The sequence below is a fragment of the Neoarius graeffei genome, chromosome 21 (genome assembly GCF_027579695.1).
Source record: "Neoarius graeffei isolate fNeoGra1 chromosome 21, fNeoGra1.pri, whole genome shotgun sequence".
Taxonomy (NCBI): domain Eukaryota; kingdom Metazoa; phylum Chordata; class Actinopteri; order Siluriformes; family Ariidae; genus Neoarius; species Neoarius graeffei.
Window position 1 is genome coordinate 19,028,596 of NC_083589.1, and position 144,179 is coordinate 19,172,774.

Genomic DNA, 144,179 nt, shown 5'->3' on the forward strand with positions numbered 1-144,179 from the left:
ATATGTTTTAATGGTTTAGTTTGAAACGTGGACGTTTCTTCTGGTAGCAGGGGAAGACTGTAACAGAATATATTACACTATTTTATTTTGTTTGTATTTTATGAAGCAGTCTCACATAACATTTTGTTAAGGGTCATGAGTAGATTGGTTCCGGGGGTAAAGTGACCAAAGGGGGGGAGGAAAAAAAAAGGAGGGACACGCGAGAGAAAAAAAAAGACGGAAGAAGAGTGTAGTTGTATGTATGTGTTCGGTCTGCAATAAATGGCATTTCTATAAACCACCTGTAGCCCGTGTGTTCCACGCCCAGTGAGGACGAGAGTTTCCACAAACGTGTGCCAACTTAGAGGGTTACATGCTGAATATATCACAAAAACTTAACTACCATGCCTGTCTGACAGCTACACAAACCAGTGCAAGTCCAGGGCAAAGCAGATTATCACAAACACCTTCCACCCACACAATAAACTTTTCCAGCAGCTACATTCAGGCAAATGCCTCCATAGCCATATGGCCAGGACTGAGAGGCTGAGGAGGAGTTATTTCCCACAGGCCATCAGGATACTGAATGAGGCCTGAGCACCATCTCTGTCACTTTACTGCATCTGCACTTTAAAATTTACAACTAACAATAATAACTTGCCTATGTTTGTCTATGTGTGTATACAACTTTTTTTTAATTGATATTTTTAGAGGTTTATACACAGTACTGTGCAGAGCTGTTTTGCTACACACAACATTTCCCTACCACTGTGCATATGATTGTGCATGTGACAAATAAAGTTATCTATCTATCTATCTATCTATCTATCTATCTATCTATCTATCTATCTATCTATCTATCTATCTATCTATATCTGGAAACTGGCTGGGGCCCCATAAAGCCCAAATGGTAGCACGGTGAAGTGGAATAAGCCCCATGGAGTCTGAAAGGCCGTCAGCTCTCTGAATCACTCAGTCAGTGGGACCTTCCAGTAACCTTTACAGAGATCAAATGTGGTCAAGAATTTCACCTTTCCCAGTCATTCAAACAAGTCATCAATTCTTGGTGTTCGATAGGAGTCAAACTGAGAAACTGAATTCAGGTAAGTAAAATCAATACAAAATCTTTTGCTGCCATCCTTTTTTGGCACAAGGACTACTGGGTGACACCACTCGCTTTTTGAAGGCTCTATGATACCCTGGGACAGCATCCGATCCACCTCCTTCAGTGCAGTCAGCAGGCACTAAGTCATCTCACAGAAGCACCTTCTTTAAGGACAATATCATGTTCAACAAGCTCAGTCCTCCCAGGATTCTCCTGGAATACTTCAAGACTACAGGTTGACCTCACCTAGAGCCTTTGGAGAGGTGGCTGAGGTCAAAGTCCATCGGAACACTAGCAGGAGGTTGTTATGATTTGGCTCCAGATCGTAACAAAAACAAAACAAGGGAGGACACGGGACACAAAATTACCAAAATAATTAAAGAATTTACTTAGAAAAAGAAAACTATATACCACATATATACATAACAGGTTCGTCAGTAATCAATAGTGTCAAGCAGTGCAGACATGCAATAATAATGTACTGAAAATATATGCAAAAATAAAAAAAAATACCAAACAAAACCATAATAAAAGAAAAAAACAGAAAATGGAAGATGCGCGCCAGGATCTCTCAACCTGTTCCTTTATAAACAGGAACCAATCAGGTGCGACCTTAATTAGGTGAAACCACGCCTCTAAGCGCGGCTTCTGTGAATGCTCAAAGTCATCACACGCCCCCCTCAAAAAAAAAAAAACGGAGAGCCTCATAGGATCGTAGTTTTCGAAGCCCGACAATCCAGCACCTCAACTAAGAACAGGCCCATCGAATGCAAAGCCAGGTCATCCCAGACACTCATTCCCGTCCATGACTCCATTTCACCCAGCAAGAGCAACCCCAGCATCTAAAAATAAGTTAGATGGAGAAGAAAAGAGCTAAAGGGAAAGAGCAAGCATCACATGATTATGCACGAGACAGAGCATCAGCCACAATATTGTCAGATCCTTTAATATGTATAATATTTAGGCAATATGACTGTAAAAATAATGACCAACGGACTAAACGGTGATTTGGACATTTCAAAGAATTCAAAAAGGTCAAAGGATTATGATCAGTAAAGACAGTCAATGCTACAGCAGAATTAATATATACGGCAAAATGTTGTAAAGCCCAAATCAAAGCTAAAGCTTCCTTTTCCACCACTGAGTAGTGCAATTGATATGGACAAAATTTCTATGAAAAGAAACAAATGGGATCTAAAACTCCCTGATCATCCACTTGGATTAAGACAGTGCCAGCCCCTACGTTACTGGCATCAACCTGTAATGAAAAAGGTTGGTCAAACCTCAGAGCGGCCAAAACAGGAGCAGAACAAAGAATAGACTTCACATTTTCAAACGCTTTTTGACAGCTTGATGTCCACACATACTTCTCCCCATCCCTTAAAAGAGTGGTCAAAGGGGCCACGACAGTCGAAAAGTTCTGGCAGAAACATCGATAGAATCTGACTAAACCCAAAAATCTGCGCAGGTCTTTTTTTGTAACAGGAGGCGGATATTGCTGAATAGCCGTGATTTTAGAATCTGACTAAACCCAAAAATCTGCGCAGGTCTTTTTTTGTAACAGGAGGCGGATATTGCTGAATAGCCGTGATTTTAGCATGGATGGGATGCACTTCACCATTCCCAACAATTTTACCAAGGTACGTTACCATGGCCCTGGCAAACTCATACTTTGCCAGGTTCACCGTAAGCTGTGCCTCGGTCAAACGATCAAACACTGCCTTGAGTCTCCACAAATGCGAAGCCCAAGCATCACTAAAAAGAACCAAATTGTCGAGATATACAGCACATCCATCTAAACCAGAAATAACACAATTCATAAGTCTCTGAAAACTTGCTGGTGCGTTTCACAACCCAAAGCTCATTACTGTGTAAGAAAACAACCCAAACGGGGTAATAAAAGAGATGTCGCGTGCCCATGCTGTAAGTGGCACTTGCCAATACCCTTTTAAAAGGTCAAGTTTTGTTACAAATTTGGCTGATCCCACTTCATCAATACAATCCTCAATTCGAGGCAATGGGAAACTATCACTTTTAGTGATACTATTAACTTTTCGAAAATCTGTGCAGAAACGAACGGTCTTATCGGGTTTGTCAACAAGAATGCATGGAGAGGCCCACTCAGACGAAGAATGCACAGCAATATTATTTTCAAGCATATACTGAATCTCAGCCTCCATTAACTTTCGTTTTTCTGGGGAGACACGATAAAAATGTTGTTTAATTGGTACAGCGTCACCTACATCAATATCGTGCTCTATCCATGTTGTTCTGGATGGTGCATCACCAAACAGGTCAGGATAATTATTAATGAGCTGGATCAGCTCAGCCCGCTGTGACAGCGGCAGATATGCAAACAAGTTATCCAGCTGGGCCAAAGATTCCGAATTTTTCAAACGCCCCCTTAAAATCCCATCACTGGGCGAAACAAGCTCACTGTCAGTCTCGCTACCTGGGCTACACTCGAAAACTAAAGCAGAGGTTAACGCAGGTTTAAAGCTAGCCGAATCATAATAGGGCTTCATCATGTTGACATGAAACAGAGTTTACTTTTTCCTACGAAATGGCATAGAAACCAAATAATTCTCATCAGACACTTTTCGAAGGACAGTGTAAGGACCATCAAACTTTGACTCAAAAGGTGAACCAACTAATGGCCAAAGCACAAGGACACGATCGCCCTCTTCAAATGAACGTTGCTCAACAGTGCGATCATACAAGCGCTTCATTTTCCGCTGCGCACACTGTAAATTTTGCTTCGCAATCTCACGGACTCGAGATAGTCGATCCTTAAAGCTATTCACATAAGCCTCAATACTTTTAGGCGATTCGATTTTATTTCCAGTCTCACTCAAGATGGACATAATCCCCCGAACTTTATGACCAAAAACCAAGTCATTAGGGCTAAAGCCCGTACTCTCTTGGACTACCTCGCGAGCAGCAAGCATAAGCCAGGGTAGCGCTTCTTCCCAGTCCGCATCTAATTAAACGCTATAAGCGTGCAAGAGTGACTTCATAGTTTGGTGAAAGTGCTCCAGAGACCCTTGAGACTGAGCATGATACGCTGTCGACATTAAATGTTGAATATGTAACTGCTTCAAAACCTCATTAAAAATACGAGAGGTGAAGTTTGAGCCTTTATCACTTTGCACAATTCTGGGAATACCAAAAATAGACACAAACTGAGACAACGCTTTAAGGACTGATTTCGTTGAAATGGTGCGCAGTGGATATGCAAATGGGTAATGAGTATTTAAGCACATAATGGTAAATATGTAATTGCTACCACTTTTCGACCGTGGAAGAGGGCCCACACAGTCGATAACAAGGTGCTCAAATGGTTCTCCAACAACAGGAATGGAATGCAGCAGAACTGGCCTAAGCTTTTGGTTAGGCTTACCCATAACTTGACATGTATGACACATTTTGATATAAGCAGACACACCCTTTTTAACCCAAGGCCAAAAGAAATATTTGAGGATATGATCGTAAGTTTTCCTTACACCACCATGGCCACACTGATTGTGAGCCACCTGCAAAACTGAATTACGATAATTAGACGGGACCACCACCTGAATTAAAGCTTCTCCCACAAACTTATCACAATGTGGCACCCATTTACGAAACAAAATTCCATTATGTGTGAAATATCCCCGGGCAGCTCTTAGTGCATCTGTGGATGAAAGCGCATTAACAAACAAATCAGCCAACATCGGATCCTTTAACTGATCACCACTCCACTCCTTAGCTGTCACAGGAAAAGGCAAAGAGGACAGATCAGGTACACACAACACAGTTTTCAAACTCGTCTTTAGATCAGTTGTTACACGCTCCTCAGAACGAGACAGAGATCGTGTAACCACACAAACTGCATTTGTAGTGTCTTGTTCCATGGCACAACTGCTATGGGGAATGGAAACAACAGGTGCTGGCGTGTCAGCCCAAACCCTTTTGCCCCCAATCATGTTTCCCAAGACCACATGAACTCCATCCACAGGCAGAGCGGGACGAACGCCCAAAACCACTTCTCCCTGTACAAAATCTGACTGGATATTAAGTTTATGTAAAGGAACAGAGACAGTACTCATCCCAATGCCACGAATAAGTACATTTTCACCCGTATAAGTATCTGCAGAAAAGGGCAGCACAGACTGCCCAATAAAAGAATCAACTGCTCCTGTGTCATGCAAAATTTTCACTGGGACATCCTCGTGGCCGGGCAAAGAAACATAACCATCTGTAATGAAAGGCAGATAGGACATTAAACCATCCACACCCAAATTATCTTTACAAGGCTTGTCAGTGGCTTGTACTTCAGAGCTAATTGTCAAAGATGGTGCCAACAGTGTTGGTCTAGCCTGTCCTTGATAGTTAGACTGAGTTAATTTATTCTTAAGCATAGGACAGTCAACTTTCCAATGCCCAATTTCACGACAGTAATTACAGGTCAGGTCTGCATCACACTTACGAAGCAGTGGAGACCTCAAAACTCTATTGGCTCCCTGATCTGTATTTTGCACACTAAAACTCCGAAAAGTGTTCTTATGAATCAAAGTAAATTCATCTGCTAGAGCAGCAGCCTCTTCTGGCGTTTTAATCTTATGTTCAGAGATAAACGTTGAAACACTCTCTGGGACAGATGATTTAAACTGTTCTACAAGTATTAAGTTAGTCAAATCATCAAATGACTTAACCTCACTTGCAGAACACCAGCGACTAAAATGCTTTCGCAAATCTCTAGCGAACTCCAAATGAGTCTGATCCGCTTGTTTAAAACCTGCACGAAATCTCTGACGGTATGCCTCTGGAACAAGTTCATAAGTACGCAACACAACAGTTTTCACTTTAGCGTAACTCTTTGAATCTTCAGCAGGCAATGACGAATAGGCCTCCTGGGCTTTACCTGTTAATACGCACTGCAAAAGCAAACATTTGTCAATATCTGACCACTTCTTTGCATCTGCAACGCGTTCAAATAAAGAAAAAAAAAGTGTCCGGATCATCCTCATTAAACTTTGGCACCAGTCGTAAATTTAGCCTGACATCCATAAAACAGTCAGACTGGATCTTACCATCTTTCAGGAGATTTAATCGTAAAAACTCGAGATCTAATTTAGATCTTTCTAATTCAATGCGATTGTTTTCTGAAATATGCTTTATTTTCTCATGTTCAAGCTGCAATTCTAACAATTCTTTCTTTTGCTGAAAGGTCATTTCGCCAGAAGTTAGTTCACCACCAGTCCCCAGAGCATCAGCGACAGGTGTTGAACTAACAGGCTGGCGTGGCAGCGCATAGGACACAGGTGGTAATATAACAGGTTGCTGCAGCGATGCAGCAGGAGCAGAGGCTACAAGAACCTTAGGCTCCTCTTCCAAAATTCCCTTTTCAATTAAAGCCGTAATCAATGCAATTTTAATGGTTTCTTTATGTTTACGATCTGCATCTGAAATTGGAATCTTAAAGTGTCCTGCTATTTGCAACAAAGTTTCTTTCTTGCAGCTTTCCAAATTTTCCCGACTAGGAGACTCACAAAATTTTCCAACATCCATATTCACAGCAACAAACAAAGAAGTGTGCACAAACAAAAATGATTTCCCCAGCTAACTAAACAACAAAGACCCTAATTACGCTCAACCCTAGTCTTCATGCAGTTACCAGCGAGGGGTATTTATGCACTAATTCCAGCTGAGCGTAGGCTGCGACTGATAATCAGCAATGACTTGCAGCTCAGCGGAGGTGCTCCCAAGCAGAACTACTACTCGCATTCACCACAACACTACAAAAAAAAAAATAACCCCGTTGTGTCTCAAAGGAAACACGACGCTATACCTACTCAGGAAAACCACCTTAAATTTGTGCACAACTTACTTACCCAGGCTCCAATGATAAACCACAAAATGCTGCAGAGAAACTGACATCCTCCCACAAAAGATAATTCAAAAGCAATCTTACAAATTACCAATCGCAAATGGACGAGCCCCCATTTTGTTATGATTTGGCTCCAGATCATAACAAAAACAAAACAAGGGAGGACAGGGGACACAAAGTTACCAAAATAATTAAAGAATTTACTTAGAAAAAGAAAACTATATACCACATATATACATAACAGGTTCGTCAGTAATCAATAGTGTCAAGCAGTGCAGACATGCAATAATAATGTACTGAAAATATATGCAAAAATAAAAAAAATACCAAACAAAACCATAATAAAAGAAAAAAAACAGAAAACGGAAGATGCGCACCAGGATCTCTCGACCTGTTCCTTTTTAAACAGGAACCAATCAGGTGCGACCTTAATTAGGTGAAACCACGCCTCTAAGCGCGGCTTCTGTGAACGCTCAAAGTCGTCACAGAGGTATTACTCATCCACTTCCTCTTCCAGTACACTTTTGACAAGCATCACTTCTGTTTTTCTTTCAGGTCACTGCACCCATTCCTTCAGGAAGTTTACATGCAGCTCCTAGTGGAGCATGATTGACCTGGGGTTGATAGCCAGTATGTAGTAGGCCCAAGTTTCTTCTGAATCTCAAATGGTCCTTGCCACTTTGCCAACAACTTGTTGTCATCACTGGGGAGAAGCACTAACACCTTCTGTCCCAGGCTGAATCATTTTTGGTGGGCTGACTGATCGTATCAGGATCAGTGTTGCTGGGCCTCTGCCATGTGTGACTGGCCAAGCTCGCTCATTCTCTCCAACTGGTATCTCATCTGCACAAAATATGACACAATATTAACAGAATCTCCTCTCCCCTGGTCTCCCTCCCAAATCTCCCTCAGCAAAGAAAAAGGCCCTCGGACTTTATGCCCATAGAGAAGTTCAAGGGGAGAAAAACCCTTGGAGGCTTGGGGTACTTCTCTATATGCAAACAGGAGACACAGCAGTCAGAAATCCCAGTCTGTACCACTGTTGTTCACAAACTTCCACAGCATCTCCATCATCTTATTGAAGCATTTTGTCCCATCAGTTTGGGGGTGGTAAGGTGTGGTTCTCAGGCTCCTAATGCCAAGCAACTGGTAGACTTGCTTCAACAGAGTTGACAAAGTTAGTTTCATGGTCACTCAGACTTTCATGAGGGAATCCCACTCTAGAAAATAAGTGCACCAGACAAAAAGCAACTGATTTCGCCTTTATAGACTTCAATGGAAAAACCTCCAGGTACTTGGTTGCATAATCTGTTATGACAAGTATGTAATGGTTCTCTGCCTTACTCTTCTCCACAGGACCAATAATGTCCATTCCGAGGCATACAAATGGAGTGCCTATAATAGGGAGTGGTTGGAGTGGAGCTCTGGAGGGAAGGCAAGCAGATGTCATTTGACACTGAGTACAACTTCTGCAGAATTGTGCAACATCTCTGCATAGTTCAGGCCAGTGAAAGTGGTGTCTAATGTGAGCTGTGGTTTTGTGCTTACCTAGGTGGCCAGCCCAGGGAACAGAATGCCCCAACACAAGTATGGTGTTTCTAGCTGCTTGGAGAACCACTAACTGCAACATTGACCCCTGCTGATGAATGAATGAATGAATGATGAATGAATAAACCCTTTATTGTCACTTAGTCACAAGTACTAGTGAAATTAGCCGTCAACCCGTCCGTACATATACATACATACAATTGACACAGGGGGAGTAGACAGGACAGGGAGACAGGGATGAAAAATACAGAGTACCATGAGGGGAGGGGAGGAGCAAACAGCAACCCCCACACTATGCTCCTGTGGGGAGTACAGTGTGAGAACATTAAAAAAAAAACACCTCAGCACATAAGCACAAAATAACACAATACACTTTACAACATGAAAACTCGGGACTCGAGGGGGAAGGGGGTGAGGGAGGGGGCGATCATGGGAGGGGGGAGGGGCAGAGGTATAGGTAACCCAGCGCAAACAAGCAGTCCGGTCCTGCAGCCGAAGACGGTGCTTCCCCACTTGTCACACTGGGGGCAAAAGCGGCGACCATGGGAAGTGGGGGAAGGAATACAAGAGATTCTGACTGCAGTGATCTTCAGGGGGAGTTGTTGTCCCAGCAATGTCCTTGGCCAAGGCCAGTGCTGTCTGAGGGAGCCGAAAGCAGATAAGATTGGAATTGTTTGGTCTTGGGGCGAGTAGACGCATTCTTTTACACGACTACTCTGTTTGTCCATTCTGGTCTCTGAATCGATCCATTTTCCTTTGCAAAGCCAAAAGCTTCTCCATGATGTTATCCATGTTGTGGTTCAAGTTCTGAATAGCCACAGTCTGAGTGCCGACAGCTCTGCCCACCACTTCAATCATGTTGGGCAGCTTTATGGGGCTTTGGACAGCTGTCACCGTTTTCTGATTTCCTCAATAAACCAGGGCAATGCCTAATCCAATCAGCAAAAGTCCTTTAATCACGGTTCCAAATAGGCACAACCCCGATTCCAAAAAAGTTGGGACAAAGTACAAATTGTAAATAAAAACGGAATGCAAAGTTTTGCAAAGAATGGAAGTTTCAAAATTCCATATTTTATTCAGAATAGAACATACCGGTAGATGACATATCAAATGTTTAAACTGAGAAAATTTATCATTTAAAGAGGAAAAACTAGGTGATTTTAAATTTCATGACAACACCACATCTCAAAAAAGTTGGGACAAGGCCATGTTTATCACTGTGAGACATCCCCTTTTCTCTTTACAACAGTCTGTAAGTGTCTGGGGACTGAGGAGACAAGTTGCTCAAGTTTAGGGATAGGAATGTTAACCCATTCTTGTCTAATGTAGGATTCTAGTTGCTCAACTGTCTTAGGTCTTTTTTTTCGTATCTTCTGTTTTATGATGCGCCAAATGTTTTCTATGGGTGAAAGATCTGGACTGCAGGCTGGCCAGTTCAGTACCCAGACCCTTCTTCTACACAGCCATGATGCTGTAATTGATGCAGTGTGTGGTTTGGCATTGTCATGTTGGAAAATGCAAGGTCTTCCCTGAAAGAGACGTCATCTGGATGGGAGCATATGTTGCTCTAGAACCTGGATATACCTTTCAGCATTGATGATGTCTTTCCAGATGTGTAAGCTGCCCATGCCACATGCACTAATGCAACCCCATACCATCAGAGATGCAGGCTTCTGAACTGAGCACTGATAACAACTTGGGTCGTCCTTCTCCTCTTTAATCCGAATGACATGGCGTCCCTGATTTCCATAAAGAACTTCAAATTTTGATTCGTCTGACCACAGAATAGTTTTCCACTTTGCCACAGTCCATTTTAAATGAGCCTTGGCCCAGAGAAGACGTCTGCACTTCTGGATCATGTTTAGATACGGCTTCTTCTTTGAACTATAGAGTTTTAGCTGGCAACGGCGGATGGCACGGTGAATTGTGTTCACAGATAATGTTCTCTGAAAATATTCCTGAGCCCATTTTGTGATTTCCAATACAGAAGCATGCCTGTATGTGATGCAGTGCCGTCTAAGGGCCCGAAGATCATGGGCACCCAGTATGGTTTTCCGGCCTTGACCCTTACGCACAGAGATTCTTCCAGATTCTCTGAATCTTTTGATGATATTATGCACTGTAGATGATGATATGTTCAAACTCTTTGCAATTTTACACTGTCGAACTCCTTTCTGATATTGTGCCACTATTTGTTGGGGCAGAATTAGGGGGATTGGTGATCCTCTTCCCATCTTTACTTTTGAGAGCCGCTGCCACTCCAAGATGCTTTTTTTATACCCAGTCATGTTAATGACCTATTGCCAATTGACCTAATGAGTTGCAATTTGGTCCTCCAGCTGTTCCTTTTTTGTACCTTTAACTTTTCCAGCCTCTCATTGCCCCGTCCCAACTTTTTTGAGATGTGTTGCTGTCATGAAATTTCAAATGAGCCAATATTTGGGATGAAATTTCAAAATGTCTCACTTTCGACATTTGATATGTTGTCTATGTTCTATTGTGAATACAATATCAGTTTTTGAGATTTGTAAATTATTGCATTCCGTTTTTATTTACAATTTGTACTTTGTCCCAACTTTTTTGGAATCGGGGTTGTAGATGTCTTCAATGTCCTCCACAGAAAGAACCGCCAGGCACACGACCTGCCACCTCTCCCACGCGTCCATCGTGTAGCCAGCTGCGAACGTTCCGGCAGGACAGGCTAGTTCCCCCGAACCCAGGCTTCTCGTTGAGAAAACTGTGTCAATTGCGTGAAGAGACCAGTTTATCAATTCCATGATTTTTAGTTTGGAGAGCAGTGTGGAGAGAGTCTCTCAAAAGTATAGACAATAGACAGACGAGACAGCAGAAGCAGAAGCAGGGAAGATAAGGGAAGGGAGAGGCAGAGAAATGCGACCGCCTTCCGTGAGAGCACAGAGAAGAACAGAGATGATGATAGAGAATGCCATTTTGCAGTATTTATTCCTTTCCGTTACCATCCAGCTCAGCTCCTGGCTCCTTCTCCTTGGCTTTCTGAAAGAGAGATGCTAAAGATGGGTCATTTTTCTGCATGTCAACAATATTGGTTGGCATCTGGAATCCTAACAGCAACTCTGGCTCAGTGTTAGTTGATGGTTTCATAACTATGTGAAGGAATTTCTCCCGCCTTCTCTGCTTACGAGTTTTCCGAGACTTCCCGGGTACTGCCTCCAACTCATCATTGAAGAATAGCAGAGTACTGAAGATCTCCAGGTGCTCATTAGTCTTCTTAGCCTGCCCCCTAGTGACAACAGCATAACATTTTTGGCTCTTGTCTAGCTCCACCAAATCAAAGAGTACTGGGAGGTCTCATCCTAGCACAACAGGATAAGGCAATTTATCAGCAACCACAATATTTAAGAGATATGTTTGATCTTTAACTTTGATATACATGTCAACTGTTTAATAACTCTTTTCATCTCCATGTTCACAACAAATAGGGATGGTGTCTCTGGTTCTGATAACATTGGATGGTACAAACTTCCTGTGCACAAATTATACAAACTTCCTGATCACTCTGAGTATCAATCAAGGCTTTGAGAGCAGTTCCATTAACTTAGTCCGGGAGCCATGGGGTCGGACCCGGAATTTTTGGTTAAAGTTTTTTTTTTTTGCTTTATCTTATAGATTTGAGGTAGCTCTTCAAGATTTAAGAGGGTGCCCAGTGATATCCCTTGGGCAATTTAATATATTAACCCTTTAATGCCCTATATGCCCAAATAATGGAAGAAAATACAAAAAAAATAATATCAGTGTAAATACTGATATTAAATGCACCAAGTTGGCTGTATCTGATAGGTATTCACATTTTTCTCTATATTTGTCATTCAAATACATCAAATGTGGATTAATTAACCCTTTCATAACTTTTCCAAATTAGCGATTTTTATACAAGTATTACATAAACTCTACAGTTAATACAAAATAATGATCAATATCTATGTAAGAACTATACAGCATGCAAAAGAACTATATACAGCATGCACACACACACACACACACACTAATGACCAATAACTATGTAAAAGAACTATATACAGCATGCATACACTCATACCGATGATCCACTATGTAAACGAACTATATACAGCATGTATACACTCACACCAGTGATCCACTATGTAAAAGAACTACAGCATGCAATAGAACTATATACAGCATGCATATACACTCACACCAGTGATCCACTATGTAAAAGAACTACTGTATATACAGCATGAAATAGAAATATATACAGCATGCATATACATTCACACCAGTGATCCACTATGTAAAAGAACTATATACAGCATGCAATAGAACTATATACAGCATGCATATACACTCACACCAGTGATCCACTATGTAAAACTACAGTATGCAATATATCAAGCATGCAAAATGGCATATACAGCATGCGCACACACACACAAGAATAGCAAAAGATACTGATTTTCAGTTAACTAAATTGGCTGTACAGTATTCACGCTTTACTGTCATTCAAATTAGTCAAACATGTAATTGACCCTTTCATAAATTTGCAAAATTAACAATTTTGATACAAAAACTACAGTACATAAAGCATGTACGTGCATGCATGCATGCACACGCACACACATACACATGCACACACACTAATGAGCAATAATTATGTAAAATAATTACATACAGTATGCAAACACACACACAAAACACAAAAACTATTTAAGGAAAGAACTAAGAGTTCAGATGAAAAAAAAAAACCCTCTAAACCCTTTGCCATTGCTTAGTGTCTGTAAAAATATGCTTATGTACTGGATGCCAGCTAGTACAGAGGAGAATGTTAAGTAAACCTTACTCCCCAATGTTTTAAAAGTCGTGCTAGTCAGTGGAAGAGCAGTGTGGTTTGGAGTGGGGGTGAATCAGGGACAATGCCCTGAATTTTACTAGGGAACCAGGAACATTACTATTTCAACAGTCAATATCATAAAAATAAGCAATCTATTAGCTTAATGTATTAGCTTAAGGAAACCTTACTGCCCAACGTTTTAAAAGTCGTGCTAGTCAGTGGACTGGCTAGTGCACATGACTCTCAGTCCACAAGCAGTGTGGTTTGGAGTGGGGGTGAGGGTAAGGTTAACAGACTTTTGAGATGATAATCGGGGACAATGCCCTGAATTTTACTAGGGAACCAGGGACATTACTATTTCAACAGTCAATATTGTTAAAATAAGCAATCTATTAGCTTAATGTATTAGCTTAAAAAAATCAGTGACTAGCATTTACTAGGTGAGAGTTGGGTGTGCTAGCCAGTGTTGTGAAACTATGGGTCTAGTTCACTGGTGAGCAGTGAGTACATGTCACTGCTCTTTCATGATTACAGTCAAATAGTTTCTCTGCTTAGCTTATGCGTGCTGTGATCTTTTGGGGGCAGTGTGATTGACAGAGTTAGCAAGATAGCTACACAAGTTGGCTTGAATTAGCTAATTGTGTCCCTCATATGCCCCTGCAGAAGTAAACACAAGGATGACAATGGAGTGTATGCCTAATAATTTAAGGCTCGCATTAACAACCAAAGTAATAGAGTAATAAAGGGCTTTTTGGTATAAGCCCCGCCCCCAATTGCATGGCCACACCCCCAACCATGGCTGGAACCCCACCCCCAGGCCTTAAACTCATCCTATTATGTTAACAAACACAAAAATAAGTATGATATATAGACTTTGGTGAACATAAAGTGAAGAATGTCAAAATGTCAGAATTTAGGCTATGACTGCAGCACATCCAACAATAAAGGGCCAATATCCGGAATTGCCCAAGGGATATCACTGGGCACCCTCTCTTATATTAATGAGTAGACCTTGGACAACAACAAACAGCAAAAAAAAAAAAAACTTTAACCGACGAAGCCAGGTTCAGCCAAATTTGGGCCTTTGGCTCCCGGACTAACTTCATCATCAATCATCTTAACAGTCTGGTCATTCTTTAGAACAGATTCTGCATAAGGGTGTGGCACAACACACGTTAGTTAACTTGGCTGTATTTTTGGGGCACATGGGCTTTGTATGGTCTTCTACTCCACAAAGATAGCAGATCAGCTTTCTACCTGAGGGTTTTGATGGCCTACTAGCAGACTGATTCTCCCATGTGGGAGGCTTACCCCTACTGGCTTCTGATGGTGCTGCTGAGTGATTTTGCAGCTGTCTTGTCTTCCATGGTTGTCCCTTCTTCCGTGCCACCACAGAGACATCAGCAAGCTTAGCAGCCTTCATTGCTGAACCTGAGTCATGCTCTCGGATCCAGGGAACACCATTCTCAAATACTGCTCCAGTATGATCATTTCACCAATTTCATGATCCACTTTCCACTTGTACCCACTTGGATCTGCTGTATCCACTTTCTACAGAGCTCCTTAAGCCTCACATACTACTCCTTGGGACTCTTATCATGGTTCACATCTAGGGAATGGAATATTTGCCTATAGGTCTCAGGGTTAATGTCATATTTAGAGAGGATGGCACATTTAACCTTGTCATATTCAAAGGAATCATCAATGTCCATATGCACATAAGCACTTCTAGCTTTGCCAGTTAGTAAAGGCATCAAGTGAAAAACCCAGTCTGACTTTTGCCATCGGCAGGCAATACATGCAAATGTAATGAGAAAAAGACAATACATGCAAATGTAATGAGAAAATGTTCAAATGTCAGCATTGTCAGTTAATTTTTCCAATATAGGAACATGGTCTGAGTGAACCTGACCTGCTGCAGTCATAGTTGGATCAATCATGATGAGAGGTTCAACCTGGGTATGAAAATGAGGTCTGCTGGATGGAAGGGTCTCTGGATCTGGATGGTCTGTTGGTGGAGGATCTGACAGTGGGGATGTTTGTGATTGTACCTCTAACTGTAGCAACTGAAACTGATGTTGAAGTGCTTTAAACTGCTGTTCTTCTCTTGCAACTACTTCTTCCAGCGTCTCATCTCAGGCTTCCTGTTGTCTCATGTATGCACAGAGAATGGCTGCCAGGTCTGACAGAGTTTGCTCCTTTCCTTCACCCTCAGTGACTTCCACTCCAGAAGCTCCATTTTCTTCTCTCTTCACTACCAGCTTTTTGTTTTTGCTGTTATCCCCAACATAAAAAAGAAAAATGAACCATGGTGGAAGAGGTGGAAAAAACAAGGAGCAAGAATGAGCTGCAAGCCAAACTGCACAGGATAAGTCCTGTGCAGTTTGGCTTGCAGCTCATTCTTGCTCCTTGTTTTTTCCACCTCTTCCACCATGGTTCATTTTTCTTTTTTATGTTGGGGATAACAGCAAAAACAAAAAGAAATAAACTGAAGAAAAATAATTCTGTATCTGTCATTGGATGATCCCACTTCTGACACCAATTGTCAGGGACTAAACAGCAAGGCAAGAGGACATAGGATTTTTTGGTTCAAAAGGCAGGGTTTTATTTACCTAAAATGTTTAAAAAACAGTTTGCAAAGACCAAAATTAATAATAACTAGGCCTATAAAAGAAGCCAACAAAATATAACTTGAATTGAGACACAGACATCTGACATGACATTAACTGAACAAAAACTGACCTGACACAATGAAACAAAAGGGAACATATATAGTGGCTTGGCCAAACCAAATAATATAGAAGTGGTAAACAAATATAAACACTGACTATAAATAGATACAAAACAAACTAGAGCCAAAATCCCCCTCAGGCACATGGTGAGACGTGGTATGGCTTCATGAGCAGGCTCCAAGGTTTGGGTCTCCTCAGCCCTCAGCCACGCCTTGTGCCCAACCAGGAAGGGACCACCCCCAATGCTCAAAGTAACACCAAGAAAACTTTAAAGTGCCATTCCACCATTGGTACCATTGGTACCATTCTTGTGTACCACATGACGTGTGACAAGTATATTAATTTTGTGACCAAAGTCACCTACCCTTTTAATTTCTGCGCGTGATGTCATCGGCAGGTTCCCCTTCTTGTGTACCACATGACGTGTGACATGGCACATATTATCAGCAATGATGGATAGAACGCGATAAAAATAATACCAATAAATCTAGCTAATACCAATAAATCTAGCTAACTGAAAGATTAACTCAAAATTTTTCGCAAAATTTTATGTCTTTGGCATAAAATACAATATATTTTGACAACATATATAAATGGTATCACTAGATAGAGAAATCTTTTAGCTTCAAAATGATATATCAAACATAATTTTTTGACAACGACAAGTATATTAATTTTGTGACCAAAGTCACCTACCCTTTTAATTTCTGCGCGTGATGTCATCGGCAGGTTCCCCTTCTTGTGTACCACATGATGTGTGACATGGCACATATTATCAGCAATGATGGATAGAACGCGATAAAAATAATACCAATAAATCTAGCTAATACCAATAAATCTAGCTAACTGAAAGATTAACTCAAAATTTTTCGCAATTTTTTTGGCCCCCATATACAAGGAGAAATGACTCTCTCACTTTGGGGGTTTCCTGGTCTAAAAATAGACCGACACATGGTACACAAGAAGGGGAACCTGCCGATGACATCACGTTTCACTACCGCGCGGAAATTAAAAAGGTAGGTGACTTTGGTCGCAAAATTAATATACTTGTCGTTGTCAAAAAATTATGTTTGATATATCATTTTGAAGCTAAAAGATTTCTCTGTCTAGTCATGTTGTCATAAAATATATTGTATTTTATGCCAAAGAATACATCCAATGGTGGAATGGCACTTTAACAACGAAATACATGATTAGTGACAAACATAGCTTTCTCAACCCTACAGTGTTAAAATGTGTGCACTCCATATAAAACAATGTAAGGTTAAAGCAAATAACCTATAAATCAAACAAACTGTGTTGTGTCAGTTATTTGAGTACGATCATATAGATGACTGTAAATGAGAGACTGTGCAGCAAACTAATAAGGTGCAAAGGTAGGATGTGGGATGATATTACTCTCAGTAATGGTGTTGAGAGTGCCAGCTTGAAACAAACTTCAAACATGGCTTCTCAGAACTACAACACCAAAGAACCACAGCACCCTCTATCACCTGTCTATTAATTACACCTGTCACTCATTTCCTGGTTCATCAGCCCTTGCTACTTAAGTACCTCTCTCACTGTCTGCAAAGTATCGTTCAGTGTTCATTCCTGTTGTATCAATCCTTTACCATCTGCCTGCTTTATTGTGTTTTTGACCCTCATTCTCATATCTTTCTTGTCACTCTCTCGTCCTGTCTGCATTGCCCAGTTTACTGATTGATCAATCAACCCTTGCCTGTCCCTTGACCTCGATTATCGTCTAGCATTTTGGCTTTGTTTCCAGGTTGCTTCTTCCGCTCTCTCCTGCACATACATCTGTAAGTGCCTGCACCCTGACAGGATACTTACTTCGCCCGAATGGATGCAGCAGAGGAGGCAAAGCAGACTGCTCTGAGCGCTCAGGGGCGCCTCTTGGGGGAACATCAGCAGATGCTCGCTGATCTAAATACCAAGATGGCTCAGCTTGCTGCCGTGATGTCGCAGGCCCTCCTAACGCACCCCGAACCCTCCCCAAGTCCCATACTACTGCTTGTATGCCTGGAGAAATACACCGGGGATGTGCTCAGCTATAAGGAATTTTTGCTTCAGTGCTCCATGTACTTCTCTACAATCCAACACATCTCCGATGAACATAAGATCGCAAGATTTCTTTCATTTCTGACCAGCAAAGTGCTACAGTAGGCTAGCGTGGTGTGGAGGAGTGGAGATGAGCACACTACTTCTGATCATTTCCTTGAATTATTCAAGCATGTGTTTGATCATGAACCCAAGGGAATTGAGGTTGGCAAAAGCCTACTGACCATCACACAGGGCTCAAGGAGAGTTGTGGACATATGCCTTGGATTTCAGGATTCTCACAGCAGCGAGCAGATGGAATGAGCCAGCTTTAAAGGCTGTGTTTCACCAAGGGCTCCACCCTGTGCTACTGAGTGAACTGGTGTGCCGAGATGAACATCTCACCTTAGACACCCTGATTGAGCTCGCTATCTGGCTGGATCATTTGCTCTCCAGTCACCCATCCCACTGTCTTCAGTGACAAGTGTTTTACAGTGCCTCATTAATTATGTGCTTAGGGACATGTTAGGGAGATATGTTATGGTATACATCGATGATATCCTGGTCTACTCCCCAGATGAAGAGAGCCATCTTGGACATGTCAGATCAGTGCTCAAATGCCTATTAGAGAATCACCTTTATGCCAAAGCTGAGAAGTGCAAATTCCATACACATCAGATCTCCTTTTTGGGGTATGTCATCAGTGAAGAGGGGGTCAGTATGGATCCCTCCAAAGCATCTGCGGTGACTTCCTGGCCAGTACTCACCTCAGTCAAGGAGCTCCAATGTTTCCTAAGTTTCGCCAACTTCTATCGTCATTTTATTAGAAGTTTCAGCACTATTGTGGTGCCCTTGACCTTCCTGTTGAAGAAGGGTCCCAAGCGCCTCCACTGGACTCTTGCAGCCAAAGAAGCCTTCAATAGGCTCAAGACTGCCTTCACTACAGCCCCGATCCTTCAACATCCTGACCCTACCCAACCATTCACGGTCGAGATGGATGCCTCTGAGACCAGTGTAGGAGAGGTCTTCTCACAACGATTTGGCGAGAAGCCCAAGCTCCATCCAGTAGTGTTCTTCTCAAAGAAACTCACCTCAGCTGAAACATCGGGAACAGAGAACTACTAGCTATCAAGCTTGCTCTGGAGGAATGGCGGCACTGGTTGGAGGGAGCCACATATCCCTTTGTCATACTTACAGGCCATAAGAACCTGGAATATCTCAAAAAGGCTAAGAGACTTAATTCATGCCAAGCCCGATGGGTATTGTTTTTCACACACTTCCACTTCACGATATCCTATCGTCTAGGCACCAAGAACACTAAGGCGGATGCCCTGTCACAGATCTTCAGCCCATCTCCTCACAACCCTGAACCTCACCCCATCCTTACACCTGAATGCTTCATCCAGGCAATTACTTGGGACCTAGACAAGGAGATTAGGGATTCACAACCACAAACTCCTCCAGTGAGCTGCCCACCTGTATGCCTCCAACCATCTCCGAGGTAAACTCATTACATGGGCACATGCATCTCCTGCCACTGGTCATCCAAGCAGCCATCAAACACACCAACTGCTGAGGAACAAGTACTAGTGGGAGAATATGCTGACTGAGATCATCTATTTCATCTCATTGCGCACTGAGTGCTCACAAGCCAACGTATCTCGAACCCCTCCCACTGGTAAGCTATGCCCCCTCCTGGTACCTCAGAGACCCTGGTCCCACCTGGCCATTGACTTCATCACTGGTCTACCACTATCCCAAGGCAACACCACCATCATGGTCACCATTGACAGGTTTTCCAAGGCAGTGAGACTCATCCCATTACCGGGCATCCCCACAGCCTTCCAGACCACCGAATTGTTATTCTAGTATGTATTCAGATACTTTGGCATCCCAGAGGACATAGTCAGTGACCATGGTCCTCAGTTCATCTCGCGACTATGGGCCTGTTTCATGGAGCGGTTAGGAGTCTCAGTGAGCCTCACGTCCAGATATCATCCCCAGTCTAACAGCCAGGTAGAGAGGGCTAACCAGGAGATAGGATGTTTCCTCAGAATTTTTTGCCTGCAGAACCAGGGGGACTGGGCTCGATTCAGTCTGTGGGCTACACCCTTTCAGTGCATGCTTGGCTACCAACCCCCCCATTCCCATGGGATGACTCACCAGCATGGGTACAGGCAGTGGAGGACTGGTTCTCTCGCAGCCAGTAGATTTGGGAGGAGGTTCACCAGCATATCGAGTCAGTCAATGCCAAGTATAAGGAATACGCCGACAAGCACAGAAGCAGCAACCCTGAATTTTCTCCAGGTGGCTGGGTATGGATTTCAACTAGAGACCTCAAGGAACCCAATACATGCAAGAAGCTACAGGCATGCTACATTGGATCTTACAAAGTGCCCCAGTGCATCTATGAGGTTTCCTACAGGCTTGTGGTCCCACCTCACAGCCACTTAGTGCCCATGTTTCATGTCTCCTGCCTTAAACCTGCCATCCAAGGTCCTCTGTCTGGGAACATATCCACCCCAGACCGCCTGTCACTATGTCTAGAAGGAGAACCCATGTACCAGGTAAAAAAGATCCTAGACTCTAGATGCAGAAGAGGTCAGCTAGAGTACCTGGTAGATTGGGAGGGCTATGGACCAGAGGAACAAAGCTGGGTGGGGGCCAAGGACATTCTGGACTCTCTCCTAACTCAGGAATTCCATAGTCAACACCCCAACAAGCCTGCACCCAGAGGTAGAGGGCGTCCTAGAAAGAATGTAGCTCCTTGAGGGAGCTCCAGGGGGGCATTTGTCAGTAATGTTGTTGAGAGTACCAGCTGAAAACAAACTTCAAACATGGCTTCTCAGAACTACAACACCCAAGAACCACACCTGTATATTAATTACACTGGTCACTCATTTCCTGGTTCATCAGTCCTTGCTACTTAAACACTTCTCCCATGCTCACTCAATGTGAAGTATTGTTCAGTGTTCATTCCTGTCATACCAGGCTTTTACTGTCTGCCTGCTTTATTGTGTTTTCGACCCTCATTCTCGTATCTTTCTTGTCACTCTCTAGTCCTGCCTGCATTGCCCAGTTTACCAATCAACCGATCCTTGCCTGTCCCTTGACCTCGATTATCATCTAGCATTTTGGCTTTGTTTCCAGTTTGCTCCCCCCGCTCTCCCCTGCACATACATCCATATGTGCCTGCACCCTGACAATTACCCTGTGTGGCTGTGGCCATCACACTGGGATTGGGGTGAATAGAGGTCACAAAAACCACACCCATGCCTGCCTAAATCTTTTTATGCTCAGATTCAGAATCAGGAAACTTTATTGATCCTGAAGGAAATTGCTCATATTACAACTGCACACATAAGCAGAAAAGGCACCAATAGACAAGAGATAAGATAAAATTATAGCACTAATATAAAGCTAAGTACAACCCTGGCATGGTCAAGCATCGGTCTATGACTGGAGGGTGGAGTCAAGGAAGGTAAGTGGCAGAATCACTGCACCTGATGTCATGATCCATGTGCTGTACATGGATGTGACAACACAGAAAGGAGTCTGTTTTTACTGCCGACGGGAGAGCCCCTGAAGACGCAGTGGCTTAATTTTATTTACTCCAATAATATGCCATCAAGTCTACCTATGTTTGTCGGAAGCATTTTCCTGATGAATGTTTCCACAACTTGGGACAGTACAGGGCAGGTTTTGCACATCATCCCATGGCATGAAATTTTCACTTTCTGAGGTTTTTTAATGTTAAAATGAGTTCCTCTGACCTTCTTAAGTCACCCCAGTGGCTAGAAATTTCATAATGTGTAAACCAAACTATGCCCAACATTTGAGAATGGCGCGTCAAAACGGCGCATTGATAAACTCTTCCCTTGCCTACGTCAGCAAGGGAGATGATCCCCACGCCCCCCCCCGGATTCCCACCCACTGTATGGATTGCCCGCCCAGCTCAAAAGTTGCCACCAAACATGGAAGTTGCGCTGTACATGGATGTGACAACACAGAAAGGAGTCTGTTTTTACTGCCGACGGGAGAGCCCCTGAAGACGCAGTGGCTTAATTTTATTTACTCCAATAATATGTCGTCGAGTCTACCTAAGACAGTGTATGTTTGTCGGAAGCATTTTCCTGATGAATGTTTCCACAACTTGGGACAGTACAGGGCAGGTTTTGCACATCAACTGTCACTGAAGCCTGGGTCCGTACCAAGCATCCCTGCCGCATCAGCCACAAACACCGAACAAGTAAGTGTATAACTGTTAAGTCGTTTTGCCATATTTTAAAATCGGTGCCACGTTAGCCTTGCAATGGCTACATTAGCTGTGCAGCTAACTGCTTCCTGCAGTTAGCCAGGTACTCTGCGCTACAAAACCAAAAAGCATGCAGCATGCTCTGTTAAACTGAGTTTAGTCTGGAAATTGACTGTAACTTATGAGCTTATGTTTTGCCATGTTTTAAAATCTGTGCCACGTTAGCCTTGCAATGGCTACATTAGCTGTGCAGCTAACCGCTTCCTGCAGTTAGCCAAGTACTCTGCGCTACAAAACCAAAAGCATGCAGCATGCTCTGTTATAATAGCCAATCAAAACAGTTTTTACAAAGACACCCACATTCTTTTTTTAAGTCACTCGTTCATTTTATTTGTTTGTTTGTTCTGTAAAAACCCAAACATTTGTTGAATTTATTTTATTTCCTCGCGTCGCACCTTAATGACGTCAGCGTGCGGTATTTTCCCTTTGCAGTTTGTTCCTTCTCTCTCGCCATAGTAAGACACCCACATCCACTTGTTCTGACCCACTGGAGGTAGCGTCACAGTGCTGTTAGCCAATCAGAGGTAACACGTTTACATGTCATGAATATTAATGATAAGACCCGCCCCCACCCTCTACCCTTCCCCGCCTCCTGCTTCTCATTAGCAAAATGACGCACTGGGAAAAGCGTTGAAATGGGGCTTTCTCCCAGGAGGCTATATCTACGTGCCGAGGGTTCATTTCGAGAAAGGCTGTGGATATAACATCCGGAAACCTCCACGAGCCCATTTAAAGCATCAACAAACCACCATGCCATGGGACCTTTAACGTGTGCTTGTGTGTCTTCCCCAGTGACCGCGCCCTATTTAAAGAGAGAGAGGGCAGAGGAGGAGAGCTCTCTCCCCAGCCAGACGACCTGTGTGTGTGTGTCCAGGCGCATGCACACACACAGGTCGTCTGGCTGGGGAGAGAGCTCTCCTCCTCTGCCCTCTCTCTCTTTAAATAGGGCGCGGTCACTGGGGAAGACACACAAACACACGTTAATAGACATCAGGTGCAGTGATTCTGCCACTTACCTTCCCTGACTCCGCCCTCCGGTCACAGACCGATGCTTGACCACGCCCCCGCTGCCACAAACCCCAATTCCAAAATAGTTGGGACACTGTGTAAATAAAAACAGAATGTGATAATTTGCAAATCATGGAAACCCTATATTTAATTGAAAAAAGGACAAAGACAGCATATCAAATGTTGAAACTGATACATTGTATTGTTTTTTGAAAGATGTATGCTCATTTTGAATTTGATGTCAGCAGCACATTTCAAAAAAGTTGGAAAAGGGCATGTTTACTACTGTGTTGCATCACCTCTACTTTTACCAACACTCTGTAAACATTTGGAAACTGAGGAGACCAATTGCTGTAGTTCTGAAACAGAAATGCTATCTCATTCTTTCCTGATATACAATTTCACTTACTCAACAGTTCGGGGTCTCCTTTGTCATATTTTGCACTTCATAAAGCACCAGATGTTTTAAATGGGAGATAAGATAATAAAGATAAAGTATACTTTATTGTCCCCAAAGGGGAAGTTCATCTTGGGCACCAGTCACCGCATCACAGACCTGCAATAGCTCGCACACTACATAAAAACAACACATAATAGAACATACAAACATATGCTTTACTGCATCATATACAACACAGATATTGACACAACATAGTTGCAGCTCAGCAAAATGAACACAGCACAGAGAGTGGGTGGTAAAAGTAAACAGCAGCAGCAGTCAAGGCTACAGTAAGCCCAATAAATAGGTTGGATAAATACTGAATAATAAAAATACACTGCTATTTGTTACTATTTAACATCTTTATGGCAACTGGGATGAATGAGTTCTTATATTTATTTAGCCTACAGTTTTGTACCCTGAATCTTCTACCTGAGGGTAGTATAGCAAATTTCTGATTCAGGATGTGAGTAGGGTTGTCCAGAATCTTCAGTGCCTCCCTGAGCACTGACTTTTCATACAGTCACTGCAGGTAACACTGATCTTGATGCCCTTTAATTTTCAAAGCTATTTTAACCAAATGCCCCAGCTTGGACTTTAACTGAACTGAAAGTTTGCCATACCAGGTTTGCATAGCATACCGTATCTCTCACTCTAAAATCATTTGAAAAATAAAAACAGAAGTTTGCTATTGACACCATACAGTCTAAGTCTTCTTAAGAAATACATCCTCTGTTGAAGCCTAGTACAAAGATTTTCAACATGAATGTGCCAGGTGAGTGAACAATCAATAAAAATACCCAGATACTTATATGAAGTAACCTGACTGTTGTGTATGAGCACTAGACTAGGTTCACAGATTGATCTTGGGTCAAATACAATTTCTTCTGTTTTATTAATATTAATGACAAGATGGTGAGGATCACACCAGTCTACAAACTGCTTAATTTCAGAATGGTAAGAGGCTACGTCTTGATCTCTATGTAGTAAGCCAAGAATGGTGGTATCGTCAGAAAATTTAACAATGTAGTTTTGAATGGAGCGAATGAATGGAGAAGCGAATGAATGGAGAACTGAATGAACAACTGAAAGTCAGATTGTTTCAAAACAATCAGCCACAAGATTGGCCTTCAAGAAACGAGAACACAGACAGGTAAGCTCTGACTCTCATTTGGATACAAAACAACAAAAACAACAACACTCGTTGTTTACCTGCATTTAGATTAATACATGTAACTTGTATTGTGTGTTTAAGTTACCAGTATAAGATTATTTAATTTGCTTCAGAATGTGATTTTCTCAGTTCATCTGATTATTTAATTAGCCTTTTACATTTTATCAGTGAAAATGCATGCATGTACATGTGGTATGTTGCATAAGTTATAACACCGATCCTGTTTTAATGAGAGTCAACCCACAATCAAGGCTTAGGTGTCAACCCTCCCGGTTTGACCAGGAATCTCCCGGTACAGGAACCTGCCTCCTGGTCATGAAAATAACCCCGGTAATCTCCCGGTTCAGCTCTGATCCTGTACTGAAAAAATTTGTAAACCACTTTTAAAGTTTTTTTTCATGTCGCTGCTTTGCTAAGCGACACGCGGCAGTAGAAAGCGGTAAAACTTGCCACCGGGGTTGTTCCTGGGGCATCCTGGGATATCATCGGCTTTCCCCAGCATGATTTTGGCGTTGTTCGTTTAGGTTGCTATCAGCGTAACATAGAAAGCTGTGAACATGTCCCAAACGTGTGAGAGGACTTTTTCGTTGATTCGCAGGATTGACACAGAATTCAGAAGTGAACTTGGGAAGGACACCATATGTAGTCTTCTGTCCTGTAAAATGAACTCTGACAGCTGTTGTCATGATGTTGAGTTAAGCTCAAAGGTCCTGCAGGATTGTAAGAGTGCCACAAGGATTTATAACACCAGCCACAAGTCTGATAAAAAATAAGTTACCAGTGGCTCATGCATGGTGTGCACACTTGATCAGAACTGTGAAAATAAAAGTGTTATTATGTACTTTTTGGTAAACTATCCAAGGTGCTGTTTATTTGAATATTGATTTGATATTAGTGTCAATGTGCTGTTATTTTATATGAACTTTGAATTGATATAAATTTGAAATGCCATGATATCTTTTTTTGGTAAACTTTGCAAAGTACTGTTTGTATGATTTTTTTAACATTGAATTGGTGTGTAAATGTGAAGTCATGATATACTTTTGGATATATTTTGCTAGGTGCTGACATCTCCCTCAAGTTTATTTGAATGTCAAGGTGCTGCTTGCTTATTTGAGCATTGATATATAAATGTGCAATGTAATGACATATATTTACTTTTTATTTACTTTGCAAGGTGTTGTTAATTTGAAAATTTAGTTGATATAAATATCAAGGCGCTTTTTTGCTTATATGATGAGCATTGAATTAAAGTATAAATTTGAAATGTCATGATACATTGTAATATTTTGCAAGGTGCTGTTGTTTATTTGAAAATTTAAGTGATATAAATGCGAAAATTGTAGCATAGAAACTTTTTAAAGGTGTTGTGTAGTTATTAAAGGGACATCTTTGGAATAGTTACTTGACCCAATTTATGACAGTCATGATTTTTAAATAAGATAGTGAGAACTAGATCATGTTCATCACAATGGAAGTAATACTTCTGATTAGCCTGAATTTTGTGAGGTGCTGCCTGTCGCAGATGGAAATAAAATATGCAGGAGTTATTCAAGTTTCCCTTTAATATTCCTTGTTTTGCTTGAGTTTAAACATTTGACAATTACATATTGATCTGATTAGCCTGAATGTTGTGAGGTGCTGCCTGTCTCAGGTGGAAATAAAATACGCAAGCGTTATTCAAGTTTCCCTTTAATGTTGCTTGTTTTGCTTGAGTTTAAACATGTGACAATTACATATTGATGTGATAGTAAGTTACAAAAAACAGCTTTCACTATGCCAGAATGCACCATTTTACACCTTATTGATGTCAAAATTTAAAAAAATTTCGGCCTGCGGGGGGATACCGCCCCCCGCAACCCCCCTCCGGAGTCCATATATCCCTGTCAGAAATCCTTGGGGGTTGACACCTATGTCAAGGAAGTCAAATCAGTCTTATTTGAGCAAGTCAGTAACAGTATTTTTTACTTTCACCATAAATTTTAATTTATATGACTTTGGTCAATAGCTGTCAAAGGCCTTGGCGTTAAAACTGGTTACGACTGTGACGTCATGCACTCAGGGCTGGCTGGCTCAGTGGGGCAGCTCAAATGGCAACTTTGCAGTCAAATTTAACTCTCAAATTTTTTTTTTATTCCCATTTATGCAGCATACAAGAGTCAAGGATGGAGATACTATCCACTCAGAAATTTATTTAAAAATAAAGGTTCTGCGTACATCCTTTAAGGAGTTTAAGACAGTGATGCATTCATTGGTGAAGTCCTGAGTCTGAAACCTGAGATAAAAGTCATTCAGTTCATTAGCTTTCAGCTGATCATCTAAAGTAACTATATGCCCCTTGCTTGGTACTTTCAAGACAGATCTCGACTGCAGGCAGGCCAGTTTAGCATCTGGACTCTTTTACTATGGCACTATACAGTTTTAATATGTGCAGAAAGCAGTTTGGCATTGTCTTGCTTAAAGAAGGCCTTCCCTGCTTAAAGAAAGCCTTCCCTGAAAAAGATTTTGTCTGGATTGCAGCATATTGCTCTGAAACATGTATATATCATTCAGCATTAACGATACCTTCCCAGATGTACAAGCTACCCATGTCATGTGCACTACCCTCATACCATCACAGATGGTGGATTTTGAACTGTGTATTGATAACAATGGTCCCTCTCCTCTTTAGCCTGGAGCACGTGGTATCCATGATTTCTAAAAATAATTTCTACGTTTGATTTGTGAGACCTCGGGACAATTTTCCACTTTGCCTCATGCTATCGTAAAAGAACTCAGGCCCAGAGAAGGTGGCAGTGTTTCTGGATATTGTTTATATATGGTTTTATTTAACTTGCATTTGTGGATTCAGTAATGAACTGTTTTCACAGATGATGTTTTTCTGAAGTGTCCCTGAGCCCATACAGTGATTTCCACTACAGACACATGTCTGTTTTTAATGCAGTGCCACCTGAGGGTCTGAAGATCACAGGCATCCAATGTCAGTTTTCAGCCTTTTCTCTTACATACATAGATTTCTCCAGATTCTCTGAACCTTTTAATGATATTATGCACCATCTTCAATGTGATCTCCAAATTCTTTGTAATTTTACATTGAGGATTGTTATTCTTAAATTGTTGCACTGTTTGCCCACGCAGTCTTTCACAGAGTGGTGAACCCCTCCCCATCTTTACTTCGGAGAGACTCAGCCTCTCTGGGATGCCATTTTTAAGAAGAAGAAGAAGAAGCCTTTATTTGCCACATGCACACTCAAGCACAGTGAAATTCATCCTCTGCATTTAACCCATCTGAAGCAGTGAGCGCACATATAAAAAAAAAACGGAAAAAATGTTGGTCCTGGGATTGAGATGCTGGCCTCTTCTGCCCCATGGACCTGCTTGATCCATCCCGGTGCCCTGTGTCTGGTCGGAGTTTTATCGCACCGCTCCTGTGAAGGACAGCCCCATGAGGACAGTTGAGGGTTATACCTGGAGGACGCTCTGGACTCTTACAGTAATGCTTTTATGGCTGAGGACTACAGTTGTCTTGCTAACTTTAGGACTGCAGTTATCATGAACAGTTTTGCACTCAAGTTTCCATCAATGAAGAGTTATAACATCAACGAAACTGTCCTCATATTAAAACTGTTAATATTATAGTCAAGCTGTCTGTTGTTGCCCAAATGAGGATGGGTTCCCTTTTGAGTCTGGTTCCTCTCGAGGTTTCTTCCTCATGTCGTCTGAGGGAGTTTTTCCTTGCCACCGTCGCCAAAGGCTTGCTCATTGGGGATAGATTAGGGATAAAATTAGTTCATGTTTTAAGTCATTCAAATTCTGTAAAGCTGCTTTGCGACAATGTTTATTGTTAAAAGCGCTATACAAATAAACTTGACTTGACATATGCACACACAAGTGAGTAATGAGCACACACACATACCCAGAGCAGTGGGCAGCCATGCTATAGTGCCCCGGGAGCAGTTGGGGGTTAGGTGCCTTGCTCAAGGGCGCTTCAGCCCAAGGCCGTCCTATATTAACCTAACCACATATCTTTGAACTGTGGGGGAAACCAGAACACCCAGAGGAAACCCACACAAACACAGGAAGAATGTGCAAACTCTACACAGAAAGGCCCCCATCGGCCACTGGGCTCAAACCCAGAACCTTCTTGCTGTGAGGCAACAGTGCTAACCACTACACCACCATGCCGCCCAATCACATTTTTGTACCTAATCATGTTACTGACCTGTTGCCAATTAAACAATTTTTTTTAGCAGGGTGGCATGGTGGTGTAGTGGTTAGCTCTGTCACCTCACAGCAAGAAGGTCCGGGTTTGAGCGCCATGGCCGACGAGGGCCTTTCTGTACAGAGTTTGCATGTTCTCCCCTTGTCCGCGTGGGTTTCCTCCAGGTGCTCCGGTTTCCCCCACAGTCCAAAGACATGGAGATTAGGTTAACTGGTGACTCTAAATTGACCGTAGGTGTGAGTGTGAATGGTTGTCTGTGTCTATGTGTCAGCCCTGTGATGACCTGGCGACTTGTCCAGGGTGTACCCCGCCTTTCGCCCGTAGTCAGCTGGGATAGGCTCCAGCTTGCCTGCGACCCTGAAGAACAGGATAAAGCGGCTAGAGATAATGAGATGAGATGAGATATTTTTAGCATTACACAACTTTTTCAGTCTTTTGTTGCCCCTGTGCCAACCTTTTTGAAATGTGTTGCTGACATCAAATTCAAAATGATCATCTATTTTTCAAAAAACAATCAAATTTCTCAGTTTCAACATTTGATATGTTGTCTTTGTACTACTTTCAATGAAATATAGGGTTTCCATGATTTGCAAATCTTCCTGTTCTGTTTTTATTTATGTTTTACACAGTGTTCCAACTTTTTGGAATTGGGGCTGTATAATAAATATGATATAATAAAGAAGGCACATATGAGTAGCCAAAAAAGAGACATAATAAGGGACAGAGATAACAGCTTATTGTGTGGGTACATGACAAAGGAGGGTGTTATAAAATCTGATGGCAATGAGGAGGAAGGATTTTCTGTATTAACACTTTATGCTAATCAGTCTGTGACTGAAAATGCTTCTCTGTTCATTGAATGATGAATATTATAAATAATAGACTGAAGTCTAGACAACATTCTCCAATCTGCCACAATCTTTTAATAATAATAATAATAATAATAATAATAATAATAATTATTATTATTATTATTATTATCTCGTCTCGTCTCGTCTCGTCTCGTCTTCTTCCGCTTTATCCGGGACCGGGTCGCGGAGGCAGCAGTCTAAGCAGGGAAGCCCAAACTTCCCTTTCCCCAGACACCTCGGCCAGCTCCTCGGGAAGAACACCGAGGCGTTCCCAGGCCAGCCGAGAGACATAGTCCCTCCAGCGTGTCCTGGGTCTTCCCCGGGGCCTCCTCCCGGGGGGACATGCCTGGAACACCTCTCCAGGGAGGCGTCCAGGAGGCATCCGAAAAAGATGCCCGAGCCACCTCAGCTGATTCCTCTCGATGTGGAGCAGCAGCGGCTCTACTCCGAGCTCCTCCCGAGTGACTGTGCTTCTCACCCTATCTCTAAGGGAGCGCCCAGCCACCCTGCGAAGGAAACTCATTTCGGCCGCTTGTATCCGCGATCTTGTCCTTTCGGTCATTACCCAAAGCTCATGACCATAATTATTATTATTATTATTATTATTATTATTATTATTATTATTATTTTGGGGCATAATAAAAATGATATGTTTAACACAAAAACAAAACAGCTTATCACCCAGAGAACACCATACCCATGATGAAACACAGTGGAGGCAGTATCATGCTACATGGTATGGTGCTGCTTCTCTTCAGCTGGGACTGGAGCTGTAGTCCAGATAGAGGGAATCATGGGTAGTTTCCCAAATACCAATCTACACTATTTGTGGCACAGAAGGCCTCTGTTACACATCTGAAGAGGAAGATAAAGAAAAAGTTACCTTCTAGCACAATGATTACCCAAAACACAAACCCAAGTCAACAAAGGAACAACTTCAGAAGAAAATCAAAGTTTTGGAATGATCCAGTCAGAGTCCACATTGCATTGCATCCTACTGAAAACCTGTGGAATGATAAAAAAAAAAAATTTGGATTTGCATTTTTGCAAGGAATAAAATTAACAAATTAAGATGTACTAAGTTGGAAGACTCTTACCTCAAAATACTGATGCTGTATTAAAAGCAAAAGGAGCTTTAACAAAGCGCCAGGAGTAGTTAAGGGGTGTGAAGAGGTTGTTTTTTTTCCCTAAAGTTTTCATTTGTTCAATTCTGTTGGTTGCTGTATCACACTAAAGGTAGAAAAAGATCTGATCTGATTTATCTTCATTTCATTTTTTACATCACAAAAACCTGATTTTAACAGGAGTGTGTAGACTTTAAAAAAAATGTTTAAGGCAAAAACAGGGGTGAGTTTCCTGAAGCTAAAAGCTAAGCTAAGTGTTTAACTGCCTATTAAGATCCATCATAAACCTAACATGGTTTTCCTGAACAACGTCATAGCCAAAGTAGTCCTTTAGTTCACTCTGAACTTACGATGGACCTGGATCGCTCTTTCACAGCAAAGAGCGTCTCCTCACAGCTGAATACACAGAATGCGCATGCACCTCTGAGGGAATCGCACAGTCAATGCAATTTGTTTCAGTCAGTTTGTTCATTTAATTAAAAAAACATACTTGGAATTTAAAAAAAAAATTGTCCAAAAATGCTAAATAGTATCAATTATTAATTACCACATGTATGTAATTGTGGCAGCGGGGGCGTGGTCAAGCGCTGGTCTGTGACAGGAGGGCGGAGTCAGGGAAGGTAAGTGGCAGAATCACTACACCTGTTGTTAATTAATGTGTTTGTGTGTCTTCCCAGTGACCTCGCCCTATTTAAGGAGAGAGAGCAAGAGCAGAGGGAGCTCTCTCCCGAACCAGACGACTGGAATGTGTGTGCGTGGCTGAGAGAGAAAGATTTGCACTGAAAAGTGGAAATAAAAGAGTTTTGTGAAGTCAGTTCTGTCCTGCCGTCCTTCTGTGCTCCACCCACTTACACGAACTGTCACAGTAATGCTTAATTGTTTACAATTACAATTACAAATTGTTAATTTTTTTTTTCCGTTTCCGGTTTTTTCCGTTTTCTCACCGGAGCTCTTATTTTATTTCTTTTTCTATTTTTTTTCTTTCCTGTGTGTTTGTGTAGTTTGGTGTTTGTTTGAGTGTTTTGTCCGCCGGTTGTGGTGTAGCTCCGGACCCAGTTTGGGGCGTTGGTTCCCTCCAGGCCTTGGTTCGCTGTGGGTGATGCCTGCACTCCAAGCTGTGGACTGCAGTGAGCCTGTTGCTCAATTTACATCGTGGTTGTCCAGCGCTCTGTGCTTTAACGCTTGGCGTGATGTTCCGAGCGATGTTGCTCGGTGGCGTCGCGGCGGCTGTGCCCTATTTGGTGGACTTTTTTAATTATATTTTTTATTTATTTATTTTTTCTTTCCTTGTCTATAATTGTAAAGCGTCCTTGGGTTTTTTGAAAGGCGCTATATAAAGTTAACTTATTATTATTATTATTATTATTATTATTATTATTATTAATGATGATACGGTGGTGTAGTGGTTAGCACGGTCACCTCACAGCAAGAAGGTTCTGGGTTTGAACCCAGCGGCCGGCAAGGGCCTTTCTGTGTGGAGTTTGCATGTTCTCCCTGTGTCTGCGTGGGTTTCCTCCAGGTGCTCCGGTTTCTCCCACAATCCAAAGACATGCAGGTTAGGTTAATATGGGACGGCCTTGGGCTGAGGTGCCCTTGGGCTGAGGTGCCCTTGAGCGAGGCACCTAACTCCCAACTGCTCCCCGGGCGCTGTTAGCATGGCTGCCCACTGCTCTGGGTATGTGTGTGTGCTCATTGCTCACGTGTGTGTGTATGTGTGTGTTCACTGCTTCAGATGGGTTAAATGCAGAGAGGAAATTTCACAAGTGTGTGATGAATAAAGTTGTGCTTTCTTTCTTTTTGCTTTCTTTCTTTCGATATATTAACATTTTAACACTTTATATCTAATTGGTTTTTGATTAAAAATGAATGCCATGTGACCTCACTGACTGGATTTAGCAACTACTAATGCCTTTAGCAACTACGAATGCTTATATCAAGGATGTGCATTGCAAAGATGCTATTAGCAAAGTTGCTCTTATGAGACCTTCTTATGAGTGAGTTGAGGAAAACCACATACAGAGACAATGTTCGTTGCTGAAGAGGGTCTTTAAACTTGTTCTTTAGCCCTAAAGTGCAACATTATCGGGAAACCTACCCCAGTTTCCTTAACAGATTTGAGTAAACCAATCAATCAATCAAGTTTATTTGTACAGCGCTTTTAACAATAAACATTGTCGCAAAGCAGCTTTACAGAATTTGAACGACTTAAAACATGAGCTAATTTTATCCCTAATCTATCCCCAATGAGCAAGCCTGTGGCGACGGTGGCAAGGAAAAACTCCCTCAGACGACATGAGGAAGAAACCTCGAGAGGAACCAGACTCAAAAGGGAACCCATCCTCATTTGGGCAACAACAGACAGCCTGACTATAATATTAACAGTTTTAACAGGTATAACCCTCAACTGTCCTCATGGGGCCGTCCTTCACAGGAGTGGGGCGATAAAACTCCGACCAGACACAGGGCACCAGGATGGATCAAGCAGGTCCGAGGGGCAGAAGAGGCCAGCATCTCAATCCCAGGATCAACATGTAACTCAGAGGGACAGATTGGGGGGGGGGAAGAGAGAGAGAGAAAGAAAACATGTTGTTAGGTATGCCCTAAAAATGACAAGTATTAAATCTGTGTGGTAGGCTCGCAGAGACAAGAGTCTTTACATCAGGCATGACACACAATGGCATGTTAATATGGTAAAAGAATATATCATGACCTGCTCTGGCTGGATGCTAGATTGGGTGATGGGAGCACACTCCTCAGCAATGATGAGATGCAGATGGGACCCTTAGGCCTGGCCAAGACAATTCAGTTACATTTCACCGGGTCTGGGACATGCGACAGAATGTCTGACGGCCGATTCCCTGCAGGCTACGATAGCCAGTCGAGGTCCCCACCGTCTCCACCAAAAGATTTCCTGTTGACTCCATGTAACTCAGAGGGACAGATTTGGAGTGTGTGTGGGGGGGGGGGGGGGGAGAAAGAAAACACAGGTGGTTAGGTATGCCCAATGTCACCTGAATAAGTAGGAACAGTATACATATTGCACCAAGTACAAGCAGGGACTCCGGCAACTAACTATGACAGCATAACTAAAAGGAGAGAGCCAGAAGGTAACACAGGCATGAGGGAGCCCCGGGACATAAAGCAGCCAGCCACTGCACCGTCAACAAACTCGAGTGAGCAAGCGAGTGGGGACTGACAGCATCCATACATCCCAGTTTACCAAAACACTCTATGTCTGAGGACCCTCCAGACCTACTCCTTTACCTCATAAACACCATTAACAAAAGGCTTGACTAAACAGATATGTTTTCAGCCTAGACTTAAATGCTGAGACTGTGTCTGATTCCCGAACATTACTTGGAAGGCTGTTCCATAACAGTGGGGCTTTGTAAGAAAAGGCTCTGCCCCCTGATGTAGCCTTCACTATACGAGGTACCAGCAGATAGCCTGCACCTTTTGATCTAAGTAGGCGTGGCGGGTCATAGAGGAGCAGAAGTTCACTCAGGTACTGTGGTGCGAGACCATTTAGTGCTTTAAAGGTCAATAGTAGTATTTTATAATCAATACGAAATTTGATTGGGAGCCAATGCAGTGTGGATAAGACAGGCGTGATGTGGTCATATTTTCTAGTTCTAGTAAGGACTCTTGCTGCGGCATTTTGAACTAACTGGAGCTTGTTTATGCACTTATTGGAACATCCAGACAGTAAGGCATTACAATAATCCAACCTGGAGGTAACGAAAGCATGGACTAGTTTTTCTGCATCATGCAATGACATTAAATTTCTTATCTTTGCAATATTTCTGAGATGAAAGAAAGCTATCCGGGTGATGTTATCAATGTGAGTTTCGAATGAAAGACTGGGGTCAATAATCACTCCGAGGTCTTTTACTGCTGCACGTGAAGAAACAGAAAGGCCATCCAGAGTTACTGTGTAATCAGAAAACTTACTTCTAGCTGTATGTGGTCCTAGCACAAGTACTTCAGTCTTGTCAGAGTTAAGCAGAAGGAAATTTATAAGCATCCAGTGTCTAATGTCCTTAACACATTCCTCAATTTTATTAAGCTGGTGTGTCTCATCAGGTTTTGCAGAGACATACAACTGTGTGTCATCAGCATAACAGTGGAAACTAATACAATGTTTACGAATAATATCGCCCAGAGGTAACATATATAGAGAAAAAAGCAGTGGACCCAAGACAGAACCTTGTGGAACACCAAACTTTACCTCGGTACGTCTAGAAATATCACCATTTATATCAACATACTGATAACGATCAGTTAGATAAGACCTGAGCCAGGAGAGGGCCATTCCCTTAACTCCCACAACATTTTCTAGTCTATCCAGAAGAATGGAATGATCAATGGTATCAAATGCTGCACTAAGGTCAAGCAACACAAGTAGCGAGACACAGCCCTGATCAGACGCCAACAGTAGGTCGTTTACTACTTTAACCAGTGCTGTCTCTGTGCTATGATGAGGTCTAAATCCTGACTGATACATTTCATGGATGTTATTCCTATGTAAATATGAGCATAACTGCTGTGCCACAGCTTTTTCAAGGATCTTGGAGATAAAGGGGAGGTTTGATATTGGCCGATAATTGGACAGCTGACAGGGATCAAGGTCAGGTTTTTTAATCAGGGGTTTGATAACTGCTAGTTTAAAGGATTTGGGTACATAGCCAATCATAAGAGAAGAATTTATTATTTTTAGAAGCGGTTCAATTACTCCAGGCATTATCTGTTTGAATAGATGTGTCGGATCTAGTACGCAAGTTGAGGCTTTTGATGTAGAGATTAATGAAAGTAATTCAGTTTCTTTTAGGTTAGTAAAACATTCTAACTGATGATCTGATACAGTTATATTGTTAACTACAAGGTCACTTTCATTGTCTAACCTTAAATTAGTAGTTTGAATTTTTTGTCGGATATTCTCAATTTTGTCATTAAAAAAAAAAACGCGGTTATAAACATAAATCATCAGGTTTTACAATGGAACATTCAAATGTGTGATATGAATTTCCTGCTCCCTTTGAGTATGTACGACTGTGTAAAAAATGTACACATGAGCATGCAGCACAAAAACAAAACAATGACAAAAACATTTTGATTGGTTTATTATCTGTAAAGTATACAGAGTCACAGAGTTGGGTATATTATTACCAGTTAGAGGACAGTCCGAGTTGGCAATCATTGCCAGTTCTATACACAAGAACACATTTCTCCACATTACAGGCTCTCTATAAAGATAAAAGAGGACTCAAGTGTGAACGTACAGTACGTAGTACCTTAACATTAGATATTATGGCTTCAATCACTACATAGTCTTGTGTTTTCATTAACAGTATGTTTCAGTTTAGAATAATGTCTCGTTTCTCTTTACAGGGTGAAAGAAGTGGACTGTCATGACGGTTGAACATGACATGAAGAAATCGGCAGCTTGGGCTTGTCTTCTTATGTTTCTTACCATAATAATAATAATAATAGAAGTATGATATGTACAGATTATACTAGCTAGAAATATCTACTGTAACAGGTCTGCTGGACAGTTACATTTTTCCCAATGTTATTAACAGGGTACTACAAAATAGTGGAAAATAGCTACAAACAGGAAGCCAATGTACACTGATGAGAAACTGACCGGATTTTTCTATGCTACACACATCGATTAGAAATTCACAAATATAATTTTTAAAACCTCTGTATCACAAATTTAAAAAAATGGACGATACAAAAAAACCGTAATAAATGTTCATAGTTATATAGCAATTACAGTATCTTTCCGCCTCTCAAAACTGAACACTTGTGTAGTTCAGAGACATGCTGCCGAGTCGACTGTGATACACCTGTGCCTCAGTGATTCAATAATTCAGAGTAAACTCTTGGATACAACATGACTTATTCAGAATGTAAAGAAAGGAAATGGATTAAAATGTATCATTTGAAGGAAAGATGAAATTCTGTTGCCTAAATTTTGCCTTATTTCACTTATTCATGTAGGTAAAAATCTGGAATGTTGGAAATTAGCGATGGAGTAAAAAGTGAAAACAACAATAACAACAACAAAAACAAAGCAACAAAATATATTGTGGATGATCATATCAGACAAAAGGTACAGTATATAAAATGTAGAGTGTCTAAGACTTTTCTAAGACAGCACTGCATAACTGCATATCTTAGTCACAGGTTCACAGGTCAAGAAAACAATATAAGTTCTGATGGCATTCATGTAAAAGGAATGATAAACTTTTTTGAATTTTAAAAATACACCTAGGAAAATAATGGCGTTGGATTGGCAGCACAGAACACGACTTCCTGTTACAGTGCAGGAAGTTTATGCAAGCAGAAAGAGCAAAGGGTGGAGTTGTTGAGATGTTTTGCCATCCAAAGAGAGAGAGAGAGAGAGAGAGAGAGAGAGAGAGAGAATTTATTCATCTGACAAGTGATTCCAGGCTCTAAAATGAACCAAATCGCAAAGGATTTGATGACATTTCATCACTTTCAACCAAATGATTCCATCAGCCATTCAAAACAAAACACACACACACACACAGATCCATAAAATAAGTTTCTTAATGATAAAATCTTCATTTACATTTTTCACAAACATCATGCTGTAGCTCTATCCATAACACAGCAGCTGACACTTTCTCACATGGACATTTTTACTTCCTTTTTTCCTTAATATGGATAAATGTATAGATGTAGCCTTATTAAATAGAAAAAAAACTAAAAAAATTATACCAATAATTATTCAGGGAAGATTGTACAAAAATAACTATCCTTATATTTTATATAGTCTGATATTTAAAGTACAATTTTATATATATATATATATATATATATATATATATATATATATATATATATATATATATTAGTGCTGTCAAAAATGTCGCGTTATTAATGCGTTAACTTGACTCATTTTTAACGGCGATAATTTTATTATCGCGAGATTAACGCTCTGTGACATGATGTAGGTTTTTCATAAGCTTTTGAAACTGCCAGGAACTTGGAACAGAGACTTTGCTTAGAAAAACGATAGCAGCTAGACTGTAATGCCGCGCCCCGCACAGCCAGAGTCCTCTGCCGTCCCCCGAAGAGCCACGGTGCTCGGCTCAGGTTTCGTTTTCCCATCCGTGGCTCCAGCCCCACTTTGCAGTGGCTGTGACAAGACGTGTTATGCTCTGCAATAAAAAAAAAAAAAAACATTGGTACAACCAGTGTTCGAACTATGCCGATATTTTCGGGGGTCCCTTTTTTTCCCTTGGGGGGGTGCTTGCGCTTGTCTCAGAGCGCGGATCTCCATCGCGCGCTCACTTCGGATATGCAAATGCTTCCCGTTACACACGATTGCTATGTCAATAAACATCATTTTGCCAATATTTTAGAGACCCCCCAACATTTCCCAAATCATGTTTTCAAGGGATCTCATGTCTGTTTCAGGGGATCTCGGATCCCCCGAGTACCCCCGTAGTTCGAACGGTGAGCAAGCCCATTCACTTTTTTATGCTGATAAGAGAATTACATGGTTTTTCATGTGACAAAAATGTGCAATTAAATTGCGATTAATCGCGAGTTAACTATGACAGTTGCGACATTAATCGCGATTAAATATTTTAATCGCTTGACAGCACTAATATATATATATATATATATATATATATATATATATATATATATATATGCATCCTGCACCCCTGGCATTATTGAAATGTATTGTGTTGTCCTGTTTGTGATTAATTCTCTTTTTTTTTAACAAATGGGAATGAAAATAACACAGAAGAAATTTGACATTTTCAGGCGGATGGTCAAATATTAAATATAAAAAGTTTTATAACTTTTTATAACTATAAAAAAGTTTGTTAACTTTTTGCATTTCTGGTTTGGACCAAAAGAAAATGCCATTTACATTCATGCTGAAATCTGGAGTAGATGTTTATTGGTGTTTATATATATTCCTGTGGACCTGATAAGACAGTCCAGCTGAGGCATCTAACAGTCTTCAAATACCTTGTGCACAGTAACATAGTTATGTGTGAGAAAAGTGCTAATCATAACTATACACACTTTGAATCAAATACTAGGACCGTCGGCCATGATGTTGATCAATGACGTCCAAATCTGGAGGTCAGAGGGCAGGTATACTGTTAGAGTGGCTTTGAACGAGTTTGGCAGAGCGAACACACTTCTTCAGAGGCAGAGGCAGGAGTCCGAGTCAAGACCACATCACAACTACTGAGATCTCTTTGAGGAAGTATGATCACTACCACTGCTGTTCAAGAGCGTAAGTGCAAGACATCTTCAAAACAATCCCTTATGTTCTAGATTGTCTCTGGGTATGAGAAAGAATAATTGACTCTTGGACCCTTGATAGATTGTTGTTCCTGGTAAAAGTGGAGTTAAAACAAATCCCTGTACCATCATCGTTTGTGTTCACTGGCCAGGGTCTGCAGACAGGTGACCTTCGTAGAGTCTCAAGGCGTGGTGAACAAACTCATACTGTTCTCCAGTTTGGATCATTCCACCCCTAAGACACAATCAAGAGTTACTTGGTGTTACTTGGAGCACTAGCATTAGCATTCTTCAGCTCGTGTTCTTCAGACTATACCATGGTTTGACTGACTGATTTAAAAGGAGTAAGTATGGAATAAATGCATTTAAAAGTAAATCTGAAACATTTGACTTGTTAATATGATGCTCCCATGTACATGTAGGTAATTTATTACCAGTTTAGAAGTGTTAATTAAAGCACAGATGAATTCTCAAATCTGATTGGTCAGGAGGTGTGAATTATTATTGTATAACAGCACGACTGGAACAGTAGCACTGACTGTAACATCAATGATAGGTTTTATTGTTTCTATAGCAACAGCTCATACATATTACATGATTGCATGAAGATATGAAGTTTATCTTTGAGTGGTGAATATAAAATATTTTCAACATGAGAAGATAAACTTCATATCTTCATGCCACCGTGTAATGTTCTTTATATTATATCGACACATCCACAAAAAAACCCCAAACAAACCACAAGTTAATCAAAAGAATTTTAATTCTGAACTGGTTTGCCATTTTGACAACATGCATCTAATCAGCAGGAAAACACTGGGCGTGACATCATCAGAGCGAAATATCAGGAATTATTATACAGGACACTTTTTCGATGGAACAAAAACATGTATTCTATTTCCTTCTAGCGGGTTTCATTGATTTGGTTTGATAGCATGCAATATTGTTAGCATATTGCTTATCCTATGTGTATTAAGTCACTCTACCCAATGGAAAATGAACGTGCAATATTGTTTACGATATTCCACGGTTGCCAAGACAACTTGATGTCACACATCAGAGCTGATGCAAATATTCAATGAGAACATTTTCTGCTGCGCATGCACATAACCATTTCTTTATTCGCTAGCGGCACCATCAAATGTGTATGTATAATAATAATATTGACTACCTTTTTTTTCATGGTACATCAGATATATTCCGTTCAGCTAGCATGATACTGAATGAGTCAAAGATGAATATATCAGATATACCACTCAACACCAGCCAATATTATTTAAATGTAACTCATCTGAGTGACATCTTTGATGTATTTGTATGAAAAATGCAAGTTTTTCAGCATGAGAAGATAAACTTCAAGCCAATGTGGTGATTTTCTTTTTATTATATAGACACATTCACAAACAAAAAGTACCCAAATTTATCAAAACAATTCATTGATTTCCTCACAAGTGATATGTAAAGAATGGTGTCATGGTTTTGGTTCTCCATGTCCCGAATGTAGCTTGTATGGAAAATACGAGAGGCTTATTTCCCAGTAAAACACGCGTGCCCATACAGTACATATATATATATATATATATATATATATATATATATATATATATATATATATACACACACACACACACACAGATATTATATATATATACATATATATATATATATATATATATATATATATTTTTTTTTTTTAATTTTTATATGGACGAGCTGTCTATGAAGTTAAAAGACTGTAAGACTGGATGTATGATTGGGGATAAGGTTGTCAATCATTTATTATATGCTGATGACTTAGTTGTGTTGTCTCCTTATAGTGCTGGTCTGCAGCAACTGCTTAGAGTCTGTTCAGATTATGGCATAGAGTATGACATCAAATACAACCCAAAAAAGAGTGTTATAATGATTGCTAGGGCTAAGGAGGATAAAAAGTTACATTTTCCTTCTTTTTTTCTAAATGACAGTGAGCTGACAGTTGTTACGAAAACAAAATATTTGGGACATCTACTAAGGAATGATTTAAGTGATGATGATGATATCCAGCGCCAGTGCTACAAATTGTATGCTCAAGCGAATATGCTGGCACGAAAGTTCTATATGTGTACATATGAAGTCAAAACATGTCTTTTTAGAACTTATTGTACATCACTGTATACAGCTCAGCTTTGGTATAATTATAGCAAAGCAAAGATAAATAAGATTAAGGTGGCTTATAATGATGCACTGAGAATATTGCTTAAAGCCCCGAGGTGGGAAAGTGCAAGTGCTTTGTTTGTAAATGCTAAGGTTCCTACATTTCAGGCTCTGATGAGGAAACTTATGCACAAATTTATGTGTAGGTTATATGAATCTAGAAATGTTATCATCATGAGTTTGTGTAATATAAAGGAGAGTGATATTTTATATATTTCTGACATGTGGAAACATTGGAAAAGCCAACTTTATGTTGGCCTATCTTAAATGTTTTTTTTTTTTTTGTAAGTGTGTATTTTTATATGTATTATTTGGACCTTTGAGTCTGTAACAACAATAAAGTGTGTAATATATATATATATATATATATATATATATATATATATATATATATGCGCGTGTGTGTGTATATATATATATATATATATATATATATATATATATATATATATATATATATATATTAGTGCTGTCAAGCGATTAAAATATTTAATCGCGATTAATGTCGCGACTGTCATAGTTAACTCGCGATTAATCACAATTTAATCGCACATTTTTGTCACATGAAAAACCATTGTAATTCTCTTATCAGCATAAAAACGTGAATGGGCTTGCTTTGTATTGCAAAGCATAACACGTCTTGACACAGCCACTGCAAAGTGAAACCTAAGCCGAACACCGGGGCTAGCAAAAGAACCATGAGTGAAGTGATGTACTGCTCGAGTTAGTCTACAACTCAAAGAGACAGGTTACACAGTGACGGTAGGCTTGACATGCTTGATTATAATATAAAGTACACTATTATATTAACTTTAAGTTGTTCGTTGATAAATATTGCATTGAATCTGATCTTTACTGTTTCAGCTCACTTAACACATTTTGTACTTTTACACTTTCTGCCTGTTGATGCGTCGCGCTGTCCAATCAGAGGCGGCCAAATTTGCATATTACAGGAAGGATTTCTGGGATAGCATTGAGTTTACAGTTCAGAGGGATCTGGCTTCTTTAGACGCTGTCTTCTTAAAACTGAATAAATATTTTAAAAGAGCCAAATGAGCCAGTCTTTTGAACGGCTCTTTTCAAAGAACGGATCACAAAGATGCGGATCCCATCAAAGAGCCATAAATCCCATCTCTACTAGCGTGCCCTGCCCGCGCTGGTTCTTTGGGGGGGAGGGCAGAGGACTCTGGCTGTGCGGGGCATTACAGTCTAGCTGCTATCGTTTGTCTCTGTTGCAAGTTCCTTGCAGTTTCAAAAGCTTATGAAAAACCTACATCATGTCACAGAGCATTAATCTCGCGATAAAAAAAATTATCGCCGTTAAAATTGAGTCAAGTTAACACGTTAATAACGTGACATTTTTGACAGCACTAATATATATATATATATATATATATATATATATATATATATATATATATATATATATCTCACACAACACACACACACATATATATCTTACATAAGCTTGTATGCCAAAACCTCTACTATAAAATAATAAACTGCATTGAAAAAAATCATGTTATTTATCAAAGAAAAACGTAATAATTGAGCTGGTGATGGTTATGTAACATCAAATTTGAAACACCTAGTTACATTACAACACTAAAATTCTGACAGAAATATCTCCTAAGCTCCACATACTGTATTCATGCACTAACTATCCTCCATTTTGTTTTTTCCCACTTGCTTTCTGGAGCTTTCAAACGTGCTCGGCTATGCCAGAGAAGTAAAGGATGATGTTAAAAGCATGTGTAATGATGTCTGTACCTGTCTACTCTCAGCTGGCACACGATGTTCAGAACATCCACCACTCCTTCCAGACGCAGCTGATGGCAGCCTATAGTCGTGGCAATGAAACAGCCTGTACGACCAATTCCAGCACTGCAACCCATAAAGAACATGATTACATCCTATTAACATGCTAATTACTGACCAGTGATCATCAGTTGTCTGTGTTCTATTCATTTCATATACAGGTGCAGAAGTGTGTGGCTCTGTCTATGTGTCGCCCATCAACTCTGATAAGATTAAACATCTCTGAAGGCATGTTTTCTTTGTGTAAAATGCATAGTGAGTGGCTTCTTTGGAAAAAACTGTATGCTGAGAACTGTCAGTTGTTGGCTGCTCTTAAGAAGACAGACTCTCTCCTTATTTAGAAACAGGCATGGCAATCCAGTGTCCCATGAAAACAACTAGCATCCCGTCACAAGACTCCTAGAGATAGTTAATTACTGTTGGAGGCCACTGCATTGAGTTTCCTGCATTTCATCCACATCGTCCATTAAGTCCATATTCCTGTCCTAGTGAACCTCATGGTATTGTCTTCAGAAGTAAACAGATGACAAATAAATAAACAGATGACACACAGTTCACTGACTAGTTTTCAGAGGTGATACCTACTCCCCATTGGCATTATGGAGGAAAGCTTGTAAACTGCTGTGGCAGCAGGGGTGTGGCCAAGCAGCAGTCTGTGAATGGAGGATGGGATGGGGGAAAGTAAGTGGCTAAGTCACTCCACCTGATGTTAATTAATGTGTGTGTGTTTGGTTGTTACAGAGAGGGAGCATAAAAGGAGAGAGAGAGCAGAGAAAAGGGTCTCTCTCCCCGACCACAACGCATGTGTGAGTGAGTGAGTGAATGAATGAGTGAAAGGAAGAGAAAGTGAGTGAAAGCAAGCTGAAAAGTAAAAATAAAGTGTTTGTGGAAACATCATCTCTCGCCTGCCGTGCTTCTGTGCTCCACCCACATCAGGGTCTTACTACAGTGGTGCTAAAACCCGGGAGAGCAGAAAGGAACAGCCCCATGGAGTCCTCGCCATTCAAAGACCTCATCAGTGCCCTCGTCACAGCACAGCAGAACCAGCATCAAGCGCTGATTGCCCTCCAAAAGGAGCAAGAACAACTGTTCGAAGCCTTGGTGCTGGCCCAAAATGAAGACCGCCAGGCGTTCCGGCACCTGCTCGTATCGGCGGGGTCCACGACCACCACCGGAGCGGACCCTCCCCACCTCACCCTAACAAAGATGGGTCTGCACGACGATCTAGAAGCCTTCCTCGGTCTCTTTGAGCAAGCAATGGAGGCATGGGGTTGGCCGGTTGAACAGTGAGCAGCGCGCCTCCTCCCCCTGCTGACGGGCAAGGCGCAGCTTGCCGCGCTGCAGCTCCCTGCCGACAGCCGGCTCGTGTACGTGGACCTCCGAAGAGCCATCCTCCAGCATGTTGGCCGCTCCCTGGAGCAACAGTGGCAGCGCTTCCGCTCGCTGCGCTTGGAGGAGGTCGGCCGGCTGTTCGCGTTCGGGCAACAACTCCGGGACACCTGCCGGCGGTGGCTGAGGGCAGATGACCGCGACGCTGAGGGAGTCATCAACCTGGTGACACTGGAGCAATTCATCGTGCGACTTCCAGAAGGAACGGCAGAGTGGGTCACCCGGCGTTGCTGGATCAAGCTATTGAGCTGGCAGAGGACCACATGGCGGCAGTTCCGACGGCAGAAAGATGTGTTTCCTCTTCTCCTCTTTCCTCTCTCTCTCCCTCTACCTCTGCTTCCCTTCCTCACCCCATTCCCCCACCGCGGACAGCCGGCTCCCCCCCCAGCCGGCCCAGCGCACCCATGGTGTCCTCCCGTTTTCCCCTTCCTTGTCTGTGTCTTCTCCCCCCCCAGGTGAGTGATGTCCATAACACCGGTGCAGAGGGAGAGCCTGGGCCGGTGTGCTGGTGCTGCGGGGAGCCAGGACATCTCCAAAATCAGTGCTCCGCGATGGAGGTGGGCGCAGTGGTCCGGGTTCCTGACGCGCCAGAAACCGCCCTCGATTGGGCCGGAGCATATCATATACTAGTAAGTGTCCAAGGGGATACGTAAAAGGCTTTGGTGGATTCCGGCTGTAACCAGACCTCAATCTACCAAAGCCTGGTGCAAGGTGAGGCATTGGCGAGAGCACAAATGGTGAAGGTGTTGTGTGTGCACAGGGATGTTCACAACTACCCTTTAGTGTCCATCCACAATCTATTTCGGGGTGAAAAGCATAGTGTATAGGTGGCGGTTAACCCTTGTCTCACCCACTCGCTGATTTTGGGGACTGATTGGCTAGGTTTTAAAGGGCACATCTTGGGTATATTTAGGAGCAAGATCAATGTAATTCTCTTATTAGGGCCCGAGCCCTATAGGGCGAAGGCCCTATTGATCTTGTTCGGTTTTTTATTATTATTATTATTATTATTATTATTATTATTATTATTATTATTATTCCTTAGTCGCGGTCGCTGTTCGGCCTTTTTTGGGGCACTTCCTGTGGACGAAAACGCGCATATTTTGGATCATTTTATCGGCATCCCCTACGCTACTCAGATCCAAAACCCCAGATCTGGGCGGGGCTCTGGGCCTCTATAGCGCCCCCTAACGCCTTGAAAATTTTGCCTTTTTTCGAAGGCTCCTGGTTGCCATATAGTTTGTCGTAGAGGAACGAAATTTGGTTCACATATGTATCTTACTGAGACGAACAAAAAAAGTTCTATGAATGCATAGCCACGCCCAACAGGAAGTGAGGTAATTTTACTTTTGTGCGAAATGCATGGCCACGAAGACGGCGCAACTCCTCCTAGACCGTTCATGGGAATGTCCCCAAAATTGATACACATCATCTACAGACATGGCTGACAAAAGTTACTAAATACGTTTCACGTAGGATAAAACGTTCAGAAGTTATACGTCGATCAATTTTCACTTCAAAATTTTACATGCTAAAAAATTCATAACAAATCTTCTAATTGCTCAAAACTGCTCATACTTCACACGCAAATCACTCATTGGGCTTCTGACATGTTACCCAATTTCTGTGATATTTCGCCACTGGGGGCGCTATTTTTGGGCAAAAAATCCAATCTTTCCTCAAATTTGGTCAAACTTCACGGCCACCCTCTTACTACCTCCCATGTCATGTATACCGCATTTTGGGAATTTTCGTCCATGGGGGGCGCTGTTTTTGGCCGACGCAATTGCTCCAAAACGGGTTTTTGGTAAATAATTCCATAATGCTTTTCCTTCACACCACTACCTTGTGATAGTGCGTTCCTGTTGTGGACACTTATTTTTCCAACTCATAATCGCTCATGTACAGCATAGCGCCACCTTCTGACATGGGAAAAACCAAAAAATTTATTCTTCAAAAATCTATATCTCATCTTCTATTTACTCAATTGTCATCAAACTTCATACGCAATCTCTTCATAGCTCACCTGACATGTCCGCCAAATTTTGTGCACTTTCGCCCCTGGGGGTGCTGGTTATGGCGGAAATGATATTGCAGCTTCTGATTTGTCAAACTTGGCAAGCAAACTCTTTTCAAGACCCTTATTGGGGCGCTTGCCATGGTCGACAACGCACGAAATTTGGCTCCTTTTTCTTAGACTGCCACCGCTACTGAGAACCAAAAGCCCAGATCCAGCCGGGCCTCAGGGCCTCTATAGCGCCCCCTAACTCGTTGTGATTTTGGCCTCCCGCTTTAAGGTGCCTGGTTGCCATGTAGTTTGTAGGAGTGGCGTGCCATTTGGTACGCATATGTATCTCACTAAGCCGGACAAAAATGTAATGCCAATGCATTAGCCACGCCCAACAGGAAGTGAGGTAATTTCACTTTTGTGCGAAATGCATGGCCACGAAGACGGCGCAACTCCTCCTAGACTGTTCATAGGAATGTCACCAAAATTGATACACATCATCTACAGACATGGCTGACAAAAGTTACTAAATAAGTTTCACGTAGCTTGAACCGCTCAGAAGTTATACGTCAATCAATTTTTAATGCAAAATTTTACATGCTTAAAAATTCATAACAAATCTTCTAATTGCTCAAAACTGCTCATACTTCACACGCAAATCCCTCATTGGGCTTCTGACATGTTCCCCATTTTCTGTGATATTTCGCCACTGGGGGCGCTATTTTTGGGCAAACAATCCAATCTTTCCTCAAATTTGGTCAAACTTCACGGCCACCCTCTTACTACCGCCCATGTCATGTATACCACATTTTGGGAATTTTCGTCCATGGGGGGCGCTGTTTTTGGCCGACGCAATTTCTCCAAAACGGGTTTTTGGTAAATAATTCCATAATGCTTTTCCTTCACACCACTACCTTGTGATAGTGCGTTGCTGTTGTAGACACTTATTTCTCCAACTCATAATCGCTCATGTACAGCATAGCGCCACCTTCTGACATGGGAAAAACCAAAACATTTATTCTTCAAAAATCTATCTCTCATCTTCTATTTACTCAATTGTCATCAAACTTCATAAGCAAACTCTTCATAGCTCTCCTGACATATCCGCCAAATTTTGTGCACTTTCACCCCTGGGGGTGCTGGTTATGGCACACACGATGTTGCAGCTTCTGATTGGTCAAACTTGGCAAGCAGACTCTTTACGGTATTTCGCGGGGACGCATGCCCCCGCCCCCACTGGCCGCTGGCGCGAGGGCCCGTCAAGGCCGCTTGCGGCTTTAATTTTATATTAAACTTTGGTCAAATATCTGTCATTTTGCATTTTGTGCAATTTTTTTACCTTGTGTAATACCAGAAAAATTCAGTTGAAATCAAGCCATTTGAGGCGAATTCGTCTGCGTCTGAAAAAACTTGCCATTTGGATTTCCCGGCAAACATTGATTTTCGTGACGTCATGTGCGGGACGCCTCCTTCTGAATCCCATGTCAGCGTTGGTTTGTTTATGAGAATACGGCCTGGTGGTTTTCTGTAAATTTCTTCAACGTTATCATGTAATTATTAAAATGGTTAACAGATATATCGTAGGAGGGTGTAACAACACCAATCTTGATGGGATTAGTACTCATCATTTTCCAAAAGATCGGACAATGAGAGAGAAATGGGAGCGCTTCGTGCGAGGCACCCGGAAAAACTGGCAACATGCAACAGACCACAGCATCATATGCGGGGCTCACTTCATAAAGCCCGACGACTTTGAGAACTATTTGCAGTGGGAAATGGGCTTCAAGAAGCAACTTGATCTGAAAAAAGATGCAGTTCCATCTGTTAGAATGCCCAAAGCAACACCATCTCCATTTGTGTCAGTGTCACCAAAGGAGCCAGCCGTGTTCGTCTCCCCTGACAGAAGGTGAAGTGCCACATCCACTGAGGCCCTCGAAGCTGAGGACCAAGCAGAGCCGAGAAAAAGACCAAGAAAATCAGCAATTCACAAGTTGACTGTTGCCAGGGTAAGAAATAAGAGAGACTATACTCTAAATTAGGTGTTCCTGTGTTTGTGTGGTACACGGATAATGTTATTTATTGACACACACAAAAGTAAACAACATGAAAGTGCTGGGCGATAATATACTTACTTCACATGTATCAAGAGATATGCATGTCAGGGCTTGAGATCTTGGGACCTGTATATAATACATTTAATGTGTTTGACAACCCTGCTTAACCGATTCCATGTGTGTAGCTTATGAAATCTTTCTCCTACAGTAGCCAGTACTCTCCTAAATGAAGAAATATATAAATACATAATAGTAATTTTGAATTACTATTGAATACTTGAATCATCATCAAATCCAAACAGATGAAGCCCCAATTCTGACATCTCATTATATTCTTCATCCAAAGGTGAAGTAACATTGCGCTCAGGCGACAATTCCATATTTTAATGCAAAATCGCTAGCTGCTAAACTTGGTCTACACAGACTGTGCACTGAATCCATGCAGGGTCTGTCAGCCTGCTGGCGGATCCATATGTGACATCACAAATCTGGATCAATATGGCTCCAGACTCCCTTGGGATTTTCCAGACGCGTTTTGTTATTTCATTTTTTTCTGCTGCAGACAGATGGCCTTGTGCAAAATTATCCTTCTGGATGAGTGTGTAAAGGGACATACTTTCATATAAAAAAACACTAAATTGGTCCAGAATATGCCCTTTAAGGAGTTAATGACACACATAGTGAGGAGTGGGTCCTGCAGTAATCCATCTGGGGAAGACCCCGGACTACAGTGCCTTGAAAAAGTATTCATACCCCTTGAACTTTTTCACATTTTCCACCTTACAACCACAAACTTAAAAGTTTTTTATTTTGATTTTGTGTGATAGACCAACACAGAGTAGCACATAATTGTGAAGTGAAATGAAAATGATAATGGTCTTCAAAATTTTAAACAAATAAAAATCTGAAAAATGTGGTGTGCATTAGTATTCAGCCCCCCTGCGTCAATACTTTGTAGAGCCACCTTTTGCTGCAATTACAGCTCCAAGTCTTTTGTGGTATGTCTCTACCAGCTTTGCACGTCTAGACACTGAAATTTTTGCCCATTCTTCTTTGCAAAATAGCTCAAGCTCAACCAGATTTTAAATTTCTTGGTGTGATTTTGGATCAGAAAGTCTGCTGGAAACCTCATGTAGGATACGTACGAGCAAAACTGGCAAAGTGCTCGGCAATTCTGTGGAAAACAAAACATATTCTTGATTGCAAATCTTTGCATACTCTATATTACTCATTATTTTTGCCATATCTGACTTACTGTGTTGAAGTCTGGGGAAAAACCTACAAAACCACTCTGCAGCCGATATGTACAATACAGAAAAGAGCAATAAGGACAATAAACAAAACAGGATACAGAGATCACACAAACCCACTATTCATAAAATCACACGTTGAAATTTATGGATCTGGTCAAATTCAGAACAGCACAAAATGTACAAAGCGAGAAATAATCTAATGCCAAAAAATATACAAGGAATGTTTAGTGAGAAAGAGGGGGATTTAATCTAAGGGGAGACCTAAATTTTAAAAAACCAAAGGTTCGAACAAATATTAAAAACATGTGCGTATCGAGCTGTGGGGTGACTTTATGGAACAGACTGGAGACAGAAATAAAACAAAGTGCAAATATAAATCTGTTTAAAAAAAGGTACAAAAAAATATTTTTAAACAAGTATATAGAAGAGAAGTATGTCAACGGAGGATGATGAGGGATAAATAGAATAGGGTTGATTGTTATATTAGAACTAACTTAGTCTATGGTATATATGGTATATATTTATTTATGGGGAAATTTTATATATTCATATTTACAGGGATAGGTATGTAGTAGATATTTATTTTTGTAATTATATATTTATATATATATTTATGAAGTGTATATATGGTATATATTTTTATAGGTGTATTAATGAAGTTTGGATTTCGGGGTAGTTAAAAAGGGGTGGGAAATTAAAAAAGTATTGTACTTCTTCCCACTCCTTTTTCGAACAATGTGCGGTGTATTGTAATGTCTTAGCTCTTTATGTATTTTATTTATTAATTTTTTTGTCACGTTCTCGTTTTCTTTCTTTTGTATGTACAAATAGTTACATACATTTTTTATACATGTTCAAAATAAAATAAACTCATTCATTCATTCAGATTGGATGGAGAGCATCTGTGAACAGCAATTTTCAAGTCTTGCCACAGATGCTCAATGGGATTTAGGTCTGGAATTTGACTGGGACATTCTAACACATGAATATTCTTTGATCTAAACCATTCCATTGTAGCTCTGGGTGTATGTTTAGGGTCATTGTCTTGCTGGAAGATGAATCTCCTTCCCAGTCTCAAGTCTTCTGCAGCCTCCAACAGGTTTTCTTCCAGGATTGCCCTGTATTTAGCTCCATCTAAATCCCATCAACTCTGACCAGCTTCCCTGTCCCTGCTGAAGAAAAGCACCCCCATAGCATGATGCTGCCACCACCATGTTTCACAGTGGGGATGGTGTGTGCAGGGTGATGAGCAGTGTTAGTTTTCTGCCACACATAGCGCTTTGCATTTAGGCCAAAAAGTTCAACTTTGGTCTCATCTGACCAAAGCACCTTCTTCCACATGTTTGCTGTGTCCCCTACATGGCTTCTGGCAAACTGCAAATGGGACTTCTTATGCCTGTCTTTCACCAATGGCTTTCTTCTTGCCACTCTTCCAAAAAGGCCAGATTTGTGGAGTGTACGACTTATAGTTTTCCTGTGTACAGATTCTCCCACCTGAGCTGTGGATTTCTGCAGCTCCTCCAGAGTGATCATGAGCCTCTTGGCTGCTTCTCTGACCAGTGCTCTCTTTGCTCGCTCTGTCAGTTTAGGTGGATGGCCATGTCTTGGTAGGTTTGCAGTTGTGCCATACTTTTTCCATTTTTGAATGATGGATTGAACAATGCTTCTTGAGATGATCAGAGCTTGGGATATTTTTTATAACCTAACCCTACTTTAAACTTCTCCAGAACTTTATCCCTGACCTGTCTGGTAAGTTCTTTGGTCTTCATGATGCTGTTTGTTCTTCAGTGTTCTCTAACAAACCACTGAGGCCTTCACAGAACAAGTGTATTTATGCTGAGAGTAAATTACACACAGTAGGACTCTATTAACTACAACCCCGATTCCAAAAAAGTTGGGACAAAGTACAAATTGTAAATAAAAACTGAATGCAATAATTTACAAATCTCAAAAACTGATATTGTATTCACAATAGAACATAGACAACATATCAAATGTCGAAAGTGAGACATTTTGAAATTTCATGCCAAATATTAGCTCATTTGAAATTTCATGACAGCAAAACATCTCAAAAAAGTTGGGACAGGGGCAATAAGAGGCTGGAAAAGTTAAAGGTACAAAAAAGGAACAGCTGGAGGACCAAATTGCAACTCATTAGGTCAATTGGCAATAGGTCATTAACATGACTGGGTATAAAAAGAGCATCTTGGAGTGGCAGCGGCTCTCAGAAGTAAAGATGGGAAGAGGATCACCAATCCCCCTAATTCTGCGCCGACAAATAGTGGAGCAATATCAGAAAGGAGTTCGACAGTGTAAAATTGCAAAGAGTTTGAACATATCATCATCTACAGTGCATAATATCATCAAAAGAGTCAGAGAACCTGGAAGAATCTCTGTGCGTAAGGGTCAAGGCTGGAAAACCATACTGGGTGCCCGTGATCTTCGGGCCCTTAGACGGCACTGCATCACATACAGGCATGCTTCTGTATTGAAAATCACAAAATGGGCTCAGGAATATTTCCAGAGAACATTATCTGTGAACACAATTCACCGTGCCATCCGCCGTTGCCAGCTAAAACTCTATAGTTCAAAGAAGAAGCTGTATCTAAACATGATCCAGAAGCGCAGACGCCTTCTCTGGGCCAAGGCTCATTTAAAATGGACTGTGGCAAAGTGGAAAACTGTTCTGTGGTCAGACGAATCAAAATTTGAAGTTCTTTATGGAAATCAGGGACGCCGTGTCATTCGGACTAAAGAGGAGAAGGACGACCCAAGAAGCCTGCATCTCTGATGGTATGGGGTTGCATTAGTGCATGTGGCATGGGCAGCTTACACATCTGGAAAGATACCATCAATGCTGAAAGGTATATCCAGGTTCTAGAGCAACATATGCTCCCATCCAGATGACGTCTCTTTCAGGGAAGACCTTGCATTTTCCAACATGACAATGCCAAACCACATACTGCATCAATTACAGCATCATGGCTGCGTAGAAGAAGGGTCCGGATACTGAACTGGCCAGCCTGCAGTCCAGATCTTTCACCCATAGAAAACATTTGGCGCATCATAAAACGGAAGATACGACAAAAAAAGACCTAAGACAGTTGAGCAACTAGAATCCTACATTAGACAAGAATGGGTTAACATTCCTATCCCTAAACTTGAGCAACTTGTCTCCTCAGTCCCCAGACGTTTACAGACTGTTGTAAAGAGAAAAGGGGATGCCTCACAGTGGTAAACATGGCCTTGTCCCAACTTTCTTGAGATGTGTTGTTGTCATGAAATTTAAAATCACCTAATTTTTTCTCTTTAAATGAGACATTTTCTCAGTTTAAACATTTGATATGCCATCTATGTTCTATTCTGAATACAATATGGAATTTTGAAACTTCCACATCATTGCATTCCATTTTTATTTACAATTTGTACTTTGTCCCAACTTTTTTGGAATCGGGGTTGTAATTAGATGACTTCTGAAGGCAGTTGATTGCACTGGATTGTATTTAGGGGTATCAGAGTACAGGGGGCTGAATACTAATGCACACCACATTTTTCCTATTTTTATTTGTTTAAAATTTTGAAGACCATTTATCATTTTCGTTTCACTTCACAATTATGTGCTACTCTGTGTTGGTCTATCACATAAAATCTCAATAAAAAACTTTTAAGTTTGTGGTTGTAAGGTGGAAAAATATGAAAAAGTTCAAGGGGTATGAATACTTTTTCAAGGCACTGTAGCATTGGTGGGAGAAGCTGTCACAGAGCCGTCTACGTCAGCACAGCGTCAGGGCGATACACAGAGTGAGGAGCACCCCGCCCCTCCTCCCTCTCTCGGGGATTCCCTTGGGGATTTCCAGTTAGAGCAGTCGTGAGATGGGACTCTGCGGCATGCATTTGACCAAGTGAGAGTAATCGATGGTCAAATTCTCCAGCCAAATGCGACGCCGGCCTTCCCCTACTTTTCTATTATTAAGGATAGGTTATACCGAGTGACACAGAACACTCAAACTGGCGAAAAGATAACACAGTTATTAATCCCAAAGAGCCGTCAGGAACTCATATTCCAGGCGGCTCACTTTAATCCCATGGCCGGACACTGAGGGCAGGATAAAACACTAGTCCAAATAATGGCCCGGTTCTATTGGCCAGGGATTTGCGGGGATGTCTGTCAGTGGTGTGTGGCATGCCGCGAATGCCAATTAGTAAATCCCGCGGCCACTACAAAAGCGCCTTTGCACCCTCTCCCTCTAATCAAGACCCCTTTTGAAAGAATTGGGATGGATCTTGTCAGGCCATTAGATCGGTCAGCAGGGGAATATTGCTTTATTTTAGTTCTGGTGGACTATCTGGAAGCAGTGCCTCTCCGCAATATCTCAGCACGCAGCATTGCAAAAGCGCTCATCCACTTTATCTCCCTGGTTGGGATTCAAAAATAAATCCTGACAGACCAAGGCACTACATTTATGTCACGCACACTGCGCGAGCTGTATGGGTTACTGGGGATTAAGCTTATCCGCACCAGTGTCTATCACCCACAAACTGATGGCTTCGTGGAACATTTTAATCGAACTCTCAAAAAAATAATTTGGAAGTTCATAAGCGAAGATGCACGTGATTGGGATAAGTGGCTCAAGCCCCTGTTATTTGCAGTCGGAGAGGGCCCGCAAGCCTCCACAGGGTTTTCACCATTTGAATTATTATACGGGCATAAGCTGCGTGACATTTTGGACGTGCTATGCGAAAATTTGGAGGAGGGACCTTCATCTAGTAAGAATGAAATTCAATACATTCTCAACCTGCGCGCCAAACTCCACACACTCACACGCTTAACTCGGGAGAATTTGCGGCAGGCGCAAGAACGTCAAATCCGGCTGTACAACAGGAGCACGCACCTTAGAGAGTTCGCACCGGGAGACAAAGTACTCGTATTATTCCCCACATCGAGCTCCAAATTGATCGCTAAATGGCAAGGGCCCTTCGAGGTCACACGGCGAGTCGGGACGTCGACTATGAGGTGAGGTGAACGGACAGGGGTGGGGCCTTGCAAATTTACCACCTCAATCTATTAAAATGTTGGAATGAGGCTGTGGGTGCAATCAGTTAATTATTGAAATTAAGTGATCAATCTCGTTAAATCAGTCTCATTAAATTTTGAAGGTTAATAATTAAAATGAATCAATCCCATTGAATCATTTACTTTGACTCGTTTGAATTGAATCATACCATAGAATCAGTCTCATTCAGTGAATCATTTAGTGAATCGTTCAATGAATCGTTTAGTGAATCATTTGGTGAATCGTTCAATGAATCATTCAGTGAATCGTTCAATGAATCGTTTAGTGAATCATTTGGTGAATCATACCATTAATCCTGGTGCTTAATAATAAATTACCAAACAGCTAAATTATGGTACATTTCCAAATTATTAAGATCACTTACCATATTATATAACATTTGCACCCTTTTTGAATTCTTTGAGAAGATTGGGGACTTCAGATATTGTTGTTCACAAATAAACACAGTTTGTTTAATAAATGAATTTATTATACAAAGATAAAAAGATAAAAATAATAAGTCAATATATACAAGCAGTGAGGTGTGTGTGTGTGTGTGTAGGACTTAACCATGTGTTTAGCCTCGTGTAGCTAACTACACGTGGTGGAGGCCTAGCTTGTTGGTAGCTAAACAAAAGAATGTTATCTAAACAGAACAAAGGATTAGCTCTGTGTTTAGCCTTGTGTTGCTAGTGTGAGTTTGCTAAAGGCCCTATGGCCTAGCTAAAGTGTGTTTGTTAGGCCTGGTGAGGCCTACTGAGCACGTGTTGCTAAAGACAAGGGTATTAGCCGTAGCTAACTAAAAGCTAGCTTGTGGATTTCTAGCTGAGGTGTGGTTTATCAGGCCTGATGGCCTGCTGAGCACATGGTAGGCCTTGATTAGCTTTGTGTTGCTAAGCAGACAAAAGGGAAGCTGTAGCTAACCCACTAGCTCATAACCATACTGAATCCACTGAAATCTTAATGACATCAAGATGTATAATAATGAAATTATAATGTTAGTAAGAATAAAAGAGAGAAGCATGCGCAGCCTATCTATTAAACAATTGAGAGAACATAGAACCAAAATAAATCAACACGCTGCGTGTCTAACAGTGTAACAGATAAACCTGGGTTTAAATTCACACTATTTCAATAAAAGCAAATTCCTAAGACTATCCTAATTATGCCCAAATGCCAAAATCTTACTTAATCCTGCCTTTAGCAAGATATGAAGAACTATTCGCCGGTGTAGTCTCGGGCCTCGCCGTGGGAGCACGTGAGCCGCTCGTGATAGAGGCGTAGAAACTTTCGGGTCCAGCGGAGCACTTGGGTGGTTCCCGTGGAAAGCAGAGGATTCTTGGTCCGAACCTCAGCGTTCGTGAGGAAAAGTCTCTGATCAGAATAAGATGCACAGCGCTTTTGAGTTAAAAAGGATTCAATCGCTTCTTAACTTTTGACTGCCTGGGCTGCAGTCGTGACGTCACTTCTAATGCAAGTAAACCGGTTGTAACTCAGGTTGAGTTTAAAGATCGCGCGACTCTAGAGTTTACCTTCGCCAAGGGTAAGAAAGAAAATCGCGCTGAGTGATGGATCTTGCAAGAAAGAAGACGTCTTTCTGGGTGGAGAGCGCGCCTCTTTATACATCCAGATTCATCGGAAGCCAGACGAGAGAGACAAAATGGAAGAGCTTCCGCTTGGATTTATGCGTGCATGGCAGACTGACGTAGGTGATCCCGCCCACGCGTGACGTAGGTCACACGGAAGTTGCCTGGGAATTGTAGTTCTGACACAAGATGGCGGCATGATACCTACAAGGCGGTCCCCGTGGTGTTGGTGTCAGTAATCCTGGAGAAGGCGGAGCTGGGGGTGGAGGTTCAAAAAAGAAAATTGGCCTCGCCAACTACTCTGGTCCCTTGTGGAGACCACCTCTCCCCAGCCCAACTCACGGAGGTAGCCCAGTTGCAGAAAGATTTTTCCGATGTGTTTTCACCCCTGCCCGGCCGCACCCACCCCATAGAACACCACGTTGAGACGCCCCGGGGGGTGGTAGTGCGCAGCTGCCCTTACCGCCTGCCTGAACACAAAAAAAAGGTGGTCTGGGATGAACTCGAGGCCATGCTCGAAATGGGCATAATCGAGGAGTCCCACAGTGACTGGAGCAGCCCAGTGGTCCTGGTCCCCAAGACCAACGGGTCGGTCCGGTTCTGTGTGGACTATAGGAAAGTCAACGTGGTGTCTAAATTTGACGCATACCCAATGCCTTGCTTGCATTGACCAGCTGCTCGATCAATTAGGCACTGCTCATTTTTATTCAACACTGGAATTAACGAAGGGATATTGGCAGATCCCCTTGACTCCTCTGTTCCAAGAGAAAACGGCCTTTTCCACACCGTTTGGCTTACACCAATTCGTCACACTTCCTTTTGGGTTGTTTGGGGCTCCCGCGACATTTCAGCGGCTCATGGACAGGGTTCTCCGCCCCCACACCACCTACACAGCTGCGTATCTCGATGATATTATCATCTATAGCAATGACTAGCCGCGGCACCTCGAACACCTTAGGGCCGTCCTAAAGTCGCTGAAGTGTGTGGGGTCTCACAGCTAACCCAAAGGAGTGTGCAATTGGGTGGGTGGAAGTAGGGTATCTGGGTTTCCACTTAGGCCATGGGCAGGTGCGTCCCCAAATTAATAAGACGGCAGCGATTGCGGCCTGCCCAAGGCCCAAGACCAAAAAGGGGGTGAGACAGTTCCTGGGGCTGGCTGGCTACTATCATAGGCTCATACCTAATTATTCAGACGTCACTAGCCCGCTGACTGATCTCACTAAAAAGGGAGCACCAGATCCGGTCCAGTGGACAGAGCAATGCCAACAGGCTTTCTCTAGGGTAAAGGCTGCACTGTGTGGGGGGCCACTGTTACACTCCCCTGACTTTTCTCTCCCCTTTATTTTACAGACAGACGCATCGGCTGGGGGCTGTTCTGTCCCAGAAGGTGGAGGGGGAGGAGCATCCTGTGCTGTACATTAGCCGGAAGCTGTCAATGTGGGAAAGCAGGTACAGCACGATAGAGAAAGAGTGCCTAGCCATCAAGTGGGCGGTCCTTGCCCTCCGGTACTACCTACTGGGACGCCCTTTCACCCTCTGTTCGGACCACGTGCCCCTCCAGTGGCTCCACCACATGAAGGATGCCAACATGCGGATCACCCGTTGGTATCTTGCCCTCCAGCCATTTAAGTTTGAGGTGATCCACAGGCCGGGGGCACAGATGGTGGTGGTGGACTTCCTGTCCCATCGGGGGGGGGGGGGGGGGGGGGGGAGTGAGCTTCAGGCCGGACGGCTCCCCAGCCTGAGTCGGGAGGTGGGGGTATGTGGCAGCGGGGGTGTGGCCAAGCAGCAGTCTGTGAATGGAGGGCGGGGTCGGGGAAGGTAAGTGGCTAAGTCACTCCACCTGCTGTTAATTAATGTGTGTGTGTGTGTGTGTGTGTGTGTGTGTGTGTGTGTGTGTGTGTGTGTGTGTGTGTGTGTGTGTGTTTGGTTGGTTGTTACAGGGAGGGCGCATAAAAGGAGAGAGAGACCACAACGCATGTGTGAGTGAGTGAGTGAGTGAGTGAGTGAGTGAGTGAGTGAGTGAAAGGAAGAGAAAGTGAGTGAAAGCAAGCTGAAAAGTAAAAATAAAGTGTTTGTGGAAACATCATCTCTCGCCTGCCATGCTTCTGTGCTCCACCCACATCAGGGTCTTACTACAACTGCATTCCCATGTGATCAGAACGGCTCGACAAAACATCCAACTGTGACCATGAACTGAGAAAGGACAAATATAGAATCAAGCTGCTTGTTGGAGAACAAGTTTGCTACTTGAGGAACTATTGGAGGAAAGGAGACAGGACATTCACACCATTGCTTTTACACACTGACACATTGGGCACATTTCTAAGGAAGCATTTAAATTCTATTGTGTAGGACCATGATGGTACACACGCACACAAACACACACAGGATGTCAGCTAAAGAGAGTGTTTGGTTTTGATCCTTTTGCCTTGTGTTTTGATGTAAACTGTCTTTAAGGGTATGTATCCTTGTTTTGAAGCCACAGATGTGAATTTCATTGTTACACAGATCTACTCAGATGTCACTCTCCCTAACCCAAAGTTTATCCGCCAGGTTAAAAGTGTATTGCGTGTGTTTTACTACCAGCATGTCACAAGGTGTTGATTCAAACAATAAGACTCACAAAGGTCAAAATGGGGGCAACTTAAGGCAGGATGGCACCGCCTTTGGGCAAAAAGCATCAAATACTCCCTTTTCCACCAACAGGGAATGGGTTCCGTTATTGTTTGCGTGCCAAATTTTGAACCTTTCAGAGCATTTCAAATAAAAATAAACTGGTTTCGAACCTGAAAAGTTGATTCCCAGCTGGAACTAAAATATAGCTGGTTTTCCTGTGACGACATCAGTGGGCGTGTCATTAGTTTGGAGAGGAAGCAGAGTGCAGTGATGGAGAATGCAAAGGACAAGGGTAGAAAAAATGGAATGAAAACAAATATCTGCAATATCAGAAAAAAAGCTTCCAGGTAATCAATGAGCACCACCATCCTGCTACTACTGTTTACTCCCATTGTGCAACACCCTCCAGGACTGGTTTGCGAGCTGGCCCCAAGGTTCAAAGGTTCCTGAATGGAACCAGTTCAAGAATCCATAACCTGTTGGTTGAAAAGGGGTAACTGGAAGATCTGTAAGGAACCAGGAATCCAAACATCTCAGATTCCTCTTGTAATTGCCACAAGGCTGAGAAGCCATTTTAGCAAATGTCATAATCATCATAGTCACAAAGAAAGGTACAGGTAGGGAATTAAAAACAGCCATCTCATACTCCCTTTCCACCAACGCAAACCAAGTGCTGGTTCAGAGCTGGTTCATCTTGCAAACCTTCTAAGAAACATTCAAGCACAATAACAATTGTACTGTGAGACTTCATCATCTCTTTTAAGTCTTCTTTTTTGGTTTAGTCAGACTAGATGCTACACTAGCTCTGGTTTTTAAAACATGGTGGTCACAAAGTTTTAGCTGGTTTTGTTGATCATGATAATCCTGCCCCTAACCTCTGACATAAGCAGTTCTTTTTTGTAGACCAGCAAAGAGTTGGTGCTGCTCTGGAATCAGTTTTCCTGGCTGAGAGCCAGTTCTCTGGCTGTCAGAGCATAGAGAACAGGTTCGAGATAAGCCACGAACTCTGAACTAGCCCTGGAACTGCCATGGTGGAAAAGAAGTATCAGCAAAAAGATATCAAATGTTTTGCACATGGATTTTAATAAACATTTTAGATGTTTATGGATCTGAGGTGATTTTCATATGTGAAAGCCCCTTGACTGCCTTTTCACCAAGCTCCCTTGTTGAAAACCATGTACCTGCAGTGAACAATGACAGGACCGTGAGACTCGGAAACCTCTCTGCTTTCCTCAACATCAGTCATGAGCTGCAGCAGAGGCCCTGCGCTGTCTGGAGTTTTATGATCCGGCCATGATGTGTACCAGTAATGCTGGACTTTACGACTTTGGCCTGCTTGCTGAAATAATAAAAATGCACGCACACACACACACACACACACACACACACACACACACACACACGTGAGACTTTCCCTAAGAATGTATCATGTCAGAGTATTTTATTTGAAGGGATCTACATTTACTGTAACATGTTTGTAAGAACAGGACACTTTGAGTAAGTTGTAGAAGGTAAGCATAGTGCTACATACAAGTGGAATAAACATAAATTTGATTCACAGTTTAGTTTGAAGGCTGGCATATGAGCTTCACAAAGAAGAAGAATAAGTTGATATGATAAAGTATTGGCAAAATATGTCTGCCTGCTATCTCAACTTTTGTGACATAAGAAGTACTTTTTGTGTACCTTCTTATAGGAGCATGGCATTAAATGCTCAGTGCATTTCTGTTATAATGATCATAGAGCCTTATTTCAATAAAGCTTCTTACTCATGAAGCCCATTTGCCAGCCAAGGTGACAACTTATGTATTAATCAACTTTACATTTATAATACTCTTATAAATCACTATATTTACTTCCTACACTTTTCTCAAAGTGGCATGAATATTTTGGTAAAAAAAAAAAAAACAAGCTAATAACTTGCAAGACATGAAAACAACAATGACAGTGACACACTCTCTCAATCAGTCAGCTCATAACGATGATTGATTGTTGTTCGTTCTTCCATGTAAATGTATAAAAAGCCTTGAATATCATGTTAGACTTTTTGAAAGAAGCCTTTCATAAATTCTCCAGCACTGATTTATAAAATATTTATGCAATATTTAAATAATTTAAAGCAATCATTTCTTACTAAAAGTTAAAAAAAAGTAAAGTTTAGCCTCTTATGGCATGGAAGTGCATATGTGCTTAATTATTTATTATTCCAGATAGCCCCCCCCCCAAAAAAAAAAACAACAAAGTACTAGTGTTGCACCCTACCAAAAAAAACCAAGTACTGGGAACGTAAGAACGATGAACCACACATTTCAACAAGATGGAGAAGTTTCGTACTTTGAGTGTGAGCGTGCGGACAGTGTAATGCTCACATTCCCGGACACTGTTGATGAGGACCTCCACCTTGCCGTAAATCCCTCGTTTTTCAGGCCAATACAAAACACATTTCTGCAGCAACAACAAGAGCATGTTAAGCACAAACATTTTTCATTATTCTGTACTAAAGGAAAGAAGCAGAGACATGGAGCACAGCACCTCGTTCTTCTCTTTCAGCTTGGTGATCATGACGATGACGGGCGAGTCCTCCTGCCAGGCCATCTGCCAGAAGTCGTTTACTGTGTTGATCATAGGACCTTGTGTGGCTATGTATGATTTCTCATGTCTGAGGTAACCCTGAGGTATGAGGAACAAGCAAACATCTAATTAGGATATTATTAAAAGGAAAGAAGATATTGTATCATGGTGGCATTAGGCATGGTGAGTTTAAAAATGGTTTTTGCTTTTGCTACAAGGGTACTTCAAAAAGTTCTCAGCCTCACCTGGAAACAAGGGGCGTAACTCCCATTTTGGGGCATAACTGTATATTATAACGCCTTATATCACTGTCCACAAAAAACTCAAATGAAAGAGGCAATCACAGAAGAAAGGAGAGGAATGCTTTGAGCTGGCATGCTGTTGCTCCAGGACAATGCGCCCATCCACACAGCACAGGTGACAGGGGCAGAAGCAGCCAAATATGGCTTTGAACTGTTGGCTCATACACCTTACTCACCTGACCTGGCAATGTATGACTTCTATCTGTTCCCTAAACTGAAATCCCACTCGTGTGGTCGCCATTTTCAGAGTGATGATGAAGTCATCCTTGCTATTGAGGAGGATCTAGAGGCTCACGATGTGAGCCTCTAGATCCTTCTATCCTTGAAGGGATAGAAAAGCTTGAACATCCATGGAACAAGTGCATTGAAGTTAAAGCAGACCATGTAAACAATAATGCAAGAACAATTTTTCTCCTGTGACATTTTCTGGGTGAGAGAGGTAGAGAACTTTTTGAAGTACTCATGTACCTAATAAGTTTTAAAGTTTAATTATTGAATCTGATTGCTCAGAAGGTGTGCATTCCTTTGGCATATGGCTTGGACAGTAGTTCTAGCTGTAACATGACTGACAGGTGTGTTTTGGTGCATTTGTTCTAATACATTATTGTCTTGATAGTAACAGCTCATATAGGACTTTGAAAAGTTACCCAGCACTGGAAAGTCTTCAGGACAGACATGTTTACACTTTCCAGTTTCTTGGGTAAAATGACATGCAACCATTTTTGAGAGAGAGAGAGAGAGAGAGAGAGAGAGAGAGAGAGAGAGAGAGAGAGATGAAAGTAGAAAATCAGGGATTTAAGAATTTGCAGGTTTTTGCAAATATATCTTTCTTTTTTTAAACCTAGCCTACTAGGTTTAAATGTTACAATTTTATACTGGAAATTGTATACAATGTTTTACTATCAAAAAAGCTTTAGGTTATCTCTGTACCACTGTTATTATGGAAAGGTGTGTTGTGACTTGTTTGCAGGGGGTTCACACTCCTATCATTCCCTATCACCCTGCTCACCAGCAGTTAAAACACAGAGTCACGGTACTCCACACACAGAACCCCAACAGTCTCCTAACTAATATAACAGACCTGCAAAGGTAAAATAATTCATCTGTTGAGACTGACTGAAAACGTCTGATAAGCCGATTGTACTGTGTACCCATGTACTGTGAGAAAGGGTTAAGTAATGCTGGACATGTCATTCACTAATAAGTTAAACATCATAATCACTGGAAAATCAGTAAAGATAAATTCAGGAAAGACTGTAGCTGAAAGCAAACATTCTGCTGGAACATGTAGCTCGAATGTATGGAAGGCCAAAAGGTAATAAGTTTCTTTAGTACTTATGGCCCGATTCTTAAAATGAATGTCCACTACTATTTGTAATTGGTGACAAAAAGATACTAAAGGGGTGGCATGGTGGTGCAGTGGTTAGCACTGTTGCCTCACAGCAAGAAAGTCCTGGGTTCGATCCCAGCGGCCGGCAAGGGCCTTTCTGTGTGGAGTTTGCATGCTCTCCCTGTGTCCACATGGGTTTCCTCTGGGTGCTCCGGTTTCCCCCACAGTCCAAAGGCATGCAGGTTAGGATAATTAGTGGCTCTAAATTGACCGTAGGTGTGAATGTGAGTGTGAATGGTTGTCTGTGTCTATGTGTTAGCCCTGCGATGACCTGGTAACTTGTCCAGGGTGTACCCTGCCTCTCGCCCATAGTCAGCTGGGATAGGCTCCGCAGCTTGCTTGTGACACTGTAGGACAGGATAAGCAGCTACAGATAACGGATGGATGAATGGATGGATGGATGGAAGATACTAAAGGTAATGAATCAGTAGCAGAAGAGGAGATTTCTATTCTGTGAGGGGAAATGAGTAAAACTGAAATGGAGCCAGCATTAATGTTAATGGCTTACTCGTATGTAGTTGGCATTTATGTAACTGCTGAGAGGATCACAGCTATTCTTGTTTTTCAGGAGGACTCTGGAGTGTGGATCTGCAAACAGAGATATGGTTTAAACATTATAAACATTACACCTGTATATTTTTTTCCAAAAAGTTATAGAGATGCAGAACAATGTATTGGTGGAGAAACCATGAAGGTTCAAATGGGACAAATATCAGACAACTCATTTAATCATGAGTGCATCTATGCTGTATTTTATGACACGGCTTTATTAAATATTCAATTCTGATTGGTCAATTGCAGCATCCTATGGTCTGTTATTTCTGCAAAGCGGTGCCATGGACCACATAATTAGAAGAAGCAATAAAATAATTTTTAAATCAATAATTCTGTGTCAAATATTTTATTTCTTTAATAAGTAGTTGTATAATAAGTTGGATAATGTACATTGAGCAGGTCATTATCACGAAATAATCTACTCTTTCAAGAATTTTTAAACAATATCTGATTCTTGTGGACTGATAATATGAATGAATGAATGAATGAATGAATGAATGAATTATGTAACTTAGACACGCAGTAAAACTGCACTCACTGGGATCCAGGCCTTTTAATTGCTTTTTCAAGCAAACTACATAAGGAATCGTGTCTTGTCAAACTTTTTGGCTTTGAACACCATCTCTTTATCTCTTATATCTCTCACACAATTTGCACTGATCAGCGAAATCAACATAAGAAATGGCTGCATGACACAAAAAGTCTTGCAATGATCAAATCCATGTGGATATGAAAAAGAAGTACTGAAAACCTGTGGTTTGAAGTGAAGATGGCAGTCCACATGCAAAAAAAAAGCCTAGAATATAAAAGAGCCTGAAACATTCGACATGGATAAGTCTCTCCACAAGTGTTAAAAATAACAGGAAGTGACTCATTGCTGTTACTCTCTCAGAGATACAACTTCACTGATTGGAGGATTGTCAATAATTCAGAAACAAGCATTTTGTTTTTATGTTTGAATAATTCTTTGTTATAAAGCAGAATGTATACACACACACACACACACACACACACACACACACACACACACACAATACACAGGGATACAGGGATATTGTTTAGAATTAAAAACAGCTTGCCCAGTTAAATTGCACAGATTTCTGCTCTACTCCTGATGTTCCCTGAACAGGGTGATATTTCTTTAAAGCCTTTTAAGGCTTTTGCTTCTGTGAAAATTGTTTTTAGTTCACCCCAAATCCACTTAATCAAGCATCCTGGAGGGCGGAAGGAATACTGCCTTGTATATATTGATAAGGAAACTCCTCCCATGCCTGCTTAGTGAAGAATTTGTTCCCAAAACAGGAAGCAATTAGCAGCCAAGTGACCCAGCAGGTTACAGAAAGCAACAAATTTAATTTAATGCACGAAAGCCCCAAAGAACAAGCTGTTTCTTTAGTCTAATTGCTGTGTTCAAGAACAAGATTGGAGAGAGCCTTTTAACCCCAAGACCTACACTTTCTCAGCCAACAGGGAGGAGCCAGGGCTTCCTCTCAAAATCTGGCTGTGAGATGGGAAGAGCATCAAGGGCAGTTCACTGTTCAACAACCTACAGTCATAAGATAATTTGTATCAATGACCTATGCCTGGGACTTTAACCTGGGAAGCGCAAAACCAGGATGGGATGTCACGTCACGCCACATCATGACAGAACGAGGTCAAGTGTGTCCCAAGCATTTCCTTAAAAAGGTATTAAAATAAAATTGAGCACAAACATCCCTCAGGTCTTAAAACAGATCATGGGAGCGTCTCTAAAATAAATAAATAAATAAATAAATAAATTTTAAAAAGAGAGTTATTTTAATTGGCCACAGGAAGTTTTCACAAGACAAGTAGAACTGTGACTTCCTTTCCTCAGAAAGATTCTCTCTCTCGCTATCTCTCTCTCTGTTATGTTCTGTGACTCTGATGTAGTCATGAATAAAGAAAAACCTGCATAAGCTGATGTGATATGCCACGCCAGCAACACTTCTTCCAGCCCAGTGAGTAGATACCTCATTATGTACAGTGTCTTGCAAAAGTATTCATCCCCCTTGGTGTTTGTCCTGTTTTGTCACATTACAAGCTGGAATTAAAATGGATTTTGGGGAGGTTAGCACCATTTGATTTACCCAACATGCCTACAACTTTAAAGGTGAAAATTGTTGTTTTATTGTGACACAAAAATAATTAAGATGAAAAAAAAAGTCAAAACTTTGTAGAGCCACCTTTTGCTGCAATTACAGCTGCAAGTCTATTGGGGTATGTCTCTATTAGCTTAGCACATCTAGCCACTGAGATTTTTGCCCATTCCTCAAGGCAAAACTGCTCTAACTCCTTCAAGTTAGATGGGTTGTGTTGGTGTACAGCAATCTTCAAGTTATGCCACAGATTCTCAATTGGCTTGAGGTCTGGGCTTTGATTAAGCCATTCCAATACATTTAAATGCTTCCCTTTAAACCACTCCAATGTAGCTTTAGCAGTAAGTTTAGAGTCATTGTCCTGTTGGAATGTGAACCTTTGTCCCAGTCTCAAACCTCTGGATGACTCAAACAGGTTTTCCTCCAGAATTGCCCTGTATTTAGTGTCATCCATCTTTCCTTCAGTCCTAACCAGCTTTCCTGTCTCTGCAGATAAAAAACATCCCATCAACATGATGCTGCCACCACCATACTTCACTGTATGAATGGTGTCCTCAGGGTGTTGGGTTTGTGCCACACATGGCATTTCCCATGATGGCCAAAAATATTAATTTTAGTCTCATTTGACCAGAGAATCTTCTTCCATGAATTTGGAGAGTCTGCCACATGCCGTTCCCCATGTGTCCAAACGTGTTTTCTTAAGCAAAGACTTTTTTTTTTCTGGCCACTCTTCCATAAAGCCCTGCTCTGTGGAGTGTACGGCTTAAAGTGGTCCTATGGACAAATACTCCCATCTCCGCTGTGAATTTTTGCAGCTCCTTCAGTGCTATCTTTGGTGTCTTGGTTGCATCTCTGATTAATGCCCTCCTTGCCTGGTCTGTGAGTTTTGGTGGGTGGCCTTCTCTTGTCAGGTTTGTAGTGGTGCCATATTCTTTCCATTTTGCTATAATGTATTTAAAGTTTGGGATATATTTTATAATCCAACCCTGATCCATAGTTCTTCACAACTTTGTCTCTGACCTGTTTGGAATGCTCCTTGGTTTTCATGTTGCTTGCTTAGTAGTGTTGCAGAGTCAGGGTCTTTCCAGAACAGGTTGATTTATACAGACATCATGTGACAGATCATGTGAAACTTTGATTGCACACAGGTGGATCTTAATCAACTAATTATGTGACTTATGAAGTGAATTGGTTGGACCAGCTCTTATTTAGGGGTTTCACACTAAAGGGGGTGAATACTTACACACACTCCAGATTTCTGGGTTTTTTTTTTCATCTTAATTATTGTTTGTGTCACAATAAAACAACAATTTGCACCTTTAAAGTAGGCATGGTGTGTAAATCGAATGGTGCTAACCCCAAAAAAATCCATTTTAATTCCAGCTTGTAATGCAACAAAACAGGAACAAACACCAAGGGGGATGAATACTTTTGCAAGACACTGTAGATGATGTAGTCAGGCAGTATTTGGAGGCTGCTTTGCAAAATTTGCCAAGTCTTGTTTTTGGTAATAATTTACAAGTTCAGATATAAATTCATAAATCTGGACTTGTTGTAATGCTTGTAGGCTGCTGTTTCATAGTTAATTATGCAGGGAAATTTTGCGCATAAAAAGAGCCCTGAAACCACATATAGGAACTTGACATAAAAGTATTACATCATTAATATGCAATTATTATATCCATAATAGGTGTTATTTGTGGCATACAACCTTTTTACTCAGGTGAAAATTACATTATATTAGATACTAGGGATGAGGAAGTACAGCATTATCTGTATCTGTTAACCATAGAATTATCTGTATCCGTACTCGTACTGGGCGGGGCCTAACCAGGAAGTGGGCAGGATTTAACCCGCAAGTTGGTCTGGTTGTCTTGAAACGGGCGGGGCTTTAACCAGCATGTTATTTTAAGCAATTGATATGGGTTGATCAGAAATTGCTATATTTATTGGTGATTAGAAAACTATTTACAGGACAGCATCAGCATTGAGCTTCAGATCAATGGTTTTGATCACGATAGCAAATGAACTATTTACAGAACAAGTTTTGCAACAATGAATACAACACATGCGGTTGCAATTATGAAATGAAATGTAATGAACAGGAGTTTTCATACTCAACATAACTTTCTTTTTTTAACTTTTAATTTTTTTTATGATCAGTGTGATTTTGTTCTTTTTTATTTTTTTTTATTTCCACACCAGGTGTGTGTGTGTGTGTGTGTGTGTGTGTGTGTGTGTGTGTGTGTGTGTGTGAGCTTAATTTGTAATATTATTTATACCACTACTACTTAGAAAGTGTCAGACACTCAGTGCGTGAAGTAAAATAAAACTGGTTAGAGCCAACTGACGGTTAAAAAAAAAAAAAAAACTCGGACGACCGGCAGAGAGAGAGTGAGTGTGTGTAGCTTAATTTGTAATACTTATACCACTACTACCTTTATTTTTACATGAATTATAGCAAGAAAGTGTCAGACACTCAATGCATGAAGTAAAAAAAAAACTGTTTTTAACTAATGGTTAAAAAAAGAAAACAAAATCTCAGACAGGCAGAGACGCAACACGAGTCACTTTCTACCAAGCACCATGTCTGAACGAACCCACGTTTACCAGAACTCTACTGGTTATAAGTAAGTACAAACTGAAATAAAAACAAACTTGAAGCTGAAGAAACCCGAAACGTTAACGGAAAAGAGCCACGAACCAGAGAGACAGAGAGCTGTTCTCTGTGTGAGTGAGCAGAGCAGTGTGTGTAGGGGAGGGGCGCTGTGACGCTGTGTGAGGATTTTCATTCAGTCCGAGCACAGATATTGACTCGTATTACTCGTATAATACTCGTACTCGGCAAAAGTGCTTTATCCGTACCGGATACTCGTTTCAGCCGAGTATCCGGCTCAACTCTATTAGATACCCATTTAACCCTAAAAGGACCTAAACTACTGAGTGGGATCAGTTAGAACCTCAGAGGTGGTGTGCTGCTCAGTCTATTCAACTGACATAACTTTTTGCTTTTAGGAGTTTGTTACTCTATATATTCTTTATCTAAAAGTATGTTTGTTTCAAGCTTGATGAGAAAAAGTGTTTAACAAGGTGACTGATTTTCTGTTGCAGTCCCATAACTCTGAGATTTGTTGCAAAAATATTTCAGCAAGTTAGTCGCTTCTTTGTATGTCTATCTTTGCCTATCTGTATGTTTGCATGCTTGTCTCAGATGTCTGCCATAATTAAGAATATAACTCTTTCTTACAAATTGTAGATAACTAGTGAACCAGTTATAGATGTAGGTACAGTCCCTTTTAGAACTACGACAGCCCATCTCTTTAAGAAACTACATTTCCCATCAGCCAACTTCCGCGTTGACCTACGTCACACCTGGGCGGGATTTCCAACGTCACATCCTCCATGAAAGCATAAGAAACTGAGCAACGCTTCCTTCTTCCTCTTTGGTGCTGTGAAACTCATCGTGATCGGCGCGTTCTGCAGAGAAAAGGAGGCCGCTCACCAGAGCATCCAAGATACAGACATCTTTCTCCCGAGAATACGATTCAACACGTTTTTTTTGTTTACCCTTGGCCACGGTAGAAACACTTAAATCGTGCTATCTCTCTCTCGGTTGAGCTACAGCCGGTTTGTTTATTCATTATATGTACGTACGAACTGCAGCCCAAGCAGTTAATTAATGTTAGAAGCGACCGGATCCTTCTAATTGTGAAGCGCTGTGCACATTATTCTGATCAGAGACTCTCTTTTCATCACGAGCAACCACGTGTCGGGCCAAGAAATTCTCTGTGCTTCACGGAGGTCTCCACAACGGTGAAACTCCAAAAGTCTCGGAACAACTTCTCATAATCTCGCATAGAGGCGAGATACTGAAGTAAGACTGGCAAATTTTGGGCAAAAAGACTAGTCTTAGGAATTAGTTTATGAAGAAGTGTGAATTTAAACTTAGGAACTGTTTAAGTGTGCACACTGATTTTGTGTTCCATAATTGTTCTATGTTCTCTCAATTGCTTAATAGACAGGTTGCATGCTATCTTCTATTCCTTCCTAACACTCTTAATTTCATTCTTACACATATTTTGACCTCATCAAGGTTTCAGTGAATTTGGTAATGTTATAAAGCTAGTGGGTTAGCTGCTACGGCTAATTCTTCTGTCTCATTAGCATCCAGAGCTAACTGCATTGTCTCAAGGGACTGTAAGGCCTTACCACGTGGTCACACACAAAACACACCTCAGTTAGCATCCCACGCTAGCCTTTTTAGCTAGGCCATAGGCCTTACAACACACCTTAGCTAGCTACACAGAGCTAATCTTTTGTCTCCAACACGTGGTCACCCTCCCCCACACCTTAGATAACATTCTTTTGTCTTAACTCCACAAGGTAGGATCCTTGGGCCTTAGCTAGCCACATACGGCTAATTCTTTTGTCTAATTAGCAACCAAAGCTAACTCTCTTGTTTTACTCAGAAACACGTGGTCACCAGGCCTCACACCTTAGCTAGCAATCCATGCTAACTCTTTGTTCAGGCCACACACAAACACACCTTAGCTAGCATTCTTTTGTCTCATTAGCAAGCTAGGCTAACCTTTTGCTTAAGCCACAAGGCCTACACCACATGGACACACACACACAAACACATCTTAGCTAGCAACTCAGAGCTAATTCTTTTCCACGTGGTGACATACATACCTCAGATAAAACACGCATGCACACACACACACGCTCATTAAGTATATATCATATTTGTATATATTTCAATTTACATTATTCATTTTTATCTTTGTTATAATAAATTCATTTATTATTGAAACTGTGTGTTTATTTGTGTTCCGATATTTATGAAGTACCCAACCTCAAAGAATTCAAAGGTGCATATAAGTTGTGTAATACGGTAAGTGATCATAATAGTTTGGACCATACCATAATTTAGCTGTTTGGTAATTTATTATTAAGCACCAAAATTAATGGTATTCATTAATGAGACTGATTTAATTATTAACCTTCAGATTTAATGAGATTGAGTGATCACTCAATTACCAATTGCACCTACATAGAGTTACTGAAATGTCTGATGTCTGATGCTTATCTGTCCATGCACTCTCCATACACAACCACATACCACAACAGATTCCTCATCCTTGCACCTATCCTGTAAATATGCTTTGTGCTAATATGCTAATGCAACATGTGTCCGCATACCAACTCTTCAGTAAAAAGCTGGGATAAGTGATTCTTTATCTGAATAAAAGATTTTATAAGACAAAATTTGAAACCTGCACATGTCAAATATAATATTTCGAATTAGAAGTATAATTCGTTTTTTACTTATTCATTAATATGGAATATCAAATGATGAAGAGTTCATTGCATCATAAACATGTGGACACATTTGAAGGTAGCTTAATATGCATGCTCTTAGAAAATGTTCATTCTGCTTTATTTCTGGTCATAATATGTGTTACCAATAACTGCTTTTATCTTCGTGTTTTGTGTCTGAATCCTTAGGCATAGTGTTACTTCTTGATGTAGTTTGAACATAAAAAAACAGAAACTTAGTAATAAATGTATCACAGCTTAGTAATAAATGTATCACAGAAATTTCTGAAATGAGATTGTGAGCTGAGTTCTGGAATGTAGATAAGTAGTGTAAAATATTTACTATACTGTAAATATATACTGTAGCAATAGTGTAAAATATTTCTGGCATTTTTATGTTCTTTATGTACTTAAATGTCTCATTTTAAACTTAACTTGATAATATCATGTAAATATATGATTTCTATTCACATAAAGTTAGTAAACGGGTAATTTTAAAAAAAATACAGATGTTATAATGTTATACAGATGTGATACGGATATACTGTATGGGAGGTTATGTTTTTACATGCGATATTTAGCATTTCCTTTTTTGGTGAAAATGGTGATTACAACAAGTAAAAATAATTTGTTTGGGATGTAAAAAAAGGGTTAATACTGAGAAACCAGACTTGGCAAATTTTGCAAAGTAGGTTACATATGCTGCCTGACTAATGATGATGATGATGATGATGATGATGGTGATGATGTAAGATACTATACAAGATTGGGATTTGGGTGCACAATACTAACTTGGCAAAATGGTCTTGTATCTGTTTTTGGTCCCGAGACTGGGGATATCCAGGTCCTTTGGATCAACGAAGTTCATTGGAATTTCCTGTGGACGGAAAATACACACAAGATACATTTTCCTCATCACTGTCAAACAAACAAATATATTTGTTCATACTTGTATTATGGTTTATTATGTGGGAAAAATGTATTTAATAATCTGGAATACTACAGCAAGAATGAAACTTAATATGTACACACATTCATATAAGCTCTTTAAATCTCAGACTGAGTAGCATACACGCCTACATGCTGTAAATGCATTGCTTGTCTGTACAGAGGCTTTAGATAACATCGAAGGAGCGTGACTCACAGAGAACTCGGCATGCAGGGCCTGAGTATTCAGCGTGGCATCTCTGAGCTGCTGGCGTGTGAGGACTCGACCAGCCGACTGCAGGTACTCCTGAGCCACCCGCTCACGAGGAGTGTTCGCGCCACAATTCAGAGGCTCCACAGAGCCGAGCGCACTCATATCCAGCACCAAGGAAACATTAGAGCCTCGTCTGCATGAAGAACCATCGGGTCAGAAGCAAATAATTTTCTGCACATTTGCTTTTGTAAACTTTCTTCTAAAATAAAAATAATACATACAAAGCAACACACTTCAATACAAACTTTTTCATGTATATTTTCATGTATAGCCTTACAGTACTGTGTAAAAAAATAATGCAATGCTTATTATAAAGAGAAATTTGTTGTGCTAATGTACCAGCACTTAAAATTGCTTACTAAAAATGAAATTATAACAATAGGCAAAGTATTTATGCTTACTTTTGAAATTTGGCTAAATGATTAACAGCCACTATGAATGCTATTTATATAGTAACATTAACAGACTTTACAATTGATTTTTTAAAGTCTAGAAGATCACTAACTAGCTAACCATTAGCACATAATACACATACACACACACACACACACACACAAAAAAAAAAAAATCTCCTTCTCACCCCCGGCGGGGGGGTGGGGGTGGTATCCATGTCATCCTCAAGCTCGGGTCCTCTACCAGAGGCCTGGGAGTTTGAGGGTTCTGCGCAGTATCTTCGATGTTCCTAAGACTGCGCTCTTCTGGACTGAGGCTTCAGATGTTGTTCCTGGGATTTGCTGGAGCCACTCTCCCAGTTTGGGGGTTACTGCCCCAAGTGCCCCCACTACCACGGGGACCACGCAACCCTTGACCTTCCACATCTGTTCCAGCTGCTCTTTCAACCCTTGATACTTCTCAAGTTTCTCATGTTCCTTCTTCCTGATGTTGGCGTCAGCTGGGATCGCCACATCTATCACCACCACCCTCTTCTGCTCTTTGTCCACCACCACTATGTCCGGTTGGTTAGCCAGGATCTGTTTGTCAGTCTGGAAGCTGAAGTCCCACAGAACCTTGGCCCTGTTGTTCTCAGCCACCTTCTGTGGTATGGCCCATTGGGACTTGGGTACTTCTATTCCATACTGGTTGCAGATGTTCCTGTATACTATCCCAGCCACTTGGTTGTGCCTCTCCATGTACGCTGATCCAGCTAGCATCTTACACCCTTACATGTGCTGGACTGTTTCAGGGGCTTCTTTGCACAGTCTGCACCTTGGGTCTGATCTACTCTGGTAGATCCTGGCCTCTATGGCTCTTGTGCTTATGGCCTGTTCTTGTGCTGCCATGATTAGTGCTTCTGTGCTGTCTGTCAGTCCTGCATTATCCAGCCACTGGTAGGATTTCTTGATATCAGCCACTTCCTCTATCTGACGGTGGTACATGCCATGTGTGATGCCGCGGATGCTGAGCGCGTCATCACGGCGTCCTAAGTGGCCGCCATTGAATGTTTGAAACACTATTCCCCCATGCAAACTTTCATTGCCCCTGTCATAGTTTATCTATGGACTTCAATAACTACTGCGTGAAACAGTATATCACGTTTGCATTGTGTTTTAAGCCTTGTGTTCTAACGTATGGGTGCACACATTAGTTAGTGACGCAAACGCGACATTCATATGCAAACACATTACTCACGCATACATCACAAACACTACACAACATTACACAAACAGCGGGTACTCCACCTGTGTCATATTATGCATGGATGCTTTAGAAACGATGTTCCAACATGTGGTATTGCAACCGCTTAGTTTTGAGATGTCTAAGTGCATCTACAAGTGTTTGCTTAGCATTTTAAATGGGTAGTTCTTACCTGGGTTTCACCATTACCGCGCAGTCCTAAAAAATGCGCATGAGTATTCCAGAACATTATATTTCCGCGGTAGATTCGTGAGTGCACATGGTTGCACCCTCGCGGTAGTAACTTGGTGTTTGAAGCATGAAATGACTATTATGATAAATATGCATGTGTAATATGTTTATGTAGAAGGCCTAATATAATTTATTTTGTTATGGTACCATTTTAACTCATTATATTCAATAATTATGTCATCCTGGTTGTAAACACCCCTGTAGTTTTTTGGGGTAATGGTATAGTCTTCCTGCGGGGTGCGCCAGGTAGCCCTGATAATGGGGAGAATTGTCAGTAGAGGGGAGAGCTCCTTGATGATCAGACGGGCGTGCCTGCGCTCCAAATACTCAGCTGTGTGAGTAAGTCGTGTCTTGAATTGACATTGTGAGCCTTTGGCTATTTTTTTTTGTTTGTTATGTTAGCTTCCCATAGCCCATTTATTTGTGTGTAAATAGTGTAAATAGGCAGATGTATATATTTTCCTACATTTAATTTAGATTTAGTTTCTTTATTTTCTTTTGTCACTGGCTCACTGGATTTTCATTGCGGTGCTGCAAAAATAAAAATGGAAAAAAATGGATTTCTGTCTCCTGCTGGATTCTTGTGCCACTACTCCTAGACCTCTCGACACTCTACTTTACAACACCATGTAGGGGTTTGTCCCTCCAGGTTGTCTGTTCCTCCTCCTCCTCTGCACTCTCATCAGGGTTCTGCTGCCTGAGACATTCACTTAGCAGTTCATCCTTTGGGGCCATCTTTCTGATGTATTCTCGGATTTTCGATGTTTCATCCTGGACCGTGGTCTTGATGCTCACTAGCCCTCGGCCTCCCTCTTTCCGCTTAGTGTATAGTCTCAGGGTGCTGGACTTGGGGTGGAACCCTCCATGCATGGTGAGGAGCTTTCTAGTCTTGATATCTGTGGCTTCTATCTCCTCCTTTGGCCAGTTTATGATACCAGCGGGGTATCTGATGACTGGTAGTGAGTACATGTTGATGGCTCGGACCTTGTTCTTACCATTCAGCTGACTTTTCAGGACCTGCCTTACTCTCTGGAGGTATTTGGCTGTGGTTGACTTCCTTGTGGCCTCTTCATGGTTTCCATTAGCCTGTGGGATGCCAAGGTACTTGTAGCTGTCTTGGATATCACCTATGTTGCCCTCTGGTAGGTCAATCCCCTCAGTCCGGATCATCTTGCCTCTCTTTGAGACCATCCGGCCACACTTGTCCAATCCGAATGACATCCCTATGTCATCGCTGTAGATCCGGGTGGTGTGGATCAGCGAGTCTATTTCTCGCTCGTTCCTGGCATACAGCTTGATGTCATCCATGTAGAGCAGATGGCTGATTGTTGCCCCACTACGGAATTGGTACCCGTAGCCGCTCTTCGTGATGATCTGACTGAGGGGGTTCATTCCAGTATCCATGTGTGTGGCATGAGGCATGGTCTGTCTCTTCTTACAGTCTCGGGCGACTGTTCTATCGACCAGTAGCTGGTGCTTGGCTCCTCTGGTGTTACTGCCAATTCCTTTCTGTGCCTCGCTCATGTATTGAGCCACATGCTTACTCATTTTTGCCACAATGATGCCTGACAGGGCCTTCCATATTGTGCAGAGACAGAGACAGGTCCTGCCTTGGGTTAGCCATTCTGGGTGGTAGCAGCTGGTTCATCTGTGCTGCTAGGCGTTCATGGAGTGCAGTTAGCTTCTTCAGCCAGTATGTATGGATCATATCGGGGCCTGGTGCTGTCCAGCTCTTCATCTTTGACATTCTTGGACGTCTGCCATTGAGATGGTTACTGGTTCTTGTTCTGGGAGGTTGCTGTGGTCAGCTCTTAGGTCCACTAACCATTGGGCATCAGTGTTGTGTGCCTTTCTTTCCCATATGTCTTTCCAGTATTTTTCCACCTCAGCTCTAGGTGGGTCTGACCAGTTGTTGTTCCCCTGCCACTGAGAGTACACCATGGCTGGTTCAGTGGAGAACAGCTTGTTTATTCTCCTGGCCTCTCCCTCCCTCCTTGGTGTATCTCTTCAACCGGGTGGCCTTCCATGGTGGATACTGTTTGTTATGTCCCGAGCCCACCTTGTGTCCAAGCATCTCCATGATTACTGTTGCTGTACTGTGTATCAGCTTGTTGGTCTCAGTGATGGTTCTTGTGGAGATTGTCTTCAGAGCAGCATTCACATCTACTAGTAGATCTTCTGAAGGTACTTGGCAACTCAGTAAGGTCTACTGCTACTAGTAGATCTTCTGAAGGTACTTGGCAACTGGGGGCTCCAGGTTTCCAGTTGGGTCACGATCTTCCTTCTCAGCTCTTGTGTTGAGGCTGTTAGCTGTTGGTACCCAATCTCTGGTTGTGGGGATGATGATGACATATATACACGTAGCATCGTTGTTGTATTTCATTAATCTCTAGTTGTGATAGTAGATTTCGATTACAGATGTTGGAACACTGGGCTAATAGCTGTTTGTTAGCCTTGATTGTGGGTTTCGAAGTATCCAATGGTCCCACATTCGCTGCATGTATCCCCTCTCTCTGGGATTGCTTGTATAGTAGCATTCCAGCAAATCCGTATTTTCTGTCCTCATCCATCGATGTCTTGTTCCAGTAGCCCATTTCTCATCAGTTTGCCCTAGTTCCCTAGCAACTGACGCTGACCTTGTTGACCCGGGCGACGTCTGAGCTGGTATGACTCTATCAGTTATGTCTTCACTCATTCCTGAGGTAGGCTGATATATCATGAGGGGTCTTGCCTAAGGACCCTTACTGGATGATGTTTTGCCCCGACTGGGATTCGAACCCCGATCTCCTGCGTCATAGTCAGTGAGCATTACCACTGTACTATCCAGCTGATATACATATATATATATATATATATACATACATATATATATATATGTGTGTGTGTACGCTGTATATATAGATAGATAGATAGATAGATAGATAGATAGATAGATAGATAGATAGATAGATAGCACATAAATCTTGTGTTAAAGTAAGTCTTTAACCGTGGCCATTTTGTTCTCTCGTTATCAGCTGCACCATTTTGTCTGCACTAAACTTTGTAATATAAGATAAAAACAAACGCAATAAAAACTTTTCAGAAGTTTTGTCATAAGCCTTAAATTCTGTAGTATTTCTTTATAAAAGATTCATGCATGGTTTATGTGTTAACTGTCAGACAGCAAGAGAGAAAATCAGAGTCTCCAACTGTGTGTGAGAAGTAGAACGGTGACAGTGAACATGACAGAGGCTATAGTGGAACAGTCTAAAAAATTACACCCGATGTCCTTTCCTAACCACTTTTACTTGCTCTCAATAGAACACACCATTGAAAGAAGTGAAGGAGGATTCATAAGGACAACCACAATGCTAAGAGAATCCAACTGCACTTACGCAAGGCTATGCAATTATACCGATCAGCCATAGCATTATGAACACTGACAGGTGAAGTGAAGAACATTGATTATCTCATTACAATGGCATCAGTCAAGGGGTGGGATATATTATGCAGCAAGAAAACAGTCAGTTCTTGAAGCTGATGTGTTGGAAGCAGGAAAAATGGGCTAGCGTAAGGATCTGAGCAACTTCGACAAGGGCCAGATTGTGATGGCTGGATGACTGGGTCTGAGCATTTCCAAAATGGCACATCTTGTGGGGTGTTCCCAGTATGCAGTGGTTAGTACCAACCAAAAGTGGTCCAAGGAAGGACAACCGGTGAACCGGTGACAGGGTCATGGGCGTCGAAGGTTCATTGATTCAAATGAGGCACGAAAGCTAGCCCATATGGTCCAATCCCACAGAAGAACTACTGTAGCACAAACTGCTGAAAAAGTTAATGCTGGCTAAAACAGAAAGTTGTCAGCATTAACTTTTTTCTTATGGCCCTCTAACATTCTGCACTGTGTGAGATTACACAACAGAGTGAGCCTGATTGACTCAGAAGCTGAAGGGAAGGAAGTTGTTCATCAAGGCAAAAAAACAAAAACAAAACAGATGCATGTAAAATATTTTCATTTGACTGCTTGCTGCCTGTTACTATCACTGGGTTAGTGTATATTTCAGTTCATGTGCTAAACTGTGAGTATATAAGTGTACAGCGCTCATTCTCAATATTTCTGTGCCACAGGAAGTCAGATCCTGCTGCCCTTCTTCTGTGGAGATAAATCAGACCATAACTAGAGTGTGTGTGTGTGTGTGCACGCAGAGGTGCTCTTTGTTACGATACTTACATTGCGTATTATTGAGAGTGAATACTTGTACTCTTAAAGGGCTGATGACACGAACATGACTCTATGCAATTTCTTAAATAAACTATACAACATGGCAAACATGTTAGATTTATGTTATAATTACGTGAAAAGAAGCTGTTGTTACGTGAATATCCAACTTTTAATTGCACAGCGCAAGAAAACTGGGTCTGTGGCTCGCGGCCATGTTGTGACGTCAGCGGGAGAACACGCTGCGGTTCACTGGCTGTTCTACTCTGGTTCTACTCAATGGAAATGGCGCATGAAAACGCCGGTGAACTCTCTAGTGCTAGCTCTTCCTCTTCTGGGAGTCTAGAATTGTGTTGATCTCTTCCGAATAGAATCTATGATAGCCTACCCTCTTTACCCTTTGCCTCTCGTTGCTAGGCGGCAGTTACATGAAAGCCACAAGCTTTCACAAGCAAATACATGACTGATATCACGCCGACAAAACCCACCAAAATGCACTTGAAACCGCCCAACTGGGCGGGATTCCTCCCAATCTGGCAACACTGTGTAGGCACTGCTGATGGTAGTAACGCACGTTTGTGCTGAACTGAACACCCAAGAGATTCTTTTAAGCTGGGAAGGGTGTCAAAACAATCCAAATCGAAGTGTTCAGAGCACAGGATGGATGTTGGTGAGGGCTCCCACTTGTCACGAGTGCGCCTGACTTGCCTCACCCATTTCGCATGCAGCTCGGGATCTCTGGGAAACTTGAATAAACTTACCCCATCCTTGTGGGTTTTGGAGCAAAAGCCGGCAACACAACACGAAGGCATAATAACTATATATACACATTATTATATATATATATAATCAGCTGGATAGTACAGTGGTAATGCTCACTGACTATGACGCAGGAGATCGGGGTTCGAATCCCGGTCGGGGCAAAACATCATCCAGTAAGGGTCCTTAGGCAAAAACCCCTCATGATATATCAGCCTACCTCAGGAATGAGTGAAAACATAACTGAAAGAGTCATACCGGCTCAGACGTCACCCGGGTCAACAAGGTCTGCATCAGTTGCTAGGGAACCAGGGCAAACTGATGAGAAATGGGCTACTGGAACAAGACATCGATGGACGAGGACAGAAAATATGGATTTGCTGGAATGCTACTATACAAGCAATCCCAGAGAGAGGGGATACATGCAGAGAATGTGGGACCATTGGATACTTCGAAACCCACAATCAAGGCTAACAAAGAAACAGCTATTAGCCCAACATCCATAATCGAAATCTGCTATCACAACTAGATTAATGAAATACAACAACGATGCTACGGCAAGGGGGAGCCAGGAAGACAGGTCAGTGGGGAGATGTCATCATCCCCACAACCAGAGATTGGGTACCAAGCCCCAACAGCTAACAGCCTCAACACAAGAGCTGCTGACCTGAGAAGGAAGATCGTGACCCAACTGGAAACCTGGAGCCCCCGACGAATACCGAAGCTGAGTTGCCAAGTACCTTCAGAAGATCTACTAGTAGATGTGAATGCTGCTCTGAAGACAATCTCCACAAGAACCATCACTGAGACCAACAAGCTGATACACAGTACAGCAACAGTAATCATGGAGATGCTTGGACACAAGGTGGGCTCGGGACATAACAAACAGTATCCACCATGGAAAAGACGATTAGAGGCCAAGATAAAGGCAGCAAGGAGAGAAGTTAGCCAGCTAGCTGAACTACAGAAAGGGAACATGGTGAATAAAGGGGCGCCCAGGAAGTACAACTCACTCTCCATACCAGAGGCACTCGAAACTGCCAAACAGCGACTAACAGCTCTGGCCACCCGGTTGAGGAGATACACCAAGGAAGGAGAGGCCAGGAGAATAAACAAGCTGTTCTCCACTGAACCAGCCAAGGTGTACTCTCAATGGCAGGGGAACAACAACCGGTCAGACCCACCAAGAGCTGAGGTGGAAAAATACTGGAAAGACATATGGGAAAGAAAGGCATCACACAACACCGATGCCCAATGGTTAGTGGACCTAAGAGCTGACCACAGCAACCTCCCAGAACAAGAACCAGTAACCATCTCAATGGCAGACGTCCAAGAAAGAGTGTCAAAGATGAAGAGCTGGACAGCACCAGGCCCCGATATGATCCATACGTACTGGCTGAAGAAGCTAACTGCACTCCATGAACGCCTAGCAGCACAGATGAACCAGCTGCTGAGGGATGGAACCCACCCAGAATGGCTAACCCAAGGCAGGACAGTCCTAATCATGAAGGACCCCCAGAAGGGACCCATCCCATCCAACTACCGGCCAATTACCTGTCTCTGCACAACATGGAAGGCCCTGTCAGGCATCATTGCGGCAAAAATGAGTAAGCATGTGGCTCAATACATGAGCGAGGCACAGAAAGGAATTGGCAGTAACACCAGAGGAGCCAAGCACCAGCTACTGGCCGATAGAACAGTCGCCCGAGACTGTAAGAAGAGACAGACCAACCTGTGCACTGCCTGGATTGACTACAAGAAAGCCTACGACTCAATGCCACACACATGGATACTGGAATGTCTGGAACTGTATAAGATCAACAGGAACCTAAGGACCTTCATACAGAACTCAATGGAAATGTGGAAGACAACCCTAGAGGCCAACTCAAAACCCATTGCCCAAGTCAACATCAAGTGCGGCATATACCAAGGAGATGCGCTATCACCACTGCTGTTCTGCATAGGCCTGAACCCCCTCAGTCAGATCATCACGAAGAGCGGCTACGGGTACCGATTCCGTAGTGGGGCAACAATCAGCCACCTGCTCTACATGGATGACATCAAGCTGTATGCCAGGAACGAGTGAGAAATAGACTCGCTGATCCACACCACCCGGATCTACAGCGATGACATAGGGATGTCATTCGGATTGGACAAGTGTGGCCGGATGGTCTCAAAGAGAGGCAAGATGATCCAGACTGAAGGGATTGACCTACCAGAGGGCAACATAGGTGATATCCAAGACAGCTACAAGTACCTTGGCATCCCACAGGCTAATGGAAACCATGAAGAGGCCACAAGGAAGTCAACCACAGCCAAATACCTCCAGAGAGTAAGGCAGGTCCTGAAAAGTCAGCTGAATGGTAAAAACAAGGTCCGAGCCATCAACATGTACTCACTACCAGTCATCAGATACCCCGCTGGTATCATAAACTGGCCAAAGGAGGAGATAGAAGCCACAGATATCAAGACTAGAAAGCTCCTCACCATGCATGGAGGGTTCCACCCCAAGTCCAGCACCCTGAGACTATACACTAAGCGGAAAGAGGGAGGCCGAGGGCTAGTGAGCGTCAAGACCACGGTCCAGGATGAAACATCGAAAATCCGAGAATACATCAGAAAGATGGCCCCAAAGGATGAACTGCTAAGTGAATGTCTCAGGCAGCAGAACCCTGATGAGAGTGCAGAGGAGGAGGAGGAACAGACAACCTGGAGAGACAAACCCCTACATGGCATGTACCACCGTCAGATAGAGGAAGTGGCTGATATCAAGAAATCCTACCAGTGGCTGGATAATGCAGGACTGACAGATAGCACAGAGGCACTAATCATGGCAGCGCAAGAACAGGCCATAAGCACAAGAGCCATAGAGGCCAGGATCTACCAGAGTAGATCAGACCCAAGATGCAGACTGTGCAAAGAAGCCCCTGAAACAGTCCAGCACATAGTAGCAGGGTGTAAGATGCTAACTGGATCAGCGTACATGGAGAGGCACAACCAAGTGGCTGGGATAGTATACAGGAACATCTGCAACCAGTATGGAATAGAAGTACCCAAGTCCCAATGGGCCATACCACAGAAGGTGGCTGAGAACAACAGGGCCAAGATTCTGTGGGACTTCAGCTTCCAGACTGACAAACAGATCCTGGCTAACCAACCGGACATAGTGGTGGTGGACAAAGAGCAGAAGAGGGTGGTGGTGATAGATGTGGCGATCCCAGCTGACGCCAACATCAGGAAGAAGGAACATGAGAAACTTGAGAAGTATCAAGAGTTGAAAGAGCAGCTGGAACGGATGTGGAAGGTCAAGGGTTGCGTGGTCCCCGTGGTAGTGGGGGCACTTGGGGCAGTAACCCCCAAACTGGGAGAGTGGCTCCAGCAAATCCCAGGAACAACATCTGAAGCCTCAGTCCAGAAGAGCGCAGTCTTAGGAACATCGAAGATACTGCGCAGAACCCTCAAACTCCCAGGCCTCTGGTAGAGGACCCGAGCTTGAGGATGACATGGATACCACCCCCCCCCCGCCGGGGGTGAGAAGGAGATTTTTTTTTTTATGTATAATAATGACAAACTGAACACCTGTCGCATCAACAACAAACTGGTAAGTTAGGAGGAAGGTTCTTTCGCTGACGTCATACAGCCCCTCCTCCTCATTCGTCTCCTGGGTGCTGCAGCCCTGTCAAATTTGCCCAAATAGCTGCGTTTTTTATCATAGCTTGTAAAATAGGCACCTTCATGAATTAATATATGGATCATCGGGAATTACTTTTTATGTTATAAAATATCGCCAAAAATGTCAAAAACGTGTCATCAGCACTTTAAGTACATTTCCAAGAAAAAAATACTTTAAAAGGTAAATAGGTAGAAGGTAAAAAAAATTTACCTTCTAATTTTATTTAGACCTTCAAAGTACTTGTTACAAATTATGTATTTCTCTTCTTCTGTCACGCAGCCAGTGACTGTACACTATATCTCAATCACATGGGCTCAGTTTAATGTACGATCGTTTCGGTTTAGCATCCGATCGTTTCGGTTTAGCATCCAATCATTTTGGTTTAGCATCCGATCGTTTCACCGGGAGATCGCGAGTTCTACACGCAGTCAGGTCATACCAAAGACCATCATAAAAATGGTACCTACTGCCATCTGGTGAGGCACACCGTAATACAGATGTGAGTAGGGAGTCAAACTATCATGGTTACCAGAGGACCAGCCCCACACTGTAACCTCATCTGTGTCAAAGGCGAGAGGCCAAGGGCTACTAAAACAGAGATCGGTGCTGCTCAATGTGCCTCAGTACTGGGACAGGAGATTGCCTGGGAAGACCAGGTCCTGGGTCTTCTCAGGCAAGTCCTGGAAGGGACTTGATCAGATCATTTCGGTTTAGCATCCGATCATTTCAGTTTAGCATCCAATGAAGTTCAACAATGTACAGCTGTGCTACTTTGCCATGCTATGACCTTCTTATGCTACACCATGCAGTAAGCTCTGTATAAGTGTGTGTCTGAAAATGATAAGCCACCAGACTGTAGTGGTGACCTTGAGGATGAGCTCCTGGCCCTACCTCAGTAAAATCTTTATTATGCTGAAGTAATCAAAGACTTGTATAAAACGATCCTCCTTTCCCTCCCTAAAAGAAACAAACTCCATCTAATTTGAAACAGCATGTTGAGCACGTTAAGTTTCATTAACTTACTCACGTTAACAGGCTTTCGTTTTATATATTTAATATTTATATATTTATTTAATGATAAGTTAATATTTTATATTCACTCATTTGGTACTTTTGTTAGGACTGGGACTGTTTTGGCCTCTAGAGGCCGCTGTTATTTCCATCTTGTCATGTTTGTTTTGGCCTCTAGAGGCCGCCTCTGTGTTTTGTGTTTGTCTTCATTGCCTGTTTCCTGCCCCGCCCTGTTCCTTAATTAGTGTGTGTATAAATACCCCTCTGTTTGTTCCCTTGTCATGGAGTCTTTTTCCTATGCTATGCCTGTTAGTGCTAGTTCCTTTTGTTCCATGTTCCTTGCCTGTGTCTTTGTGGTTTTTGTACTTTGCTTTCTTTTTGGACCTTTTTGAATTTTGTTTTTACCATTTTTGATATCTTCTGAGCGTTTGCATTTTTGCCTTTTCTTTTCTTATTTTTGAACTTTGAACTTTTGGATATTTTTTATTTTCCCTTTATCTTCTGAGCTTTTGGATTACTTTTGTTTTTTGCCATGGATTGTACATTTTGTAAATAAACTTTTTGATACTTTTCTACTTCCACCTCACGCCTCTGCACTTGGGTCATCCCCCTGGTGGCCTAGTGGGGGTTTGCTGGATTATCACACCAGCGAACCAGGTTCGAATCCCAGCAAAACCCTAACAGAAAGACTCCGTCATGACCAAGTCAGCAGAGGCTTCTTCATCTGTCTACCCGGCCAACCTTCAGGGAATGATGGCTGCGTTAACACGCCTCGGATCCACCATGGACACTCATGGACAGACTCTCGCAAGCCAATGTGAGACCCTTGCTCACCACGAGGTACTGCTTCAGCAGATTGGGAAAACCCTGGCACAGCTGACTTCTCTGCCCCCATCTCCTCCGCCTGATTCTGCTCCTGCTCCACCATCCGCTCCAGTGCCTCCTGCCATGCTGCCTTCTTCACCTCATGAACCCAGCCTTCCTGTACCACAGAGGTATGACGGCAAGCACAGTGAGTGTCGAGAGTTCCTTACCCAGTGCCAACTCACCTTTGAGCTTCAGCCTACCACCTACACTATGGATCGCCGCAAGATTGCCTTTGTGATAACCTTGTTAGCTGGTAAGGCACAGGCCTGGGCCACTGCTATCTGGCAGAGACAGGGACCCGAGTGCTCTGATTTCCAGCTGTTTACTGAGGAGATGCTTCGTGTCTTTGATCAAGCAGACATCAGTAAAGACTCAGCCAGAAAGCTCATGTCCATCCGGCAAGGGGGAAGCGTCGCAGACTACGCCATCTCGTTCCGGACGCTTGCAGCAGTAAGTGGATGGAACGAGACTGCCCTGGTGTCAGCCTTCCACCATGGTCTGTCTGACCCCATCAAAGACGGTCTGGCTTCTATCGGATGCCCTAGTGACCTCGAAACACTGATCTCACATTCTACTCGTCTGGACAACAGGATGAGAGAACGCCGCCAAGTCCTGAGCCTCCCTGCCTCTACCTGGAGCCCGTCTACCTCCTCCAGTGACTGTCCAGAACCCATGCAAGTGGGTCGTACTCACCTCTCCGCATCTGAGAGGGAGCGCAGAAGGAGGGACAAGTGCTGCATCTACTGTGACTGCCTGGTCACTTCCGAGCATCATGTCCCGAACTCTCGGGAAAAGGACCGCCCCGTCCAGCCGAGGGAGGGTTGTGACGGGGCCTACCCTCTCTCCTGAACTTCCTGGCCAAGGAGTTTACATCCTGGTCTCCATCTCCTGGGGTGAGTCCGTCCACTCTTGTCAAGCCTTGTTAGACTCCGGGGCGGCTGGGAACTTTATGGATATTCACTTCGCCCAAAGTATCAATGTCCCGACTGCACCTCTTGAAGTCCCACTGTCTGTGTCTGCCCTGGATGGCCAAGCCTTAGGTGACGGAAGAGTCACACAAGTAACTTCTCCAGTCTTCCTCCAGTCTCAAGGAAGAAATATCCCTGCACCTGATTCCTTCACCAGAGTTCCCAGTGATTCTAGGCCTTCCTTGGCTTACCCGCCACAACCCTCGCATAGACTGGGTAACAAGCCAGGTTGTGGAATGGGGCACTGCATGCCATGCCTCTTGTCTGCTCTCTAGCTCTCCTGTGTCTCCTGCCGAGCCCCCTGATCTCACCGAGCTATCTCAAGTTCCCACAGAGTACTGGGATCTCAAGGAGGTATTCAGCAAAAGCAGGGTCACCGTTCTTCCTCCGCACCGGGCCTATGACTGTGCCATCGACTTGCTCCCTGGGACTACCCCTCCTCATGGCAGACTGTTTTCCCTCTCTCAGCCAGAACGCAAGGCCATGGAGGAATACCTCAAAGACGTCCTGGTCTCTGGGTTCATTAGACCCTCCACCTCACCTGCTGGTGCCGGCTTCTTCTTTGTCGGCAAGAAGGATGGAGGGCTCCGACCATGCATTGACTACAGGGGCCTGAACAAGATCACTGTGCACAACCGATATCCCCTTCCGCTGATGTCCACAGCATTCGACCTGCTCCAAGGCGCCACCGTCTTCACCAAGTTGGACCTATGGAACGCATACCACCTCATCCGTATCCGACAGGGAGACGAGTGGAAGACTGCCTTTAACACCCTGTCTGGGCACTACGAATACCAGGTGATGCCCTTCGGACTCACCAACGCACCAGCTGTTTTTCAGGCCCTAATCAATGACGTCTTGAGGGACATGATTAACCTGTACGTTTTTGTCTACCTCGACGACATCCTTATCTTTTCCAAGACCGTGCAGGAGCACCGCCACCATGTCCGCCAGGTTCTCCAGAGGCTGCTACAGAACAATCTGTTCGCCAAGGCCCAGAAATGCGAATTTCATGTTCCCGAGGTCTCCTTTCTGGGTTTTATTGTACGGACAGGCCAACTCCAAATGGACCCTGCCAAGACCCTGGCCGTCCGGGACTGGCCCACTCCCAAGTCCGTCAAAGAGGTTCAGCGGTTCTTAGGATTTGCTAACTTCTACCGCAAGTTTATCAGGAACTTTAGTTCTGTAGCAGCACCCATGTCGGACCTCACCAAAGGGACAGGTGGATCTTATGTCTGGTCTCCTCAGGCGGAAAAGGCATTCAAAGACCTCAAGCACCGCTTCTGCACGGCACCCATTCTGGTCCTCCCGGACACCTCCCAACCATTCATCGTGGAGGTGGACGCCCTGGACAGTGGTGTCGGCGCGGTGCTCTCTCAACGTTCGGAAGGAAAGCTGCACCCCTGCGCATACTTCTCCCACCGCTTGAGTCCTGCGGAGTCCCGGTACGATGTGGGGGATCGAGAACTGCTAGCGTTCAAAGTGGCCCTTGAGGAGTGGAGGCACTGGCTGGAGGGAGCGCAACATCCATTCCTGGTTTGGACGGACCACAAGAACCTGGAGTACCTCCAGCAAGCCAAGAGACTGAACCCACGACAGGCTAGGTGGGCCCTGTTTTTCAGTCGGTTTGACTTCACCCTATCGTACCGCCCCAGCTCCAAGAACACCAAACCTGACGCACTGTCCAGGCTGTTCTCTGCCACTAACAGGGAGAGTGAAGTCGGGCCTATTATCCCTGTGTCCTGGATTGTGGCCCCTGTCCACTGGGGTATTGAGGAGGTTGTCCAACGAGCCCAACGCCAGGACCCCGGTCCTGGGACGGGGCCACCGGGCCTCTTGTATGTCCCACATCAAGCCCGGGCTAAGGTTCTCCAGTGGGGTCACTCGTCCCCTCTCACCGCCCACCCGGGAGCTCGAAGGACCCTGGACTTTTTGAGAAGACACTTCTGGTGGCCTAGCATGGAGAAGGAAGTGAGGTCATTCATCCTTTCCTGCGAAGTGTGCACCAGAAGCAAGAACCCACGACAGCACCCCCCAGGGTCTCCTGCATCCTCTGACCATTCCCCGGCGTCCCTGGTCCCACGTGGCAGTTGACTTCATCACGGGTCTCCCTGAGTCACAAGGTAACACTGTCATATTGGTCATAGTTGACAGATTCTCCAAGGCCTGCCGTTTTTTACCACTGTGCAAGCTCCCTTCTGCTCTTGAAACTGCTAAACTATTATTCACTCATGTCTTCCGAGTCTTTGATCTCCCACAGGACATCGTCTCAGACCGAGGGCCCCAGTTCTCCTCTCGAGTGTGGCATGGGTTCTGCAAGGTCATCGGAGCCACTGCCAGCCTCTCCTCTGGGTTTCACCCACAGTCCAATGGCCAGACGGAGAGGCTCAACCAGGACCTGGAAACCACCCTGCGAGGCCTGGCTACCCAACATCGTGGAGCACCTGGCTGCCATGGGCAGAGTACGCCCACAACACCCTGCAGTCATCAGCCACCAAGCTGTCGCCATTCCAGTGCCAATTCGGGTTCTAGCCACCTCTGTTCCCGGACCAGGAGGAGGACGCGGGGGTGCCCTTGGTCAACCAATATGTGAGATGGTGTCACAAGACCTGGAGCAAGGTCAGGAAGACCCTCATCCAGACCTCCAGAACCAACCAGACTCAGGCCAACCGCCATAGAAGACCTGCCCACGCTTTCCGCCCTGGGCAGCAGGTTTGGCTGTCCACTAAGGACCTTCCGCTGCGGGTGGAGAACCGCAAGCTTGCTCCTCACTACATTGGCCCCTTCAAGGTGGTGCGCAGGGTGAACCCTGTCGCCTACCGGCTCCAGTTGCCCCGGACTCTGAGGATCAACCCCACATTCCATGTTTCCCTGTTGCGGCCCGTACTGACGTCCATGTATGCCCCTGCCCCTAGGAACCCCCCCACCCCCCCGCATCTTCCAGAGTCAGACTGTGTTCACCGTGCATCGCCTGCTTGACTCCCGCCGGGTCCGCGGCGGGCTTCAATATCTAGTAGATTGGGAGGGCTATGGCCCTGAGGAACGCTGTTGGGTCCCCGCCCGGGACATTCTAGGTAAAGGACTATGCCGGGACTTCCATTCGGCCCATCTGGATCGCCCTGGGAACGTCAGGAGACGCTCCTAGAGGGGGGGGTCCTGTTAGGACTGGGACTGTTTTGGCCTCTAGAGGCTGCTGTTATTTCCATCTTGTCATGTTTGTTTTGGCCTCTAGAGGCCGCCTCTGTGTTTTGTGTTTGTCTTCATTGCCTGTTTTCTGCCCCGCCCTGTTCCTTAATTAGTGTGTGTGTGTATAAATACCCCTCTGTTTGTTCCCTTGTCATGGAGTCTTTTTCCTATGCTATGCCTGTTAGTGCTAGTTCCCTTTGTTCCATGTTCCTTGCCTGTGTCTTTGTGGTTTTTGTACTTTGCTTTCTTTTTGGACCTTTTTGAATTTTGTTTTTACCATTTTTGATATCTTCTGAGCGTTTGCATTTTTGCCTTTTCTTTTCTTATTTTTGGACTTTGAACTTTTGGATATTTTTTATTTTCCCTTTATCTTCTGAGCTTTTGGATTACTTTTGTTTTTTGCCGTGGATTGTACATTTTGTAAATAAACTTTTTGATACTTTTCTACTTCCGCCTCACACCTCTGCACTTGAGTCATCCCCCTGGTGGCCTAGTGGGGTTTTGCTGGATTATCACGCCAGCAAACCAGGTTTGAATCCCAGCAAAACCCTAACAACTTTAACCTTTCTGGTGAATTTATAGTGGACAAAACGAAATCAACTCGATTTGTCATAACTGATTGTAATTCACAGATATTGGCACAAGGAAAAAAATCCCATACAAAGAGCAAAGACCATTTAAGAAGCTTCGCTGCTCATGAAGCTCTTCAGTGAACACATTTATTATGATCTAATCTGCAGTCCACACATACTCTAGTGGTCACATCTGACCCTGTCATTATTTAAGACTATACAGACCAAAGAGCATCACTGGTGCCTCCCTGAAATAATAAACACTTGTGTGAGACGGAGGACAGTAGTGTGGAAGCTGATATTGTTATATTCTGTAATATGGCGTCCATTTATTCCGTTTAAGTCAGAGGTGCTCTTAATTAGTGGTGAGGATAAAAACAGAAAGTGGTTATGGAGAAGCAACCGCTGCATTCCGTTTATCTCAGAAGTCGGAAGTCAGAGCTGGGAATGACGTCACACCCGAGTTGGCGGCATTCCAGTACAAGAAGTTGGAAAACCAATAACAGCAATTAGCAATACCGGTTCTAGCCATTGTTATCAAAACCAGCTTTACAAACACCATAGCAATATGTCCACAGGTCGACATTGGACAGTACAGTGTGTATGACTGATGACTTTAATGAAACACAAATGAGACAGAAGTGCTAATGAACAGTATATTACGACAGTTTCACTACTGTTGATGCACACAGCAGCCATCTTGAATTCTGAAGTCGGGGGCAGTGAGGTTTCTCTGACTTTCTGAGTAGAAAATACAACTTTAGGGGATTCATGAATCCAATGACATTTCTGACTGGGAACTCAGAAATCCTGACTTCCCAGTACAAATGGAACACAGCTTAAAAATCGCTTACTATAAAAAAAAATAAATAAATCATCAATCTTTTATATTTCTTCCAAAGATTTTCATAGCTCATTACCTACTTCTGTTTTATGACATTTTGCTAGCTTTTGCTTGATAATTTGTTAAATGTGCTAGCTAGGCTGATTTTATTCACCATACATACAGTACATAGTTTGGTCCGAAATTTTCCAAGCCTTATCTCTAACTTTATGTAACACCTGTTGTATCACCAAGTTCTATGTAAATAATTTTTATGTCCACGGTGGTGATGTCTCATTCAAATGTCTGCCCTATCAACTATCAATTTTGGTAGCTTTTGCTTGATAATTTAGTAAATTTGGTAATTTGGTAAATTCAGTTCAGATTATTACATTGGGATAATTTATTTTGGCTAACTTAATCTGGTAAATTTGGATAATTTGATAATTTGTGCTAGCTAGGCTGATTTTTTTGTCTTTTTGCCTTCGTAAACAACATAGAATTATATTTTTATTTTGGATTAACATTATTAAAGTGAGTTATTTACACAGAACTTGGTGGTATGACAGGAGTTACATGAAGTTAGCGATACAGCTTGGAAAATTTCAGGCTAAACTGTATGGTGCAACTGCTACACAGAATGTAAAACAGCTGCTGCTATTTTTAACACAGGTAATTTGTATGTTGATTTTGCTAGATAGCTTATTGAAAAAACATTGAAAAACTACTAATTTGTTACTTTTGTGTTATTTTCTTTTCCATACAGTCGTAAAGGTTAATGTTATTATATAACTGGCATTCTCAGTTGGTGTCATTTTGACAAATTGCTAAAGTATGTGTAAGCAAGCAGCACAATGGTGTAGTGGTTAGCTCTGTCACCTCACAGCAAAAAGGTTCTGGGTTTGAACCTTACGGCTGATGGGGGCCTTTCTGTTTGGAGTTTGCATGTTCTCCCTGTGTCTGCGTGGGTTTCCTCCGGGTGCTCCCACAATCCAAAGGCATGCGGTTAGGTTAACATGGGGCAGCCATGGCCTGAGATTGGGCTGAAGTGCCCTTGAAGTACCTTTGAACCCCCAACTGCTCCCTGGGCACTGTAGCATAGCTGCCCACTGCTCTGGGTATGTGTGTGTTGTGTTCATTGCTCACTTGTGTGTATATGTGTGTGTTCACTGCTTCAGATGGGTTAAATGCAGAGGAAGAATTTCACTGTGTGCTTAAGTCTGTGCTTGAGTGTACAGTGCTGCTTGAAAGTTTATGAACCCTTTAGAATTTTCTACATTTCTGCATAAATATGACCTAAAACATCATCAGACTTTCACACAAGTCCTAAAAGTAGATAAAGAGAACCCAGTTAAACAAATGAAACAAAAATATTATACTTGGTCATTTATTTATTGAGGGAAATGATCCAATATTACATATCTGTGAGTGGCAAAAGTATGTGAACCTTTGCTTTCAGTATCTGGTGTGACCCCCTTGTGCAGCAATAACTGCAACTAAATGTTTCTGGTAACTGTTGATCAGTCCTGCACAGTGGCTTGGAGGAATTTTAGCCCATTCTTCCATACAGAACAGCTTCAACTCTGGGATGTTGGTGGGTTTCCTCACATGAACTGCTCGCTTCAGGTCCTTCCACAACATTTCGATTGGATTAAGGTCAGGACTTTGACTTGGCCATTCAAAAACATTAACTTGATTCTTCTTTAACCATTCTTTGGTAGAATGACTTATGTGCTGCTTAGGGTCATTGTCTTACTGCATAACCCACCTTCTCTTGAGATTCAGTTCATGGACAGATATCCTGACATTTTCTTTTAGAGTTCACTGGTATAATTCAGAATTCATTGTTCCATCAATGATGGCAAGCCATCCTGGCCCAGATGCAGCAAAACAGGCCCAAACCATGATACTATCACCACCTTGTTTCACAGATGGGATAAGGATAATGCTGGAATGCAGTGTTTTCCTTTCTCCAAACATAACGCTTCTCATTTAAGCCAAAAAGTTCTATTTTGGTCTCATCCGTCCACAAAATATTTTTCCAATAGCCTTCTGGCTTGTCCATGTGATCTTTAGCAAACTGCAGATGAGCAGCAATGTTCTTTTTGGAGAGCAGTGACTTTCTCCTTGCAATCCTGCCATGCACACCATTGTTGTTCAGTGTTCTCCTGATGGTGGACTCATGAACATTAACATTAGCTAATGTGAGAGAGGCCTTCAGTTGCTTAGAAATTACCCTGAGGTCCTTTGTGAACTTGCCGACTATTATACGCCTTGCTCTTGGAGTGATCTTTGTTGGTCGACCACTCCTGGGGAGGGTAACAATGGTCTTGAATTTCCTCCATTTGTATACAATCTGTCTGACTGTGGATTGGTGGAGTCCAAACTTTTTAGAGATGGTTTTGTAACCTTTTCCAGCCTGATGAGCATCAACAATGCTTTTTCTGAGGTCCTCAGAAATGTCCTTTGTTCATGCCATGATGCACAAACGTGTTGTGAAGATCAGACTTTGATAGATCCCTGTTCTTTAAATAAAACAGGGTGTCCACTCACACCTCATTGCCATCCCATTAGTTGAAAACACCTGACTCTAATTTCACCTTCAAATTAACTGCTAATCCTAGAGGTTCACATACTTTTGCCACTCAGAGTTATGTAATATTGGATCATTTTCCTCAATAAATAAATGACCAAATATAATATTTTTGTCTCATTTGTTTAACTGGGTTCTCTTTATCTACTTTTAGGACGTGTGTGAAAATCTGATGATGTTTAGGTCATATTTATGCAGAAATATCGAAAATTCTAAAGGGTTCACAAACTTTCAAGCGCCATTGTATGTGTGATAAATAATAGTGGCTTCTTCTTCTTCCCCCCACAGTTCAAAGACATGCAGATTAGGCAAAAATACCCAGCCACTGGGGTTGCACAACTTAGTGCCGGTCCCAGGCCTGGATAGACTGGGGAGGGTTGTGTCAGGAAACTGTATACTGGTTATATACAGTGGTTTACAATCATGTTTAATTTGTACACACATATTCTGCCTTATAGTTAATGCATACCATGTTCATCTGTATTACACTGTATTGTGCCAAACGTTTTTACTGACTAGTTTTATACGTTCCTCTTAGATTAGATTAGATTAGATTAGATTAGATTAGATTAGATTAGATTAGATTCACTTTATTGATCCCACATCAGGGAAATTCACATGTTACAGTAGCAAGAAATTGTCATCCAGATAACAAATAAAACTGAAATAAAAATTAGACAAATAAAAGATTAAAAAGATTGACATATCAGTTGCATTGGTGAGAGATGGCAGAGGTAGTAGTGGTGAAGTAGTGCAAATATAATGACAAACAGGTTATTGGTGCTACAAGTTGTGGGTGTTATACAGTCTGACAGCAGTAGGTATGAATGACCTGCGGTATCTCTCCTTCTTACACCGTGGGTGTAGCAGTCTAGTACTAAAAGAGCTGCTTAAGGCCCCCACAGCCTCATGTAGGGGGTGAGAGGGATTATCCATGATTGATGTCAGCTTGGCTAACATCCTCCTCTCCCCTACCTTCTCAATGGAGTCCAGAGGACAGTCCAAGACTGAGCCAGCCCTTCTGACCAGTTTATTAAGTTTCTTTCTGTCCCTCTCTGAACTTCCACAGCCCCAGCAGACCACAGCGTAGAAAATCACTGATGCCACCAGAGAGTCATAAAAAGTCTTAAGCAGTGTCCTGCACACACCAAAAGACCTCAGTCTTCTCAACAGGTGATGACTTTGGCCCTTCTTGTACAGGACATCTGTGTTATTTTTCCAGTCCAGTTAATTGTTGAGGTGAACACCCAAGTATTTGTACTCCACCACAATCTCAATGTCCAAACCCTGGATGTTCACTGGTGCAATTTGAGGAGCCGTCCTTCTGAAATCGATCACCACCTCCTTTTTCTTACTGGCGTTGATGCGCAGGTGGTTCAGTTCGCACCAGGCAACAAAGTTGGTAATGACCTCTCTGTACTCCAGATCATCCCCCTCTGACACACGTCCAATGATGGCTGTATCATCTGAGAACTTCTGGAGGTGGCAGCTGTCCGTGTTGTAGCTGAAGCCAGATGTATAAAGTGTAAAGAGGAAAGGAGAGAGAGCACTGTACCCTTTGGAGCCTCCGTGCTGCAGACTACCACATCAGACACACAGTCGCGGAGCCTCACATACTGTGGTCTGTTAATGAGGTAGTTGATGATCCATGCAGTCAGGTGGCAGTCGACACCAGCTCCCTCCAGCTTCCCCCTAAGCAGTGATGGCTGGATTGTGCTAAAAGCACTGGAGAAGTCAAAGAACATGACTCTCACAGTGCTCCCAGTGCCCACCAGGTGTAAAAGTGACTGGTGCAGCAGGTAGATGACAGCATCATCCACACCAATGCCTGGTCGATATGCGAAATGCAGGGGGTCCATCTCACTGTTCACCAGGTGTCGGAGGTGGGAGAGAACAATCCTCTACATGATCTTCATCAGGTGAGATGTTAAAGCTACTGGCCTAAAGTAGCTCCCTGGGTGTGCAGTCTTGGGAACTGGAACCACACATGATGTTTTCCACAGAAGTGGAACTCTCTCCAGACTGAGGCTCAGGTTGAAGATGTACAGAAGTATCCCACAGAGCTGATCTGCACAGTCCTTAAGCAGTCTGGAGTTGATACCATCAGGGCCAGCAGCTTTCCTCGTCTTGGTCCTCCTCAGCTCCTTCAACACCTGAGCAGCTGTTATGGAGAGGCGAGGGGTGTGGCCGAGGTGTGACTCCTGTAGAGTGAGGTCGGGGGTAGAATGTGTGGATTGGTCTGGCAGGGAGCGGAGGGGGGTGATGTGGTGTGAGGAGGAGGGAGCTGTTGGTGTCAGAGGTATTATGAGGGGAGAGGGGGGATGGTGGAGTGATATCACAGACAGGTCAGGACTATGATGAGTGGGGGAGGGTGGGGTGGCACAGTCAAATCTGTTGCAAAAGAGGTTCAACTCATTTGCCCAGTCCTGGCCCCCAGGTACAGGGCCCCTCCCACTGTCCTTTGTGTGGCCAGAGATGGTTTTCAGGCCTCTCCATACCTCTCCAGCATTGCTCCCCTTGAGGCGCTCCTCCAGTTTCCTCCTGTAGCTGTCCTTGCCTCTCCTTATCCCCCTCTTCAGATCCCTCTGCACTCTCCTCATCTCCTCCTTATCGCCAGATTTAAAAACCCTCTTCTTCTTGTTTAATAGGGCTTTTAATTCAGAGGTCACCCAGGGTTTATTGTTGGGAAAACACCGTACCTTCCTGATAGGCACAGTGTTTTCTACACAGAAATTAATGTAATCCGTGATGCAGGTTATCAGGCTATCAATGTCATCCCCGTGAGGTTCACACAACACATCCCAGTCCGTGATGTCAAAGCAGTCCCTCAGTGCCATACTGGTCTCCTCAGACCAGCTCCTTACATACCTCTTGGTGGGTGGTTGTTTATTCACCATAGGTATGTATGTAGGGGACAAGTGAACCAGATTGTGGTCAGAACGGCCTAGTGGGGGGAGGGGTGATGAGCTATATGGGTCTTTGGTGTTCACATACATTAAATCTAAAGTTCTATTGTCTCTGGTGTGGCATTTCACATACTGAGTGAAGGTTGGGAGAGTGGAGGACAGGGAAGCATGATTAAAGTCACCGGAGATTAGGAGCAGGGACTGAGGGTGCAATGTCTGAAGCTTTGACACTGCAGTGTGTAAGAGCTCACAGGCTGCAGCAGAATCAGCCGCCGGGGGGATGTACACAGTTATCGCAATAACGTGCGAGAATTCCCTCGGGAGGTAATATGGCCGAATGCTAGCCATTCAATGTTTTTACTGCAGTACTGCTCCTTTACCCTGATGTGCCCTGGGTTACACCATCTGTCGTTCACAAACATCGCTATACCCCCTCCTTTCCTCTTACTGCTCTCCTTGGCTTTCCTGTCCGCTCTCACGAGTTGAAATCTGTCCAGAGTGACGTGTGAGTCCGGTGAGAGTTAATTCAGCCAAGTCTCTGTAAAGCACATAAGGCTACACTCCCTCTGCAGCCTGGTTAGCGCCGTTAGCTCATCCATCTTATTAGGGAGAGATCTTACGTTTCCCATGATGACAGACGGTATGGCATGGTTTATACTGTCTTTTCTTCTCCCGGCACTTCGTTCCAGCTCTGCATCCCCTTCTCCTTCTCCTTAATTCCGCGGGGATCACCGGTCTTTCCACGGGGAGTACCTTGGTGTTGCACAGTGCTAACAGCTGCTCTCGAGTGTAAACAATGGAGCCGTGGCTGAAAGGGTCCGCTGATGCCGATTTAAGTAGCCCCAGAAAGAGAAACAGAAAAATACAAATGCACAGTCTCACAAGTAGTACATCCCTAGGTGCACACTTCCGACTGAGATTAGTGCATAAAGAAACACGAAAAAAGTACAAAAACATACCAAAACACAACCACGCTCGGAGCTACTGCAACTAGCTGCCACTCTTGTGGCGCCATCTGTCCTAAGAATAAATTCAGTTTTCATTTCCATGAAAAATGCTTCCACACCTTCCCTGCCATTATGACAATTATCTAATTCACATCTATATCCATATAAGCCATCATGACTGGAGCTGCATATGTTCATAACACTCCCATTACCAAAAACATAAAGCAATTTTTTTTTAATTCAACATACAAATAATTTCAATGGTATATTGAGTGAGCCAGTGGGAATATTTCTTTGACAGTATTCCGATCACTGGACTGAAAATAATTTGTGATTCATTTTGGAGTCCCCTTTGACCCAGAGCTCCAGGCTTTAGCCCAGTCCAGGCCTGTCTGAGAAGATAATGAAATTGAGTTCATTATTATACTAATAACAGGAAATAAGTGCTAGCAGACCTTTTTGTCATCATATCATTAAAAAGCAGACTGGCTCCTCACCTCTCTTGTAGACCGGCAGCAGGCTTCATCTTGAAGGGCGACGGGCTGGAGGACAGACAGGGTTTGAGCTCAGTTACAGGGGGACATGGGGGGCACGGGGGCCACTGAGACTCAGAGGTGGAGGTAATGGTGTGTGTGTGGGGTGTGTTTTGGTTGATGGTGGTGGTGGTGGTGGTGTTGGAGGGTATGCTGGTCACAGTGGTGCAGGCTGGTTTGGGGGTGGGGCTGGCCTGCACCATGCTGCTGGTGAGGGTCAGGGGTGGCTGGGTGGCATGCACAGACACGGGCGCACCCAGCCCCTTCAGCGGCCCGTCTGAGTACTCGACCTTCTCCTTGAGTCGGTAAAGCACCTGAGGAAAACAGAGACACACAAGTGGACCTTAGAAAAACATCTGAATTCAACATGGCTGTTGATCTGACTGGTCAGGAAGTGTGCATAATAGAATTTATATAAACATGCAGCTTGAACAGTACAAGGTTCATATTAATGCAGTCATCCTAATATGTTACTGTTTCTATAGTAACAGCTCGTACATGTGGACTTGTATGTCTGACGAAACACATAATCAAAGTCTAATAATGAACAGATTTGAAAAAAGTGTTCTTTAACAAAGTAATTTTTTTTTTGGTCAGGAGGCGTTATGATAACATTGACAGAAGGAGTCTTCAGGGTCAGCGAGAGAGAGAGAGAGAGAGAGAGAGAGAGAGAGAGAGAGAGAGAAAGTGCAACAAAATGACTGTTTATTGCAGATATAATGTAAGTGAACAGGAACTAACATTCTGTAACATTCATTAAATCTAACTATAAACCTATACTATAAAATGTGTTGTATTCTTTATTAATAAATTAAACATTGTAATTGATGAAAAATCCACCATGTTATAAGTGGAATAACACACTCTAGACGGTGTGCTTATACATTTCCCATCATGCCATATCGCACCATTCCAGCATGGATCATTTTCATATTATCGCACAGTCTGGAGTGTGTTATTGTTTACATTAATTAATTAATTAATTAATTAATTTTACAACCAATGTAGATACATTATTTACACATTACCATGATATCTAAGGCACAATTGACAAAATTTACAACAATAAAAAAATAAAGTTAAAGTTCATTATGTATGAATGATAATGCATATATATATATATATATATATATATATATATATATATATATATATACACACACACACACACACACACACACGTACGTACATAAAAGAAAGCGAAAGAGGAGGAAAAAGGGATAAAGCTCCCCTTCTCCCCCTTCTGTCTCTCTTAGGAAACAAATAAATTTTTTTACATATATCTATAATTTCTAATATTAATCAATGGATCAATAATTTTAATTAAAATTAAATGTAATTCAAATGCAATGCATCTCTAATGGTGAGACAGTATTCAAAAAGAAGCCACAGGCTTATACTTTTGTACTGTCTCAAATCATATTCAAGACATAAGATTAGTTACAACTATAGAAAAAATATAAGGAAAGATGCAGAAAATAAGTAGTCCTCAGATAACTGAGTAACAATTGTTAATGAAACTGTAAACAATAAAACAATAATTTCAATAACATATGACACTTTAAACACAAACTTCCTAGGGTTTTGTTAAACCGAGTTGCTTCAAGTTTTTTTTTTAATTTAATGATAGTTTAATGATAGTGATAGATAGATACATAATCAGAGCTAAGCGTTATCTCGCTCTCAAGAAATAAAGACAAATAAGCATACATTTAAATTGCTGCCATCCACATCATTTTATTTGCTGTTCAAAGTTGATTATTTATAGAACATCACCAACAACAGTTGTAAGTACAAAAATACACAGAATGGTATGAATTAGACACTGAGGCGGATTTCTTTCTAACACAGGCTGTAGATTCATGCAGGCTATCAGTGACTCCTACGTTTAGTGTCCCTTGGGGCTAATTTATTTAATTTGAAATACAATACGGCATTATTTTGCACTTGGCTGTAGTTTTGCTGTAGTTATCATGCTGTATTTTATGCACATCATCACCATCGTCATGTTAATGCTCAATGTCAATATCTTTGCTGACATAGGGCCCAATTTTTTTTTTCTTGGGATAAAGTATCTATCTATCTATCTATCTATCTATCTATCTATCTATCTATCTATCTATAAAAATAAACAAGGTGGATTACATTCTCAAAACAAACGTTGTCTGATCAACCTACAAATTACACAAAGGGACAAACGATAGCACTGTAAGTTTCGCCTTCCTTAAGATTTGGAAGTGCTGTTCATGTTTCTGTGTGTATGTGTCATATCATGACTTCATGACAGTAAGAGTGAGTGACTGATAGATAACAGACGTTTTCAGCCACGACCAGACGTCACTGTTTATACTGTACCTTGGCAGCTCTAATAGATGTTGTATGAGAAATGTTCTGTGAGAGCTGTTAGATCTGTAAGGTTGTATTACACTTTATGGAACAGTGTCAAATGGAAGAAGTATTAACAGGAACAAGTGGAATAAATGCAAAGTGCAAATATACACTACTGTGCAAAAGTCTTCGGCACATAAAGAAATGATATAGGCCAAAAATGGCTTAAAAATAATGAAATGAAATGTTTCAACATTAAAAAATACTATAAACAGTAATCAGTAAGCCATAATAAATGAAACTAAGTCAATATTTGGTGTGAGACGACCCTTTGCTTTAAAAAAAAAATTGTAGTCTCAGGTACAATGAGTGCAGTTTTATAAGGAAAAAATGAGCTGTAGGTTTTACTGAGCATCTTGCAGAACCAGCCACAGTTCTTCTGGACACTTTGACTGTCACACTCGCTTCTTAATTTTGCAACAAACCCCAGTAGCTTTCATTGTGTTTTCTTTTTTAATCTAAAAGGTGCTCTCTTACATAATACGCTGCTCAGATATAAACATTGCTTTTCTGTAACATTAAAATTTGTGCTGGAAAACGAATGTTTAGAACTCTAAAATGTTTTTGTACTGACTTGATAATGTAGAAGAAGTCATAAAATAGAAATCTCTAAAAAGTTTGGATGAAAAAAAAAAACTAGGGTGCCTAAGACGTTTGCACAGTACTGTATATTAAAAAAAAACACTCGTATTTTCTAAAAGTAGATAAAAGTGTCTGCCTGCCTGAGAAAGCAATCAGGGACCTTTTTTTTATTATTCTATCAGTAGGTTATATTGAATAGTGTTAATAAAGCCAGTAATTCCGAATAAATTCCCAATAAATCCTAAAAATATTTCACTTGTGATACATTTAAAGGAAATGGTCTCTATGTTCTATGAGTAATTGTAAAGAGAATCTTTCTTTCTTTCTAATAGACAGATGGATGGATGTGTTGATCCATGAGACTCATCTCATCTCATTATCTCTAGCCGCTTCATCCTGTTCTACAGGGTCGCAGGCAAGCTGGAGCCTATCCCAGCTGACTACAGGTGAAAGGCGGGGTACACCCTGGACAAGTCGCCAGGTCATCACAGGGCTGACAAATAGACACAGACAACCATTTACACTCACATTCACACCTACGGTCAATTTAGAGTCACCAGTTAACCTAACCTGCATGTCTTTGGACTGTGGGGGAAACTGGAGCACCCGGAGGAAACCCACGCGGACACGGGAAGAACATGCAAACTCCGCACAGAAAGGCCCTCGCCAGCCACGGGGTTCGAACCCAGACCTTCTTGCTGTGAGGCGACAGCGCTAACCACTACACCACCGTGCCGCCCCTGATCCATGAGACTTTTTGTCGAAACTCGTGTGCCTGTCGCCATCTTGTGGTGATATACATATACACAAACAGTTACAAACAAACAAACAAACAAACAAAAAAGTCCACAAAAGCAAAAAGTTTTCTCAAGATTGAGTCTATGGTTTTGATTTTTTATTCAGTTTGCATATTTATTATAATAATAAATAGAAGGTAATAATCCCCTAATAGAAGATAAAAAAATAATCCTAGATTCCTATTTAATACTGTAGCAAAATTAACCAGGAATAAGTCCACTATAGACACATGCATACCTGCAGTATGTAGTAGTAACGACTTCATGAATTTTTTTAATGACAAAATTGAGAATATCCGACAAAAAATTCAAACTACTAATTAAAGGTCAGACAATGTACCGGTAAGCGACCCTGTAGCTAACAATATAACTGTATCAGATCATCAATTAGAATGTTTTACTCCCCTCGGAAAAACTGAATTACTTTCATTAATCTCGGCATCAAAAGCCTCAACTTGTGTACTAGATCCCTTACCTACACGTCTATTCAAACAGATAATACCTGAAATAATTGAACTGCTTCTAAAAATAATAAATTCTTCTCTTGGGATTGGCTATGTACCCAAATCCTTTAAACTAGCAGTTATCAAACCCCTGATTAAAAAGCCTGGCCTTGATCTCTGTCAGCTGTCCAATTATCGGCCAATATCAAACCTCCCCTTTATCTCCAAGATCCTTGAAAAAGCTGTGGCACAGCAGTTATGTTTATATTTACATAGGAATAACATCCATGAAGGGCGGTACGGTGGTGTAGTGGTTAGCGCTGTCGCCTCAAAGCAAGAAAGTCCAGGTTTGAGCCCAGTGGCCGACGAGGGCCTTTCTGTGTGGAGTTTGCATGTTCTCCCCGTGTCCGCGTGGGTTTCCTCTGGGTGCTCCGGTTTCCCCCACAGTCCAAAGACATGCAGGTTAGGTTAACTGGTGACTCTAAATTGTCCGTAGGTGTGAGTGTGAATGGTTGTCTGTGTCTATGTGTCAGCCCTGTGATGACCTGGCGACTTGTCCAGGGTGTACCCCGCCTTTCGCCCGTAATCAGCTGGGATAGGCTCCAGCTTGCCTACGACCCTGTAGAACAGGATAAAGTGGCTAGAGATAATGATACGAGATGAGATGTTACGGTACCTCTGGGTGATATTATTTGTAAACATTGTATTAGTTTCCACTGTTATGCTGATTACACACAGTTGTATGTTTCTGCTTAACAGAACTGTGGAATGTGTGAAGGACATTCAAGACTGGATGCTTATTAACTTCCTTCTGCTTAACTCTGACAAGACTGAAGTACTTGTACTAGGATCGCATGCAGCTAGAAGTAAGTTTTCTGATTACACAGTAACTCTGGATGGCCTTTCTGTTTCTTCACATGCAGCAGTAAAAGACCTTGGAGTGATTATTGACCCCAGTCTTTCATTCGAAACTCACATTGATAACATTACCCGGATAGCTTTCTTTCATCTCAGAAATATTGCTAAGATAAGAAATTTAATGTCACTACATGACGCGGAAAAACTAGTTCATGCTTTTGTTACCTCCAGGTTGGATTATTGTAATGCTTGGATGTTCCAATGTCTGGATGTTCCAATAAGTGCATAAACAAACTCCAGTTAGTTCAAAATGCAGCAGCAAGAGTCCTTACCAGAACTAGAAAATATGACCACATCACCCCTGTCTTATCCACACTGCATTGGCTCCCAATCAAATTTTGTATTGATTATAAAATACTACTATTGACCTTTAAAGCACTGAATGGTCTCATGCCACAGTACCTGCGTGAACTTCTGGTCCTCTATGACCCGCCACGCCTACTTAGATCAAAAGGTGCAGGCTATCTGCTGGTACCTCGTATAGTGAAGGCTACATCAGGGGGCAGAGCCTTTTCATACAAAGCCCCACAGTTATGGAACAGACTTCCAAGTAATGTTCAGGAATCAGACACAGTCTCAGCATTTAAGTCTAGGCTGAAAACATATCTGTTTAGTCAAGCCTTTTGTTAATGGTGTTTATGAGGTAAAGGTGTAGATCTGGAGGGTCCTCAGACAGAGTGTTTTGGTAAACTGGGATGTATGGATGCTGTCAGTCCCCCACTTGCTTGCTCACTCAAGTTTGTTGACGATGTAGTGGCTGGCTGCTTTATGTCCCGGGGCTCCGTCATGCCTGTGTTACCTTCTGGCTCTCCCCTTTTAGTTATGCTGTCATAGTTAGTTGCCGGAGTCCCTGCTTGTACTCAGTGCAATATGTATACTGTTCCTACTTATTCAGGTGACATTGGGCATACCTAACAACCTGTTTTTTCTCTCTCTGTCCCCCCCCAAAAAAAAAATCTGTCCCTCTGAGTTACATGTCAATCCTGAGATCGAGATGCTGACCTCTTCTGCTCCTCGGACCTGCCTGATCCATCCTGGTGCCCTGTGTCTGGTTGGAGTCTCATCGCATCGCTCCTGTGGAGGAGGGCCCCATGTGGACAGTTGAAAGTCACACCTGGAGGACGCTCTGGACACTTACAGTAATGCTTTTATGGCTGAGGACTACAGTTGACTTGCTATCTTTAGGACTGCAGTTGTCATGAACAGTTTAGCACTCAAGTTTCCATCAATGAAGAATTATAACATCAATGAAACTGACTTCATGTTAAAACTGTTAATGTTATAGTCATGTTGTCTGTTGTTGCCCAAATGAGGATGGGTTCCCTTTTGAGTCTGGTTCCTCTCGAGGTTTCTTCCTCATGTTGTCTGAGGGAGTTTTTCCTTGCCACCGTCACCACAGGCTTGCTCATTGGGGATAGATTAGGGATAAAATTAGCTCGTTTTAAGTCGTTCAAATTCTGTAAAGCTGCTTTGCGACAATGTTTATTGTTAAAAGCGCTATACAAATAAACTTGACTTGACTTATTGTATTTCAAATAATTAAATCAGCCACCACCACCCCCTTTCTCCCCTTAAATTGCATCATTCTTGATGATAAGTCCAGGCTTAGTAAGTAAACTTAAAAATGTATTTTATTTTATTTGACAAATTTTACTTTTGGGTGCTCCGGTTTCCCCCACAGTCCAAAGACATGCAGGTTAGGTTAACTGGTGACTCTAAATTGACCGTAGGTGTGAATGTGAGTGTGAATGGTTGTGTGTGTCTATGTGTCAGCCCTGTGATGACCTGGCGACTTGTCCAGGGTGTACCCCGCCTTTCGCCCGTAGTCAGCTGAGACAGGCTCCAGCTTGCCTGCGACCCTGTAGAACAGGATAAAGCGGCTAGAGATAATGAGATGAGATGAGAATTTTACTTTTGAATTTTTTTCATTCAAAAAATGTATCAGTAAATTTGTATTTTATTTTCTAGGACTTTTAATCTTAAATTAAACATAAAATGCTGAATTAAAATGTAAAACAATATATACAGTAAATTTTGTTTTTGTTTTTTTAATAAAACATTTTAAAAATTACTTTCAAATTAAAAATGAATCATAACTGCAGGATAGAAATGCAGATACAACCTGAGACTGACTCGGATCAAGGTAGACTTCCTGAAGCATCATTATCAGTTGGACTACTTTTGTAGACCTGCGATGATCATTTCCTTTATTAGCTTTAGTGGCTGTTGTTGTTGTGTTGTTGTTGTGTCAGCAGTTGATCTGGCTTTTTGCAGAAGGAAACAACATGCAGGTCAGATATAACATGCAGGTTTTGGTATTTTGTTTTGGGGTTTTTATTTTCGTATATTGTGAGGATATATGGAATCCTGAGATTTTGATATTATGAGCTACCATAATATTGATGTTGGTATGAATTGCATTGTGTATTTATTTCTGTGTCTGAGACCTGAACACATCCGAGGCCATATTCTAATTTTAATCCTGCTAACCAGAAATAGTCAAATGTAATCTGGAGTATTGACTGTTTTCTTCTGTTTGATAAGACTGAGATGATTTTGTGGAAAACCATTTCAGTGAAAAGATATGAATTCTAGCTGAATCACTATATTTTTTAATCTCATAACTTTTACACACCAGTTTACCATTTTAATAAATCTGCTTTCAGTTGAGTACTTCCACATTAGCTCAAGTAACCGATCTTTAATGCTTCTAGATTTCCACTGAGACACACTGATGAGGCAACACCTGTTGCAAGCATCTCAGAGAAGAGTGTGTTACAAAATGACTCTTAGCCAGAGAAAATATCTTGCATGTACGCAGCTTCAACTAATATTTGTCTTTATTATATTATTTTTAAACAGATATGAGCTTATTTAACCTGTTTCCATATTTTTTTAATTCATTTCAGGTTTGAAATTGCTTACTTCAAGCAAAATTGAACTCTAACATTCAACACAGGATTAACACTTATATGATTTATTATATAATATTCTCATAAAGAGAAATATTTCTTCACATTTCCTTAATTCGAGACATCTTTGATCGCTAAGACATTTTCTTGCAGTGTAAGTGTTTAGACAGCAATCGTTTATCACAGTCACCTTCTTTATTGGCTGGAAAGACTGCACAAGTGAGAGAGATGTGAGAAATCTGCTGAATGTGTTAAAGAACATTCCAAACCAATCTAATGTTCAATATCAGAGACCTGAGACATGAGAATCTTCTCACAGTTATGATTTGTACAAAGCTGTTCGGGGTGTGTGTGTGTGTGTGTGTGTGTGTGTGTGTGTGTGTGTGTGTGTGTGTGTGTGCGTGCGTGTTGTAATGTGGTAAGAATAGTTCTTTTTAAAAATTCTACAAAAAGGACACTAAACAGTCCTTACCTCAGTGAACAGCACTGACCGGAAGTAATCTCTACTATCAAAATGTAGAGGTAAAAAAAAAAAGTCCTGTGTCCTGTGTTAGGCTTCCAGCTTCCTTTTGATTGGCGTACTGCTCTCAGCCAATCAGGTGAGCAGCTTGACTCTTATGTCATCCGACAAGTTCATTAATATGGACTGACAGAGCGGGAGAGACAGAAAGTCAACTCGTCACAACGTGAGAGCGGGAGATGTCATGCCGATCACGATTGAAGCCCAAAAGCTGAGCTTAAGTCACATCACCACAGAAGCTGTAGTGAGAAGGGACACGACCACTAACTTCCTCTTGTTCTCTCTTTCTCTCTCTCAAGTACAACCACACATTTCCTTTTTTCACTTTCTGTTATCTCTTGCAGCCTTTCAGTCTCTCACTCTTTCTCTCACACTCTTTTTCATGCGCTCTCTTTCGCTCTGCTTCCTATCTGCAGCTTCTCCTGTTTGTTTTAGCCTTTCGTCCTTTTATACTCAGGTGTGTCTCTGCTGTGTGCAATTTAAAAAATCACATGCGTCGCAAAATGTGCGTCAATATCAGTGCATTCCCCTCGGGATGTCAATCTGAGATATGTTTTCTATTTGAGCTCAAACCCCTTCACATCAAGTATCTTCTGAGACAGGCATGTATTATTCATGTGAAGCAGGAAGTGGTAGAGGTGCAAGGCGTGGGTGGATATTCAGTGTCTTAGGCAACGTCTTACTTGAGGCCACACCACACACAAACATATACACACATGCGCGCACACACACGCGCGCACTTTACACAATCCTCAATCTTCATTACAGTGAATCTGTAGTTAAGACTGTGAGAATATAAGAATGCCTGTGTGTTTGTGTGTGTGTGTAAAACTAAATGAAACAAACCTACCATTAAACAGGTGACAATGATGATGAAGATCGTGAGGAAGATGACCACAACATAGAAGCCTTCATTGCTCCACACGTTGTCCCTTTCATGCTGGCCTTGAAGTACATTCTTCTAGAGAATATTAATAAATAATGATAAACATTTAAAAAACATGTTTTCATGCTAAATAACAAATCCTTCAAGAGATCATCTTTGTCTAGCTCACCTCTAACAGTGAGCACGAGCAAGTCTGAGACTTCACAACCAGTCCAGACACGGGTGGCTCGCCCGAGCCCGGACTCGCACTCACACACTCGCGTGCCACAAAAAAGTGTGCTTTTGTTGCCTGCCTATACAGGTGATGCAAGGAGTAACGTGCAGCACTCAAGACAAATTTCTTCTGACATATGGAGTGAGAGAGGAAGCTCACTCCACCCCTAGGCCTGCCCACACACACACACACACACACAGCCCTCTGAAGTTTCATCTGAACCCCGGAACAGAGCAGGAGACAAGCATGCGTCCTGTCATGTTCTCACCCCCTCATCAGCCACACCTCCACTGCTGCACAGCTAATAATCACAGCAAAGGATGGTTGTTGTTGTCAGCTGACTCAAAACACAAACCGACAACTACAAACTAGAAAACAGATACTTTTCATGATTATAAAAGCATTACTCTTGCACCTTTTATCGCTATGTTACGCTAAGTTTAATGTTTCCTGAAGTTTGCTCAAGTATGCACTGCAAGAAATGACTTATCAAGTGAAAATATCTCGAATACACTCAAATGTAGCTAGTACAGGGTTAGTCAAAATTATGTTAACACGAATGGATTATTTTTCTCCTGAATGTGTGGTGCGCCGTGACCGTGAAATGTGTGCCCAGGCTTTAAATGGTACTGTTGCTCGAACAGGTTGAGACCGTCCTGTAAATCATCTTGCACATATGATATATGTTTTGTGAATAAATGGCTTCTACCATTTAAGTGTTCACATAATTTTGACTAGCCCTGTATTTCATGTAATGATTCACCAATGCACCATTCAACTCGATTCAATTTACGGTACTGGGTTCATGATTCAATTTTCTGACTCTATTTATATATATTTTTTTTAAATTAAATGAACAAAATTTTATTCCCCAAAAATGCAACATTTATTTTCCTATTATTTTCCTTCAACTCAAATAATTATTTTGTTAAATTAGAAAAAACTTGTTTCTCTGTTTTTCTTAATAACCAACAATGATCATTTACCCATATTTGTAAAGGCTGGAATAAAATATAATGGCCTATTAATTATTAATGACATATGGTCACTTTGTCACTCACAACAAGTCAAATTGCACATGGGTCAACTCCACTTTAATTCATTTTATTAAAAATGAAAAAGTTAATAACAAATAGGCTTTTTCTTAATACATTTTTATGAACATTTTTACAACCTACATTTGCTTCTCTTTTCTTTATCTTTCAGCAGTCTGTAAAAAGAGAGCTCCAATTTATTTTTAAATTTATTTGTACAATCAATCGCATAACAGTTCTTTCCCATTTTAGATGTTTTTTTGTGTGTGTGTGTGTGGGGTGTGTGTGTAATGCCACAAAAACAGAGCTGTGTTACTTCCGCCTACAGTGAAGTCACGTGTATTCCTTCTACTGTACATTATTGCCTCTTTTGCTGTCTAAACAATACAATTACCGCTAGAAAAAAACTAAGAGATTATACAGCCCAGTAATAATCGCAATTAATTTTTTTATTTCATTGATTCAAATCATCATAAATTTGTCTCATGATTTAGCATTGCATGCTATATCATTGCATGCCTAATTATAACATTAAAATGTGTAACATTGTTTCTTTCTAGATGCTTAAAATTAGTGCTAAAATCTGCCAATAGAACATGATTGTTTACAAATTGATTTCAAGCTTTAAATAATGACTAGAAATATGTTTAATAGTCTCAAATCCATCTTCATGGGCAAATGGAGCTCGTTAGCATTGGCCAGTAGTCCTTCTAGGAGGAGGAAAACCACATAATCAAACCTCCACAGCCTTATGGTTATATCCACATGGGAGGAGGTTGGGGAGTAAACCCTGATAAAAATCTGGAACCAGAGTTCCCAAGACAGTCTGTTGCTGTTTACAGCTTCATTCTGGCAACTCCTGCAATGTCACTGGTGCCAAGCTGTACTGGGTGTTGCCTTTCCCTTGGTCAACACCACTGATGTAGAGAGGGGGAACCTGCTGCATGGGCAACAGTTCGTTCTTTATATCTGGGTCACGTCTCATGCATGGCCGATAGATTAGATTAGATTAGATAAAACTTTATTGATCCCTTTGGGAGGGTTCCCTCAGGGAAATTAAGATTCCAGCAGCATCATTACAGATAAACAAAGAAAAGAAATAAAGAAAAACTTCTAGATAAATTAAAATAAATTAAGTATTTACATATACAAATATAAAAGAATAAGATATGGGGAAGAGAGGAAGGGGGAGGGGGGAAAGGGGGAGAAGTGGGGTTAGGGTAAGTGTGTGTATGTGGGGGGGGGAAGCAGGAAAGATATTGCACATTATATTGCACATTGTCCGGTATTGCTTATTGTTAGGCTAGGCTAGGCTACTGCTCCTTCCCGTCCTCTGTCCTCCTGTTACCCCTCCTCCCCGCCAGAGAGGAGTTGTACAGTCTGATGGCGTGAGGGACAAAGGAGTTTTTGAGTCTGTTCGTCCTGCACTTGGGAAGGAGCATTCTGTCACTGAACAGGCTCTTCTGGTTGCTGATAACGATGCGCAGAGGGTGACTGGCATCGTCCATGATGTTCAATAGTTTGTCCATAGACCTCTTCTCTGCCACCGTCACCAGAGAGTCCAGCTTCATGCCGACCACAGAGCCGGCCCGCCTGATCAGTTTGTCCAGCCTGGATGTGTCCTTCTTGGATGTGCTGTCCCCCCAGCACACCACGGTGTAAAACAGGACACTGGCGACCACAGACTGATAGAACATCCACAGGAGTTTCCTGCAGATGTTAAAGGACCGCAGCCTCCTAAGGAAGTATAGCCTGCTCTTGGATACCCTGCTCTTGGATACCCAAGAACCTCTTCTTTTGGGAACTGGTATCAGGAGAGTGGCCAATAGAAAAATCAAAGTTATGCTACAAGGATGTCTGTTAACGTGACCAAGACCCCTGGCATCAACCCCAGCACTTGGTAGTCAGTCTCTTCAGACAGGAACTCCTGGAAGCTTGATGAGGAAGGGTCTCTTGCAACACAAGTTCATGCTGAGGCAGCAAGCTGATGAAAAGAGAACCTACAGGAAGTCACACATCTAAGATGTTGGAGCTGCCTCAAACTAGTCCATTCTGGGCACATATGCATGATCCCTCAGTATTGAAAGCCGCATAGAATCTTATAATCTTACAATATGAGACACTAGAGAAATCTGGTGAGGCGATGGTTTATATTCCAACAGCCAATATCTATGCATGCTGCCAAAGCTAGACTGGATCAGTTCAAAACCTAGAATCTGAAGGAGTTCGAATGAGACAGTCAAAGCCCAGACATTATTCCGATCGAGAATCTGAGGCAAGACTTGAAAATTGCAGCCATGGGCAAAGTTAAGGGGAAGCAAGTGTGAAGCATAGCCAGTCCTCTAGCCACTCCAGTGAGACATTAATAATAATAATAGTAGTAGTAGTAGTAACAGCAGTAACAGTAGCAGAAGTAGTAGTTGTAATAGTAACAGCAGCAGCAGTAATAATAATAATAATAATAATAATAATAATAATAATAATCAGTGCAGAAGTATGAGTAATAGTACTGTCATATCTGTGCTTGGCACGCCTTGAACTGTCACTCACATCCACACACATTTGCACTCTGAGTGAGTGGTGCACGCCGCAAGGATTAATCTCTATGCATCTGTTCTAGATTAGAAGGCAATCACGGCATGCACATATAAGGACTCTGAAAGCACACAGACTATACACAGACAGAGTATACGCACAGTACTTTGTTACCTAGCCCTTGTTCTGTGTTTTTGCTACTCTGGCCCTTGACCTTGTTTTGTTTCTTTGGACTCTGCCTTTCACCTTACCTCTTATGTTCTGTTTGACCCTTGCCTGTTTCACAATCCTGCTTTTGCCTCATGTTTTGTATCATTTGCCTGCTTTGTAAATAAACTCTTTCTGCGATCACATCCGTCATCTGCCTCCCAGAATACTTCGCCGACACTATGGATGCAGTGGAAAAGAGCAGGCATGCCAGTGTCATGGTGCCTAAACCGGGATTGGTATGGTTCCTAAAACGGCTAGAGCTGGACATACCGGCACCCGACAAAGGAGTGGATACCCAAGAGGATGACAGGGCGGCCGCCTCTCCACAGCTTGCTCCAAAGGCTGACAGAGTGACCTCCTCTCCATAGCCACTCCTCACAGCTCGCTCCAGTGGAAGACAGGATGGCCTCCTCTCCACAGCTTGCTCCAGAGGCCGACAGGATGGCCTCCTCTCCACAGCTCACTCTAGAGGCCGACACAGTGGCCTCCTCTCCACAGCTTGCTCCCCATGGTTTGCTCCAGAGGCCAATAGGGCAGCCTCCACTCCACAGCTCACTCTAGAGGCCAAAAGGGTGGCCTCCACTCCACAGCTTGCTCCCCACAGCTCACTTCAGAGGCTGACAGGGACCATTTCATCGCAGCTCATCAGGATTAATCTGTCTACTATAAAAAAAAAAACTCTTTAGGTTTGAATTCAAAAGATGTTTTAGCAGAATCTAAGATAATTTAAGATAATCTTTCATTATCTTAGATTCTGCTAAAACATCCTGTGAACTCAAACTTATAGAGGCTTTTTATATTAGACAGATTAATCCTGAATTGAATAAACAAGTTAAACACTTTAACACTTTCCTTACCCTATGATTTATCTTAATTGTTTAATTGGTGTTGTAATTGGTTAATTGATCCATGGTGTATATATATTGTCATGTGATGCAAAAATAGTCATTCCTCACAGGCCTAGACATTAAGCATTTACCACTGGTGCCCCATTGGGCCAGTGGAATTGAAAAGTTACTGGCCCAAATGGAAAATGTGGTGGCCGCCGCAGGCAGCCGCTGCAAGCACCACAGGTGCTTGCACAAAGGGGGGGTCTGGGGGCCCTCCCCCGGAAAATTTTTATTTTTCAATTCATATTCGTGCATTCTGGTGCATTTTAAGGTGAAATTAATGAAAATAAGATTATTCATATTTTGCTAACATTATTATATCTTTATTGTTTGTTCACATTGATATTTTATTGTTTGCATTTCTTGTTCTATCAAATTCTTAGTTACATTTAAAAATTTCCTTTGTTCTTGTTCTCTGTTCGTTTAACACATGCTGTTGATTACTGTTTTACATTAACAATTGTTTGTATAAGTTTTAGAATAAGCTAAGTTTTGCCTCACCATGCAACTAGCTTGTTTATAAAATAAGCTTTGCCTGTAACCCACCCTGTGTGATGTAGACATATTTTCCTTTTTTGTCATGGTTTCAACTTTGACTCATATATTCTCAACATTGTAGATATTTAATTCTCACCACTGTAGATATTCTTATAGAAATAGAATTACAATGAACTTTTTAAATACATCTTTATATAATAGCCACAAGACACACACAGGCCAGTCCCAAGTCTGGATGAAAGGTGAGGGTGGCATACTAACCCTTACCATGCTGGATTTAAATGGGCATTTTTATTGCCCATGAAGAAGTTTTATTTCTTAATTAAAAAAATATCATGAGAATCATTGACAAACCATACATTTCCTGAAAGGGTGGACTTTGGGGAATAATCTAGTGAGATTTTTGCAAAGCCTTACCTGCTCGATGGTGATTTATAACCCTAATTACCTGTTAATTAGCTAATTAACAGGTATGCTCAGGTGAGCCAAAAAGGGGTGAAATGTTGTATTTTTTTTTTAATAAGACAAGATATAAACACCAAATTTTCAGGATATGTCCTTGGGGGAACGAGTAGTAAATTTTTGCAAATTCAGCTCATTTGCATAAACTGTTGCCAAGGCAACAGCAGATACCCTAGCAACTGGGGGTACACTGGGTTTAGCATGGTCTGGTTGTACCAGAGAGGGTCAGAATAGTTATCATTTTTGTTGTAATGAACTAATGTAGACCTAGTTTGGCTATTTTGATAGATTTCATCATCTTTGGATATTTGAATAATATAATATACGGGATCAGATCTAATTTACCACATTATTTTATCTGTTCTTCTATTTCAGTCATAGCAACCAACATTTATACTTCATTCTTTAATCACTAAAAGTTGATACATGTGTAGCCATATTTCTTGGCAGTGTATCCTGAAATTTTGATATTAATATACAAAGTCTGAACGATTTTACACCATCTGAAGCTAAAGCGCGTGTTGAAATGCTGTTTTACGATTTAGCGCCATATTCGGCGAGTTGTAAACCGAGCATGACGTCGCACGCTCTGATTGGCTGCCGAGTTCAAAATGAAGCCGTTCGTTAACACCCTGTGGCAGTTTGTAGGAGGGGGAGGAGCACAGAAAGACGGCAGGCCAGAATAAAGTTCAATCACTGTTTATTTTTGCTCTTTTCAGATGCAAACGACACTCTCTCAGCCATGCACGCGCACGCACGCACACACACACACACACACACACACACACACACACACACACACACACAAGTCATCTGGCTGGGGAGAGAGAGCTCCCTTCCTCTGCTCTCTCTCTCTCTCTTTATAGGGCGCGGTCACTGGGAAGACACAAACACAGGTTAATTGACAACAGGTGTAGTGATTCTGCCACTTACCTTCCCTGACTCAGCCCTCCTGTCACAGACCAGCGCTTGGCCACGCTGCCACATACCCCCACCGCCCGACTCAGGCCGGGCGGCCGGGCAGCCGTCCGGCCTGCAGCCGACTCCCCCCCCCCTTGACGGGAGAGGAAGTCCACCACGACCATCTGCGCCCCCGGCCTGTGGACCACCTTGAAATTAAAGGGTTGGAGTGCCAGATACCAACGGGTGATCCGCGCGTTGGCATCCTTCATGCGGTGGAGCCACTGGAGGGGCGCGTGGTCCGAACAGAGGGTGAAAGGGCGCCCCAGCAGGTAGTAACGGAGGGTGAGGACCGCCCACTTGATTGCCAGGCACTCTTGCCAGGCACTCTATGGTGCTGTAGCACCGACAGCTTCCTGCTGATGTATAGGACTGGGTGGTCCTCCCCCTCCACCTCCTGGGACAAAACCGCCCCCCAGCCCTCTGTCCGACGCATCGGTCTGTAATATAAAGGGGAGAGAAAAGTCAGGGGAGTGTAAAAGTGGCCCCCCACACAGTGCGGCTTTTACCTCAGAAAAAGCCCGCTGGCATTGCTCCATCCACTGGACCGGATCTGGTGCCCCCTTTTTAGTGAGATCAGTCAGCGGGCTGGTGATGTCCGAATAATTAGGTATAAACCTCCGATAATAGCCAGCCAGCCCCAGGAACTGTCTCACCCCCTTTTTGGTCTTGGGCCTCGGACAGGCCGCAATTGCTGCGGTCTTGTTAATTTGGGGCAGCACCTGCCCATTGCCCAAGTGGAAGCCCAGATACCGTACTTCCACCCGCCCAATCACACACTTCTTCGGGTTGGCTGTGAGACCCACTCGCCTCAGCGACCTAAGGACGGCCCTCAGATGTTTGAGATGCCTCGGCCAGTCATTACTATAGATGATGATGTCATCAAGGTATGCGGCCGCATAGGTGGCCTGGGGGTGGAGGACCCGGTCCATCAGCCGCTGAAACGTAGCGGGCGCCCCAAACAGCCCGAACGGAAGTGTGACGAATTGGTGTAATCCGAACGGTGTGGAAAAGGCCGTTTTTTCTCGGGATAGCGGAGTCAAGGGGATCTGCCAGTATCCCTTTGTCAAATCCAGTGTCGAATAAAAGCGAGCCGTGCCTAGTCGATCGAGCAACTCATCAATCCTAGGCATTGGGTACGCATCAAATTTAGATACCGCGTTGACTTTTCTATAGTCCACACAGAACCGGACCGACCCGTCGGCCTTGGGTACCAAGACCACCGGGCTGCTCCAGTCAGTGTGGAACTCCTCGATGATGCCCATTTCGAGCATGGCCTCGAGTTCTTCCCGAACCACCTTTTTTTTGTGTTCGGGTAGCCTGTAAAGGCGGCTACACACTACCACCCCCGGGGGCGTCTCTATGTGGTGCTCTATGAGGTTAGTGCGACTGGGCAGGGGCAAGAACACATCCGAAAACTCGGTCTGCAACTGGGCGACCTCCACGAGTTGGGTCAGGGAGAGGTGGTCTCCACTGGGGACCGGCCAATGCCCCTTTTGGACCTCCGGCCCCAGCTCCGCCTTCTCCAGAACCACCGACACCAACACCATGGGGACCTCCTCATTCCAGAGTTTAAGCAGATTGAGGTGGTAAATCTGTAGCGCCCCACCCCTGTCCATTCGCCTCACCTCGTAGTCGACGTCCCCGACTCGCCGTGTGACCTCAAAGGGTCCTTGCCACTTGGCAACCAATTTGGAGCTTGATGTGGGCAACAGTACGAGTACTTTATCTCCCGGTGCAAACTCTCTAAGGCGCGTACCCTTGTTGTACAGGCGGGTTTGCCGTTCTTGGGCCTGCCGCAAATTCTCATGGGTTAGGTGGGTGAGGGTGTGGAGTTTTGCGCGCAGGTCCATAACGTATTGAATTTTGTTTTTGCTTTGTGAAGGTCCCTCCTCCCAATTTTCGTGCAGCACATCTAGAATGCTGCCCGGCTTACGCCCATATAATAATTCGAAATTGGGAGAACCCCGTGGAGGCTTGGGGGACCTCTCGCACTGAAAACAGCAAGGGCTCGAGCCACTTATCCCAATTACATGCGTCCTCACTTACGAATTTTTTAATTATATTCTTGAGGGTGCGGTTGAACCGTTCCACTAAACCGTCCGTTTGTGGGTGATACACGCTGGTGCGGATCGGCTTAATCCCCAATAACCCATACAGTTCGCGCAGTGTCCGTGACATAAACGTGGTGCCTTGATCAGTCAGAATCTCTTTTGGGATTCCAACTCGGGAGATAACCCGGAAAAGCGCCTCCGCAATACTGCGTGCTGAGATATTGCGCAGAGGCACTGCTTCCGGGTATCGCGTTGCATAGTCCACCAGAACTAACGGTACCCTCGTGTCGACCGATCTAATGGCCCGACGAGATCCATCCCAACTCTTTCAAACGGGGTCTCGATTAAAGGTAGAGGGCACAAAGGCGCTTTTGGAATGGCCGCTGGATTCACTAACTGGCATTCGCGGCACGCCGTACACCACCTACGAACGTCGCCGCAAATTCCTGGCCAATAGAATCGGGCCATTATTCGGGCTAGTGTCTTATCCTGCCCTAGGTGTCCAGCCATGGGATTAAAGTGAGCCGCCTGGAATACCAATTCCCGGCGGATCTTTGGAATTAAAAGCTGCGTGACTCGCTCCTTAGTTTGAGTGTCCTGCGTCACTCGGTATAACCTATCCTTCATAATCGCGAAGTAGGGGAAGGACGGGGTGGCGTTCGGCGGGAGCGTTTGACCATCGATTACTCTCACTTGGTCAAACGCATGCCGCAGAGTCTCGTCTCGCGACTGCTCTAATGGGAAATCTGCGAGGGATTCCCCAACAGAGAGAGGAGGAGCCGGTGGCTCCTTACTTTGACGCGGAGATGATGTAGACGGCTCTGTGACAGCTGCTCCCGCCAAAGCGACACTGGGACCTCCCCCTGTTAAATGGCAGGACCCACTCTTTACTAAGCGTGTCATTAAATCCCGAAATCCCGGCCAATCTGTCCCCAAAATTAAAGAGTGGGTAAGGCAAGGATTAACCGCCGCCTTCACTATAAAATTTTCCCCTCTGAAAAAAATATGGACCGACACCAAAGGGTAGCTGTGAACGTCCCCGTGCGCACACAACACCTTCACCGCCTGTGCTCCCCCCAATGCCTCGTCTTGAACCAGGCTTTGGTGGATTGAGGTCTGATTACAACCAGAATCCACCAACGCCTGATATGTATCCCCTTGGATACTCACCGGTATGCGATACGCTCCGGCCCGATCGAGGGCGGCTCCTGGCGCGTCGGGGATCCGAACCACTGCGCCCACCTCCATGACCGTGCACTGTTGTTGGAGGTGGCCCGGCTCCCCGCAGCGCCAGCAAACTGGCCCAGGCTTCCTCTCCGCACCGGTGTTCTGGGGCTCACTCACCTGAGGGGGGGGAGAGACAGACACAGAAGGGAGAAACGGGAGGGCATGCAGGTGTGGCGGGCCGGCACAAGTGGCGCCGGCACCCACCTCCGCAGTGGGGGAATGGGGCAAGGACGAGACACAGGAGGAGAGGGGGAGAGAGAGAGAGAAGAGGAGAGAAGAGAAGAGGCTGTCTGCTGTCCTGCCGCCGGGACAGCCGCCATATGGTCCTCCGCCAGCTCGACTGCCTGATCCAGCGACGCCGGGCGGTGGCACTGGACCCACTCCGTGGTTCCCGCTGGCAAGTGTGCGATGTATTGCTTCAGCACCACCTGGTCGATGATCCCCTCGGCGTAGCGGTTGTCAGCCCTCAACCACCGCCAGCAGGCGTCCCGGAGTTGCTGGCCGAACGCAAACAGCCGGCCGACTTCCTCCAAGCGCAAAGCGCGGAAGTGCTGCCGCTGCTGTTCCAGGGTGCGCCCCACGCGCTGGAGGATGGCCCGGTGAAGGTCCGCGTAGGCCAGCCGACGGTCGGTGGGGAGCTGTAACGCGGCCAGCTGTGCCTCTCCCGTTAGCAGGGGGAGGAGGCACCCCGCTCCATCGGCCACCCCGAGGTTTCTGCGACTTGCTCGAAGAGCGTGATGAATGCCTCGGGGTCGTCCTGCGGGCCCATCTTTGTTAGGGTGAGGGGGGACGGGCCCACGGTGGGAGTGTTGGTGGACCCCGCTGACACGAGGAGGTGCCGGAACGCCTGTCGATCTTCTTGTTGGGCAAACACCAGGGCCTCGAACCGCTGTTCTTGCTCCTTTCGGAGGGTGAGTAGCACCTGGTGCTGGCTTTGCTGGGCCTTGGCGAGGGCGTGGACCAGTTCGGCGAACGGGGAGGACTCCATGGGGCTGTTAGGCTGCTGTGCTCCAGGTCCTGGGTTTCGGCACCACTGTGGCAGTTCGTAGGAGGGGGAGGAGCACATAAAGACGGCAGGCCAGAATAAAGTTCAATCACTGTTTATTTTTGCTCTTTTCAGATGCAAACGACACTCTCTCAGCCATGCACGCACGCACGCACACACACACACACACACAAGTCGTCTGGCTGGGGAGAGAGAGTTCCCTTCCTCTGCTCTCTCTCTCTCTCTCTCTCTTTATAGGGCGCAGTCACTGGGATGACACAAACACAGGTTAATTGACAACAGGTGTAGTGATTCTGCCACTTACCTTCCCTGACTCTGCCCTCCTGTCACAGACCGGCGCTTGGCCACGCCCCCGCTGCCACACACCCGATAGTTAATTTATGCACGATCATATTTATGAATGAATGACACCACTGAACTCTCTAGCGGAAGAGGCAGAAAGTGGTATAAAGATGGCGATGATCGGACAATGAGAAGTTTGTTTTTAGCTCAAACTGTTTACCTGGCCTTTGGCCAGGTTGGGGAGCATGGAGTTTGAACATATTTCTATTTGAATTTCACCGTTCTGATGGTCTCCTTGCCGCAACCGTCTTCGTCTACAAGATGCTATTTTCCCGCCAAAATGACGCTTCCGAACAGCGCCGAACATCTCCGAAGATGCATGAAGATGACACACTCCTGCTGCGGAGCGGAGGGTGACGAAAACAAAGATGGCGGACCTCGTATCGAAAAGGTGCATTTTATGAACAATTTCTTCACAATTCTGGGTAAAATATGAGTAATAAAATTGTTAATCTGTATCGAAAACGTACTGGCCCGCCCAGGCCACTGTTTGGCCAAATTTAGTGGCCCAAACTGGCCCGAAAGACGGAAAAAACACCGCCGGGTCATCGGGCAAGTGCTAATGTCGAGGCCTGCCTCATTAAACTGAAGATGGCATAAGATATGCTGAAACATGTCTAAAAGTTGTTTCATGTTTTTTAAATATCTCTTAATTGTATTGCTATCACGATCATCTGTAATAATAATAATAATAATAATAATAATACAAACCCCATTTCCAGAAAAGTTGGGATATTTTCCAAAATGCAATAAAAACAAAAATTTGTGATTTGGTAATTCACATGAACCTTTATTTAATTGACAAAATACAAAGAAAAGATTTTCAATAGTTTTACTGACCAACTTAATTGTATTTTGCAAATATAAATGAAGCTGGAATTTATTGCCTGTAACACACTCAAAAAAGGTTGAGACAGAGGCATTATTACCATTGTATCACATCACCTTTCCTTTTAATACACTCTTTAATTGTATGGGATCTGAGGATACTAATTGTTGCAGTTTTGCAATTGGAATTGATGTCTATTCTTGCTTGATACAAGACTTCAGCTGCTCAATGGTCCATGGTCAGTGTTGTCTGATTCTCCTCTTCATGATGTGCCATACATCCTCAATAGGAGATAGATCTGGACTGGCAGCAGGCCAGTCAAGCACACGCACTCTGTGTCTAAGAAGCCACACTGTTGTCGCCTGTGCAGAATGAGGCCTGGCATTGTCCTGCTGAAATAAGCATGGACTTCCCAGGAAGAGACATCACCTTGATAGCAACATGTATCTCTCTAAAACCCCAATATACACCTCAGCATCAATGGTACCTTCAGTCACATGCAACTCACCCATGGCATGGGCACTGATGCCCCCCATACCATCACAGATGCTGGCTTTTGCACCTTTCTCTGATCACAAACTGGATGGTCATTTTCACCTTTGGCACTGAGAACTCGATGTTCGCTTTTCCCAAAAACAAGCTGAAATGTGGACTCATCTGACCACAGCACACGGTTCCACTGTCTTTCGGTCCATCTGAGATGAGTTCAGGCCCAGGGAAATCAGCAGCATTTCTGCATAGAATTGATGAATGGCTTCCTCCTTGCATAATACAGTTTCAAGTTGCATGTCTGGATGCAATGGCGGACTGTGTTAAGTGACAATGGTTTTCCGAAGAACTCCCGAGCCCATGTGGCTATATTTGTCACATTAGCATGACAGTTTCTCAGGCAGTGCTGCCTAAAGGCTTGAATTCACGCACATTCAGTAGTGGTTTCTGACCTTGCCCTTTACACACTAAGATGTGTCTGAATTCCCTGAATCTGTTCACAATATTATATACCTAAATATACCACAATATTATATACCTAAAAATCTTTTTGAATTAACTAACAATTCTCTCACAAATTTTGGCACAAAGGAGTGAGCCACGCCCCATCCTTGCTCGCAAAGACTGAGTCTTTCATGCATGCTCCTTTTATACCCAGTCATGATACCCTCACTTGTTACCAATTAACCTGCTTCTTGTGGAATCTTCCAAAATGGTGTTACTTGAATATGAACTTTTCAGTCTTATTTTGCTTCTGTCCCAACTTCTTTTGAGTGTGTTGCAAGCATCAAATTCTATCTTCATTTATATTTACAAAATATAGTTAAGTTGGTAAGTAAAACTATTGAAAATCCTTTCTTTGTACTTTTGTCAAATAAAGCTTCACGTGAATTACCAAATCACAGATTTGTGTTTTTATTACATTTTGGAAAATATCCCAACTATTCCGGAGATGGGGTTTGTAATAATAATAATAATAATAATAACTAGACCAGACAATTCCCCGGGGGAAATTGTGAGAGGATGCAGTGCGCGAAGCAATTCGGTCACGCATGTTCACTGGCCGTGAACGTGTGACCTGCTATGAAGCTACAATGCCGCACTGTCCCTTTTAAAAATATAAACTCTAAACTCTAAGAAGAGTGTTTGTAGTTTGTATGTACGAACAGAAGTGTTCCTAATAAAGTGGGCAGCTAAGGTGAAGTGTCATGCCGACCGAGTCTGTTTTTTTTTTCACAAAAAAAAAGAAATTCACAAAATTCTTTCACAGTGAGCGCTAGAAGGGTCTCCTGAATAGACTTATGTAATTTTTTGTCTGTAGTGTTAAATATGAGAGACTTTTCTGTCACTTTTATAATGGGTGTCAATGAGCTAAGACACACAAAGTCTGGAGTTTTCTGCTGTTTTTTTATGAAGGACCAGGCCTCGAACAATGACAAATAACTCGACAATGGAAGCAGCTATTCACAAAATTCTTTCACAGTGAGTGCTAGAAGGGTCTCCTGAATCAACTGATGTAATTTTTTGTCTGTAGTGTTAAAAATGACGACACTAGAACGAGTTAAAAATGAGAGACTTTTCTGTCACGTTTATAATGGGTGTCAATGAGGCCTTTCAGCTGCAGTCTCCTGAGTTTGAGGCTTCTCATTCAAAAACTGTAAATCCTATCGTTTAGGTAGACACATTATGTGAATCAGGACAAGTTTTACTACTACTTTTGAGAAAATCATGTCTGTAGAGTGAAATTTGTGGCTGAAAACACAGTTTAAGCGAGAAAGTTTGAGCTTTTTTTTCAACCTCTCTCCACTCTAAGGTAACGAGCTTCACTGGTGTGTAACGCAATAGACATCCATTCAAAAGCCGGATTTTCTCCCGGAACCCACATGGCGTTTGAGCCGGGACTGATCCGAAAGTGTAGAACCTAGCAGAAAAGTTGAATGCCAGATCCACAGAGGAGAAGTTTTCCTACGTTTTAGAGTTTGAATCACGTCTCTAGGCGAAAGCATGCCAGAGCAGCGGATGTTTGAAAAAGTGCTTTTTTTTAAATTAATTCCATAGAAATGAATGGGGTTTTTTTGGGACAAGTGTGACTACTACTTTTGAGAAAATTATGTCTGTAGTGTGAAATTTGTGGCTGAAAACACAGTTTAAGTTTGAAATTTTGAGCATGATTTGTGTGTGTGCTTGAGACAGCAGCCCCCCTCTGCCCCGTCACTGGCCCCAATCGGCATGGTGACGGGCCTGAACAGGAGAGTTAAGACACACACACAAGATTTTGTCAGGTGTCTGCTGTGTTTTGCTAAGGAGTAGGCCTCGAACAATCACAAATAATTCGACAACGAAAGCAGCTATTCACAAAATTCTTTCACAGTGAGCGCTAGAAGGGTCTCCTGAATAGACTGATGTAATTTTTTTGTCTGTATTGTTAAAAATGAGGACGCTACAGGGAGTTAAAAACGAGTGACTTTTCAGCCACGTTTATAATGGGAGTCAATGAGGCCGCTCACCTGTGCTCTCCTCACTTTGAGGCTTCTCATTCAAAAACTGTAAATCCTATCATTTAGGTAGACACATTGTGTGAATCAGGACAAGTTTTCTTACTACTTTTGAGAAAATCATGTCTGTAGAGTGAAATTTGTGGCTGAAAACACAGTTTAAGCGAGAAAGTTTGACCTTTTTTTTCAACCTCTCTCCACTCTGACTTAACGAGCTTCACTGGTGTGTAACGCAATAGACACCCATTCAAAAGCCGGATTTTCTCCCGGAACCCACATGGCGTTTGAGCCGGGACTGATCCGAAAGTGTAGAACCTAGCAGAAAAGTTGAATGCCAGATCCACAGAGAAGTTTTCCTACGTTTTAGAGTTTGAATCACGTCTCTAGGTGAAAGCATGCCAGAGCAGCGGACGTTTGAAAGATGTTGAAAAAGTGCTTTTTTTTCAATTAATTCCATAGAAATGAATGGGGGGGTTTTCGACGATTTTTTCGCGACTACGTCGCGAAAAAATCGTATTCTGTAGAGAAAAGTAATAGCATAGCGAGTCCGATCGAGCCGCACGTTTTGATATATTGTTTGTCTGTGTGCGACGTACGGTTATTGAGTTAATCGAAATCGAAATTTGCGTAGGAATAATAAGAAGATTAAGAAGAAGAAGAAGAAATACGTAGAAGAACAATAGTTGCAGTGCTTTGCACTGCAACCTATGGGCTCCCCTAGGGGAGCCCATAGGTTGCTGTGCTGCAGCACTGCATCCTAATAATAACTAGACCGGACAATTCCCCGGGGGAAATTGTGAGAGGATGCAGTGCGCGAAGCAATTCGGTCACGCATGTTTGCTGGCCGTGAATGTGTGACCCGCAATGATGTTTCAATGCAATGATTATGTGTGTGCTTGAGACAGCAGCCGTCATGAAGAAGAGCTATTCAAGAGTATTTCCAAAGTGACTACAGGCGGAAATTAGCATGTACTGCTATAACCTGGGACAGACATCTGTCCTTACCACAAGGATAATGTTTAATTTGTGCACTGTCCCTTTTAAAAATAAAATAAACTCTAAGAAGAGTGTTTGTAGTTTGTATGTACGAACAGAAGTGTTCCTAATAAAGTGGGCGGCTAAGGTGAAGTGAATTTTGTGCTGTGTTTTACGAAGGACCAGGCCTCGAACAATGACAAATAACTCGACAACGGAAGCAGCTATTCACAAAATTCTTTCACAGTGAGCGCTAGAAGGGTCTCCTGAATAAAATGATGTATTTTTTTGTTTGTAGTCTTAAAAATAACGACACTAGAGCGATTTAAAAACGAGTGACTATTCTGTCCCGTTTATAAAGCGTGTCAATGAGCTAAGACACACAAGGTCTTGAATTTTGTGCTGTGTTTTACTACGGACCAGACCTCGAACAATGACAAATAACTCGACAACGGAAGCAGCTATTCACAAAATTCTTTCACAGTGAGCGCTAGAAGGGTCTCCTGAATAAAATGATGTATTTTTTTGTTTGTAGTCTTAAAAATAACGACACTAGAGCGATTTAAAAACGAGTGACGTTTCTCTCACGTTTATAATGTGTGTCAATGAAGCCTGTCAGCTTCCCTGTCCTCAGTTTGATGCTTGTCATTCAAAAACCGTAAATCCTATCGTTTAGGTAGACACATTGTGTGAATCAGGACAAGTTTTCCTACTACTTTTGAGAAAATCATGTCTGTAGAGTGAAATTTGTAGCTGAAAACACAGTTTAAGCGAGAAAGTTTGACCTTTTTTTTTAACCTCTCTCCACTCTGACTTAACGAGGTCCACTGGTGTGTAACGCAATAGACACCCATTCAAAAGCCGGATTTTCTCCCGGAACCCACATGGCGTTTGAGCCGGGCCTGATCCGAAAGTGTAGAACCTAGCAGAAAAGTTGAATGCCAGATCCACAGAGAAGTTTTCCTACGTTTTAGAGTTTGAATCACGTCTCTAGGTGAAAGCATGCCAGAGCAGCGGATGTTTGAAAAACGTTGAAAAAGTGCTTTTTTTTTCAATTAATTCCATAGAAATGAATGGGTTTTTTTGGACGATTTTTTCGCGACTACGTCGCGAAAAAATCGTATTCTGTAGAGAAAAGTAATAGCCTAGCGAGTCCGATCGAGCCGCAGGATTTGATATATTGTTTGTCTGTGTGCGACGTACGGTTATTGAGTTATTCGAAATCAAAATTTGCGTAGGAATAAGAAGAAGAAGAAGAAGAAGAAGAAGAAGAAATACGTAGAAGAACAATAGTTGCAGTGCTTTGCACTGCAACCTATGGGCTCCCCTAGGGGAGCCCATAGGTTGCTGTGCTGCAGCACTGCATCCTAATAATAACTAGACCGGACAATTCCCCGGGGGAAATTGTGAGAGGATGCAGTGCGCGAAGCAATTCGGTCACGCATGTTTGCTGGCCGTGAATGTGTGACCCGCAATGATGTTTCAATGCAATGATTATGTGTGTGCTTGAGACAGCAGCCGTCATGAAGAAGAGCTATTCAAGAGTATTTCCAAAGTGACTACAGGCGGAAATTAGCATGTACTGCTATAACCTGGGACAGACATCTGTCCTTACCACAAGGATAATGTTTAATTTGTGCACTGTCCCTTTTAAAAATAAAATAAACTCTAAGAAGAGTGTTTGTAGTTTGTATGTACGAACAGAAGTGTTCCTAATAAAGTGGGCGGCTAAGGTGAAGTGAATTTTGTGCTGTGTTTTACGAAGGACCAGGCCTCGAACAATGACAAATAACTCGACAACGGAAGCAGCTATTCACAAAATTCTTTCACAGTGAGCGCTAGAAGGGTCTCCTGAATAAAATGATGTATTTTTTTGTTTGTAGTCTTAAAAATAACGACACTAGAGCGATTTAAAAACGAGTGACTATTCTGTCCCGTTTATAAAGCGTGTCAATGAGCTAAGACACACAAGGTCTTGAATTTTGTGCTGTGTTTTACTACGGACCAGACCTCGAACAATGACAAATAACTCGACAACGGAAGCAGCTATTCACAAAATTCTTTCACAGTGAGCGCTAGAAGGGTCTCCTGAATAAAATGATGTATTTTTTTGTTTGTAGTCTTAAAAATAACGACACTAGAGCGATTTAAAAACGAGTGACGTTTCTCTCACGTTTATAATGTGTGTCAATGAAGCCTGTCAGCTTCCCTGTCCTCAGTTTGATGCTTGTCATTCAAAAACCGTAAATCCTATCGTTTAGGTAGACACATTGTGTGAATCAGGACAAGTTTTCCTACTACTTTTGAGAAAATCATGTCTGTAGAGTGAAATTTGTAGCTGAAAACACAGTTTAAGCGAGAAAGTTTGACCTTTTTTTTTAACCTCTCTCCACTCTGACTTAACGAGGTCCACTGGTGTGTAACGCAATAGACACCCATTCAAAAGCCGGATTTTCTCCTGGAACCCACATGGCGTTTGAGCCGGGCCTGATCCGAAAGTGTAGAACCTAGCAGAAAAGTTGAATGCCAGATCCACAGAGAAGTTTTCCTACGTTTTAGAGTTTGAATCACGTCTCTAGGTGAAAGCATGCCAGAGCAGCGGATGTTTGAAAAACGTTGAAAAAGTGCTTTTTTTTTCAATTAATTCCATAGAAATGAATGGGTTTTTTTGGACGATTTTTTCGCGACTACGTCGCGAAAAAATCGTATTCTGTAGAGAAAAGTAATAGCCTAGCGAGTCCGATCGAGCCGCAGGATTTGATATATTGTTTGTCTGTGTGCGACGTACGGTTATTGAGTTATTCGAAATCAAAATTTGCGTAGGAATAAGAAGAAGAAGAAGAAGAAGAAGAAATACGTAGAAGAACAATAGTTGCAGTGCTTTGCACTGCATCCTAATAATAATAACTAGACCGGACAATTCCCCGGGGGAAATTGTGAGAGGATGCAGTGCGCGAAGCAATTCGGTCACGCATGTTCGCTGGCCGTGAATGTGTGACCCGCAATGATGTTTCAATGCAATGATTGTGTGTGTGCTTGAGACAGCAGCCGTCATGAAGAAGAGCTATTCAAGAGTATAAACAAAGTGACTACAGGCGGAAATTAGCATGTACTGCTATAACCTGGGACAGACATCTGTCCTTACCACAAGGATAATGTTTAATTTGTGCACTGTCCCTTTTAAAAATAAAATAAACTCTAAGAAGAGTGTTTGTAGTTTGTATGTACGAACAGAAGTGTTCCTAATAAAGTGGGCGGCTAAGGTGAGGCCTGTCGGCTGCCCTCTTCTCAGTTTCTCAGAGCAGCGGATGTTTGAAAAAGTGCTTTTTTTTTCCAATTAATTCCATAGAAATGAATGGGTTTTTTTTAGGACAAGTGTGACTACTACTTTTGAGAAAATTATGTCTGTAGTGTGAAATTTGTGGCTGAAAACAGTTTAAGTTTGAAATTTTGAGCATGATTTGTGTGTGTGCTTGAGACAGCAGCCCCCCTCTGCCCCGTCACTGGCCCCAATCGGCATGGTGACGGGCCTGAACAGGAGAGTTATGGTGATGATACACGGGGCAACTTTTTGGGCAATGTTGCCGAGCAAAGTTGCTGGCAATGGGCAACTAGGTGAGACACAGGGCAACTTTTCAGGGCAACAACAGTTAGCAATAGCAGTTTACAGTTAGCTAAAAAAAAAAATCGATGTCTTAATTTTTGCTGTGACCATTTAATCAAGCTGTCTGTTGTTTTTTAGAGCTTTGGTGAGGTAAATTCCTCCATATAGAATATTAAAATAACAACTTACCGGTGTAAAAACAGATGAGGAGTCTCTCCATCTCTTCACTCCACTGACACTGAGCGGCCGCCATATTTGTTTGAAATTTCTGATCCGAACCTCACCGGAGGTCACATGACTCGATACTCGCGTTCTGATTGGCTTATCTCAAAAAGTTGCCAGAGATTATCAAAACCATTCAGAAAGAAGCAATGTTGCCCAATCTCAATAGAAAAGAGTCAAAACGCAATTGCCCAGCAACATTGCTCGGCAACATTGCCCAAAAAGTTGCCGCGTGTATCATCACCATAATGGTGATGATACACGGGGCAACTTTTTGGGCAATGTTGCCGAGCAAAGTTGCTGGCAACGGGCAACTAGGTGAGACACGGCAACTTTTCAGGGCAACAACAGTTAGCAACGGCAGTTTACAGTTAGCTAAAAAAAAAAATCGATGTCTTAATTTTTGCTGTGACCATTTAATCAAGCTGTCTGTTGTTTTTTAGAGCTTTGGTGAGGTAAATTCCTCCATATAGAATATTAAAATAACTTTTAGAGTGGAGAGAGGTTGAAAATAAAGCTCAAACTTTCTCGCTTAAACTGTGTTTTCACCCACAAATTTCACTCTACAGACATGATTTTCTCAAAAGTAGTAGGAAAACTTGTCCTGATTCACACAATGTGTCTACCTAAACGATAGGATTTACGGTTTTTGAATGAGAAGCCTCAAAGTGAGGAGAGCACAGGTGAGAGGCCTCATTGACTTCCATTATAAACGTGGCTGAAAAGTCACTCGTTTTTAACTCCCTGTAGCATCCTCATTTTTAACAATACAGACAAAAAAATTACATCAGTCTATTCAGGAGACCCTTCTAGCGCTCACTGTGAAAGAATTTTGTGAATAGCTGCTTTCGTTGTCGAGTTATTTGTGATTGTTCGAGGCCTACTCCTTAGCAAAACACAGCAGACACCTGACAAAATCTTATGTGTGTGTCTTAACGAGCTTCACTGGTGTGTAACGCAATAGACACCCATTCAAAAGCCGGATTTTCTCCCAGAACCCACATGGCGTTTGAGCCGGGCCTGATGCGAAAGTGTAGAACCTAGCAGAAAAGTTGAATGCCAGATCCACAGAGGAGAAGTTTTCCTACGTTTTAGAGTTTGAATCACGTCTCTAGGTGAAAGCATGCCAGAGCAGCGGATGTTTGAAAAAGTGCTTTTTTTTCAATTAATTCCATAGAAATGAATGGGGTTTTTTGGGGCGATTTTTTCGCGACGTAGTCGCGAAAAAATCGTAATCTGTAGAGAAAAGTAATAGCATAGCGAGTCCGATCGAGCCGCACATTTTGATGTATTGTTTGTCTGTGTGCGACGTACGGTTATTGAGTTATTCGAAATCAAAATTTGCGTAGGAATAATAAATATAAGAAGAAGAAGAAGAAGAAGAAGAAGAAGAAGAAGAAACACGTAGAAGAACAATAGTTGCAGTGCTTTGCACTGCAACCTATGGGCTCCCCTAGGGGAGCCCATAGGTTGCTGTGCTGCAGCACTGCATCCTAATAATAGTAGTAGTAGTAAACAGTGCAGGAGTAGTAGTAGTAGCAATAGTAATTGTAATAGTAAAATGACTTCTACTATTAGAAGTAGTAGTAGTAGTAGTAGGAGTAGTAGTAAGTAGTCAGTGCTATTACCAATGTCATGCGAAACTGAACGACTTGTTAAATTTTGCTGTGTTCAGCTCCCTTGAATAATAATGCAACACCCACTGCAACATTTCTCAGAAGTTTGTTTCATCATGTTCCGACATTAAGGACTGTCACTGTTATGCAGAAACAAGCAATTTCTTCTAGAAAACATAGATGTGAACTATTCTTAGGCTTCACTGACACAATTTTTAAGCATATTGATAATCTGGAGGCATAACTTTGGATTTCTTCAGTTAATTACCAGCTACTGTTAGCTAATAATATTAAATTTGTAACTAAAATATGTTATTTTACTTATGACAATGTTGCTTAGCATGTGTCTACTCAGTAGGGATCCTACTCAGGCTATACACAGATAGGAGGAGCCACATTATGCCATTTTCTATGAATGCAGATTAGTATTTTGCCCCACCCCAGACTGCCACTGGGTTGAAACTGGCCACCTCACTACACAGGGCCTGGCTACACTCCTGCTCTAATCTCCATCCACTCTGACAGGGCTTGACTGACTTTTCAAAGATGAATGGACGAAAATATCAGGATCCAGATGATAGAATTATATCCCATAAGCCTTTTGGCTGTAATTGCAGCCAAAGGTGGTTCTCACAGTAGTGACTGATGGGAAGTGAATACTTCTGCAAGGCACTATAAATTAAAAAACAATACTAACCATTGTAAAATGGTTATTCATGAATTGCTCTTTATAAAATTAATGAATTGCTCTTTTTACTTGAAATTTCCAGCAGTTCAGTGATATCTAAGGATGTCTAAACTGAGTATGACAATGAGCATGTGGTAAAGAAAATTATTTTCTCTCGCAAAAAAAAAAAATCTGTTTATCAGACTGAGTGAGCATTCACTTCTGGTTTTGTAATGTTAATCACTAAATGATGCCATTGAAGCAACACAGCCTCTTCCACAAGGGTACTTGAACAGGCTCTCTGTCTGAAGGGTTACTAATTGCTTCGGTTAAATCATTTACGTTCCCACTCTGGAAGACATTTTACATGTTGGCTCATAAAACACTACCTCACCACAGCCCTTGCAGGCACATAAAAAATGTATTATCGTTGTGAACCTTCAGATTAAGAGCAAAGAACAATTTGAGATGAGCTTGTTTTGATGACTTGATGAATATGAAAGTGAGATCCTCCCCCACTTTATCTCAACACCCTTTTTAATCTCAACATCTCAACAGGCTGACTGAAAATCAGGAAGCTCTCCAGCACACAAACCTCAGCAGAGACCTCAGTGATGCCGAAAGAACCAAGGCTGCTGTGCAGAGTGTTAATGTTGAGTGAGCGGATCACTTCCTCTGAGGACACTGGCTCCGACGCTCCTGTTCTGTCTGATGACACGTACAACTCGATGCCATTTTTCTGCTCCTGAGAAAACATGAGGAGCAAATCAAGAAACAGGACTTTAACATTCATCTCACATTTACATTAATTTAACATTAATATAAAAATACAGAGGATGGGGGAAATAAAAAAAGAAGTGTGTGTGTGTGTGTGTGTGTGTGGTGTGTGCGTGCACATCTTCTTGTATTACTATTGTATGTTACACTTTTTGGAATTTTGTGACATTTATAGTTTATCTAACAGCTTCATGACTAACATTTGTAGCAACCTGGAGCTCTAGCATCATCACATTCAGTCCTCTCAGTTCCCCCAGAAACCATCTTACATTTGTTTTTGTTTTGTTGTTGTTTTTTTGTCTCTTCTATAAATATCAGTGCCCTTAGGAGCTAAATGTTATACTGTCAGTACTGTCAAGTTTTATTCCATAAAACTTGCTGCCAAATGAGTAGATATACATGTAATGTAAAATTAACTATTAAAAAGGATATATATTGCACTCACATTCACATTACACCATGAAACAAATACAGCACTGCTAAAACTGAAAGAAAAAAATGTCAGAAATTAGGACATCATATTATTCAAAGAAATGGAAGTGGTGGAGTGGTTGACATTTATAAGCATGTGGTGATTAAATGTTTCATTTTAACCATCAATGGTTTTGTAAGCAAAGCTGAAGTGATGAAAGATTGATGCTGCTCATAATACAAAAAAACAACAGTTACAGGAACCAAAGTAACAAGAATGACTACAAAACAGCAGCATGTGTAGAAAAATATATATTTTTTAAATCTACAGTACCAGTCAAAAGTTTGGACACACCTTTTAAGTTAATGCTTGTTCTTTATTTTTATTAATTAAAAGACACTTCATGTCTTAAACAGCAATAAAACTGAAATTCTTCTTGGCACAAAATCCACACTATCCAAAGTTGACAGTTTCTCCATCACAATCGACAGCTCCTTAGTTTCCCCCTGCCCTCAGGTTAAGAGTCTGGGTGTCATCCTCGATAGCTCATTATCTTTTCAATCTCACATCAGTAATATAACCTGGTCTGCATATTTCCATCTTTGTAATATTAATCGTCTCCGCCCCTCCCTCACCCCCCATACCATGTCTATCCTTGTTCACAGCCTTGTCACCTCCCGTATTGATTACTGTAATTCTCTCCTTTTTGGCCTCCCTCACAAATCCCTCCATAAGCTTCAACTGGTCCAGAATGCAGCTGCTCGCATTATCTCCAAAACTCCCTCATTCCACCACATTACCCCTGTCCAACAACAATTCCACTGGCTCCCAGTTAAGTACAGAATTGATTTCAAAATTCTCCTTTACACATTCAAGGCCATCCACAATCTTGCCACCCCCCTCCCCATCTGTCAAATCTCCTCCATATTGCAACTTCCACCCGTTCGCTCAGATCCTCCTCTTCCACTCATCTGACCGTGCCCTCTGCCTGCCTTAGCACCATAGGATGCAGAGCTTTCAGCCGCTCTGCTCCCAAACTCTGGAACTCCCTCCCAGCTGATATCCATAACATTGACTCTCTTTCTCTTTTCAAATCTAGACTTGAGTCTAGATTTGAAAAGAGAGAGTCAATAGCCTATTCTTTGTAATTTGCATTGTTTTTCTTTCTTTTTTCTTATTTTTGCTGTTTAGTTTCTATCTGCTGTTTAGCTTATTCCCTGTAAATTGCATTTTTTTCTTCTTTCCATTTTATATTGTGTAGTTTTTATCTGTTGTTTATTTTATCTGTTTTATTCTTGTAAAGTGTCCTTGAGTGTCGCGAAAGGCACTTATAAATAAAATTTATTATTATTATTATTATTATTATTATTAAAGTAATGATGAATGTCACTTCTCTTTACTCAGTTGAGCGGTTCTTGACATAATATGGATTAGTACAGTTGTGAGATAGGGCTATTTACTGTATTTTTATTATTTACTATTTACTGTTTGATCTCAAACATATTAAGGCGGCAAGAAATTGCACTAATTAACTTTTGACGAGGAACACCTGTTAATTGAGAAGCATTCCAGTTGACTACCTCATGAAGCTGATTAAGAAAATCCCAATAGTGTGTAAAGCATCATCAAGGTAAATGCTGGAAACTTTGAAGAATCAAAAATATCAAACATTTTGGGGGTTTTTTAAACAATTTTTTGTAAATCACATAATCCCATATGTTATTTCATAGCTTTGATGTATTTAGTATTGTTCTACAATGTAGAAAATACAAAATACAGAAAAATAAAAACTATGAAAGAATAGGTGTGTACAAACTTTTGACTGGTTCTGTGCATCAGGAAAAGAAGCTAAAAAGTTAAAATATATATATATATATATATATATATATATATATATATATATATATATATATATATATATATATATATATATACACACACACACACACACACACACACACACACAAAACCCCGATTCCAAAAAAGTTGGGACAAAGTACAAATTGTAAATAAAAACGGAATGCAATAATTTACAAATCTCAAAAACTGATATTGTATTCACAATAGAACATAGACAACATATCAAATGTCGAAAGTGAGACATTTTGAAATTTCATGCCAAATGTTGGCTCATTTGAAATTTCATGACAGCAACACATTTCAAAAAAGTTGGGACAGGGGCAATAAGAGGCTGGAAAAGTTAAAGGTACAAAAAAGGAACAGCTGGAGGACCAAACTGCAACTCATTAGGTCAATTGGCAATAGGTCATTAACACGACTGGGTATAAAAAGAGCATCTTGGAGTGGCAGCGGCTCCTCAGAAGTAAAGATGGGAAGAGGATCACCAATCCCCCTAATTCTGCGCTGACAAATAGTGCAGCAATATCAGAAAGGAGTTCGACAGTGTAAAATTGCAAAGAGTTTGAACATATCATCATCTACAGTGCATAATATCATCAAAAGATTCAGAGAATCTGGAAGAATCTCTGTGCGTAAGGGTCAAGGCTGGAAAACCATACTGGGTCCCCGTGATCTTCAGGCCCTTAGACGGCACTGCATCACATACAGGCATGCTTCTGTATTGGAAATCACAAAATGGGCTCATGAATATTTCCATAGAACATCATCTGTGAACACAATTCACCGTGCCATCCGCCATTGCCAGCTAAAACTCTATAGTTCAAAGAAGAAGCCGTATCTAAATATGATCCAGAAGCGCAGATGTCTTCTCTGGGCCAAGGCTCATTTAAAATGGACTGTGGCAAAGTGGAAAACTGTTCTGTGGTCAGACGAATCAAAATTTGAAGTTCTTTATGGAAATCAGGGACACCGTGTCATTCGGACTAAAGAGGAGAAGGACGACCCAAGTTGTTATCAGCGCTCAGTTCAGAAGCCTGCATCTCTGATGGTATAGGGTTGCATTAGTGCGTGTGGCATGGGCAGCTTACACATCTGGAAAGACACCATCAATGCTGAAAGGTATATCCAGGTTCTAGAGCAACATATGCTCCCATCCAGACGATGTCTCTTTCAGGGAAGACCTTGCATTTTCCAACATGACAATGCCAAACCACATACTGCATCAATTACAGCATCATGGCTGCGTAGAAGAAGGGTCTGGGTACTGGACTGGCCAGCCTGCAGTCCAGATCTTTCACCCATAGAAAACATTTGGCGCATCATAAAACGGAAGATACGACAAAAAAAGACCTAAGACAGTTGAGCAACTAGAATCCTACATTAGACAAGAATGGGTTAACATTCCTATCCCTAAACTTGAGCAACTTGTCTCCTCAGTCCCCAGACGTTTACAGACTGTTGTAAAGAGAAAAGGGGATGTCTCACAGTGGTAAACATGGCCTTGTCCCAACTTTTTTGAGATTTGTTGTCATGAAATTTAAAATCACCTAATTTTTCTCTTTAAATGATACATTTTCTCAGTTTAAACATTTGATATGTCATCTATGTTCTATTCTGAATAAAATATGGAATTTTGAAACTTCCACATCATTGCATTCCATTTTTATTTACAATTTGTACTTTGTCCCAACTTTTTTGGAATCGGGGTTATATACAAGTAAATAAAATAAGAGAAAAATAAAATACACTAAACTATGTGCATAATGTGGAAATAAAGCCAGGTTGATTCCTAAGTACATGTTTAATAAGTTGATACATTGTCTGGTGTATCCTAAGTCTTTCCATATGAATTTTAAGTTACAGTTCCTAACAATGAATATAACTTTCAACATAAATATGAAGTAAAACAGCTTGCTCATTTGATTCATCAAGTTCATATTAAGTGTTAAATGTGAAATGGAACTTAAATAGAAAATGAATTACAAAACACTTGAAAGAATGAGAAAGTACTTTTTATATGCACTAATAAACTCATGATTATTCATACCATCTTCTACAAAGCTGCTGTGAGTTCAATGAGGCAAATACACGAGCAAGCGCTCATTCATAAAACTGTACAAGCATTCCTCAGGTCTGGGTTTTACACTTCTGTACTTTCAGACGTAAGGTTTCATCATTATACGTATCGACGAGTACTGAGTAGTGCCAGGATGTGAGCATGCAACAGGTAAACAATAACAAAAGACAGGCTGCAATCATGGAAAATCACAGATGAGAGAAAAAAAAGTGGGGTAACTCAGCGCTGTGTTCTTACATTCAGACGACTGATGTGTACTTGTCGTGGTGAAATGTCCAGGGCAGCAGCCACGCCTTCACGGAACGTCTGCAGGAGGCTTACGTTCAACTGCCGAACATCCACCTGCAAAGCCTGAGAGAGAGAGAGAGGGGGGGGGGGGGGGGGGGGGAGGGAAGGAAGCAGAGAGAGGAGAGATGCATCACCATGGAAAAGCAGAGAGAGGAGAGATGCATCACCATGGAAACCAGGCTTGCTCTCACCAAATGTCACACACGGAGAGAGAGCTGTGTCAGTGGGTGAGGCCTGAAAAGCTGTTGAGAAAGAAGCACACCACCCACCAGCATTTTTATCTGTGTGTGTGTGTGTGTGTGTGTGTGTGTGTGTGTGTGTGTGTGTGTGTGAGAGAGAGAGAGAAACACAGTTTTTAAACACATAGATTTACTACTAATGTAGCCGGTTAGTGTTATGGACAAAAGACTGTTCTAGTAGGCCTTACTAATGTGAGATGTACATATTGCTTGTATGAAAAATCGATCGACATCATTAATAGGAACACCTGTTGTTCATTCATGCAATTATTCATGTGGCAGCAGCACAATGCATAGAACACAATCTTCCTGTCAGTTAATGTTCACATCAAACAGCAGAAAGAAAAAAAAAGTAACCATTGCTGGTCCCAGATGGACTCATTGGAGTATTTCAGGAACTGATGATCTCCTGAGATTTTCACCCACAACAGTCTCTAGAGCTTCTTTTTCTTACTCCCTAGAGTAAAAATGATCCAATTCTGTAAAGGAATGATGTCTTGTCAATGAAAGAGTCCAGAGGAAAACTTTCAGTCAGAATGGTTTGAGCTGACAGGAAAACGATGGCAACTCAAATAAGCAGTCTTTACAACCATGGTGAGCAGAAAAGCATCTCAGAACACACAACATGCCAGTCCTTGAGGCAGGAGGGCTACACCAGCAGGAGGGTTTCAGTCCTGTCAGTCAAGAACAGGAGTCTTACCAAAACTAGACAATTGATGGATTGGAAAAATATCTCCTGGACTCTGTCCAAAGATTTGGGAGACAACATATACACTGAATAAAGGGAATATGTGGTCAGTCAGATTTAAGACTAAATATTATGTGTAGGGTGGCACAGTGGTGTAGTGGTGAGTGCTGTCGCCTTACAGTAAGAAGGTCCGGGTTCAAGCCCCATGGCCGACGAGGGCCTTTCTGTGCGGAGTTTGCATGTTGTCCGCGTGGGTTTCCTCCGGGTACTCCGGTTTCCCCCACAGTCCAAAGACATGCAGGTTAGGTTAACTGGTGACTCTAAATTGACTGTAGGTGTGAATGTGAGTGTGAATGGTTGTCTGTGTCTATGTGTCAGCCCTGTGATGACCTGGCGACTTGACCAGGGTGTACCCCGCCTTTCGCCCATAGTCAGCTGGGATAGGCTCCAGCTTGCCTGCAACCCTGTAGAACAGGATAAAGTGGCTAGAGATAATGAGATGAGATATTATGTGTAATACATTCTTATCAAAACATGATTTCATTGCTTATACACCTGTGCCCTCGACCCTATTCTCTCATCTCTCCTCAAGACTATCACCCCTGGCATCCTCCCATTTATCACCTCTCTTCAACTCCTCCTTGTCCCTCAGATACTTTCCCTTCAGCTTAAAATGGACCCACATCACCCCGCTGCTGAAAAAACCCATCCAACTATCACCCGGTTTCTCTTCTCCCCTTCCTATCAAAGACGCTTGACGTGCTTGTTGCTAACCAAATCTCCTCTTTTCCGCTGCTACTGGTCACCTGGCCCATCCTCCTCTCCACTCCTGTCCAGCCCACTCAAGGGTGTCTGTCCTGGCTCCCCATTAGTGGAAGGACCTTCCCATTGAGGTCAGAAATGCTGACTCTCTGACCACGTTCAAGAGCAGACTGAAGACACACCTTGTCAGGCTGCACCTCTCCCCTGCTTCCCTGTAATCACACAGCTGTCTTAGCTGTCTTGACCAACCCAGGCTGTGTACTGTCTGGTCATGCTGTACCTGGTCATGATGACTTAGTGTGAACTGCTGGGGTTTTATTTTTTTTCTATTTAGTTGTACTTTGTCAGCTCATTTGTATGGTTGGCTTGTTTTCCTTGTCTGTTTGCTGATTGTTACTTCAACAGAATATTACACTCAATGTTATTCTGTCACTTGTTCATTTGGCACAAAAACTTTCTTGTCTCGAAGTTCAGCATTTCTTGCACCTACAGTGGTGCTTGAAAGTTTGTGAACCCTTTAGAATTTTCTATATTTCTCCATAAATATGACCTAAAACATCATCAGATTTTCACACAAGTCCTAAAAGTAGATAAAGAGAACCCAATTAAACAAATGAGACAAAAACATTATACTTGGTGCCTTACAGTGCCTTGCAAAAGTATTCATACCCCTTGAACTTTTTCACATTTTTCCACCTTACAACCACGAACTTAAAAGTTTTTTATTGAGATTTTATGTGATAGACCAACACAGAGTAGCACATAATTGTGAAGTGAAACAAAAATGATAAATGGTCTTCAAAATTTGAAACAAATAAAAATCTGAAAAATGTGATGTGCATTAGTATTCAGCCCCCCTGCGTCAATACGTTGTAGAGCCACCTTTTGCTGCAATTACAGCTGCAAGTATTTTGTGGTATGTCTCTACCAGCTTTGCACATCTAGACACTGAAATTTTTGCCCATTCTTCTTTGCAAAATAGCTCAAGCTCAGCCAGATCGGATGGAGAGCGTCTGTGAACAGCAATTTTTAAGTCTTGCCACAGATGCTCAATGGGATTTAGGTCTAGACTTTGACTGGGCCATTCTAACACATGAATATTCTTTGATCTAAACCATTCCATTATAGCTCTGGCTGTATGTTTAGGGTCATTGTCTTGCTGGAAGGTGAATCTCCTTCCCAGTCTCAAGTCTTTTGCAGCCTCCAACAGGTTTTCTTCCAGGATTGCCCGGTATTTAGCTCCATCCATCTTCCCATCAACTCTGACCAGCTTCCCTGTCCCTGCTGAAGAAAAGCATCCCCATAGCATGATGCTGCCACCACCATGTTTCACAGTGGGGATGGTGTGTGCAGGGTGATAAGCAGTGTTAGTTTTCTGCCACACATAGCGCTTTGCATTTAGGCCAAAAAGTTCAACTTTGGTCTCATCTGACCAAAGCACCTTCTTCCACATGTTTGCTGTGTCCCCTACATTTCTTATGTCTGTCTTTCAACAATGGCTTTCTTCTTGCCACTCTTCCAAAAAGGCCAGATTTGTGGAGTGTACGACTTATAGTTGTCCTGTGCACAGATTCTCCCACCTGATCTGTGGATTTCTGGAGCTCCTCCAGAGTGATCATGGGCCTCTTGGCTGCTTCTCTGACCAGTGCTCTCCTTGCTCACTCTGTCAGTTTAGGTGGACGGCCATGTCTTGGTAGGTTTGCAGTTGTGCCATACTTTTTCCATTTTTGAATGATGGATTGAACAGTGCTTCTTGAGATGTTCAGAGCTTGGGATATTTTTTAATAACCTAACCCTGCTTTAAACTTCTCCAGAACTTTATCCCTGACCTGTCTGGTGAGTTCTTTGGTCTTCATGATGCTGTTTGTTCTTCAATGTTCTCTAACAAACCACTGAGGCCTTCACAGAACAAGTGTATTTATGCAGAAAGTAAATTATACACAGTAGGACTCTATTCACTAATTAGATGACTTCTGAAGGCAATTGATTGCACTGGATTGTATTTAGAGGTATCAGAGTACAGGGGGCTGAATACTAATGCACACCACATTTTTCAGATTTTTATTTGTTTAAAATTTTGAAGACCATTTATCATTTTCATTTCACTTCACAATTATGTGCTCTTTGTTGGTCTATCACATAAAATCTCAATAAAAACTTTTAAGTTCATAGTTGTAAGGTGGAAAAATGTGAAAAAGTTTAAGGGGTATGAATACTTTTGCAAGGCACTGCATTTATTGAGGCAAATGATCCAATATTACATATCTGTAAGTGGCAAAAACCTTTAGGATTAGCAGTAAATTTGAAGGTGAAATTAGAGTCAGGTGTTTTCAATCAATGGGATGACAATCAGGTGTGAGTGGGCACCCTGTTTTATTTAAAGAACAGGGATCTATGAAAGTCTGATCTTCACAACACATGTTTGTGGAAGTGTATCATGGCACGAACAAAGGAGGTTTCTGAGGACCTCAGAAAAAGCGTTGTTGATGCTCATCAGGCTGGAAAAGGTTACAAAACCATCCCTAAAGAGTTTGGACTCCACCAATCCACAGTCAGACAGATTGTGTACAAATAGAGGAAATTCAAGACCATTGTTACACTCCTCAGGAGTGCTCGAGCAACAAAGATCACTCCAAAAGCAAGGCGTGTAATATTCGGCGAGGTCACAAAGGACCCCAGGGTAACTTCTAAGCAACTGAAGGCCTCTCTTACATTGGCTAATGTTAATGTTCATGAGTCCACCATCAGGAGAGCACTGAACAACAATGGTGTGTATGACAGGGTTGCAAGGAGAAAGCCACTGCTCTCCAAAAAGAACATTGTTGCTCATCTGCAGTTTGTTAACGATCATATGGACAAGCCAGAAGGCTATTGGAAAAGTGTTTTGTGGATGGATGAGACCAAAATAGAACTTTTTGGTTTAAATGAGAGGCGTTATGTTTGGAGAAAGGAAAACACTGCATTCCAGCCAAAAAAAAAAAAAACCTTATCCCATCTCTGAAACATGGTGGCGGTAGTATCATGGTTTGGGCCTGTTTTGCTGCATCTGGGCCAGGATGGCTTGCCATCATTGATGGAACAATGAATTCTAAATTATACCAGCGAATTCTAAAGGAAAATGTCAGGACATCTGTCCATGAACTGAATCTCAGGAGAAGGTGGGTAATGCAGCAAGACAACGACCCTAAGCACACAAGTTGTTCTACCAAAGAATGGTTAAAGAAGAATAAATTAATGTTTTGGAATGGCCAAGTCAAAGTCCTGACCTTAATCCAATCAAAATGTTGTGGAAGGACCTGAAGCGAGCAATTCACCAACATCCCAGACTTGAAGCTGTTCTGTATGGAGGAATTGGCTAAAATTCCTCCAAGCCGGTGTGCAGTACTGATCAACAGTTACCGGAAATGTTTATTGCAGTTATTGCTGCACAAGGGGGTCACACCAGATACTCAAAGCAAAGGTTCACATACTTTTGCCACTCACAGATACCGTAAAATACCAAATAATAGCCCGGGCGATTATTTGTCTCAATCACATAAGAGACCCGGCGCGTATTAGAGACTAGGCGGCTATTTGGAACAGGCGATTAATTCCTTCTTCACAAACACCTTCCCCAAAATCTACCTCAAAACGGGGGAAAAAATCATTCTCAGATAGGCCTACTTTTAACCAGTATAACTTACAGTTTGTTTAGAGTTAGATTACAGATAGCACGGTGCCGACTTCAGGGAATTTTGAAGACGCAGAATGCATCTTCGCATGGCACAGTCGGGGTGGATAAAGGATAAATCACACACCTTTTCCTGTTAATGACTAGTTAAGCGCATGCTTTACAAAATAATCAAGAAACCACACCATTGTCTGTGCGCAGCACTGTGATTTAATTACTCTGCAAAGTTATGGTCACTTGCTATCACCCTCACCCATGCAGCCTCCACCCTTTGCGCTTCGCGATGTCTGTCAATCTGAAATTGCATGGAGGGCGCGACGTTGAAGCAACATAATTAGGGTGCGAAGTGTCAAACCAAAGGGTTTTTTCTTATGCTGAAAAATAAGTGACCTGCAGTGGCTACATACTGTCATCTTGCATCACGTTTCTCTCCAAGACGTCTCCCTATTTGGCCGATATGAGCCTATTCCCCGAGTGAGTTGGTACGGTGGCTCGACCCGGTAGAAAACTTAAAGTTCGGATGAAAGTTAGTTGAATAGGTTACTGACTTGTAGGCCTACATGTTGCCTGCCTGACGCGTGCTTCTGCCCAACTTGCACGACAGATTACTTGTTGAAAAGGCCCCTTGGATTAGATTGGCCGCGAGCAGACTGAAATGCATGTTAGAACGCTCTCACCTTTTTTGTAAAGCGTCTTCCAGATCCGAATGGGTAAGGGCAAGTGAAATGGTATAAGGTCTTTAATAAAACTCAGTGTGTGCTTTGACGCATGCATTCGGCAATTTAGGTCGTTTAACAGAAGCAGCAGTCCAACCTTGGAAACCCGCAGTCCTCAATGTCACCACACACGCTGGCTTTCGTTGGGTATACCCAAAGGGGTGTTGCATTCCTCAAGAAATATTACGGTAGACCAAGATTATAACATTGAAATGGCATGTTTATTATCACGTAACAAAATGTTGTAAACAGTATTATAGAAATAATTTCATTCATTCATTCATTCATTCATTCATTCATATTGTTTCGGTAGAAAACTATGCAATGCAAAATCGTTTAAACACCAGAAAACCAGAAAAGTGCTGGGCCTCAAGATTCTAGATAGAACGTTCGGACGCTTTTTTTTTTTTTTTAGACCCCGGCGAGTATTCGGAACCGGCCTTTATTTGTCACAACACACGCGTACACCCGGCCGTTAAAGGGAACTCGGCGGTTAATTGGAACTCGGCTATTATTTGGTATTTTACGGTATGTAAATATTGGATCATTTTCCTCAATAAATAAATGACCAAGTATAATATTTTTGTCTCATTTGTTTAACTGGGTTCTCTTTATCTACTTTTAGGACTTGTGTGAAAATCTGATGATGTTTTAGGTCATATTTATGCAGAATTATAGAAAATTCTAAGGGTTCACAAACTTTCAAGCACCACTGTAGCTTTTGCACTTGTATGTTGCTCTGGATAAGAGCATCTGCTACATGCCTGCAATGTAATGTAATATACGAAATTTATTAGATGTAAAATTAGACTAATATAGAATATGAGTAAAAACATTGTTTAAATGATACATTACTTCTTTCTTTAAAAAAGGATCAATTGCTCTGAAAAATCAAAGCCATGTAAGGAAAAGAACAACCTCAGAGGCTGGAAAGCAGAGGCCGGGGAGGTGAGCACCCCAGAGGTCACATAACAGATCTTACCAGCACACACAGTCCACCCACACTGCTGTCAGACCTACCACTTAACTTCCATCACCCCTCCAGATACCTGGTTTAAAATTCATACCAATAACTACACACACACACACACACACACACACAGCACTCCAGGTCCCTGGTTTGATCCTGAGTCTGGTTTCTCTCTGTGTGGAGATGATAGGCATATTCGCATGTTCTCCACCTGCTTGTGTGGCTTTCTTCCAGGATCTCCAGTTTCTTCCAACTTGCCAAAATCACACCGTGTGTGTGTGTGTGCACGCACATGGTGTCTTGTCTTGTGAGCATGTATTCCCGCTTCACACTAAGCATTCCCGGGATACGGCAATAATGACCAGGATTGGTTGGCTTACTGAAGATAAATCAATGAATGATTTTTTTTTTTTTTAATTTAAATTTTTATTATTATTATTATTATTATTATTAATTTATTTATTTATTTACGCATGAACATGTTACCATGTCAACTGTTTGCACTGTGTTTAACATCAGTATAGAAATTCCCATTCACCTCATCATGATCTTCATAACTTTGTTAACGTTCGGACAAATTCCATGTCCTGCCAAAATATCTTAATGGGGTTTAGGTCTGAAATTCACTTTCAACCCTCACACGAATGCCATCATGTGTTACAAAGTGTTACGAGTTTCATCTTGGCATCTTTCTTTCTTTTTTCTTTCAACTATTTCAGTTTAAACATCATACTGCAATTCTTCTGATGCAGTTTCCTGCTACAGAAAATGTTGATTCTTGACATAATGTATACTGAATGACAATCAAATGATCTGGATTTTCAATAACTGTTGGCCATTTAATAGTTTTTAAGTATCCTTTTTTGCACATTCTATAAAACCACTTTGATTTCCAGGAGATGGAATGACCCAAGCAGTCCCAAAAGCCCAAAAGAGACAGGTAATGTTTGTCTGGGCATGCACTTGCCTGTTGTAATACACAGTGAGACGTCACTGTGATGTCAGCCGTCTCCTGGTCTCAAAACCATAGCAGGAATCTATAGTGATTTTTAAGAACAAGCCAGGATTTTTGTTTGACCTCATTGTGGTCAAATTCGATTGTCACAATCGAACTATAAGGGCACTCAGAGTGCATACCTCTGCCAAGCCATATATTATCAACATCTAAATCAAATCACTTGAACCTAGAATAATACTAAAGCTGTACACCAAATTTCATCAAAATCTGTTTACTACTTTTTGAGTTATGTTGAGAAAAGATTAAAAAAAAATACTGGATCCACATACACATCCATCCATATGCATATACATCAATATCTAATCAATTGTTCTTTGGCCCATGGCCCACCTTTTGTCAAAATTTCAGCAAAATCCGTTCATTACTTTTTGAGTTACATTGGGAACAACCAAAACAAACACACAAACAAACAAACAGAGGCAAAAACATAACCTCCTCCAACAAAGTTGGCAGAGGAAAAAAAAGGTTCATAAACATTAATTTTAATCAAATACTATCAAATCAGTCACTTTTCCAAGTTAATTTAAGCTGGTTGCAGTTACAGGCTGTTAGAAGGGATAAATGGAGAAGATTTATCTTTGCAGCGCGATTTTGTTTCTGCTAACTAGCTAATTACCAGATCAGTGAAGTTAGCTTGCTAACGAATAATTTTACAGGTTGAATGTTAGCTAACATGCCTTATTTAGATTGCTTAAATAAATCTACATAGCTTGGCTAAAATCTACATCAAGAAACTAGGACACTCAGTAGAGTGCATACCTCTGCCAAGCCACGTATTCAGATTTGCATCAATATCTAATCCCTTATTCTTTGGCCCTTGGCCCACCTTTCCTCAAAATTTCATCAAAAATAATTTGCTACTTTTTGAGTTACACTGGGAAAAGACAGACAAAGAAAAAGACAAACAAACAAACACAAATAAATGGAGGCAAAAACATAACCTCCAACAAAGTTGTTGGTGGTAACAAGCTACTAACACGAGACAGACAGATCACATTCTTACTAAGGAGTTGCCTAGAATTAACTTATTTAGTTAGCTTAAATTTTCTTAAGCTAACAAATGAGTT

General features: G+C 42.3%; 1 protein-coding gene across 7 annotated transcripts; it reads right to left on the bottom strand.

Annotated features, from left to right (window-relative positions):
• Positions 1-36,334: 36,334 nt before the first annotated feature.
• On the bottom strand, positions 36,335-107,766 carry ptprr (protein tyrosine phosphatase receptor type R). 7 transcript variants are annotated; one of them, XM_060902779.1, is made up of 12 exons: positions 107,476-107,766; positions 107,271-107,381; positions 97,825-98,174; positions 72,902-73,091; positions 72,550-72,634; positions 64,275-64,354; positions 62,036-62,173; positions 61,838-61,948; positions 60,685-60,842; positions 43,493-43,606; positions 39,656-39,764; positions 37,456-38,421 (listed from the first exon to the last, which is right to left on the bottom strand). In XM_060902779.1, the coding sequence occupies exons 1-11, from the start codon at positions 107,734-107,736 to the stop codon at positions 39,671-39,673; spliced, it is 1,692 nt and encodes a 563-aa protein (XP_060758762.1). In that variant the 5' UTR covers positions 107,737-107,766; the 3' UTR covers positions 37,456-38,421; positions 39,656-39,670. The 7 variants fall into 7 exon arrangements, with proteins under 7 accessions (XP_060758760.1, XP_060758759.1, XP_060758765.1 ...); XM_060902777.1 differs by lacking the exon at positions 39,656-39,764 and having other exon boundaries at positions 36,335-37,549; positions 107,271-107,378; XM_060902776.1 differs by lacking the exon at positions 39,656-39,764 and having other exon boundaries at positions 36,335-37,549.
• Positions 107,767-144,179: the final 36,413 nt, after the last annotated feature.

Coding starts and splice junctions, on each gene's coding strand:
- ptprr (XM_060902776.1), bottom strand. CDS start 107,736: ATGAAACTTCAGAGGGCTGTGTGTGTGTGTGTGTGTGTGGGCAGGCCT. Junction 62,174..64,274: donor TAAATGCCAACTACATACGA/GTAAGCCATTAA, acceptor CTCATACCTCAG/GGTTACCTCAGACATGAGAA. Junction 61,949..62,035: donor AGCTGAAAGAGAAGAACGAG/GTGCTGTGCTCC, acceptor TTGTTGCTGCAG/AAATGTGTTTTGTATTGGCC.